Raw genomic sequence first — 144,179 nt, forward strand, 5'->3', positions numbered from 1 at the left:
CCAATCACCAGCCGTATTAGAGCGCGGCGTGCAAGCATGTCGCATGCTTATAGGCTCAATGACGCTGTTTTGTTTTGGTATCGAAAATTGGTATCGATTGACAAGGGAGGCTTCGATACCCCTTAGTATCGATGTTTCCATTTCGGTGCCAAGTAAGTATCGAAACTCGATACCCAGCCCTAGCTCCATGTACAAGTACCTCTCCGCTCAATGTACAAGTACCTCTCCGCTCAATGTACAAGTACCTCTCCGCTCCATGTACAAGTACCTCTCCGCTCCATGTACAAGTACCTCTCCGCTCCATGTACAAGTACCTCTCCGCTCCATGTACAAGTACATCTCTGCTCCATGTACAAGTACCTCTCCGCTCAATGTACAAGTACATCTCCGCTCCATGTACAAGTACCTCTCCGCTCCATGTACAAGTACATCTCCGCTCCATGTACAAGTACCTCTCCGCTCCATGTACAAGTACCTCTCCGCTCAATGTACAAGTACATCTCCGCTCCATGTACAAGTACCTCTCCGCTCCATGTACAAGTACATCTCCGCTCCATGTACAAGTACCTCTCCGCTCAATGTACAAGTACATCTCCGCTCCATGTACAAGTACATCTCCACTCCATGTACAAGTACCTCTCCGCTCAATGTACAAGTACATCTCCGCTCCATGTACCAGTACCTCTCCGCTCAATGTACAAGTACATCTCCACTCCATGTACAAGTACCTCTCCGCTCAATGTACAAGTACATCTCCGCTCCATGTACCAGTACCTCTCCGCTCAATGTACAAGTACATCTCCACTCCATGTACAAGTACCTCTCCGCTCAATGTACAAGTACATCTCCGCTCCATGTACCAGTACCTCTCCGCTCAATGTACAAGTACATCTCCGCTCCATGTACAAGTACCTCTCCGCTCAATGTACAAGTACCTCTCCGCTCAATGTACAAGTACATCTCCGCTCCATGTACCAGTACCTCTCCGCTCAATGTACAAGTACATCTGCGCTCCATGTAGGGCTGGGTATCGTTCAAAATTTTTCGATATCGATACCGTTTCGATACTTGGATTTCGATACCGGTTCCTGAACGATACTTTTTTCGATACCAATTTTTAGAAAAATCCATTTTAACAAAAATAAAACTGCATTACACATTGAAATTATTTTACAAATCTTTAGTTTCCCCCCATCTTAAGTTTTACAGCAGAAAAAAATAAAACCTACTGTATTTAACATAACTTTAAGTTCTCTAAACGTATTGCCGTCCCTACAAAAAATATTGGAGTACTACAAAGGAAAGAAATGTAGCTAAAACAAATAAATCAGTGGAATAGTTTTCAGTGCAAAACAGAGAGTTGCAAATCAGGGTTTAATGCTCACTGATGCAACAGAACTCTATTCTTGTACAAACTGATGAGATGGCTCCACTTCATGCATGGAAGACTAGTTGAGCATTGACTAGCCTATCAATATAGCCTTATATGCCACAAAGTGAATCGCATTTATATTCAACAAACTATCATGACATCAGCGTTTGTTAACGAGTTGCTAAAAATACATGGGCGATAACTGCCCGCTTGCACATAACGCTAATTAATTAAACATTAACGCTAGCGTTGCAGATCAGTGTGCTCACTGCTGCAACAGAACATCATTCTTGTCAAATCTGACGAGACAGCTCAACTTCACTGACTAGCCAATCAATATAAATGAATCGCATTTACATTCAACAAACTATCATGACATCAGCGTTTGTTAACGAGTTGCTAAAAATACACAATGCCCGCTTGCGCATAACGTTACGGCGGCAATTAATTAAACGATCTAATGCTACAACTCACAGCCAGATGCATGGATTTGTCAGACTGAGGGATCTGATAACCGCTAACTTGCGGTAAGCTGAGCTGACCCACCTCTCAATTATTTCTCTTGTCTGTGGAAACCAGTCCGTGTTGTTTCTGTTTCTTTTCCTGCTTTTCATCATCTTCGCCATATGGTAATCCAGGATAGGAGTAGCTTGAGTGGCTAACTTCTTGTATACTATCCGCACCGCACGCCTGGCTCACAGTCACAACAAACACACCGGCTAAAGTGGGCGTAACGTTTCCTGCATGCCTCTACATGACAGCCAATCACCAGCCGTATTAGAGCGCGGCGTGCAAGCATGTCGCATGCTTATAGGCTCAATGACGCTGTTTTGTTTTGGTATCGAAAATTGGTATCGATTGACAAGGGAGGCTTCGATACCCCTTAGTATCGATGTTTCCATTTCGGTGCCAAGTAAGTATCGAAACTCGATACCCAGCCCTAGCTCCATGTACAAGTACCTCTCCGCTCAATGTACAAGTACCTCTCCGCTCAATGTACAAGTACCTCTCCGCTCCATGTACAAGTACCTCTCCGCTCCATGTACAAGTACCTCTCCGCTCCATGTACAAGTACCTCTCCGCTCCATGTACAAGTACATCTCTGCTCCATGTACAAGTACCTCTCCGCTCAATGTACAAGTACATCTCCGCTCCATGTACAAGTACCTCTCCGCTCCATGTACAAGTACATCTCCGCTCCATGTACAAGTACCTCTCCGCTCCATGTACAAGTACCTCTCCGCTCAATGTACAAGTACATCTCCGCTCCATGTACAAGTACCTCTCCGCTCCATGTACAAGTACATCTCCGCTCCATGTACAAGTACCTCTCCGCTCAATGTACAAGTACATCTCCGCTCCATGTACAAGTACATCTCCACTCCATGTACAAGTACCTCTCCGCTCAATGTACAAGTACATCTCCGCTCCATGTACCAGGACCTCTCCGCTCAATGTACAAGTACATCTCCACTCCATGTACAAGTACCTCTCCGCTCAATGTACAAGTACATCTCCGCTCCATGTACCAGTACCTCTCCGCTCAATGTACAAGTACATCTCCACTCCATGTACAAGTACCTCTCCGCTCAATGTACAAGTACATCTCCGCTCCATGTACCAGTACCTCTCCGCTCAATGTACAAGTACATCTCCGCTCCATGTACAAGTACCTCTCCGCTCAATGTACAAGTACCTCTCCGCTCAATGTACAAGTACATCTCCGCTCCATGTACCAGTACCTCTCCGCTCAATGTACAAGTACATCTGCGCTCCATGTAGGGCTGGGTATCGTTCAAAATTTTTCGATATCGATACCGTTTCGATACTTGGATTTCGATACCGGTTCCTGAACGATACTTTTTTCGATACCAATTTTTAGAAAAATCCATTTTAACAAAAATAAAACTGCATTACACATTGAAATTATTTTACAAATCTTTAGTTTCCCCCCATCTTAAGTTTTACAGCAGAACAAAATAAAACCTACTGTATTTAACATAACTTTAAGTTCTCTAAACGTATTGCCGTCCCTACAAAAAATATTGGAGTACTACAAAGGAAAGAAATGTAGCTAAAACAAATAAATCAGTGGAATAGTTTTCAGTGCAAAACAGAGAGTTGCAAATCAGGGTTTAATGCTCACTGATGCAACAGAACTCTATTCTTGTACAAACTGATGAGATGGCTCCACTTCATGCATGGAAGACTAGTTGAGCATTGACTAGCCTATCAATATAGCCTTATATGCCACAAAGTGAATCGCATTTATATTCAACAAACTATCATGACATCAGCGTTTGTTAACGAGTTGCTAAAAATACATGGGCGATAACTGCCCGCTTGCACATAACGCTAATTAATTAAACATTAACGCTAGCGTTGCAGATCAGTGTGCTCACTGCTGCAACAGAACGTCATTCTTGTCAAATCTGACGAGACAGCTCAACTTCACTGACTAGCCAATCAATATAAATGAATCGCATTTACATTCAACAAACTATCATGACATCAGCGTTTGTTAACGAGTTGCTAAAAATACACAATGCCCGCTTGCGCATAACGTTACGGCGGCAATTAATTAAACGATCTAATGCTACAACTCACAGCCAGATGCATGGATTTGTCAGACTGAGGGATCTGATAACCGCTAACTTGCGGTAAGCTGAGCTGACCCACCTCTCAATTATTTCTCTTGTCTGTGGAAACCAGTCCGTGTTGTTTCTGTTTCTTTTCCTGCTTTTCATCATCTTCGCCATATGGTAATCCAGGATAGGAGTAGCTTGAGTGGCTAACTTCTTGTATACTATCCGCACCGCACGCCTGGCTCACAGTCACAACAAACACACCGGCTAAAGTGGGCGTAACGTTTCCTGCATGCCTCTACATGACAGCCAATCACCAGCCGTATTAGAGCGCGGCGTGCAAGCATGTCGCATGCTTATAGGCTCAATGACGCTGTTTTGTTTTGGTATCGAAAATTGGTATCGATTGACAAGGGAGGCTTCGATACCCCTTAGTATCGATGTTTCCATTTCGGTGCCAAGTAAGTATCGAAACTCGATACCCAGCCCTAGCTCCATGTACAAGTACCTCTCCGCTCAATGTACAAGTACCTCTCCGCTCCATGTACAAGTACCTCTCCGCTCCATGTACAAGTACCTCTCCGCTCCATGTACAAGTACATCTCTGCTCCATGTACAAGTACCTCTCCGCTCAATGTACAAGTACATCTCCGCTCCATGTACAAGTACCTCTCCGCTCCATGTACAAGTACATCTCCGCTCCATGTACAAGTACCTCTCCGCTCCATGTACAAGTACCTCACCGCTCAATGTACAAGTACATCTCCGCTCCATGTACAAGTACATCTCTGCTCCATGTACAAGTACCTCTCCGCTCAATGTACAAGTACATCTCCGCTCCATGTACAAGTACCTCTCCGCTCCATGTACAAGTACCTCTCCGCTCCATGTACAAGTACCTCTCCGCTCCATGTACAAGTACCTCTCCGCTCCATGTACAAGTACCTCTCCGCTCAATGTCAAGTGTCGACAGTACCTCTCCGCTCCATGTACAAATACCTCTCCGCTCTCATGTACAAGTACCTCTCCGCTCCATGTACAAGTACCTCTCCGCTCAATGTCAAGTGTCGACAGTACCTCTCCGCTCCATGTACAAATACCTCTCCGCTCCATGTACAAGTACCTCTCCGCTCTCATGTACAAGTACCTCTCCGCTCCATGTACAAGTAGCTCTCCGCTCAATGTACAAGTGTCGACAGTACCTTTCCGCTCCATGTACAAATACCTCTCCGCTCTCATGTACAAGTACCTCTCCGCTCCATGTACAAGTACCTCTCCGCTCAATGTACAAATACCTCTCCGCTCCATGTATAAGTACCTCTCCGCTCTATGTACAAGTACCTCTCCGCTCCATGTACAAGTACCTCTCCGCTCAATGTACAAATACCTCTCCGCTCCATGTACAAGTAGCTCTCCGCTGAATGTACAAGTGTCGACAGTACCTCTCCGCTCAATGTACAAGTACCTCTCCGCTCAATGTACAAATACCTCTCCGCTCCATGTACAAGTACCTCTCCGCTCAATGTCAAGTATCGACAGTACCTCTCCGCTCCATGTACAAGTACCTCTCCGCTGAATGTACAAGTGTCGACAGTACCTCTCCGCTCAATGTACAAGTACCTCTCCGCTCCATGTACAAGTACCTCTCCGCTCTCATGTACAAGTACCTCTCCGCTCCATGTACAAGTACCTCTCCGCTCAATGTACAAGTACCTCTGCGCTCCATGTACAAGTACCTCTCCGCTCAATGTACAAGTACCTCTCCGCTCAATGTACAAGTACCTCTCCGCTCAATGTACAAGTACATCTCCGCTCCATGTACCAGTACCTCTCCGCTCAATGTACAAGTACATCTGCGCTCCATGTAGGGCTGGGTATCGTTCAAAATTTTTCGATATCGATACCGTTTCGATACTTGGATTTCGATACCGGTTCCTGAACGATACTTTTTTCGATACCAATTTTTAGAAAAATCCATTTTAACAAAAATAAAACTGCATTACACATTGAAATTATTTTACAAATCTTTAGTTTCCCCCCATCTTAAGTTTTACAGCAGAAAAAAATAAAACCTACTGTATTTAACATAACTTTAAGTTCTCTAAACGTATTGCCGTCCCTACAAAAAATATTGGAGTACTACAAAGGAAAGAAATGTAGCTAAAACAAATAAATCAGTGGAATAGTTTTCAGTGCAAAACAGAGAGTTGCAAATCAGGGTTTAATGCTCACTGATGCAACAGAACTCTATTCTTGTACAAACTGATGAGATGGCTCCACTTCATGCATGGAAGACTAGTTGAGCATTGACTAGCCTATCAATATAGCCTTATATGCCACAAAGTGAATCGCATTTATATTCAACAAACTATCATGACATCAGCGTTTGTTAACGAGTTGCTAAAAATACATGGGCGATAACTGCCCGCTTGCACATAACGCTAATTAATTAAACATTAACGCTAGCGTTGCAGATCAGTGTGCTCACTGCTGCAACAGAACGTCATTCTTGTCAAATCTGACGAGACAGCTCAACTTCACTGACTAGCCAATCAATATAAATGAATCGCATTTACATTCAACAAACTATCATGACATCAGCGTTTGTTAACGAGTTGCTAAAAATACACAATGCCCGCTTGCGCATAACGTTACGGCGGCAATTAATTAAACGATCTAATGCTACAACTCACAGCCAGATGCATGGATTTGTCAGACTGAGGGATCTGATAACCGCTAACTTGCGGTAAGCTGAGCTGACCCACCTCTCAATTATTTCTCTTGTCTGTGGAAACCAGTCCGTGTTGTTTCTGTTTCTTTTCCTGCTTTTCATCATCTTCGCCATATGGTAATCCAGGATAGGAGTAGCTTGAGTGGCTAACTTCTTGTATACTATCCGCACCGCACGCCTGGCTCACAGTCACAACAAACACACCGGCTAAAGTGGGCGTAACGTTTCCTGCATGCCTCTACATGACAGCCAATCACCAGCCGTATTAGAGCGCGGCGTGCAAGCATGTCGCATGCTTATAGGCTCAATGACGCTGTTTTGTTTTGGTATCGAAAATTGGTATCGATTGACAAGGGAGGCTTCGATACCCCTTAGTATCGATGTTTCCATTTCGGTGCCAAGTAAGTATCGAAACTCGATACCCAGCCCTAGCTCCATGTACAAGTACCTCTCCGCTCAATGTACAAGTACCTCTCCGCTCAATGTACAAGTACCTCTCCGCTCCATGTACAAGTACCTCTCCGCTCCATGTACAAGTACCTCTCCGCTCCATGTACAAGTACCTCTCCGCTCCATGTACAAGTACATCTCTGCTCCATGTACAAGTACCTCTCCGCTCAATGTACAAGTACATCTCCGCTCCATGTACAAGTACCTCTCCGCTCCATGTACAAGTACATCTCCGCTCCATGTACAAGTACCTCTCCGCTCCATGTACAAGTACCTCTCCGCTCAATGTACAAGTACATCTCCGCTCCATGTACAAGTACATCTCTGCTCCATGTACAAGTACCTCTCCGCTCAATGTACAAGTACATCTCCGCTCCATGTACAAGTACCTCTCCGCTCCATGTACAAGTACCTCTCCGCTCCATGTACAAGTACCTCTCCGCTCCATGTACAAGTACCTCTCCGCTCCATGTACAAGTACCTCTCCGCTCAATGTCAAGTGTCGACAGTACCTCTCCGCTCCATGTACAAATACCTCTCCGCTCTCATGTACAAGTACCTCTCCGCTCCATGTACAAGTACCTCTCCGCTCAATGTCAAGTGTCGACAGTACCTCTCCGCTCCATGTACAAATACCTCTCCGCTCCATGTACAAGTACCTCTCCGCTCTCATGTACAAGTACCTCTCCGCTCCATGTACAAGTAGCTCTCCGCTCAATGTACAAGTGTCGACAGTACCTTTCCGCTCCATGTACAAATACCTCTCCGCTCTCATGTACAAGTACCTCTCCGCTCCATGTACAAGTACCTCTCCGCTCAATGTACAAATACCTCTCCGCTCCATGTATAAGTACCTCTCCGCTCTATGTACAAGTACCTCTCCGCTCCATGTACAAGTACCTCTCCGCTCAATGTACAAATACCTCTCCGCTCCATGTACAAGTAGCTCTCCGCTGAATGTACAAGTGTTGACAGTACCTCTCCGCTCAATGTACAAGTATCTCTCCGCTCAATGTACAAATACCTCTCCGCTCCATGTACAAGTACCTCTCCGCTCAATGTCAAGTATTGACAGTACCTCTCCGCTCCATGTACAAGTACCTCTCCGCTGAATGTACAAGTGTCGACAGTACCTCTCCGCTCAATGTACAAGTACCTCTCTGCTCCATGTACAAGTACCTCTCCGCTCTCATGTACAAGTACCTCTCCGCTCCATGTACAAGTACCTCTCCGCTCAATGTACAAGTACCTCTGCGCTCCATGTACAAGTACCTCTCCGCTCAATGTACAAGTACCTCTCCGCTCAATGTACAAGTGTCGACAGTACCTCTCCGCTCCATGTACAAGTACCTCTCCGCTCAATGTACAAGTGTCGACAGTACCTCTACGCTCAATGTACAAGTGTCGACAGTACCTCTCCGCTCTCATGTACAAGTACCTCTCCGATCCATGTACAAGTACATCTCCGCTCCATGTACAAGTACATCTCCGCTCAATGTACAAGTACCTCTCCGCTCCATGTACAAGTACCTCTCCGCTCCATGTACAAGTACCTCTCCGCTCCATGTACAAGTACCTCTCCGCTCAATGTACAAGTACCTCTCCGCTCCATGTACAAGTACCTCTCCGCTCAATGTACAAGTACCTCTCCGCTCCATGTACAAGTACCTCTCCGCTCCATGTACAAGTACCTCTCCGCTCCATGTACAAGTACCTCTCCGCTCAATGTCAAGTATCGACAGTACCTCTCCGCTCCATGTACAAGTACCTCTCCGCTGAATGTACAAGTGTCGACAGTACCTCTCCGCTCAATGTACAAGTACATCTCCGCTCCATGTACAAGTACCTCTCCGCTCTCATGTACAAGTACCTCTCCGCTCCATGTACAAGTACCTCTCCGCTCAATGTACAAGTACCTCTGCGCTCCATGTACAAGTACCTCTCCGCTCAATGTACAAGTACCTCTCCGCTCAATGTACAAGTGTCGACAGTACCTCTCCGCTCCATGTACAAGTACCTCTCCGCTCAATGTACAAGTGTCGACAGTACCTCTACGCTCAATGTACAAGTGTCGACAGTACCTCTCCGCTCTCATGTACAAGTACCTCTCCGATCCATGTACAAGTACATCTCCGCTCCATGTACAAGTACATCTCCGCTCAATGTACAAGTACCTCTCCGCTCCATGTACAAGTACCTCTCCGCTCCATGTACAAGTACATCTCTGCTCCATGTACAAGTACCTCTCCGCTCAATGTACAAGTACATCTCCGCTCCATGTACAAGTACCTCTCCGCTCCATGTACAAGTACATCTCCGCTCCATGTACAAGTACCTCTCCGCTCCATGTACAAGTACCTCTCCGCTCAATGTACAAGTACATCTCCGCTCCATGTACAAGTACCTCTCCGCTCCATGTACAAGTACCTCTCCGCTCCATGTACAAGTACCTCTCCGCTCAATGTCAAGTATCGACAGTACCTCTCCGCTCCATGTACAAGTACCTCTCCGCTGAATGTACAAGTGTCGACAGTACCTCTCCGCTCAATGTACAAGTACCTCTCCGCTCCATGTACAAGTACCTCTCCGCTCTCATGTACAAGTACCTCTCCGCTCCATGTACAAGTACCTCTCCGCTCAATGTACAAGTACCTCTGCGCTCCATGTACAAGTACCTCTCCGCTCAATGTACAAGTACCTCTCCGCTCAATGTACAAGTGTCGACAGTACCTCTCCGCTCCATGTACAAGTACCTCTCCGCTCAATGTACAAGTGTCGACAGTACCTCTACGCTCAATGTACAAGTGTCGACAGTCCCTCTCCGCTCTCATGTACAAGTACCTCTCCGATCCATGTACAAGTACATCTCCGCTCCATGTACAAGTACATCTCCGCTCAATGTACAAGTACCTCTCCGCTCCATGTACAAGTACCTCTCCGCTCCATGTACAAGTACATCTCTGCTCCATGTACAAGTACCTCTCCGCTCAATGTACAAGTACATCTCCGCTCCATGTACAAGTACCTCTCCGCTCCATGTACAAGTACATCTCCGCTCCATGTACAAGTACCTCTCCGCTCCATGTACAAGTACCTCTCCGCTCAATGTACAAGTACATCTCCGCTCCATGTACAAGTACCTCTCCGCTCCATGTACAAGTACATCTCCGCTCCATGTACAAGTACCTCTCCGCTCAATGTACAAGTACATCTCCGCTCCATGTACAAGTACATCTCCACTCCATGTACAAGTACCTCTCCGCTCAATGTACAAGTACATCTCCGCTCCATGTACCAGTACCTCTCCGCTCAATGTACAAGTACATCTCCACTCCATGTACAAGTACCTCTCCGCTCAATGTACAAGTACATCTCCGCTCCATGTACCAGTACCTCTCCGCTCAATGTACAAGTACATCTCCACTCCATGTACAAGTACCTCTCCGCTCAATGTACAAGTACATCTCCGCTCCATGTACCAGTACCTCTCCGCTCAATGTACAAGTACATCTCCGCTCCATGTACAAGTACCTCTCCGCTCAATGTACAAGTACCTCTCCGCTCAATGTACAAGTACATCTCCGCTCCATGTACCAGTACCTCTCCGCTCAATGTACAAGTACATCTGCGCTCCATGTAGGGCTGGGTATCGTTCAAAATTTTTCGATATCGATACCGTTTCGATACTTGGATTTCGATACCGGTTCCTGAACGATACTTTTTTCGATACCAATTTTTAGAAAAATCCATTTTAACAAAAATAAAACTGCATTACACATTGAAATTATTTTACAAATCTTTAGTTTCCCCCCATCTTAAGTTTTACAGCAGAAAAAAATAAAACCTACTGTATTTAACATAACTTTAAGTTCTCTAAACGTATTGCCGTCCCTACAAAAAATATTGGAGTACTACAAAGGAAAGAAATGTAGCTAAAACAAATAAATCAGTGGAATAGTTTTCAGTGCAAAACAGAGAGTTGCAAATCAGGGTTTAATGCTCACTGATGCAACAGAACTCTATTCTTGTACAAACTGATGAGATGGCTCCACTTCATGCATGGAAGACTAGTTGAGCATTGACTAGCCTATCAATATAGCCTTATATGCCACAAAGTGAATCGCATTTATATTCAACAAACTATCATGACATCAGCGTTTGTTAACGAGTTGCTAAAAATACATGGGCGATAACTGCCCGCTTGCACATAACGCTAATTAATTAAACATTAACGCTAGCGTTGCAGATCAGTGTGCTCACTGCTGCAACAGAACGTCATTCTTGTCAAATCTGACGAGACAGCTCAACTTCACTGACTAGCCAATCAATATAAATGAATCGCATTTACATTCAACAAACTATCATGACATCAGCGTTTGTTAACGAGTTGCTAAAAATACACAATGCCCGCTTGCGCATAACGTTACGGCGGCAATTAATTAAACGATCTAATGCTACAACTCACAGCCAGATGCATGGATTTGTCAGACTGAGGGATCTGATAACCGCTAACTTGCGGTAAGCTGAGCTGACCCACCTCTCAATTATTTCTCTTGTCTGTGGAAACCAGTCCGTGTTGTTTCTGTTTCTTTTCCTGCTTTTCATCATCTTCGCCATATGGTAATCCAGGATAGGAGTAGCTTGAGTGGCTAACTTCTTGTATACTATCCGCACCGCACGCCTGGCTCACAGTCACAACAAACACACCGGCTAAAGTGGGCGTAACGTTTCCTGCATGCCTCTACATGACAGCCAATCACCAGCCGTATTAGAGCGCGGCGTGCAAGCATGTCGCATGCTTATAGGCTCAATGACGCTGTTTTGTTTTGGTATCGAAAATTGGTATCGATTGACAAGGGAGGCTTCGATACCCCTTAGTATCGATGTTTCCATTTCGGTGCCAAGTAAGTATCGAAACTCGATACCCAGCCCTAGCTCCATGTACAAGTACCTCTCCGCTCAATGTACAAGTACCTCTCCGCTCAATGTACAAGTACCTCTCCGCTCCATGTACAAGTACCTCTCCGCTCCATGTACAAGTACCTCTCCGCTCCATGTACAAGTACATCTCTGCTCCATGTACAAGTACCTCTCCGCTCAATGTACAAGTACATCTCCGCTCCATGTACAAGTACCTCTCCGCTCCATGTACAAGTACATCTCCGCTCCATGTACAAGTACCTCTCCGCTCCATGTACAAGTACCTCTCCGCTCAATGTACAAGTACATCTCCGCTCCATGTACAAGTACATCTCTGCTCCATGTACAAGTACCTCTCCGCTCAATGTACAAGTACATCTCCGCTCCATGTACAAGTACCTCTCCGCTCCATGTACAAGTACCTCTCCGCTCCATGTACAAGTACCTCTCCGCTCCATGTACAAGTACCTCTCCGCTCCATGTACAAGTACCTCTCCGCTCAATGTCAAGTGTCGACAGTACCTCTCCGCTCCATGTACAAATACCTCTCCGCTCTCATGTACAAGTACCTCTCCGCTCCATGTACAAGTACCTCTCCGCTCAATGTCAAGTGTCGACAGTACCTCTCCGCTCCATGTACAAATACCTCTCCGCTCCATGTACAAGTACCTCTCCGCTCTCATGTACAAGTACCTCTCCGCTCCATGTACAAGTAGCTCTCCGCTCAATGTACAAGTGTCGACAGTACCTTTCCGCTCCATGTACAAATACCTCTCCGCTCTCATGTACAAGTACCTCTCCGCTCCATGTACAAGTACCTCTCCGCTCAATGTACAAATACCTCTCCGCTCCATGTATAAGTACCTCTCCGCTCTATGTACAAGTACCTCTCCGCTCCATGTACAAGTACCTCTCCGCTCAATGTACAAATACCTCTCCGCTCCATGTACAAGTAGCTCTCCGCTGAATGTACAAGTGTCGACAGTACCTCTCCGCTCAATGTACAAGTACCTCTCCGCTCTCATGTACAAGTACCTCTCCGCTCCATGTACAAGTACCTCTCCGCTCAATGTACAAATACCTCTCCGCTCCATGTATAAGTACCTCTCCGCTCTATGTACAAGTACCTCTCCGCTCCATGTACAAGTACCTCTCCGCTCAATGTACAAATACCTCTCCGCTCCATGTACAAGTAGCTCTCCGCTGAATGTACAAGTGTCGACAGTACCTCTCCGCTCAATGTACAAGTACCTCTCCGCTCAATGTACAAATACCTCTCCGCTCCATGTACAAGTACCTCTCCGCTCAATGTCAAGTATCGACAGTACCTCTCCGCTCCATGTACAAGTACCTCTCCGCTGAATGTACAAGTGTCGACAGTACCTCTCCGCTCAATGTACAAGTACCTCTCCGCTCCATGTACAAGTACCTCTCCGCTCTCATGTACAAGTACCTCTCCGCTCCATGTACAAGTACCTCTCCGCTCAATGTACAAGTACCTCTGCGCTCCATGTACAAGTACCTCTCCGCTCAATGTACAAGTACCTCTCCGCTCAATGTACAAGTACCTCTCCGCTCAATGTACAAGTACATCTCCGCTCCATGTACCAGTACCTCTCCGCTCAATGTACAAGTACATCTGCGCTCCATGTAGGGCTGGGTATCGTTCAAAATTTTTCGATATCGATACCGTTTCGATACTTGGATTTCGATACCGGTTCCTGAACGATACTTTTTTCGATACCAATTTTTAGAAAAATCCATTTTAACAAAAATAAAACTGCATTACACATTGAAATTATTTTACAAATCTTTAGTTTCCCCCCATCTTAAGTTTTACAGCAGAAAAAAATAAAACCTACTGTATTTAACATAACTTTAAGTTCTCTAAACGTATTGCCGTCCCTACAAAAAATATTGGAGTACTACAAAGGAAAGAAATGTAGCTAAAACAAATAAATCAGTGGAATAGTTTTCAGTGCAAAACAGAGAGTTGCAAATCAGGGTTTAATGCTCACTGATGCAACAGAACTCTATTCTTGTACAAACTGATGAGATGGCTCCACTTCATGCATGGAAGACTAGTTGAGCATTGACTAGCCTATCAATATAGCCTTATATGCCACAAAGTGAATCGCATTTATATTCAACAAACTATCATGACATCAGCGTTTGTTAACGAGTTGCTAAAAATACATGGGCGATAACTGCCCGCTTGCACATAACGCTAATTAATTAAACATTAACGCTAGCGTTGCAGATCAGTGTGCTCACTGCTGCAACAGAACGTCATTCTTGTCAAATCTGACGAGACAGCTCAACTTCACTGACTAGCCAATCAATATAAATGAATCGCATTTACATTCAACAAACTATCATGACATCAGCGTTTGTTAACGAGTTGCTAAAAATACACAATGCCCGCTTGCGCATAACGTTACGGCGGCAATTAATTAAACGATCTAATGCTACAACTCACAGCCAGATGCATGGATTTGTCAGACTGAGGGATCTGATAACCGCTAACTTGCGGTAAGCTGAGCTGACCCACCTCTCAATTATTTCTCTTGTCTGTGGAAACCAGTCCGTGTTGTTTCTGTTTCTTTTCCTGCTTTTCATCATCTTCGCCATATGGTAATCCAGGATAGGAGTAGCTTGAGTGGCTAACTTCTTGTATACTATCCGCACCGCACGCCTGGCTCACAGTCACAACAAACACACCGGCTAAAGTGGGCGTAACGTTTCCTGCATGCCTCTACATGACAGCCAATCACCAGCCGTATTAGAGCGCGGCGTGCAAGCATGTCGCATGCTTATAGGCTCAATGACGCTGTTTTGTTTTGGTATCGAAAATTGGTATCGATTGACAAGGGAGGCTTCGATACCCCTTAGTATCGATGTTTCCATTTCGGTGCCAAGTAAGTATCGAAACTCGATACCCAGCCCTAGCTCCATGTACAAGTACCTCTCCGCTCAATGTACAAGTACCTCTCCGCTCAATGTACAAGTACCTCTCCGCTCCATGTACAAGTACCTCTCCGCTCCATGTACAAGTACCTCTCCGCTCCATGTACAAGTACATCTCTGCTCCATGTACAAGTACCTCTCCGCTCAATGTACAAGTACATCTCCGCTCCATGTACAAGTACCTCTCCGCTCCATGTACAAGTACATCTCCGCTCCATGTACAAGTACCTCTCCGCTCCATGTACAAGTACCTCTCCGCTCAATGTACAAGTACATCTCCGCTCCATGTACAAGTACATCTCTGCTCCATGTACAAGTACCTCTCCGCTCAATGTACAAGTACATCTCCGCTCCATGTACAAGTACCTCTCCGCTCCATGTACAAGTACCTCTCCGCTCCATGTACAAGTACCTCTCCGCTCCATGTACAAGTACCTCTCCGCTCCATGTACAAGTACCTCTCCGCTCAATGTCAAGTGTCGACAGTACCTCTCCGCTCCATGTACAAATACCTCTCCGCTCTCATGTACAAGTACCTCTCCGCTCCATGTACAAGTACCTCTCCGCTCAATGTCAAGTGTCGACAGTACCTCTCCGCTCCATGTACAAATACCTCTCCGCTCCATGTACAAGTACCTCTCCGCTCTCATGTACAAGTACCTCTCCGCTCCATGTACAAGTAGCTCTCCGCTCAATGTACAAGTGTCGACAGTACCTTTCCGCTCCATGTACAAATACCTCTCCGCTCTCATGTACAAGTACCTCTCCGCTCCATGTACAAGTACCTCTCCGCTCAATGTACAAATACCTCTCCGCTCCATGTATAAGTACCTCTCCGCTCTATGTACAAGTACCTCTCCGCTCCATGTACAAGTACCTCTCCGCTCAATGTACAAATACCTCTCCGCTCCATGTACAAGTAGCTCTCCGCTGAATGTACAAGTGTCGACAGTACCTCTCCGCTCAATGTACAAGTACCTCTCCGCTCTCATGTACAAGTACCTCTCCGCTCCATGTACAAGTACCTCTCCGCTCAATGTACAAATACCTCTCCGCTCCATGTATAAGTACCTCTCCGCTCTATGTACAAGTACCTCTCCGCTCCATGTACAAGTACCTCTCCGCTCAATGTACAAATACCTCTCCGCTCCATGTACAAGTAGCTCTCCGCTGAATGTACAAGTGTCGACAGTACCTCTCCGCTCAATGTACAAGTACCTCTCCGCTCAATGTACAAATACCTCTCCGCTCCATGTACAAGTACCTCTCCGCTCAATGTCAAGTATCGACAGTACCTCTCCGCTCCATGTACAAGTACCTCTCCGCTGAATGTACAAGTGTCGACAGTACCTCTCCGCTCAATGTACAAGTACCTCTCCGCTCCATGTACAAGTACCTCTCCGCTCTCATGTACAAGTACCTCTCCGCTCCATGTACAAGTACCTCTCCGCTCAATGTACAAGTACCTCTGCGCTCCATGTACAAGTACCTCTCCGCTCAATGTACAAGTACCTCTCCGCTCAATGTACAAGTACCTCTCCGCTCAATGTACAAGTACATCTCCGCTCCATGTACCAGTACCTCTCCGCTCAATGTACAAGTACATCTGCGCTCCATGTAGGGCTGGGTATCGTTCAAAATTTTTCGATATCGATACCGTTTCGATACTTGGATTTCGATACCGGTTCCTGAACGATACTTTTTTCGATACCAATTTTTAGAAAAATCCATTTTAACAAAAATAAAACTGCATTACACATTGAAATTATTTTACAAATCTTTAGTTTCCCCCCATCTTAAGTTTTACAGCAGAAAAAAATAAAACCTACTGTATTTAACATAACTTTAAGTTCTCTAAACGTATTGCCGTCCCTACAAAAAATATTGGAGTACTACAAAGGAAAGAAATGTAGCTAAAACAAATAAATCAGTGGAATAGTTTTCAGTGCAAAACAGAGAGTTGCAAATCAGGGTTTAATGCTCACTGATGCAACAGAACTCTATTCTTGTACAAACTGATGAGATGGCTCCACTTCATGCATGGAAGACTAGTTGAGCATTGACTAGCCTATCAATATAGCCTTATATGCCACAAAGTGAATCGCATTTATATTCAACAAACTATCATGACATCAGCGTTTGTTAACGAGTTGCTAAAAATACATGGGCGATAACTGCCCGCTTGCACATAACGCTAATTAATTAAACATTAACGCTAGCGTTCCAGATCAGTGTGCTCACTGCTGCAACAGAACGTCATTCTTGTCAAATCTGACGAGACAGCTCAACTTCACTGACTAGCCAATCAATATAAATGAATCGCATTTACATTCAACAAACTATCATGACATCAGCGTTTGTTAACGAGTTGCTAAAAATACACAATGCCCGCTTGCGCATAACGTTACGGCGGCAATTAATTAAACGATCTAATGCTACAACTCACAGCCAGATGCATGGATTTGTCAGACTGAGGGATCTGATAACCGCTAACTTGCGGTAAGCTGAGCTGACCCACCTCTCAATTATTTCTCTTGTCTGTGGAAACCAGTCCGTGTTGTTTCTGTTTCTTTTCCTGCTTTTCATCATCTTCGCCATATGGTAATCCAGGATAGGAGTAGCTTGAGTGGCTAACTTCTTGTATACTATCCGCACCGCACGCCTGGCTCACAGTCACAACAAACACACCGGCTAAAGTGGGCGTAACGTTTCCTGCATGCCTCTACATGACAGCCAATCACCAGCCGTATTAGAGCGCGGCGTGCAAGCATGTCGCATGCTTATAGGCTCAATGACGCTGTTTTGTTTTGGTATCGAAAATTGGTATCGATTGACAAGGGAGGCTTCGATACCCCTTAGTATCGATGTTTCCATTTCGGTGCCAAGTAAGTATCGAAACTCGATACCCAGCCCTAGCTCCATGTACAAGTACCTCTCCGCTCAATGTACAAGTACCTCTCCGCTCAATGTACAAGTACCTCTCCGCTCCATGTACAAGTACCTCTCCGCTCCATGTACAAGTACCTCTCCGCTCCATGTACAAGTACCTCTCCGCTCCATGTACAAGTACATCTCTGCTCCATGTACAAGTACCTCTCCGCTCAATGTACAAGTACATCTCCGCTCCATGTACAAGTACCTCTCCGCTCCATGTACAAGTACATCTCCGCTCCATGTACAAGTACCTCTCCGCTCCATGTACAAGTACCTCTCCGCTCAATGTACAAGTACATCTCCGCTCCATGTACAAGTACATCTCTGCTCCATGTACAAGTACCTCTCCGCTCAATGTACAAGTACATCTCCGCTCCATGTACAAGTACCTCTCCGCTCCATGTACAAGTACCTCTCCGCTCCATGTACAAGTACCTCTCCGCTCCATGTACAAGTACCTCTCCGCTCCATGTACAAGTACCTCTCCGCTCAATGTCAAGTGTCGACAGTACCTCTCCGCTCCATGTACAAATACCTCTCCGCTCTCATGTACAAGTACCTCTCCGCTCCATGTACAAGTACCTCTCCGCTCAATGTCAAGTGTCGACAGTACCTCTCCGCTCCATGTACAAATACCTCTCCGCTCCATGTACAAGTACCTCTCCGCTCTCATGTACAAGTACCTCTCCGCTCCATGTACAAGTAGCTCTCCGCTCAATGTACAAGTGTCGACAGTACCTTTCCGCTCCATGTACAAATACCTCTCCGCTCTCATGTACAAGTACCTCTCCGCTCCATGTACAAGTACCTCTCCGCTCAATGTACAAATACCTCTCCGCTCCATGTATAAGTACCTCTCCGCTCTATGTACAAGTACCTCTCCGCTCCATGTACAAGTACCTCTCCGCTCAATGTACAAATACCTCTCCGCTCCATGTACAAGTAGCTCTCCGCTGAATGTACAAGTGTCGACAGTACCTCTCCGCTCAATGTACAAGTATCTCTCCGCTCAATGTACAAATACCTCTCCGCTCCATGTACAAGTACCTCTCCGCTCAATGTCAAGTATCGACAGTACCTCTCCGCTCCATGTACAAGTACCTCTCCGCTGAATGTACAAGTGTCGACAGTACCTCTCCGCTCAATGTACAAGTACCTCTCCGCTCCATGTACAAGTACCTCTCCGCTCTCATGTACAAGTACCTCTCCGCTCCATGTACAAGTACCTCTCCGCTCAATGTACAAGTACCTCTGCGCTCCATGTACAAGTACCTCTCCGCTCAATGTACAAGTACCTCTCCGCTCAATGTACAAGTGTCGACAGTACCTCTCCGCTCCATGTACAAGTACCTCTCCGCTCAATGTACAAGTGTCGACAGTACCTCTACGCTCAATGTACAAGTGTCGACAGTACCTCTCCGCTCTCATGTACAAGTACCTCTCCGATCCATGTACAAGTACATCTCCGCTCCATGTACAAGTACATCTCCGCTCAATGTACAAGTACCTCTCCGCTCCATGTACAAGTACCTCTCCGCTCCATGTACAAGTACCTCTCCGCTCCATGTACAAGTACCTCTCCGCTCCATGTACAAGTACCTCTCCGCTCAATGTACAAGTACCTCTCCGCTCCATGTACAAGTACCTCTCCGCTCAATGTACAAGTACCTCTCCGCTCCATGTACAAGTACCTCTCCGCTCCATGTACAAGTACCTCTCCGCTCCATGTACAAGTACCTCTCCGCTCAATGTCAAGTATCGACAGTACCTCTCCGCTCCATGTACAAGTACCTCTCCGCTGAATGTACAAGTGTCGACAGTACCTCTCCGCTCAATGTACAAGTACCTCTCCGCTCCATGTACAAGTACCTCTCCGCTCTCATGTACAAGTACCTCTCCGCTCCATGTACAAGTACCTCTCCGCTCAATGTACAAGTACCTCTGCGCTCCATGTACAAGTACCTCTCCGCTCAATGTACAAGTACCTCTCCGCTCAATGTACAAGTGTCGACAGTACCTCTCCGCTCCATGTACAAGTACCTCTCCGCTCAATGTACAAGTGTCGACAGTACCTCTACGCTCAATGTACAAGTGTCGACAGTACCTCTCCGCTCTCATGTACAAGTACCTCTCCGATCCATGTACAAGTACATCTCCGCTCCATGTACAAGTACATCTCCGCTCAATGTACAAGTACCTCTCCGCTCCATGTACAAGTACCTCTCCGCTCCATGTACAAGTACATCTCTGCTCCATGTACAAGTACCTCTCCGCTCAATGTACAAGTACATCTCCGCTCCATGTACAAGTACCTCTCCGCTCCATGTACAAGTACATCTCCGCTCCATGTACAAGTACCTCTCCGCTCCATGTACAAGTACCTCTCCGCTCAATGTACAAGTACATCTCCGCTCCATGTACAAGTACCTCTCCGCTCCATGTACAAGTACCTCTCCGCTCCATGTACAAGTACCTCTCCGCTCAATGTCAAGTATCGACAGTACCTCTCCGCTCCATGTACAAGTACCTCTCCGCTGAATGTACAAGTGTCGACAGTACCTCTCCGCTCAATGTACAAGTACCTCTCCGCTCCATGTACAAGTACCTCTCCGCTCTCATGTACAAGTACCTCTCCGCTCCATGTACAAGTACCTCTCCGCTCAATGTACAAGTACCTCTGCGCTCCATGTACAAGTACCTCTCCGCTCAATGTACAAGTACCTCTCCGCTCAATGTACAAGTGTCGACAGTACCTCTCCGCTCCATGTACAAGTACCTCTCCGCTCAATGTACAAGTGTCGACAGTACCTCTACGCTCAATGTACAAGTGTCGACAGTACCTCTCCGCTCTCATGTACAAGTACCTCTCCGATCCATGTACAAGTACATCTCCGCTCCATGTACAAGTACATCTCCGCTCAATGTACAAGTACCTCTCCGCTCCATGTACAAGTACCTCTCCGCTCCATGTACAAGTACATCTCTGCTCCATGTACAAGTACCTCTCCGCTCAATGTACAAGTACATCTCCGCTCCATGTACAAGTACCTCTCCGCTCCATGTACAAGTACATCTCCGCTCCATGTACAAGTACCTCTCCGCTCCATGTACAAGTACCTCTCCGCTCAATGTACAAGTACATCTCCGCTCCATGTACAAGTACCTCTCCGCTCCATGTACAAGTACATCTCCGCTCCATGTACAAGTACCTCTCCGCTCAATGTACAAGTACATCTCCGCTCCATGTACAAGTACATCTCCACTCCATGTACAAGTACCTCTCCGCTCAATGTACAAGTACATCTCCGCTCCATGTACCAGTACCTCTCCGCTCAATGTACAAGTACATCTCCACTCCATGTACAAGTACCTCTCCGCTCAATGTACAAGTACATCTCCGCTCCATGTACCAGTACCTCTCCGCTCAATGTACAAGTACATCTCCACTCCATGTACAAGTACCTCTCCGCTCAATGTACAAGTACATCTCCGCTCCATGTACCAGTACCTCTCCGCTCAATGTACAAGTACATCTCCGCTCCATGTACAAGTACCTCTCCGCTCAATGTACAAGTACCTCTCCGCTCAATGTACAAGTACATCTCCGCTCCATGTACCAGTACCTCTCCGCTCAATGTACAAGTACATCTGCGCTCCATGTAGGGCTGGGTATCGTTCAAAATTTTTCGATATCGATACCGTTTCGATACTTGGATTTCGATACCCGTTCCTGAACGATACTTTTTTCGATACCAATTTTTAGAAAAATCCATTTTAACAAAAATAAAACTGCATTACACATTGAAATTATTTTACAAATCTTTAGTTTCCCCCCATCTTAAGTTTTACAGCAGAAAAAAATAAAACCTACTGTATTTAACATAACTTTAAGTTCTCTAAACGTATTGCCGTCCCTACAAAAAATATTGGAGTACTACAAAGGAAAGAAATGTAGCTAAAACAAATAAATCAGTGGAATAGTTTTCAGTGCAAAACAGAGAGTTGCAAATCAGGGTTTAATGCTCACTGATGCAACAGAACTCTATTCTTGTACAAACTGATGAGATGGCTCCACTTCATGCATGGAAGACTAGTTGAGCATTGACTAGCCTATCAATATAGCCTTATATGCCACAAAGTGAATCGCATTTATATTCAACAAACTATCATGACATCAGCGTTTGTTAACGAGTTGCTAAAAATACATGGGCGATAACTGCCCGCTTGCACATAACGCTAATTAATTAAACATTAACGCTAGCGTTGCAGATCAGTGTGCTCACTGCTGCAACAGAACGTCATTCTTGTCAAATCTGACGAGACAGCTCAACTTCACTGACTAGCCAATCAATATAAATGAATCGCATTTACATTCAACAAACTATCATGACATCAGCGTTTGTTAACGAGTTGCTAAAAATACACAATGCCCGCTTGCGCATAACGTTACGGCGGCAATTAATTAAACGATCTAATGCTACAACTCACAGCCAGATGCATGGATTTGTCAGACTGAGGGATCTGATAACCGCTAACTTGCGGTAAGCTGAGCTGACCCACCTCTCAATTATTTCTCTTGTCTGTGGAAACCAGTCCGTGTTGTTTCTGTTTCTTTTCCTGCTTTTCATCATCTTCGCCATATGGTAATCCAGGATAGGAGTAGCTTGAGTGGCTAACTTCTTGTATACTATCCGCACCGCACGCCTGGCTCACAGTCACAACAAACACACCGGCTAAAGTGGGCGTAACGTTTCCTGCATGCCTCTACATGACAGCCAATCACCAGCCGTATTAGAGCGCGGCGTGCAAGCATGTCGCATGCTTATAGGCTCAATGACGCTGTTTTGTTTTGGTATCGAAAATTGGTATCGATTGACAAGGGAGGCTTCGATACCCCTTAGTATCGATGTTTCCATTTCGGTGCCAAGTAAGTATCGAAACTCGATACCCAGCCCTAGCTCCATGTACAAGTACCTCTCCGCTCAATGTACAAGTACCTCTCCGCTCAATGTACAAGTACCTCTCCGCTCCATGTACAAGTACCTCTCCGCTCCATGTACAAGTACCTCTCCGCTCCATGTACAAGTACATCTCTGCTCCATGTACAAGTACCTCTCCGCTCAATGTACAAGTACATCTCCGCTCCATGTACAAGTACCTCTCCGCTCCATGTACAAGTACATCTCCGCTCCATGTACAAGTACCTCTCCGCTCCATGTACAAGTACCTCTCCGCTCAATGTACAAGTACATCTCCGCTCCATGTACAAGTACATCTCTGCTCCATGTACAAGTACCTCTCCGCTCAATGTACAAGTACATCTCCGCTCCATGTACAAGTACCTCTCCGCTCCATGTACAAGTACCTCTCCGCTCCATGTACAAGTACCTCTCCGCTCCATGTACAAGTACCTCTCCGCTCCATGTACAAGTACCTCTCCGCTCAATGTCAAGTGTCGACAGTACCTCTCCGCTCCATGTACAAATACCTCTCCGCTCTCATGTACAAGTACCTCTCCGCTCCATGTACAAGTACCTCTCCGCTCAATGTCAAGTGTCGACAGTACCTCTCCGCTCCATGTACAAATACCTCTCCGCTCCATGTACAAGTACCTCTCCGCTCTCATGTACAAGTACCTCTCCGCTCCATGTACAAGTAGCTCTCCGCTCAATGTACAAGTGTCGACAGTACCTTTCCGCTCCATGTACAAATACCTCTCCGCTCTCATGTACAAGTACCTCTCCGCTCCATGTACAAGTACCTCTCCGCTCAATGTACAAATACCTCTCCGCTCCATGTATAAGTACCTCTCCGCTCTATGTACAAGTACCTCTCCGCTCCATGTACAAGTACCTCTCCGCTCAATGTACAAATACCTCTCCGCTCCATGTACAAGTAGCTCTCCGCTGAATGTACAAGTGTCGACAGTACCTCTCCGCTCAATGTACAAGTACCTCTCCGCTCAATGTACAAATACCTCTCCGCTCCATGTACAAGTACCTCTCCGCTCAATGTCAAGTATCGACAGTACCTCTCCGCTCCATGTACAAGTACCTCTCCGCTGAATGTACAAGTGTCGACAGTACCTCTCCGCTCAATGTACAAGTACCTCTCCGCTCCATGTACAAGTACCTCTCCGCTCTCATGTACAAGTACCTCTCCGCTCCATGTACAAGTACCTCTCCGCTCAATGTACAAGTACCTCTGCGCTCCATGTACAAGTACCTCTCCACTCAATGTACAAGTACCTCTCCGCTCAATGTACAAGTGTCGACAGTACCTCTCCGCTCCATGTACAAGTACCTCTCCGCTCAATGTACAAGTGTCGACAGTACCTCTACGCTCAATGTACAAGTGTCGACAGTACCTCTCCGCTCTCATGTACAAGTACCTCTCCGATCCATGTACAAGTACATCTCCGCTCCATGTACAAGTACATCTCCGCTCAATGTACAAGTACCTCTCCGCTCCATGTACAAGTACCTCTCCGCTCCATGTACAAGTACCTCTCCGCTCCATGTACAAGTACCTCTCCGCTCCATGTACAAGTACCTCTCCGCTCAATGTACAAGTACCTCTCCGCTCCATGTACAAGTACCTCTCCGCTCAATGTACAAGTACCTCTCCGCTCCATGTACAAGTACCTCTCCGCTCCATGTACAAGTACCTCTCCGCTCCATGTACAAGTACCTCTCCGCTCAATGTCAAGTATCGACAGTACCTCTCCGCTCCATGTACAAGTACCTCTCCGCTGAATGTACAAGTGTCGACAGTACCTCTCCGCTCAATGTACAAGTACCTCTCCGCTCCATGTACAAGTACCTCTCCGCTCTCATGTACAAGTACCTCTCCGCTCCATGTACAAGTACCTCTCCGCTCAATGTACAAGTACCTCTGCGCTCCATGTACAAGTACCTCTCCGCTCAATGTACAAGTACCTCTCCGCTCAATGTACAAGTGTCGACAGTACCTCTCCGCTCCATGTACAAGTACCTCTCCGCTCAATGTACAAGTGTCGACAGTACCTCTACGCTCAATGTACAAGTGTCGACAGTACCTCTCCGCTCTCATGTACAAGTACCTCTCCGATCCATGTACAAGTACATCTCCGCTCCATGTACAAGTACATCTCCGCTCAATGTACAAGTACCTCTCCGCTCCATGTACAAGTACCTCTCCGCTCCATGTACAAGTACATCTCTGCTCCATGTACAAGTACCTCTCCGCTCAATGTACAAGTACATCTCCGCTCCATGTACAAGTACCTCTCCGCTCCATGTACAAGTACATCTCCGCTCCATGTACAAGTACCTCTCCGCTCCATGTACAAGTACCTCTCCGCTCAATGTACAAGTACATCTCCGCTCCATGTACAAGTACCTCTCCGCTCCATGTACAAGTACCTCTCCGCTCCATGTACAAGTACCTCTCCGCTCAATGTCAAGTATCGACAGTACCTCTCCGCTCCATGTACAAGTACCTCTCCGCTCAATGTACAAATACCTCTCCGCTCCATGTACAAGTAGCTCTCCGCTGAATGTACAAGTGTCGACAGTACCTCTCCGCTCAATGTACAAGTACCTCTCCGCTCAATGTACAAATACCTCTCCGCTCCATGTACAAGTACCTCTCCGCCCAATGTCAAGTATCGACAGTACCTCTCCGCTCCATGTACAAGTACCTCTCCGCTGAATGTACAAGTGTCGACAGTACCTCTCCGCTCAATGTACAAGTACCTCTCCGCTCCATGTACAAGTACCTCTCCGCTCTCATGTACAAGTACCTCTCCGCTCCATGTACAAGTACCTCTCCGCTCAATGTACAAGTACCTCTGCGCTCCATGTACAAGTACCTCTCCGCTCAATGTACAAGTACCTCTCCGCTCAATGTACAAGTGTCGACAGTACCTCTCCGCTCCATGTACAAGTACCTCTCCGCTCAATGTACAAGTGTCGACAGTACCTCTACGCTCAATGTACAAGTACCTCTCCGCTGAATGTACAAGTGTCGACAGTACCTCTCCGCTCTCATGTACAAGTACCTCTCCGATCCATGTACAAGTACATCTCCGCTCCATGTACAAGTACATCTCCGCTCAATGTACAAGTACCTCTCCGCTCCATGTACAAGTACCTCTCCGCTCCATGTACAAGTACCTCTCCGCTCCATGTACAAGTACCTCTCCGCTCCATGTACAAGTACCTCTCCGCTCAATGTACAAGTACCTCTCCGCTCCATGTACAAGTACCTCTCCGCTCAATGTACAAGTACCTCTCCGCTCCATGTACAAGTACCTCTCCGCTCCATGTACAAGTACCTCTCCGCTCCATGTACAAGTACCTCTCCGCTCAATGTCAAGTATCGACAGTACCTCTCCGCTCCATGTACAAGTACCTCTCCGCTGAATGTACAAGTGTCGACAGTACCTCTCCGCTCAATGTACAAGTACCTCTCCGCTCCATGTACAAGTACCTCTCCGCTCTCATGTACAAGTACCTCTCCGCTCCATGTACAAGTACCTCTCCGCTCAATGTACAAGTACCTCTGCGCTCCATGTACAAGTACCTCTCCGCTCAATGTACAAGTACCTCTCCGCTCAATGTACAAGTGTCGACAGTACCTCTCCGCTCCATGTACAAGTACCTCTCCGCTCAATGTACAAGTGTCGACAGTACCTCTACGCTCAATGTACAAGTGTCGACAGTACCTCTCCGCTCTCATGTACAAGTACCTCTCCGATCCATGTACAAGTACATCTCGGCTCCATGTACAAGTACATCTCCGCTCAATGTACAAGTACCTCTCCGCTCCATGTACAAGTACCTCTCCGCTCCATGTACAAGTACCTCTCCGCTCCATGTACAAGTACCTCTCCGCTCCATGTACAAGTACCTCTCCGCTCAATGTACAAGTACCTCTCCGCTCCATGTACAAGTACCTCTCCGCTCCATGTACAAGTACCTCTCCGCTCCATGTACAAGTACCTCTCCGCTCAATGTACAAGTACCTCTCCGCTCCATGTACAAGTACCTCTCCGCTCCATGTACAAGTACCTCTCCGCTCCATGTACAAGTACCTCTCCGCTCAATGTACAAGTACCTCTCCGCTCCCTGTACAAGTACATCTCCGCTCCATGTACAAGTACCTCTCCGCTCCATGTACAAGTACCTCTCCGCTCAATGTACAAGTGTCGACAGTACCTCTCCGCTCCATGTACAAGTACCTCTCCGCTCCATGTACAAGTACCTCTCCGCTCAATGTACAAGTGTCGACAGTACCTCTCCGCTCCATCTACAAGTACCTCTCCGCTCAATGTACAAGTACCTCTCCGCTGAATGTACAAGTACCTCTCCGCTCCATGTACAAGTACCTCTCCGCTCCATGTACAAATACCTCTCCGCTCCATGTACAAGTACCTCTCCGCTCCATGTACAAGCACCTCTCCGCTACATGTACAAGTACCTCTCCGCTCCATGTACAAGTACCTCTCCGCTCCATGTACAAGTACCTCTCCGCTCAATGTACAAGTACCTCTCCGCTCCATGTACAAATACCTCTCCGCTCCATGTACAAATACCTCTCCGCTCCATGTACAAGTACCTCTCCGCTCCATGTACCAGTACCTCTCCGCTCAATGTACAAGTACATCTCCGCTCAATGTACAAGTACATCTCCGCTCAATGTACAAGTACGTCTCCGCTCAATGTACAAGTACCTCTCCGCTCAATGTACAAGTACCTCTCCGCTCCATGTACAAGTACCTCTCCGCTCAATGTACAAGTACATCTCCGCTCCATGTACCAGTACCTCTCCGCTCAATGTACAAGTACCTCTCCGCTCAATGTACAAGTACATCTCCGCTCCATGTACAAGTACGTCTCCGCTCAATGTATAAGTACCTCTCCGCTCCATGTACAAGTACCTCTCCGCTCCATGTACAAGTACATCTCCGCTCCATGTACAAGTACATCTCCGCTCCATGTACAAGTACCTCTCCGCTCCATGTACAAGTACCTCTCCGCTCCATGTACAAGTACATCTCCGCTCCATGTACAAGTACCTCTCCGCTCAATGTACAAGTACATCTCCGCTCCATGTACAAGTACATCTCCACTCCATGTACAAGTACCTCTCCGCTCAATGTACAAGTACATCTCCGCTCCATGTACCAGTACCTCTCCGCTCAATGTACAAGTACATCTCCACTCCATGTACAAGTACCTCTCCGCTCAATGTACAAGTACATCTCCGCTCCATGTACCAGTACCTCTCCGCTCAATGTACAAGTACATCTCCACTCCATGTACAAGTACCTCTCCGCTCAATGTACAAGTACATCTCCGCTCCATGTACCAGTACCTCTCCGCTCAATGTACAAGTACATCTCCGCTCCATGTACAAGTACCTCTCCGCTCAATGTACAAGTACCTCTCCGCTCAATGTACAAGTACATCTCCGCTCCATGTACCAGTACCTCTCCGCTCAATGTACAAGTACATCTGCGCTCCATGTAGGGCTGGGTATCGTTCAAAATTTTTCGATATCGATACCGTTTCGATACTTGTATTTCGATACCGGTTCCTGAACGATACTTTTTTCGATACCAATTTTTAGAAAAATCCATTTTAACAAAAATAAAACTGCATTACACATTGAAATTATTTTACAAATCTTTAGTTTCCCCCCATCTTAAGTTTTACAGCAGAAAAAAATAAAACCTACTGTATTTAACATAACTTTAAGTTCTCTAAACGTATTGCCGTCCCTACAAAAAATATTGGAGTACTACAAAGGAAAGAAATGTAGCTAAAACAAATAAATCAGTGGAATAGTTTTCAGTGCAAAACAGAGAGTTGCAAATCAGGGTTTAATGCTCACTGATGCAACAGAACTCTATTCTTGTACAAACTGATGAGATGGCTCCACTTCATGCATGGAAGACTAGTTGAGCATTGACTAGCCTATCAATATAGCCTTATATGCCACAAAGTGAATCGCATTTATATTCAACAAACTATCATGACATCAGCGTTTGTTAACGAGTTGCTAAAAATACATGGGCGATAACTGCCCGCTTGCACATAACGCTAATTAATTAAACATTAACGCTAGCGTTGCAGATCAGTGTGCTCACTGCTGCAACAGAACGTCATTCTTGTCAAATCTGACGAGACAGCTCAACTTCACTGACTAGCCAATCAATATAAATGAATCGCATTTACATTCAACAAACTATCATGACATCAGCGTTTGTTAACGAGTTGCTAAAAATACACAATGCCCGCTTGCGCATAACGTTACGGCGGCAATTAATTAAACGATCTAATGCTACAACTCACAGCCAGATGCATGGATTTGTCAGACTGAGGGATCTGATAACCGCTAACTTGCGGTAAGCTGAGCTGACCCACCTCTCAATTATTTCTCTTGTCTGTGGAAACCAGTCCGTGTTGTTTCTGTTTCTTTTCCTGCTTTTCATCATCTTCGCCATATGTTAATCCAGGATAGGAGTAGCTTGAGTGGCTAACTTCTTGTATACTATCCGCACCGCACGCCTGGCTCACAGTCACAACAAACACACCGGCTAAAGTGGGCGTAACGTTTCCTGCATGCCTCTACATGACAGCCAATCACCAGCCGTATTAGAGCGCGGCGTGCAAGCATGTCGCATGCTTATAGGCTCAATGACGCTGTTTTGTTTTGGTATCGAAAATTGGTATCGATTGACAAGGGAGGCTTCGATACCCCTTAGTATCGATGTTTCCATTTCGGTGCCAAGTAAGTATCGACACTCGATACCCAGCCCTAGCTCCATGTACAAGTACCTCTCCGCTCAATGTACAAGTACCTCTCCGCTCAATGTACAAGTACCTCTCCGCTCCATGTACAAGTACCTCTCCGCTCCATGTACAAGTACCTCTCCGCTCCATGTACAAGTACCTCTCCGCTCCATGTACAAGTACATCTCTGCTCCATGTACAAGTACCTCTCCGCTCAATGTACAAGTACATCTCCGCTCCATGTACAAGTACCTCTCCGCTCCATGTACAAGTACATCTCCGCTCCATGTACAAGTACCTCTCCGCTCCATGTACAAGTACCTCTCCGCTCAATGTACAAGTACATCTCCGCTCCATGTACAAGTACCTCTCCGCTCCATGTACAAGTACATCTCCGCTCCATGTACAAGTACCTCTCCGCTCAATGTACAAGTACATCTCCGCTCCATGTACAAGTACATCTCCACTCCATGTACAAGTACCTCTCCGCTCAATGTACAAGTACATCTCCGCTCCATGTACCAGTACCTCTCCGCTCAATGTACAAGTACATCTCCACTCCATGTACAAGTACCTCTCCGCTCAATGTACAAGTACATCTCCGCTCCATGTACCAGTACCTCTCCGCTCAATGTACAAGTACATCTCCACTCCATGTACAAGTACCTCTCCGCTCAATGTACAAGTACATCTCCGCTCCATGTACCAGTACCTCTCCGCTCAATGTACAAGTACATCTCCGCTCCATGTACAAGTACCTCTCCGCTCAATGTACAAGTACCTCTCCGCTCAATGTACAAGTACATCTCCGCTCCATGTACCAGTACCTCTCCGCTCAATGTACAAGTACATCTGCGCTCCATGTAGGGCTGGGTATCGTTCAAAATTTTTCGATATCGATACCGTTTCGATACTTGGATTTCGATACCGGTTCCTGAACGATACTTTTTTCGATACCAATTTTTAGAAAAATCCATTTTAACAAAAATAAAACTGCATTACACATTGAAATTATTTTACAAATCTTTAGTTTCCCCCCATCTTAAGTTTTACAGCAGAAAAAAATAAAACCTACTGTATTTAACATAACTTTAAGTTCTCTAAACGTATTGCCGTCCCTACAAAAAATATTGGAGTACTACAAAGGAAAGAAATGTAGCTAAAACAAATAAATCAGTGGAATAGTTTTCAGTGCAAAACAGAGAGTTGCAAATCAGGGTTTAATGCTCACTGATGCAACAGAACTCTATTCTTGTACAAACTGATGAGATGGCTCCACTTCATGCATGGAAGACTAGTTGAGCATTGACTAGCCTATCAATATAGCCTTATATGCCACAAAGTGAATCGCATTTATATTCAACAATCTATCATGACATCAGCGTTTGTTAACGAGTTGCTAAAAATACATGGGCGATAACTGCCCGCTTGCACATAACGCTAATTAATTAAACATTAACGCTAGCGTTGCAGATCAGTGTGCTCACTGCTGCAACAGAACGTCATTCTTGTCAAATCTGACGAGACAGCTCAACTTCACTGACTAGCCAATCAATATAAATGAATCGCATTTACATTCAACAAACTATCATGACATCAGCGTTTGTTAACGAGTTGCTAAAAATACACAATGCCCGCTTGCGCATAACGTTACGGCGGCAATTAATTAAACGATCTAATGCTACAACTCACAGCCAGATGCATGGATTTGTCAGACTGAGGGATCTGATAACCGCTAACTTGCGGTAAGCTGAGCTGACCCACCTCTCAATTATTTATCTTGTCTGTGGAAACCAGTCCGTGTTGTTTCTGTTTCTTTTCCTGCTTTTCATCATCTTCGCCATATGGTAATCCAGGATAGGAGTAGCTTGAGTGGCTAACTTCTTGTATACTATCCGCACCGCACGCCTGGCTCACAGTCACAACAAACACACCGGCTAAAGTGGGCGTAACGTTTCCTGCATGCCTCTACATGACAGCCAATCACCAGCCGTATTAGAGCGCGGCGTGCAAGCATGTCGCATGCTTATAGGCTCAATGACGCTGTTTTGTTTTGGTATCGAAAATTGGTATCGATTGACAAGGGAGGCTTCGATACCCCTTAGTATCGATGTTTCCATTTCGGTGCCAAGTAAGTATCGAAACTCGATACCCAGCCCTAGCTCCATGTACAAGTACCTCTCCGCTCAATGTACAAGTACCTCTCCGCTCAATGTACAAGTACCTCTCCGCTCCATGTACAAGTACCTCTCCGCTCCATGTACAAGTACCTCTCCGCTCCATGTACAAGTACCTCTCCGCTCCATGTACAAGTACATCTCTGCTCCATGTACAAGTACCTCTCCGCTCAATGTACAAGTACATCTCCGCTCCATGTACAAGTACCTCTCCGCTCCATGTACAAGTACATCTCCGCTCCATGTACAAGTACCTCTCCGCTCCATGTACAAGTACCTCACCGCTCAATGTACAAGTACATCTCCGCTCCATGTACAAGTACATCTCTGCTCCATGTACAAGTACCTCTCCGCTCAATGTACAAGTACATCTCAGGTCCATGTACAAGTACCTCTCCGCTCCATGTACAAGTACCTCTCCGCTCCATGTACAAGTACCTCTCCGCTCCATGTACAAGTACCTCTCCGCTCCATGTACAAGTACCTCTCCGCTCAATGTCAAGTGTCGACAGTACCTCTCCGCTCCATGTACAAATACCTCTCCGCTCTCATGTACAAGTACCTCTCCGCTCCATGTACAAGTACCTCTCCGCTCAATGTCAAGTGTCGACAGTACCTCTCCGCTCCATGTACAAATACCTCTCCGCTCCATGTACAAGTACCTCTCCGCTCTCATGTACAAGTACCTCTCCGCTCCATGTACAAGTAGCTCTCCGCTCAATGTACAAGTGTCGACAGTACCTTTCCGCTCCATGTACAAATACCTCTCCGCTCTCATGTACAAGTACCTCTCCGCTCCATGTACAAGTACCTCTCCGCTCAATGTACAAATACCTCTCCGCTCCATGTATAAGTACCTCTCCGCTCTATGTACAAGTACCTCTCCGCTCCATGTACAAGTACCTCTCCGCTCAATGTACAAATACCTCTCCGCTCCATGTACAAGTAGCTCTCCGCTGAATGTACAAGTGTCGACAGTACCTCTCCGCTCAATGTACAAGTACCTCTCCGCTCAATGTACAAATACCTCTCCGCTCCATGTACAAGTACCTCTCCGCTCAATGTCAAGTATCGACAGTACCTCTCCGCTCCATGTACAAGTACCTCTCCGCTGAATGTACAAGTGTCGACAGTACCTCTCCGCTCAATGTACAAGTACCTCTCCGCTCCATGTACAAGCACCTCTCCGCTCCATGTACAAGTACCTCTCCGCTCCATGTACAAGTACCTCTCCGCTCCATGTACAAGTACCTCTCCGCTCAATGTACAAGTACCTCTCCGCTCCATGTACAAGTACCTCTCCGCTCCATGTACAAGTACCTCTCCGCTCCATGTACAAGTACCTCTCCGCTCAATGTACAAGTACCTCTCCGCTCCATGTACAAGTACCTCTCCGCTCCATGTACAAGTACCTCTCCGCTCCATGTACAAGTACCTCTCCGCTCAATGTACAAGTACCTCTCCGCTCCCTGTACAAGTACATCTCCGCTCCATGTACAAGTACCTCTCCGCTCCATGTACAAGTACCTCTCCGCTCAATGTACAAGTGTCGACAGTACCTCTCCGCTCCATGTACAAGTACCTCTCCGCTCAATGTACAAGTGTCGACAGTACCTCTCCGCTCCATCTACAAGTACCTCTCCGCTCAATGTACAAGTACCTCTCCGCTGAATGTACAAGTACCTCTCCGCTCCATGTACAAGTACCTCTCCGCTCCATGTACAAATACCTCTCCGCTCCATGTACAAGTACCTCTCCGCTCCATGTACAAGCACCTCTCCGCTACATGTACAAGTACCTCTCCGCTCCATGTACAAGTACCTCTCCGCTCCATGTACAAGTACCTCTCCGCTCAATGTACAAGTACCTCTCCGCTCCATGTACAAATACCTCTCCGCTCCATGTACAAATACCTCTCCGCTCCATGTACAAGTACCTCTCCGCTCCATGTACCAGTACCTCTCCGCTCAATGTACAAGTACATCTCCGCTCAATGTACAAGTACATCTCCGCTCAATGTACAAGTACGTCTCCGCTCAATGTACAAGTACCTCTCCGCTCAATGTACAAGTACCTCTCCGCTCCATGTACAAGTACCTCTCCGCTCAATGTACAAGTACATCTCCGCTCCATGTACCAGTACCTCTCCGCTCAATGTACAAGTACCTCTCCGCTCAATGTACAAGTACATCTCCGCTCCATGTACAAGTACGTCTCCGCTCAATGTATAAGTACCTCTCCGCTCCATGTACAAGTACCTCTCCGCTCCATGTACAAGTACATCTCCGCTCCATGTACAAGTACATCTCCGCTCCATGTACAAGTACCTCTCCGCTCCATGTACAAGTACCTCTCCGCTCCATGTACCAGTACCTCTCCGCTCAATGTACAAGTACATCTCCGCTCAATGTACAAGTACATCTCCGCTCAATGTACAAGTACGTCTCCGCTCAATGTACAAGTACCTCTCCGCTCAATGTACAAGTACCTCTCCGCTCCATGTACAAGTACCTCTCCGCTCAATGTACAAGTACATCTCCGCTCCATGTACCAGTACCTCTCCGCTCAATGTACAAGTACCTCTCCGCTCAATGTACAAGTACATCTCCGCTCCATGTACAAGTACGTCTCCGCTCAATGTATAAGTACCTCTCCGCTCCATGTACAAGTACCTCTCCGCTCCATGTACAAGTACATCTCCGCTCCATGTACAAGTACATCTCCGCTCCATGTACAAGTACCTCTCCGCTCCATGTACAAGTACCTCTCCGCTCCATGTACAAGTACATCTCCGCTCCATGTACAAGTACCTCTCCGCTCAATGTACAAGTACATCTCCGCTCCATGTACAAGTACATCTCCACTCCATGTACAAGTACCTCTCCGCTCAATGTACAAGTACATCTCCGCTCCATGTACCAGTACCTCTCCGCTCAATGTACAAGTACATCTCCACTCCATGTACAAGTACCTCTCCGCTCAATGTACAAGTACATCTCCGCTCCATGTACCAGTACCTCTCCGCTCAATGTACAAGTACATCTCCGCTCCATGTACAAGTACCTCTCCGCTCAATGTACAAGTACCTCTCCGCTCAATGTACAAGTACATCTCCGCTCCATGTACCAGTACCTCTCCGCTCAATGTACAAGTACATCTGCGCTCCATGTAGGGCTGGGTATCGTTCAAAATTTTTCGATATCGATACCGTTTCGATACTTGGATTTCGATACCGGTTCCTGAACGATACTTTTTTCGATACCAATTTTTAGAAAAATCCATTTTAACAAAAATAAAACTGCATTACACATTGAAATTATTTTACAAATCTTTAGTTTCCCCCCATCTTAAGTTTTACAGCAGAAAAAAATAAAACCTACTGTATTTAACATAACTTTAAGTTCTCTAAACGTATTGCCGTCCCTACAAAAAATATTGGAGTACTACAAAGGAAAGAAATGTAGCTAAAACAAATAAATCAGTGGAATAGTTTTCAGTGCAAAACAGAGAGTTGCAAATCAGGGTTTAATGCTCACTGATGCAACAGAACTCTATTCTTGTACAAACTGATGAGATGGCTCCACTTCATGCATGGAAGACTAGTTGAGCATTGACTAGCCTATCAATATAGCCTTATATGCCACAAAGTGAATCGCATTTATATTCAACAAACTATCATGACATCAGCGTTTGTTAACGAGTTGCTAAAAATACATGGGCGATAACTGCCCGCTTGCACATAACGCTAATTAATTAAACATTAACGCTAGCGTTGCAGATCAGTGTGCTCACTGCTGCAACAGAACGTCATTCTTGTCAAATCTGACGAGACAGCTCAACTTCACTGACTAGCCAATCAATATAAATGAATCGCATTTACATTCAACAAACTATCATGACATCAGCGTTTGTTAACGAGTTGCTAAAAATACACAATGCCCGCTTGCGCATAACGTTACGGCGGCAATTAATTAAACGATCTAATGCTACAACTCACAGCCAGATGCATGGATTTGTCAGACTGAGGGATCTGATAACCGCTAACTTGCGGTAAGCTGAGCTGACCCACCTCTCAATTATTTCTCTTGTCTGTGGAAACCAGTCCGTGTTGTTTCTGTTTCTTTTCCTGCTTTTCATCATCTTCGCCATATGGTAATCCAGGATAGGAGTAGCTTGAGTGGCTAACTTCTTGTATACTATCCGCACCGCACGCCTGGCTCACAGTCACAACAAACACACCGGCTAAAGTGGGCGTAACGTTTCCTGCATGCCTCTACATGACAGCCAATCACCAGCCGTATTAGAGCGCGGCGTGCAAGCATGTCGCATGCTTATAGGCTCAATGACGCTGTTTTGTTTTGGTATCGAAAATTGGTATCGATTGACAAGGGAGGCTTCGATACCCCTTAGTATCGATGTTTCCATTTCGGTGCCAAGTAAGTATCGAAACTCGATACCCAGCCCTAGCTCCATGTACAAGTACCTCTCCGCTCAATGTACAAGTACCTCTCCGCTCAATGTACAAGTACCTCTCCGCTCCATGTACAAGTACCTCTCCGCTCCATGTACAAGTACCTCTCCGCTCCATGTACAAGTACCTCTCCGCTCCATGTACAAGTACATCTCTGCTCCATGTACAAGTACCTCTCCGCTCAATGTACAAGTACATCTCCGCTCCATGTACAAGTACCTCTCCGCTCCATGTACAAGTACATCTCCGCTCCATGTACAAGTACCTCTCCGCTCCATGTACAAGTACCTCACCGCTCAATGTACAAGTACATCTCCGCTCCATGTACAAGTACATCTCTGCTCCATGTACAAGTACCTCTCCGCTCAATGTACAAGTACATCTCCGCTCCATGTACAAGTACCTCTCCGCTCCATGTACAAGTACCTCTCCGCTCCATGTACAAGTACCTCTCCGCTCCATGTACAAGTACCTCTCCGCTCCATGTACAAGTACCTCTCCGCTCAATGTCAAGTGTCGACAGTACCTCTCCGCTCCATGTACAAATACCTCTCCGCTCTCATGTACAAGTACCTCTCCGCTCCATGTACAAGTACCTCTCCGCTCAATGTCAAGTGTCGACAGTACCTCTCCGCTCCATGTACAAATACCTCTCCGCTCCATGTACAAGTACCTCTCCGCTCTCATGTACAAGTACCTCTCCGCTCCATGTACAAGTAGCTCTCCGCTCAATGTACAAGTGTCGACAGTACCTTTCCACTCCATGTACAAATACCTCTCCGCTCTCATGTACAAGTACCTCTCCGCTCCATGTACAAGTACCTCTCCGCTCAATGTACAAATACCTCTCCGCTCCATGTATAAGTACCTCTCCGCTCTATGTACAAGTACCTCTCCGCTCCATGTACAAGTACCTCTCCGCTCAATGTACAAATACCTCTCCGCTCCATGTACAAGTAGCTCTCCGCTGAATGTACAAGTGTCGACAGTACCTCTCCGCTCAATGTACAAGTACCTCTCCGCTCAATGTACAAATACCTCTCCGCTCCATGTACAAGTACCTCTCCGCTCAATGTCAAGTATCGACAGTACCTCTCCGCTCCATGTACAAGTACCTCTCCGCTGAATGTACAAGTGTCGACAGTACCTCTCCGCTCAATGTACAAGTACCTCTCCGCTCCATGTACAAGTACCTCTCCGCTCCATGTACAAGTACCTCTCCGCTCCATGTACAAGTACCTCTCCGCTCCATGTACAAGTACCTCTCCGCTCCATGTACAAGTACCTCTCCGCTCCATGTACAAGTACCTCTCCGCTCCATGTACAAGTACCTCTCCGCTCAATGTACAAGTACCTCTCCGCTCCATGTACAAGTACCTCTCCGCTCCATGTACAAGTACCTCTCCGCTCCATGTACAAGTACCTCTCCGCTCAATGTACAAGTACCTCTCCGCTCCCTGTACAAGTACATCTCCGCTCCATGTACAAGTACCTCTCCGCTCCATGTACAAGTACCTCTCCGCTCAATGTACAAGTGTCGACAGTACCTCTCCGCTCCATGTACAAGTACCTCTCCGCTCCATGTACAAGTACCTCTCCGCTCAATGTACAAGTGTCGACAGTACCTCTCCGCTCCATCTACAAGTACCTCTCCGCTCAATGTACAAGTACCTCTCCGCTGAATGTACAAGTACCTCTCCGCTCCATGTACAAGTACCTCTCCGCTCCATGTACAAATACCTCTCCGCTCCATGTACAAGTACCTCTCCGCTCCATGTACAAGCACCTCTCCGCTACATGTACAAGTACCTCTCCGCTCCATGTACAAGTACCTCTCCGCTCCATGTACAAGTACCTCTCCGCTCAATGTACAAGTACCTCTCCGCTCCATGTACAAATACCTCTCCGCTCCATGTACAAATACCTCTCCGTTCCATGTACAAGTACCTCTCCGCTCCATGTACCAGTACCTCTCCGCTCAATGTACAAGTACATCTCCGCTCAATGTACAAGTACATCTCCGCTCAATGTACAAGTACGTCTCCGCTCAATGTACAAGTACCTCTCCGCTCAATGTACAAGTACCTCTCCGCTCCATGTACAAGTACCTCTCCGCTCAATGTACAAGTACATCTCCGCTCCATGTACCAGTACCTCTCCGCTCAATGTACAAGTACCTCTCCGCTCAATGTACAAGTACATCTCCGCTCCATGTACAAGTACGTCTCCGCTCAATGTATAAGTACCTCTCCGCTCCATGTACAAGTACCTCTCCGCTCCATGTACAAGTACATCTCCGCTCCATGTACAAGTACATCTCCGCTCCATGTACAAGTACCTCTCCGCTCCATGTACAAGTACCTCTCCGCTCCATGTACAAGTACATCTCCGCTCCATGTACAAGTACCTCTCCGCTCAATGTACAAGTACATCTCCGCTCCATGTACAAGTACATCTCCACTCCATGTACAAGTACCTCTCCGCTCAATGTACAAGTACCTCTCCGCTCCATGTACAAGTACCTCTCCGCTCAATGTCAAGTGTCGACAGTACCTCTCCGCTCCATGTACAAATACCTCTCCGCTCTCATGTACAAGTACCTCTCCGCTCCATGTACAAGTACCTCTCCGCTCAATGTCAAGTGTCGACAGTACCTCTCCGCTCCATGTACAAATACCTCTCCGCTCCATGTACAAGTACCTCTCCGCTCTCATGTACAAGTACCTCTCCGCTCCATGTACAAGTAGCTCTCCGCTCAATGTACAAGTGTCGACAGTACCTTTCCGCTCCATGTACAAATACCTCTCCGCTCTCATGTACAAGTACCTCTCCGCTCCATGTACAAGTACCTCTCCGCTCAATGTACAAATACCTCTCCGCTCCATGTATAAGTACCTCTCCGCTCTATGTACAAGTACCTCTCCGCTCCATGTACAAGTACCTCTCCGCTCAATGTACAAATACCTCTCCGCTCCATGTACAAGTAGCTCTCCGCTGAATGTACAAGTGTCGACAGTACCTCTCCGCTCAATGTACAAGTACCTCTCCGCTCAATGTACAAATACCTCTCCGCTCCATGTACAAGTACCTCTCCGCTCAATGTCAAGTATCGACAGTACCTCTCCGCTCCATGTACAAGTACCTCTCCGCTGAATGTACAAGTGTCGACAGTACCTCTCCGCTCAATGTACAAGTACCTCTCCGCTCCATGTACAAGTACCTCTCCGCTCCATGTACAAGTACCTCTCCGCTCCATGTACAAGTACCTCTCCGCTCCATGTACAAGTACCTCTCCGCTCCATGTACAAGTACCTCTCCGCTCCATGTACAAGTACCTCTCCGCTCCATGTACAAGTACCTCTCCGCTCAATGTACAAGTACCTCTCCGCTCCATGTACAAGTACCTCTCCGCTCCATGTACAAGTACCTCTCCGCTCCATGTACAAGTACCTCTCCGCTCAATGTACAAGTACCTCTCCGCTCCCTGTACAAGTACATCTCCGCTCCATGTACAAGTACCTCTCCGCTCCATGTACAAGTACCTCTCCGCTCAATGTACAAGTGTCGACAGTACCTCTCCGCTCCATGTACAAGTACCTCTCCGCTCCATGTACAAGTACCTCTCCGCTCAATGTACAAGTGTCGACAGTACCTCTCCGCTCCATCTACAAGTACCTCTCCGCTCAATGTACAAGTACCTCTCCGCTGAATGTACAAGTACCTCTCCGCTCCATGTACAAGTACCTCTCCGCTCCATGTACAAATACCTCTCCGCTCCATGTACAAGTACCTCTCCGCTCCATGTACAAGCACCTCTCCGCTACATGTACAAGTACCTCTCCGCTCCATGTACAAGTACCTCTCCGCTCCATGTACAAGTACCTCTCCGCTCAATGTACAAGTACCTCTCCGCTCCATGTACAAATACCTCTCCGCTCCATGTACAAATACCTCTCCGCTCCATGTACAAGTACCTCTCCGCTCCATGTACCAGTACCTCTCCGCTCAATGTACAAGTACATCTCCGCTCAATGTACAAGTACATCTCCGCTCAATGTACAAGTACGTCTCCGCTCAATGTACAAGTACCTCTCCGCTCCATGTACAAGTACCTCTCCGCTCAATGTACAAGTACATCTCCGCTCCATGTACCAGTACCTCTCCGCTCAATGTACAAGTACCTCTCCGCTCAATGTACAAGTACATCTCCGCTCCATGTACAAGTACGTCTCCGCTCAATGTATAAGTACCTCTCCGCTCCATGTACAAGTACCTCTCCGCTCCATGTACAAGTACATCTCCGCTCCATGTACAAGTACATCTCCGCTCCATGTACAAGTACCTCTCCGCTCCATGTACAAGTACCTCTCCGCTCCATGTACAAGTACATCTCCGCTCCATGTACAAGTACCTCTCCGCTCAATGTACAAGTACATCTCCGCTCCATGTACAAGTACATCTCCACTCCATGTACAAGTACCTCTCCGCTCAATGTACAAGTACATCTCCGCTCCATGTACCAGTACCTCTCCGCTCAATGTACAAGTACATCTCCACTCCATGTACAAGTACCTCTCCGCTCAATGTACAAGTACATCTCCGCTCCATGTACCAGTACCTCTCCGCTCAATGTACAAGTACATCTCCACTCCATGTACAAGTACCTCTCCGCTCAATGTACAAGTACATCTCCGCTCCATGTACAAGTACCTCTCCGCTCCATGTACAAGTACATCTCCGCTCCATGTACAAGTACCTCTCCGCTCCATGTACAAGTACCTCACCGCTCAATGTACAAGTACATCTCCGCTCCATGTACAAGTACATCTCTGCTCCATGTACAAGTACCTCTCCGCTCAATGTACAAGTACATCTCCGCTCCATGTACAAGTACCTCTCCGCTCCATGTACAAGTACCTCTCCGCTCCATGTACAAGTACCTCTCCGCTCCATGTACAAGTACCTCTCCGCTCCATGTACAAGTACCTCTCCGCTCAATGTCAAGTGTCGACAGTACCTCTCCGCTCCATGTACAAATACCTCTCCGCTCTCATGTACAAGTACCTCTCCGCTCCATGTACAAGTACCTCTCCGCTCAATGTCAAGTGTCGACAGTACCTCTCCGCTCCATGTACAAATACCTCTCCGCTCCATGTACAAGTACCTCTCCGCTCTCATGTACAAGTACCTCTCCGCTCCATGTACAAGTAGCTCTCCGCTCAATGTACAAGTGTCGACAGTACCTTTCCACTCCATGTACAAATACCTCTCCGCTCTCATGTACAAGTACCTCTCCGCTCCATGTACAAGTACCTCTCCGCTCAATGTACAAATACCTCTCCGCTCCATGTATAAGTACCTCTCCGCTCTATGTACAAGTACCTCTCCGCTCCATGTACAAGTACCTCTCCGCTCAATGTACAAATACCTCTCCGCTCCATGTACAAGTAGCTCTCCGCTGAATGTACAAGTGTCGACAGTACCTCTCCGCTCAATGTACAAGTACCTCTCCGCTCAATGTACAAATACCTCTCCGCTCCATGTACAAGTACCTCTCCGCTCAATGTCAAGTATCGACAGTACCTCTCCGCTCCATGTACAAGTACCTCTCCGCTGAATGTACAAGTGTCGACAGTACCTCTCCGCTCAATGTACAAGTACCTCTCCGCTCCATGTACAAGTACCTCTCCGCTCCATGTACAAGTACCTCTCCGCTCCATGTACAAGTACCTCTCCGCTCCATGTACAAGTACCTCTCCGCTCCATGTACAAGTACCTCTCCGCTCCATGTACAAGTACCTCTCCGCTCCATGTACAAGTACCTCTCCGCTCAATGTACAAGTACCTCTCCGCTCCATGTACAAGTACCTCTCCGCTCCATGTACAAGTACCTCTCCGCTCCATGTACAAGTACCTCTCCGCTCAATGTACAAGTACCTCTCCGCTCCCTGTACAAGTACATCTCCGCTCCATGTACAAGTACCTCTCCGCTCCATGTACAAGTACCTCTCCGCTCAATGTACAAGTGTCGACAGTACCTCTCCGCTCCATGTACAAGTACCTCTCCGCTCCATGTACAAGTACCTCTCCGCTCAATGTACAAGTGTCGACAGTACCTCTCCGCTCCATCTACAAGTACCTCTCCGCTCAATGTACAAGTACCTCTCCGCTGAATGTACAAGTACCTCTCCGCTCCATGTACAAGTACCTCTCCGCTCCATGTACAAATACCTCTCCGCTCCATGTACAAGTACCTCTCCGCTCCATGTACAAGCACCTCTCCGCTACATGTACAAGTACCTCTCCGCTCCATGTACAAGTACCTCTCCGCTCCATGTACAAGTACCTCTCCGCTCAATGTACAAGTACCTCTCCGCTCCATGTACAAATACCTCTCCGCTCCATGTACAAATACCTCTCCGTTCCATGTACAAGTACCTCTCCGCTCCATGTACCAGTACCTCTCCGCTCAATGTACAAGTACATCTCCGCTCAATGTACAAGTACATCTCCGCTCAATGTACAAGTACGTCTCCGCTCAATGTACAAGTACCTCTCCGCTCAATGTACAAGTACCTCTCCGCTCCATGTACAAGTACCTCTCCGCTCAATGTACAAGTACATCTCCGCTCCATGTACCAGTACCTCTCCGCTCAATGTACAAGTACCTCTCCGCTCAATGTACAAGTACATCTCCGCTCCATGTACAAGTACGTCTCCGCTCAATGTATAAGTACCTCTCCGCTCCATGTACAAGTACCTCTCCGCTCCATGTACAAGTACATCTCCGCTCCATGTACAAGTACATCTCCGCTCCATGTACAAGTACCTCTCCGCTCCATGTACAAGTACCTCTCCGCTCCATGTACAAGTACATCTCCGCTCCATGTACAAGTACCTCTCCGCTCAATGTACAAGTACATCTCCGCTCCATGTACAAGTACATCTCCACTCCATGTACAAGTACCTCTCCGCTCAATGTACAAGTACCTCTCCGCTCCATGTACAAGTACCTCTCCGCTCAATGTCAAGTGTCGACAGTACCTCTCCGCTCCATGTACAAATACCTCTCCGCTCTCATGTACAAGTACCTCTCCGCTCCATGTACAAGTACCTCTCCGCTCAATGTCAAGTGTCGACAGTACCTCTCCGCTCCATGTACAAATACCTCTCCGCTCCATGTACAAGTACCTCTCCGCTCTCATGTACAAGTACCTCTCCGCTCCATGTACAAGTAGCTCTCCGCTCAATGTACAAGTGTCGACAGTACCTTTCCGCTCCATGTACAAATACCTCTCCGCTCTCATGTACAAGTACCTCTCCGCTCCATGTACAAGTACCTCTCCGCTCAATGTACAAATACCTCTCCGCTCCATGTATAAGTACCTCTCCGCTCTATGTACAAGTACCTCTCCGCTCCATGTACAAGTACCTCTCCGCTCAATGTACAAATACCTCTCCGCTCCATGTACAAGTAGCTCTCCGCTGAATGTACAAGTGTCGACAGTACCTCTCCGCTCAATGTACAAGTACCTCTCCGCTCAATGTACAAATACCTCTCCGCTCCATGTACAAGTACCTCTCCGCTCAATGTCAAGTATCGACAGTACCTCTCCGCTCCATGTACAAGTACCTCTCCGCTGAATGTACAAGTGTCGACAGTACCTCTCCGCTCAATGTACAAGTACCTCTCCGCTCCATGTACAAGTACCTCTCCGCTCCATGTACAAGTACCTCTCCGCTCCATGTACAAGTACCTCTCCGCTCCATGTACAAGTACCTCTCCGCTCCATGTACAAGTACCTCTCCGCTCCATGTACAAGTACCTCTCCGCTCCATGTACAAGTACCTCTCCGCTCAATGTACAAGTACCTCTCCGCTCCATGTACAAGTACCTCTCCGCTCCATGTACAAGTACCTCTCCGCTCCATGTACAAGTACCTCTCCGCTCAATGTACAAGTACCTCTCCGCTCCCTGTACAAGTACATCTCCGCTCCATGTACAAGTACCTCTCCGCTCCATGTACAAGTACCTCTCCGCTCAATGTACAAGTGTCGACAGTACCTCTCCGCTCCATGTACAAGTACCTCTCCGCTCCATGTACAAGTACCTCTCCGCTCAATGTACAAGTGTCGACAGTACCTCTCCGCTCCATCTACAAGTACCTCTCCGCTCAATGTACAAGTACCTCTCCGCTGAATGTACAAGTACCTCTCCGCTCCATGTACAAGTACCTCTCCGCTCCATGTACAAATACCTCTCCGCTCCATGTACAAGTACCTCTCCGCTCCATGTACAAGCACCTCTCCGCTACATGTACAAGTACCTCTCCGCTCCATGTACAAGTACCTCTCCGCTCCATGTACAAGTACCTCTCCGCTCAATGTACAAGTACCTCTCCGCTCCATGTACAAATACCTCTCCGCTCCATGTACAAATACCTCTCCGCTCCATGTACAAGTACCTCTCCGCTCCATGTACCAGTACCTCTCCGCTCAATGTACAAGTACATCTCCGCTCAATGTACAAGTACATCTCCGCTCAATGTACAAGTACGTCTCCGCTCAATGTACAAGTACCTCTCCGCTCAATGTACAAGTACCTCTCCGCTCCATGTACAAGTACCTCTCCGCTCAATGTACAAGTACATCTCCGCTCCATGTACCAGTACCTCTCCGCTCAATGTACAAGTACCTCTCCGCTCAATGTACAAGTACATCTCCGCTCCATGTACAAGTACGTCTCCGCTCAATGTATAAGTACCTCTCCGCTCCATGTACAAGTACCTCTCCGCTCCATGTACAAGTACATCTCCGCTCCATGTACAAGTACATCTCCGCTCCATGTACAAGTACCTCTCCGCTCCATGTACAAGTACCTCTCCGCTCCATGTACAAGTACATCTCCGCTCCATGTACAAGTACCTCTCCGCTCAATGTACAAGTACATCTCCGCTCCATGTACAAGTACATCTCCACTCCATGTACAAGTACCTCTCCGCTCAATGTACAAGTACATCTCCGCTCCATGTACCAGTACCTCTCCGCTCAATGTACAAGTACATCTCCACTCCATGTACAAGTACCTCTCCGCTCAATGTACAAGTACATCTCCGCTCCATGTACCAGTACCTCTCCGCTCAATGTACAAGTACATCTCCACTCCATGTACAAGTACCTCTCCGCTCAATGTACAAGTACATCTCCGCTCCATGTACCAGTACCTCTCCGCTCAATGTACAAGTACATCTCCGCTCCATGTACAAGTACCTCTCCGCTCAATGTACAAGTACCTCTCCGCTCAATGTACAAGTACATCTCCGCTCCATGTACCAGTACCTCTCCGCTCAATGTACAAGTACATCTGCGCTCCATGTAGGGCTGGGTATCGTTCAAAATTTTTCGATATCGATACCGTTTCGATACTTGGATTTCGATACCGGTTCCTGAACGATACTTTTTTCGATACCAATTTTTAGAAAAATCCATTTTAACAAAAATAAAACTGCATTACACATTGAAATTATTTTACAAATCTTTAGTTTCCCCCCATCTTAAGTTTTACAGCAGAAAAAAATAAAACCTACTGTATTTAACATAACTTTAAGTTCTCTAAACGTATTGCCGTCCCTACAAAAAATATTGGAGTACTACAAAGGAAAGAAATGTAGCTAAAACAAATAAATCAGTGGAATAGTTTTCAGTGCAAAACAGAGAGTTGCAAATCAGGGTTTAATGCTCACTGATGCAACAGAACTCTATTCTTGTACAAACTGATGAGATGGCTCCACTTCATGCATGGAAGACTAGTTGAGCATTGACTAGCCTATCAATATAGCCTTATATGCCACAAAGTGAATCGCATTTATATTCAACAAACTATCATGACATCAGCGTTTGTTAACGAGTTGCTAAAAATACATGGGCGATAACTGCCCGCTTGCACATAACGCTAATTAATTAAACATTAACGCTAGCGTTGCAGATCAGTGTGCTCACTGCTGCAACAGAACGTCATTCTTGTCAAATCTGACGAGACAGCTCAACTTCACTGACTAGCCAATCAATATAAATGAATCGCATTTACATTCAACAAACTATCATGACATCAGCGTTTGTTAACGAGTTGCTAAAAATACACAATGCCCGCTTGCGCATAACGTTACGGCGGCAATTAATTAAACGATCTAATGCTACAACTCACAGCCAGATGCATGGATTTGTCAGACTGAGGGATCTGATAACCGCTAACTTGCGGTAAGCTGAGCTGACCCACCTCTCAATTATTTCTCTTGTCTGTGGAAACCAGTCCGTGTTGTTTCTGTTTCTTTTCCTGCTTTTCATCATCTTCGCCATATGGTAATCCAGGATAGGAGTAGCTTGAGTGGCTAACTTCTTGTATACTATCCGCACCGCACGCCTGGCTCACAGTCACAACAAACACACCGGCTAAAGTGGGCGTAACGTTTCCTGCATGCCTCTACATGACAGCCAATCACCAGCCGTATTAGAGCGCGGCGTGCAAGCATGTCGCATGCTTATAGGCTCAATGACGCTGTTTTGTTTTGGTATCGAAAATTGGTATCGATTGACAAGGGAGGCTTCGATACCCCTTAGTATCGATGTTTCCATTTCGGTGCCAAGTAAGTATCGAAACTCGATACCCAGCCCTAGCTCCATGTACAAGTACCTCTCCGCTCAATGTACAAGTACCTCTCCGCTCAATGTACAAGTACCTCTCCGCTCCATGTACAAGTACCTCTCCGCTCCATGTACAAGTACCTCTCCGCTCCATGTACAAGTACCTCTCCGCTCCATGTACAAGTACATCTCTGCTCCATGTACAAGTACCTCTCCGCTCAATGTACAAGTACATCTCCGCTCCATGTACAAGTACCTCTCCGCTCCATGTACAAGTACATCTCCGCTCCATGTACAAGTACCTCTCCGCTCCATGTACAAGTACCTCACCGCTCAATGTACAAGTACATCTCCGCTCCATGTACAAGTACATCTCTGCTCCATGTACAAGTACCTCTCCGCTCAATGTACAAGTACATCTCCGCTCCATGTACAAGTACCTCTCCGCTCCATGTACAAGTACCTCTCCGCTCCATGTACAAGTACCTCTCCGCTCCATGTACAAGTCCCTCTCCGCTCCATGTACAAGTACCTCTCCGCTCAATGTCAAGTGTCGACAGTACCTCTCCGCTCCATGTACAAATACCTCTCCGCTCTCATGTACAAGTACCTCTCCGCTCCATGTACAAGTACCTCTCCGCTCAATGTCAAGTGTCGACAGTACCTCTCCGCTCCATGTACAAATACCTCTCCGCTCCATGTACAAGTACCTCTCCGCTCTCATGTACAAGTACCTCTCCGCTCCATGTACAAGTAGCTCTCCGCTCAATGTACAAGTGTCGACAGTACCTTTCCGCTCCATGTACAAATACCTCTCCGCTCTCATGTACAAGTACCTCTCCGCTCCATGTACAAGTACCTCTCCGCTCAATGTACAAATACCTCTCCGCTCCATGTATAAGTACCTCTCCGCTCTATGTACAAGTACCTCTCCGCTCCATGTACAAGTACCTCTCCGCTCAATGTACAAATACCTCTCCGCTCCATGTACAAGTAGCTCTCCGCTGAATGTACAAGTGTCGACAGTACCTCTCCGCTCAATGTACAAGTACCTCTCCGCTCAATGTACAAATACCTCTCCGCTCCATGTACAAGTACCTCTCCGCTCAATGTCAAGTATCGACAGTACCTCTCCGCTCCATGTACAAGTACCTCTCCGCTGAATGTACAAGTGTCGACAGTACCTCTCCGCTCAATGTACAAGTACCTCTCCGCTCCATGTACAAGTACCTCTCCGCTCTCATGTACAAGTACCTCTCCGCTCCATGTACAAGTACCTCTCCGCTCAATGTACAAGTACCTCTGCGCTCCATGTACAAGTACCTCTCCGCTCAATGTACAAGTACCTCTCCGCTCAATGTACAAGTGTCGACAGTACCTCTCCGCTCCATGTACAAGTACCTCTCCGCTCAATGTACAAGTGTCGACAGTACCTCTACGCTCAATGTACAAGTGTCGACAGTACCTCTCCGCTCTCATGTACAAGTACCTCTCCGATCCATGTACAAGTACATCTCCGCTCCATGTACAAGTACATCTCCGCTCAATGTACAAGTACCTCTCCGCTCCATGTACAAGTACCTCTCCGCTCCATGTACAAGTACCTCTCCGCTCCATGTACAAGTACCTCTCCGCTCCATGTACAAGTACCTCTCCGCTCAATGTACAAGTACCTCTCCGCTCCATGTACAAGTACCTCTCCGCTCAATGTACAAGTACCTCTCCGCTCCATGTACAAGTACCTCTCCGCTCCATGTACAAGTACCTCTCCGCTCCATGTACAAGTACCTCTCCGCTCAATGTCAAGTATCGACAGTACCTCTCCGCTCCATGTACAAGTACCTCTCCGCTGAATGTACAAGTGTCGACAGTACCTCTCCGCTCAATGTACAAGTACCTCTCCGCTCCATGTACAAGTACCTCTCCGCTCTCATGTACAAGTACCTCTCCGCTCCATGTACAAGTACCTCTCCGCTCAATGTACAAGTACCTCTGCGCTCCATGTACAAGTACCTCTCCGCTCAATGTACAAGTACCTCTCCGCTCAATGTACAAGTGTCGACAGTACCTCTCCGCTCCATGTACAAGTACCTCTCCGCTCCATGTACAAGTACCTCTCCGCTCCATGTACAAGTACCTCTCCGCTCCATGTACAAGTACCTCTCCGCTCCATGTACAAGTACCTCTCCGCTCAATGTCAAGTGTCGACAGTACCTCTCCGCTCCATGTACAAATACCTCTCCGCTCTCATGTACAAGTACCTCTCCGCTCCATGTACAAGTACCTCTCCGCTCAATGTCAAGTGTCGACAGTACCTCTCCGCTCCATGTACAAATACCTCTCCGCTCCATGTACAAGTACCTCTCCGCTCTCATGTACAAGTACCTCTCCGCTCCATGTACAAGTAGCTCTCCGCTCAATGTACAAGTGTCGACAGTACCTTTCCGCTCCATGTACAAATACCTCTCCGCTCTCATGTACAAGTACCTCTCCGCTCCATGTACAAGTACCTCTCCGCTCAATGTACAAATACCTCTCCGCTCCATGTATAAGTACCTCTCCGCTCTATGTACAAGTACCTCTCCGCTCCATGTACAAGTACCTCTCCGCTCAATGTACAAATACCTCTCCGCTCCATGTACAAGTAGCTCTCCGCTGAATGTACAAGTGTCGACAGTACCTCTCCGCTCAATGTACAAGTACCTCTCCGCTCAATGTACAAATACCTCTCCGCTCCATGTACAAGTACCTCCCCGCTCAATGTCAAGTATCGACAGTACCTCTCCGCTCCATGTACAAGTACCTCTCCGCTGAATGTACAAGTGTCGACAGTACCTCTCCGCTCAATGTACAAGTACCTCTCCGCTCCATGTACAAGTACCTCTCCGCTCTCATGTACAAGTACCTCTCCGCTCCATGTACAAGTACCTCTCCGCTCAATGTACAAGTACCTCTGCGCTCCATGTACAAGTACCTCTCCGCTCAATGTACAAGTACCTCTCCGCTCAATGTACAAGTGTCGACAGTACCTCTCCGCTCCATGTACAAGTACCTCTCCGCTCAATGTACAAGTGTCGACAGTACCTCTACGCTCAATGTACAAGTGTCGACAGTACCTCTCCGCTCTCATGTACAAGTACCTCTCCGATCCATGTACAAGTACATCTCCGCTCCATGTACAAGTACATCTCCGCTCAATGTACAAGTACCTCTCCGCTCCATGTACAAGTACCTCTCCGCTCCATGTACAAGTACCTCTCCGCTCCATGTACAAGTACCTCTCCGCTCCATGTACAAGTACCTCTCCGCTCAATGTACAAGTACCTCTCCGCTCCATGTACAAGTACCTCTCCGCTCAATGTACAAGTACCTCTCCGCTCCATGTACAAGTACCTCTCCGCTCCATGTACAAGTACCTCTCCGCTCCATGTACAAGTACCTCTCCGCTCAATGTCAAGTATCGACAGTACCTCTCCGCTCCATGTACAAGTACCTCTCCGCTGAATGTACAAGTGTCGACAGTACCTCTCCGCTCAATGTACAAGTACCTCTCCGCTCCATGTACAAGTACCTCTCCGCTCTCATGTACAAGTACCTCTCCGCTCCATGTACAAGTACCTCTCCGCTCAATGTACAAGTACCTCTGCGCTCCATGTACAAGTACCTCTCCGCTCAATGTACAAGTACCTCTCCGCTCAATGTACAAGTGTCGACAGTACCTCTCCGCTCCATGTACAAGTACCTCTCCGCTCAATGTACAAGTGTCGACAGTACCTCTACGCTCAATGTACAAGTGTCGACAGTACCTCTCCGCTCTCATGTACAAGTACCTCTCCGATCCATGTACAAGTACATCTCCGCTCCATGTACAAGTACATCTCCGCTCAATGTACAAGTACCTCTCCGCTCCATGTACAAGTACCTCTCCGCTCCATGTACAAGTACCTCTCCGCTCCATGTACAAGTACCTCTCCGCTCCATGTACAAGTACCTCTCCGCTCAATGTACAAGTACCTCTCCGCTCCATGTACAAGTACCTCTCCGCTCAATGTACAAGTACCTCTCCGCTCCATGTACAAGTACCTCTCCGCTCCATGTACAAGTACCTCTCCGCTCCATGTACAAGTACCTCTCCGCTCAATGTCAAGTATCGACAGTACCTCTCCGCTCCATGTACAAGTACCTCTCCGCTGAATGTACAAGTGTCGACAGTACCTCTCCGCTCAATGTACAAGTACCTCTCCGCTCCATGTACAAGTACCTCTCCGCTCTCATGTACAAGTACCTCTCCGCTCCATGTACAAGTACCTCTCCGCTCAATGTACAAGTACCTCTGCGCTCCATGTACAAGTACCTCTCCGCTCAATGTACAAGTACCTCTCCGCTCAATGTACAAGTGTCGACAGTACCTCTCCGCTCCATGTACAAGTACCTCTCCGCTCAATGTACAAGTGTCGACAGTACCTCTACGCTCAATGTACAAGTGTCGACAGTACCTCTCCGCTCTCATGTACAAGTACCTCTCCGATCCATGTACAAGTACATCTCCGCTCCATGTACAAGTACATCTCCGCTCAATGTACAAGTACCTCTCCGCTCCATGTACAAGTACCTCTCCGCTCCATGTACAAGTACCTCTCCGCTCCATGTACAAGTACCTCTCCGCTCCATGTACAAGTACCTCTCCGCTCAATGTACAAGTACCTCTCCGCTCCATGTACAAGTACCTCTCCGCTCCATGTACAAGTACCTCTCCGCTCCATGTACAAGTACCTCTCCGCTCAATGTACAAGTACCTCTCCGCTCCATGTACAAGTACCTCTCCGCTCCATGTACAAGTACCTCTCCGCTCCATGTACAAGTACCTCTCCGCTCAATGTACAAGTACCTCTCCGCTCCATGTACAAGTACCTCTCCGCTCAATGTACAAGTACCTCTCCGCTCCCTGTACAAGTACATCTCCGCTCCATGTACAAGTACCTCTCCGCTCCATGTACAAGTACCTCTCCGCTCAATGTACAAGTGTCGACAGTACCTCTCCGCTCCATGTACAAGTACCTCTCCGCTCCATGTACAAGTACCTCTCCGCTCAATGTACAAGTGTCGACAGTACCTCTCCGCTCCATCTACAAGTACCTCTCCGCTCAATGTACAAGTACCTCTCCGCTGAATGTACAAGTACCTCTCCGCTCCATGTACAAGTACCTCTCCGCTCCATGTACAAATACCTCTCCGCTCCATGTACAAGTACCTCTCCGCTCCATGTACAAGCACCTCTCCGCTACATGTACAAGTACCTCTCCGCTCCATGTACAAGTACCTCTCCGCTCCATGTACAAGTACCTCTCCGCTCAATGTACAAGTACCTCTCCGCTCCATGTACAAATACCTCTCCGCTCCATGTACAAATACCTCTCCGCTCCATGTACAAGTACCTCTCCGCTCCATGTACCAGTACCTCTCCGCTCAATGTACAAGTACATCTCCGCTCAATGTACAAGTACATCTCCGCTCAATGTACAAGTACCTCTCCGCTCAATGTACAAGTACATCTCCGCTCAATGTACAAGTACATCTCCGCTCAATGTACAAGTACGTCTCCGCTCAATGTACAAGTACCTCTCCGCTCAATGTACAAGTACCTCTCCGCTCCATGTACAAGTACCTCTCCGCTCAATGTACAAGTACATCTCCGCTCCATGTACCAGTACCTCTCCGCTCAATGTACAAGTACCTCTCCGCTCAATGTACAAGTACATCTCCGCTCCATGTACAAGTACGTCTCCGCTCAATGTATAAGTACCTCTCCGCTCCATGTACAAGTACCTCTCCGCTCCATGTACAAGTACATCTCCGCTCCATGTACAAGTACATCTCCGCTCCATGTACAAGTACCTCTCCGCTCCATGTACAAGTACCTCTCCGCTCCATGTACAAGTACATCTCCGCTCCATGTACAAGTACCTCTCCGCTCAATGTACAAGTACATCTCCGCTCCATGTACAAGTACATCTCCACTCCATGTACAAGTACCTCTCCGCTCAATGTACAAGTACATCTCCGCTCCATGTACCAGTACCTCTCCGCTCAATGTACAAGTACATCTCCACTCCATGTACAAGTACCTCTCCGCTCAATGTACAAGTACATCTCCGCTCCATGTACCAGTACCTCTCCGCTCAATGTACAAGTACATCTCCGCTCCATGTACAAGTACCTCTCCGCTCAATGTACAAGTACATCTCCGCTCCATGTACCAGTACCTCTCCGCTCAATGTACAAGTACATCTCCGCTCCATGTACAAGTACCTCTCCGCTCAATGTACAAGTACCTCTCCGCTCAATGTACAAGTACATCTCCGCTCCATGTACCAGTACCTCTCCGCTCAATGTACAAGTACATCTGCGCTCCATGTAGGGCTGGGTATCGTTCAAAATTTTTCGATATCGATACCGTTTCGATACTTGGATTTCGATACCGGTTCCTGAACGATACTTTTTTCGATACCAATTTTTAGAAAAATCCATTTTAACAAAAATAAAACTGCATTACACATTGAAATTATTTTACAAATCTTTAGTTTCCCCCCATCTTAAGTTTTACAGCAGAAAAAAATAAAACCTACTGTATTTAACATAACTTTAAGTTCTCTAAACGTATTGCCGTCCCTACAAAAAATATTGGAGTACTACAAAGGAAAGAAATGTAGCTAAAACAAATAAATCAGTGGAATAGTTTTCAGTGCAAAACAGAGAGTTGCAAATCAGGGTTTAATGCTCACTGATGCAACAGAACTCTATTCTTGTACAAACTGATGAGATGGCTCCACTTCATGCATGGAAGACTAGTTGAGCATTGACTAGCCTATCAATATAGCCTTATATGCCACAAAGTGAATCGCATTTATATTCAACAAACTATCATGACATCAGCGTTTGTTAACGAGTTGCTAAAAATACATGGGCGATAACTGCCCGCTTGCACATAACGCTAATTAATTAAACATTAACGCTAGCGTTGCAGATCAGTGTGCTCACTGCTGCAACAGAACGTCATTCTTGTCAAATCTGACGAGACAGCTCAACTTCACTGACTAGCCAATCAATATAAATGAATCGCATTTACATTCAACAAACTATCATGACATCAGCGTTTGTTAACGAGTTGCTAAAAATACACAATGCCCGCTTGCGCATAACGTTACGGCGGCAATTAATTAAACGATCTAATGCTACAACTCACAGCCAGATGCATGGATTTGTCAGACTGAGGGATCTGATAACCGCTAACTTGCGGTAAGCTGAGCTGACCCACCTCTCAATTATTTCTCTTGTCTGTGGAAACCAGTCCGTGTTGTTTCTGTTTCTTTTCCTGCTTTTCATCATCTTCGCCATATGGTAATCCAGGATAGGAGTAGCTTGAGTGGCTAACTTCTTGTATACTATCCGCACCGCACGCCTGGCTCACAGTCACAACAAACACACCGGCTAAAGTGGGCGTAACGTTTCCTGCATGCCTCTACATGACAGCCAATCACCAGCCGTATTAGAGCGCGGCGTGCAAGCATGTCGCATGCTTATAGGCTCAATGACGCTGTTTTGTTTTGGTATCGAAAATTGGTATCGATTGACAAGGGAGGCTTCGATACCCCTTAGTATCGATGTTTCCATTTCGGTGCCAAGTAAGTATCGAAACTCGATACCCAGCCCTAGCTCCATGTACAAGTACCTCTCCGCTCAATGTACAAGTACCTCTCCGCTCAATGTACAAGTACCTCTCCGCTCCATGTACAAGTACCTCTCCGCTCCATGTACAAGTACCTCTCCGCTCCATGTACAAGTACCTCTCCGCTCCATGTACAAGTACATCTCTGCTCCATGTACAAGTACCTCTCCGCTCAATGTACAAGTACATCTCCGCTCCATGTACAAGTACCTCTCCGCTCCATGTACAAGTACATCTCCGCTCCATGTACAAGTACCTCTCCGCTCCATGTACAAGTACCTCTCCGCTCAATGTACAAGTACATCTCCGCTCCATGTACAAGTACCTCTCCGCTCCATGTACAAGTACATCTCCGCTCCATGTACAAGTACCTCTCCGCTCAATGTACAAGTACATCTCCGCTCCATGTACAAGTACATCTCCACTCCATGTACAAGTACCTCTCCGCTCAATGTACAAGTACATCTCCGCTCCATGTACCAGTACCTCTCCGCTCAATGTACAAGTACATCTCCACTCCATGTACAAGTACCTCTCCGCTCCATGTACAAGTACCTCTCCGGTCCATGTACAAGTACCTCTCCGCTCCATGTACAAGTACCTCTCCGCTCCATGTACAAGTACCTCTCCGCTCAATGTCAAGTGTCGACAGTACCTCTCCGCTCCATGTACAAATACCTCTCCGCTCTCATGTACAAGTACCTCTCCGCTCCATGTACAAGTACCTCTCCGCTCAATGTCAAGTGTCGACAGTACCTCTCCGCTCCATGTACAAATACCTCTCCGCTCCATGTACAAGTACCTCTCCGCTCTCATGTACAAGTACCTCTCCGCTCCATGTACAAGTAGCTCTCCGCTCAATGTACAAGTGTCGACAGTACCTTTCCGCTCCATGTACAAATACCTCTCCGCTCTCATGTACAAGTACCTCTCCGCTCCATGTACAAGTACCTCTCCGCTCAATGTACAAATACCTCTCCGCTCCATGTATAAGTACCTCTCCGCTCTATGTACAAGTACCTCTCCGCTCCATGTACAAGTACCTCTCCGCTCAATGTACAAATACCTCTCCGCTCCATGTACAAGTAGCTCTCCGCTGAATGTACAAGTGTCGACAGTACCTCTCCGCTCAATGTACAAGTACCTCTCCGCTCAATGTACAAATACCTCTCCGCTCCATGTACAAGTACCTCTCCGCTCAATGTCAAGTATCGACAGTACCTCTCCGCTCCATGTACAAGTACCTCTCCGCTGAATGTACAAGTGTCGACAGTACCTCTCCGCTCAATGTACAAGTACCTCTCCGCTCCATGTACAAGTACCTCTCCGCTCTCATGTACAAGTACCTCTCCGCTCCATGTACAAGTACCTCTCCGCTCAATGTACAAGTACCTCTGCGCTCCATGTACAAGTACCTCTCCGCTCAATGTACAAGTACCTCTCCGCTCAATGTACAAGTGTCGACAGTACCTCTCCGCTCCATGTACAAGTACCTCTCCGCTCAATGTACAAGTGTCGACAGTACCTCTACGCTCAATGTACAAGTGTCGACAGTACCTCTCCGCTCTCATGTACAAGTACCTCTCCGATCCATGTACAAGTACATCTCCGCTCCATGTACAAGTACATCTCCGCTCAATGTACAAGTACCTCTCCGCTCCATGTACAAGTACCTATCCGCTCCATGTACAAGTACCTCTCCGCTCCATGTACAAGTACCTCTCCGCTCCATGTACAAGTACCTCTCCGCTCAATGTACAAGTACCTCTCCGCTCCATGTACAAGTACCTCTCCGCTCAATGTACAAGTACCTCTCCGCTCCATGTACAAGTACCTCTCCGCTCCATGTACAAGTACCTCTCCGCTCCATGTACAAGTACCTCTCCGCTCAATGTCAAGTATCGACAGTACCTCTCCGCTCCATGTACAAGTACCTCTCCGCTGAATGTACAAGTGTCGACAGTACCTCTCCGCTCAATGTACAAGTACCTCTCCGCTCCATGTACAAGTACCTCTCCGCTCTCATGTACAAGTACCTCTCCGCTCCATGTACAAGTACCTCTCCGCTCAATGTACAAGTACCTCTGCGCTCCATGTACAAGTACCTCTCCGCTCAATGTACAAGTACCTCTCCGCTCAATGTACAAGTGTCGACAGTACCTCTCCGCTCCATGTACAAGTACCTCTCCGCTCAATGTACAAGTGTCGACAGTACCTCTACGCTCAATGTACAAGTGTCGACAGTACCTCTCCGCTCTCATGTACAAGTACCTCTCCGATCCATGTACAAGTACATCTCTGCTCCATGTACAAGTACATCTCCGCTCAATGTACAAGTACCTCTCCGCTCCATGTACAAGTACCTCTCCGCTCCATGTACAAGTACCTCTCCGCTCCATGTACAAGTACCTCTCCGCTCCATGTACAAGTACCTCTCCGCTCAATGTACAAGTACCTCTCCGCTCCATGTACAAGTACCTCTCCGCTCCATGTACAAGTACCTCTCCGCTCCATGTACAAGTACCTCTCCGCTCAATGTACAAGTACCTCTCCGCTCCATGTACAAGTACCTCTCCGCTCCATGTACAAGTACCTCTCCGCTCCATGTACAAGTACCTCTCCGCTCAATGTACAAGTACCTCTCCGCTCCCTGTACAAGTACATCTCCGCTCCATGTACAAGTACCTCTCCGCTCCATGTACAAGTACCTCTCCGCTCAATGTACAAGTGTCGACAGTACCTCTCCGCTCCATGTACAAGTACCTCTCCGCTCCATGTACAAGTACCTCTCCGCTCAATGTACAAGTGTCGACAGTACCTCTCCGCTCCATCTACAAGTACCTCTCCGCTCAATGTACAAGTACCTCTCCGCTGAATGTACAAGTACCTCTCCGCTCCATGTACAAGTACCTCTCCGCTCCATGTACAAATACCTCTCCGCTCCATGTACAAGTACCTCTCCGCTCCATGTACAAGCACCTCTCCGCTACATGTACAAGTACCTCTCCGCTCCATGTACAAGTACCTCTCCGCTCCATGTACAAGTACCTCTCCGCTCAATGTACAAGTACGTCTCCGCTCAATGTACAAGTACCTCTCCGCTCAATGTACAAGTACCTCTCCGCTCCATGTACAAGTACCTCTCCGCTCAATGTACAAGTACATCTCCGCTCCATGTACCAGTACCTCTCCGCTCAATGTACAAGTACCTCTCCGCTCAATGTACAAGTACATCTCCGCTCCATGTACAAGTACGTCTCCGCTCAATGTATAAGTACCTCTCCGCTCCATGTACAAGTACCTCTCCGCTCCATGTACAAGTACATCTCCGCTCCATGTACAAGTACATCTCCGCTCCATGTACAAGTACCTCTCCGCTCCATGTACAAGTACCTCTCCGCTCCATTTACAAGTACATCTCCGCTCCATGTACAAGTACCTCTCCGCTCAATGTACAAGTACATCTCCGCTCCATGTACAAGTACATCTCCACTCCATGTACAAGTACCTCTCCGCTCAATGTACAAGTACATCTCCGCTCCATGTACCAGTACCTCTCCGCTCAATGTACAAGTACATCTCCACTCCATGTACAAGTACCTCTCCGCTCAATGTACAAGTACATCTCCGCTCCATGTACCAGTACCTCTCCGCTCAATGTACAAGTACATCTCCACTCCATGTACAAGTACCTCTCCGCTCAATGTACAAGTACATCTCCGCTCCATGTACAAGTACCTCTCCGCTCAATGTACAAGTACCTCTCCGCTCAATGTACAAGTACATCTCCGCTCCATGTACCAGTACCTCTCCGCTCAATGTACAAGTACATCTGCGCTCCATGTAGGGCTGGGTATCGTTCAAAATTTTTCGATATCGATACCGTTTCGATACTTGGATTTCGATACCGGTTCCTGAACGATACTTTTTTCGATACCAATTTTTAGAAAAATCCATTTTAACAAAAATAAAACTGCATTACACATTGAAATTATTTTACAAATCTTTAGTTTCCCCCCATCTTAAGTTTTACAGCAGAAAAAAATAAAACCTACTGTATTTAACATAACTTTAAGTTCTCTAAACGTATTGCCGTCCCTACAAAAAATATTGGAGTACTACAAAGGAAAGAAATGTAGCTAAAACAAATAAATCAGTGGAATAGTTTTCAGTGCAAAACAGAGAGTTGCAAATCAGGGTTTAATGCTCACTGATGCAACAGAACTCTATTCTTGTACAAACTGATGAGATGGCTCCACTTCATGCATGGAAGACTAGTTGAGCATTGACTAGCCTATCAATATAGCCTTATATGCCACAAAGTGAATCGCATTTATATTCAACAAACTATCATGACATCAGCGTTTGTTAACGAGTTGCTAAAAATACATGGGCGATAACTGCCCGCTTGCACATAACGCTAATTAATTAAACATTAACGCTAGCGTTGCAGATCAGTGTGCTCACTGCTGCAACAGAACGTCATTCTTGTCAAATCTGACGAGACAGCTCAACTTCACTGACTAGCCAATCAATATAAATTAATCGCATTTACATTCAACAAACTATCATGACATCAGCGTTTGTTAACGAGTTGCTAAAAATACACAATGCCCGCTTGCGCATAACGTTACGGCGGCAATTAATTAAACGATCTAATGCTACAACTCACAGTCAGATGCATGGATTTGTCAGACTGAGGGATCTGATAACCGCTAACTTGCGGTAAGCTGAGCTGACCCACCTCTCAATTATTTATCTTGTCTGTGGAAACCAGTCCGTGTTGTTTCTGTTTCTTTTCCTGCTTTTCATCATCTTCGCCATATGGTAATCCAGCATAGGAGTAGCTTGAGTGGCTAACTTCTTGTATACTATCCGCACCGCACGCCTGGCTCACAGTCACAACAAACACACCGGCTAAAGTGGGCGTAACGTTTCCTGCATGCCTCTACATGACAGCCAATCACCAGCCGTATTAGAGCGCGGCGTGCAAGCATGTCGCATGCTTATAGGCTCAATGACGCTGTTTTGTTTTGGTATCGAAAATTGGTATCGATTGACAAGGGAGGCTTCGATACCCCTTAGTATCGATGTTTCCATTTCGGTGCCAAGTAAGTATCGAAACTCGATACCCAGCCCTAGCTCCATGTACAAGTACCTCTCCGCTCAATGTACAAGTACCTCTCCGCTCAATGTACAAGTACCTCTCCGCTCCATGTACAAGTACCTCTCCGCTCCATGTACAAGTACCTCTCCGCTCCATGTACAAGTACCTCTCCGCTCCATGTACAAGTACATCTCTGCTCCATGTACAAGTACCTCTCCGCTCAATGTACAAGTACATCTCCGCTCCATGTACAAGTACCTCTCCGCTCCATGTACAAGTACATCTCCGCTCCATGTACAAGTACCTCTCCGCTCCATGTACAAGTACCTCTCCGCTCAATGTACAAGTACATCTCCGCTCCATGTACAAGTACATCTCTGCTCCATGTACAAGTACCTCTCCGCTCAATGTACAAGTACATCTCCGCTCCATGTACAAGTACCTCTCCGCTCCATGTACAAGTACCTCTCCGGTCCATGTACAAGTACCTCTCCGCTCCATGTACAAGTACCTCTCCGCTCCATGTACAAGTACCTCTCCGCTCAATGTCAAGTGTCGACAGTACCTCTCCGCTCCATGTACAAATACCTCTCCGCTCTCATGTACAAGTACCTCTCCGCTCCATGTACAAGTACCTCTCCGCTCAATGTCAAGTGTCGACAGTACCTCTCCGCTCCATGTACAAATACCTCTCCGCTCCATGTACAAGTACCTCTCCGCTCTCATGTACAAGTACCTCTCCGCTCCATGTACAAGTAGCTCTCCGCTCAATGTACAAGTGTCGACAGTACCTTTCTGCTCCATGTACAAATACCTCTCCGCTCTCATGTACAAGTACCTCTCCGCTCCATGTACAAGTACCTCTCCGCTCAATGTACAAATACCTCTCCGCTCCATGTATAAGTACCTCTCCGCTCTATGTACAAGTACCTCTCCGCTCCATGTACAAGTATCTCTCCGCTCAATGTACAAATACCTCTCCGCTCCATGTACAAGTAGCTCTCCGCTGAATGTACAAGTGTCGACAGTACCTCTCCGCTCAATGTACAAGTACCTCTCCGCTCAATGTACAAATACCTCTCCGCTCCATGTACAAGTACCTCTCCGCTCAATGTCAAGTATCGACAGTACCTCTCCGCTCCATGTACAAGTACCTCTCCGCTGAATGTACAAGTGTCGACAGTACCTCTCCGCTCAATGTACAAGTACCTCTCCGCTCCATGTACAAGTACCTCTCCGCTCTCATGTACAAGTACCTCTCCGCTCCATGTACAAGTACCTCTCCGCTCAATGTACAAGTATCTCTGCGCTCCATGTACAAGTACCTCTCCGCTCAATGTACAAGTACCTCTCCGCTCAATGTACAAGTGTCGACAGTACCTCTCCGCTCCATGTACAAGTACCTCTCCGCTCAATGTACAAGTGTCGACAGTACCTCTACGCTCAATGTACAAGTGTCGACAGTACCTCTCCGCTCTCATGTACAAGTACCTCTCCGATCCATGTACAAGTACATCTCCGCTCCATGTACAAGTACATCTCCGCTCAATGTACAAGTACCTCTCCGCTCCATGTACAAGTACCTCTCCGCTCCATGTACAAGTACCTCTCCGCTCCATGTACAAGTACCTCTCCGCTCCATGTACAAGTACCTCTCCGCTCAATGTACAAGTACCTCTCCGCTCCATGTACAAGTACCTCTCCGCTCAATGTACAAGTACCTCTCCGCTCCATGTACAAGTACCTCTCCGCTCCATGTACAAGTACCTCTCCGCTCCATGTACAAGTACCTCTCCGCTCAATGTCAAGTATCGACAGTACCTCTCCGCTCCATGTACAAGTACCTCTCCGCTGAATGTACAAGTGTCGACAGTACCTCTCCGCTCAATGTACAAGTACCTCTCCGCTCCATGTACAAGTACCTCTCCGCTCTCATGTACAAGTACCTCTCCGCTCCATGTACAAGTACCTCTCCGCTCAATGTACAAGTACCTCTGCGCTCCATGTACAAGTACCTCTCCGCTCAATGTACAAGTACCTCTCCGCTCCATGTACAAGTACCTCTCCGCTCCATGTACAAGTACCTCTCCGCTCCATGTACAAGTACCTCTCCGCTCCATGTACAAGTACCTCTCCGCTCAATGTACAAGTACCTCTCCGCTCCATGTACAAGTACCTCTCCGCTCCATGTACAAGTACCTCTCCGCTCCATGTACAAGTACCTCTCCGCTCAATGTACAAGTACCTCTCCGCTCCATGTACAAGTACCTCTCCGCTCCATGTACAAGTACCTCTCCGCTCCATGTACAAGTACCTCTCCGCTCAATGTACAAGTACCTCTCCGCTCCCTGTACAAGTACATATCCGCTCCATGTACAAGTACCTCTCCGCTCCATGTACAAGTACCTCTCCGCTCAATGTACAAGTGTCGACAGTACCTCTCCGCTCCATGTACAAGTACCTCTCCGCTCCATGTACAAGTACCTCTCCGCTCAATGTACAAGTGTCGACAGTACCTCTCCGCTCCATCTACAAGTACCTCTCCGCTCAATGTACAAGTACCTCTCCGCTGAATGTACAAGTACCTCTCCGCTCCATGTACAAGTACCTCTCCGCTCCATGTACAAATACCTCTCCGCTCCATGTACAAGTACCTCTCCGCTCCATGTACAAGCACCTCTCCGCTACATGTACAAGTACCTCTCCGCTCCATGTACAAGTACCTCTCCGCTCCATGTACAAGTACCTCTCCGCTCAATGTACAAGTACCTCTCCGCTCCATGTACAAATACCTCTCCGCTCCATGTACAAATACCTCTCCGCTCCATGTACAAGTACCTCTCCGCTCCATGTACCAGTACCTCTCCGCTCAATGTACAAGTACATCTCCGCTCAATGTACAAGTACATCTCCGCTCAATGTACAAGTACGTCTCCGCTCAATGTACAAGTACCTCTCCGCTCAATGTACAAGTACCTCTCCGCTCCATGTACAAGTACCTCTCCGCTCAATGTACAAGTACATCTCCGCTCCATGTACCAGTACCTCTCCGCTCAATGTACAAGTACCTCTCCGCTCAATGTACAAGTACATCTCCGCTCCATGTACAAGTACGTCTCCGCTCAATGTATAAGTACCTCTCCGCTCCATGTACAAGTACCTCTCCGCTCCATGTACAAGTACATCTCCGCTCCATGTACAAGTACATCTCCGCTCCATGTACAAGTACCTCTCCGCTCCATGTACAAGTACCTCTCCGCTCCATGTACAAGTACATCTCCGCTCCATGTACAAGTACCTCTCCGCTCCATGTACAAGTACATCTCCACTCCATGTACAAGTACCTCTCCGCTCAATGTACAAGTACATCTCCGCTCCATGTACCAGTACCTCTCCGCTCAATGTACAAGTACATCTCCACTCCATGTACAAGTACCTCTCCGCTCAATGTACAAGTACATCTCCGCTCCATGTACCAGTACCTCTCCGCTCAATGTACAAGTACATCTCCACTCCATGTACAAGTACCTCTCCGCTCAATGTACAAGTACATCTCCGCTCCATGTACCAGTACCTCTCCGCTCAATGTACAAGTACATCTCCGCTCCATGTACAAGTACCTCTCCGCTCAATGTACAAGTACCTCTCCGCTCAATGTACAAGTACATCTCCGCTCCATGTACCAGTACCTCTCCGCTCAATGTACAAGTACATCTGCGCTCCATGTAGGGCTGGGTATCGTTCAAAATTTTTCGATATCGATACCGTTTCGATACTTGGATTTCGATACCGGTTCCTGAACGATACTTTTTTCGATACCAATTTTTAGAAAAATCCATTTTAACAAAAATAAAACTGCATTACACATTGAAATTATTTTACAAATCTTTAGTTTCCCCCCATCTTAAGTTTTACAGCAGAAAAAAATAAAACCTACTGTATTTAACATAACTTTAAGTTCTCTAAACGTATTGCCGTCCCTACAAAAAATATTGGAGTACTACAAAGGAAAGAAATGTAGCTAAAACAAATAAATCAGTGGAATAGTTTTCAGTGCAAAACAGAGAGTTGCAAATCAGGGTTTAATGCTCACTGATGCAACAGAACTCTATTCTTGTACAAACTGATGAGATGGCTCCACTTCATGCATGGAAGACTAGTTGAGCATTGACTAGCCTATCAATATAGCCTTATATGCCACAAAGTGAATCGCATTTATATTCAACAAACTATCATGACATCAGCGTTTGTTAACGAGTTGCTAAAAATACATGGGCGATAACTGCCCGCTTGCACATAACGCTAATTAATTAAACATTAACGCTAGCGTTGCAGATCAGTGTGCTCACTGCTGCAACAGAACGTCATTCTTGTCAAATCTGACGAGACAGCTCAACTTCACTGACTAGCCAATCAATATAAATGAATCACATTTACATTCAACAAACTATCATGACATCAGCGTTTGTTAACGAGTTGCTAAAAATACACAATGCCCGCTTGCGCATAACGTTACGGCGGCAATTAATTAAACGATCTAATGCTACAACTCACAGCCAGATGCATGGATTTGTCAGACTGAGGGATCTGATAACCGCTAACTTGCGGTAAGCTGAGCTGACCCACCTCTCAATTATTTCTCTTGTCTGTGGAAACCAGTCCGTGTTGTTTCTGTTTCTTTTCCTGCTTTTCATCATCTTCGCCATATGGTAATCCAGGATAGGAGTAGCTTGAGTGGCTAACTTCTTGTATACTATCCGCACCGCACGCCTGGCTCACAGTCACAACAAACACACCGGCTAAAGTGGGCGTAACGTTTCCTGCATGCCTCTACATGACAGCCAATCACCAGCCGTATTAGAGCGCGGCGTGCAAGCATGTCGCATGCTTATAGGCTCAATGACGCTGTTTTGTTTTGGTATCGAAAATTGGTATCGATTGACAAGGGAGGCTTCGATACCCCTTAGTATCGATGTTTCCATTTCGGTGCCAAGTAAGTATCGAAACTCGATACCCAGCCCTAGCTCCATGTACAAGTACCTCTCCGCTCAATGTACAAGTACCTCTCCGCTCAATGTACAAGTACCTCTCCGCTCCATGTACAAGTACCTCTCCGCTCCATGTACAAGTACCTCTCCGCTCCATGTACAAGTACATCTCTGCTCCATGTACAAGTACCTCTCCGCTCAATGTACAAGTACATCTCTGCTCCATGTACAAGTACCTCTCCGCTCCATGTACAAGTACATCTCCGCTCCATGTACAAGTACCTCTCCGCTCCATGTACAAGTACCTCTCCGCTCAATGTACAAGTACATCTCCGCTCCATGTACAAGTACATCTCTGCTCCATGTACAAGTACCTCTCCGCTCAATGTACAAGTACATCTCCGCTCCATGTACAAGTACCTCTCCGCTCCATGTACAAGTACCTCTCCGCTCCATGTACAAGTACCTCTCCGCTCCATGTACAAGTACCTCTCCGCTCCATGTACAAGTACCTCTCCGCTCAATGTCAAGTGTCGACAGTACCTCTCCGCTCCATGTACAAATACCTCTCCGCTCTCATGTACAAGTACCTCTCCGCTCCATGTACAAGTACCTCTCCGCTCAATGTCAAGTGTCGACAGTACCTCTCCGCTCCATGTACAAATACCTCTCCGCTCCATGTACAAGTACCTCTCCGCTCTCATGTACAAGTACCTCTCCGCTCCATGTACAAGTAGCTCTCCGCTCAATGTACAAGTGTCGACAGTACCTTTCCGCTCCATGTACAAATACCTCTCCGCTCTCATGTACAAGTACCTCTCCGCTCCATGTACAAGTACCTCTCCGCTCAATGTACAAATACCTCTCCGCTCCATGTATAAGTACCTCTCCGCTCTATGTACAAGTACCTCTCCGCTCCATGTACAAGTACCTCTCCGCTCAATGTACAAATACCTCTCCGCTCCATGTACAAGTAGCTCTCCGCTGAATGTACAAGTGTCGACAGTACCTCTCCGCTCAATGTACAAGTACCTCTCCGCTCAATGTACAAATACCTCTCCGCTCCATGTACAAGTACCTCTCCGCTCAATGTCAAGTATCGACAGTACCTCTCCGCTCCATGTACAAGTACCTCTCCGCTGAATGTACAAGTGTCGACAGTACCTCTCCGCTCAATGTACAAGTACCTCTCCGCTCCATGTACAAGTACCTCTCCGCTCTCATGTACAAGTACCTCTCCGCTCCATGTACAAGTACCTCTCCGCTCAATGTACAAGTACCTCTGCGCTCCATGTACAAGTACCTCTCCGCTCAATGTACAAGTACCTCTCCGCTCAATGTACAAGTGTCGACAGTACCTCTCCGCTCCATGTACAAGTACCTCTCCGCTCAATGTACAAGTGTCGACAGTACCTCTACGCTCAATGTACAAGTGTCGACAGTACCTCTCCGCTCTCATGTACAAGTACCTCTCCGATCCATGTACAAGTACCTCTCCGCTCAATGTACAAGTACCTCTGCGCTCCATGTACAAGTACCTCTCCGCTCAATGTACAAGTACCTCTCCGCTCAATGTACAAGTGTCGACAGTACCTCTCCGCTCCATGTACAAGTACCTCTCCGCTCAATGTACAAGTGTCGACAGTACCTCTACGCTCAATGTACAAGTGTCGACAGTACCTCTCCGCTCTCATGTACAAGTACCTCTCCGATCCATGTACAAGTACATCTCCGCTCCATGTACAAGTACATCTCCGCTCAATGTACAAGTACCTCTCCGCTCCATGTACAAGTACCTCTCCGCTCCATGTACAAGTACCTCTCCGCTCCATGTACAAGTACCTCTCCGCTCCATGTACAAGTACCTCTCCGCTCAATGTACAAGTACCTCTCCGCTCCATGTACAAGTACCTCTCCGCTCAATGTACAAGTACCTCTCCGCTCCATGTACAAGTACCTCTCCGCTCCATGTACAAGTACCTCTCCGCTCCATGTACAAGTACCTCTCCGCTCCATGTACAAGTACATCTCTGCTCCATGTACAAGTACCTCTCCGCTCAATGTACAAGTACATCTCCGCTCCATGTACAAGTACCTCTCCGCTCCATGTACAAGTACATCTCCGCTCCATGTACAAGTACCTCTCCGCTCCATGTACAAGTACCTCTCCGCTCAATGTACAAGTACATCTCCGCTCCATGTACAAGTACATCTCTGCTCCATGTACAAGTACCTCTCCGCTCAATGTACAAGTACATCTCCGCTCCATGTACAAGTACCTCTCCGCTCCATGTACAAGTACCTCTCCGGTCCATGTACAAGTACCTCTCCGCTCCATGTACAAGTACCTCTCCGCTCCATGTACAAGTACCTCTCCGCTCAATGTCAAGTGTCGACAGTACCTCTCCGCTCCATGTACAAATACCTCTCCGCTCTCATGTACAAGTACCTCTCCGCTCCATGTACAAGTACCTCTCCGCTCAATGTCAAGTGTCGACAGTACCTCTCCGCTCCATGTACAAATACCTCTCCGCTCCATGTACAAGTACCTCTCCGCTCTCATGTACAAGTACCTCTCCGCTCCATGTACAAGTAGCTCTCCGCTCAATGTACAAGTGTCGACAGTACCTTTCCGCTCCATGTACAAATACCTCTCCGCTCTCATGTACAAGTACCTCTCCGCTCCATGTACAAGTACCTCTCCGCTCAATGTACAAATACCTCTCCGCTCCATGTATAAGTACCTCTCCGCTCTATGTACAAGTACCTCTCCGCTCCATGTACAAGTACCTCTCCGCTCAATGTACAAATACCTCTCCGCTCCATGTACAAGTAGCTCTCCGCTGAATGTACAAGTGTCGACAGTACCTCTCCGCTCAATGTACAAGTACCTCTCCGCTCAATGTACAAATACCTCTCCGCTCCATGTACAAGTACCTCTCCGCTCAATGTCAAGTATCGACAGTACCTCTCCGCTCCATGTACAAGTACCTCTCCGCTGAATGTACAAGTGTCGACAGTACCTCTCCGCTCAATGTACAAGTACCTCTCCGCTCCATGTACAAGTACCTCTCCGCTCTCATGTACAAGTACCTCTCCGCTCCATGTACAAGTACCTCTCCGCTCAATGTACAAGTACCTCTGCGCTCCATGTACAAGTACCTCTCCGCTCAATGTACAAGTACCTCTCCGCTCAATGTACAAGTGTCGACAGTACCTCTCCGCTCCATGTACAAGTACCTCTCCGCTCAATGTACAAGTGTCGACAGTACCTCTACGCTCAATGTACAAGTGTCGACAGTACCTCTCCGCTCTCATGTACAAGTACCTCTCCGATCCATGTACAAGTACATCTCCGCTCCATGTACAAGTACATCTCCGCTCAATGTACAAGTACCTCTCCGCTCCATGTACAAGTACCTCTCCGCTCCATGTACAAGTACCTCTCCGCTCCATGTACAAGTACCTCTCCGCTCCATGTACAAGTACCTCTCCGCTCAATGTACAAGTACCTCTCCGCTCCATGTACAAGTACCTCTCCGCTCAATGTACAAGTACCTCTCCGCTCCATGTACAAGTACCTCTCCGCTCCATGTACAAGTACCTCTCCGCTCCATGTACAAGTACATCTCTGCTCCATGTACAAGTACCTCTCCGCTCAATGTACAAGTACATCTCCGCTCCATGTACAAGTACCTCTCCGCTCCATGTACAAGTACATCTCCGCTCCATGTACAAGTACCTCTCCGCTCCATGTACAAGTACCTCTCCGCTCAATGTACAAGTACATCTCCGCTCCATGTACAAGTACATCTCTGCTCCATGTACAAGTACCTCTCCGCTCAATGTACAAGTACATCTCCGCTCCATGTACAAGTACCTCTCCGCTCCATGTACAAGTACCTCTCCGCTCCATGTACAAGTACCTCTCCGCTCAATGTACAAGTACCTCTGCGCTCCATGTACAAGTACCTCTCCGCTCAATGTACAAGTACCTCTCCGCTCAATGTACAAGTGTCGACAGTACCTCTCCGCTCCATGTACAAGTACCTCTCCGCTCAATGTACAAGTGTCGACAGTACCTCTACGCTCAATGTACAAGTACCTCTCCGCTGAATGTACAAGTGTCGACAGTACCTCTCCGCTCTCATGTACAAGTACCTCTCCGATCCATGTACAAGTACATCTCCGCTCCATGTACAAGTACATCTCCGCTCAATGTACAAGTACCTCTCCGCTCCATGTACAAGTACCTCTCCGCTCCATGTACAAGTACCTCTCCGCTCCATGTACAAGTACCTCTCCGCTCCATGTACAAGCACCTCTCCGCTCAATGTACAAGTACCTCTCCGCTCCATGTACAAGTACCTCTCCGCTCAATGTACAAGTACCTCTCCGCTCCATGTACAAGTACCTCTCCGCTCCATGTACAAGTACCTCTCCGCTCCATGTACAAGTACCTCTCCGCTCAATGTCAAGTATCGACAGTACCTCTCCGCTCCATGTACAAGTACCTCTCCGCTGAATGTACAAGTGTCGACAGTACCTCTCCGCTCAATGTACAAGTACCTCTCCGCTCCATGTACAAGTACCTCTCCGCTCTCATGTACAAGTACCTCTCCGCTCCATGTACAAGTACCTCTCCGCTCAATGTACAAGTACCTCTGCGCTCCATGTACAAGTACCTCTCCGCTCAATGTACAAGTACCTCTCCGCTCAATGTACAAGTGTCGACAGTACCTCTCCGCTCCATGTACAAGTACCTCTCCGCTCAATGTACAAGTGTCGACAGTACCTCTACGCTCAATGTACAAGTGTCGACAGTACCTCTCCGCTCTCATGTACAAGTACCTCTCCGATCCATGTACAAGTACATCTCCGCTCCATGTACAAGTACATCTCCGCTCAATGTACAAGTACCTCTCCGCTCCATGTACAAGTACCTCTCCGCTCCATGTACAAGTACCTCTCCGCTCCATGTACAAGTACCTCTCCGCTCCATGTACAAGTACCTCTCCGCTCAATGTACAAGTACCTCTCCGCTCCATGTACAAGTACCTCTCCGCTCAATGTACAAGTACCTCTCCGCTCCATGTACAAGTACCTCTCCGCTCCATGTACAAGTACCTCTCCGCTCCATGTACAAGTACCTCTCCGCTCCATGTACAAGTACATCTCTGCTCCATGTACAAGTACCTCTCCGCTCAATGTACAAGTACATCTCCGCTCCATGTACAAGTACCTCTCCGCTCCATGTACAAGTACATCTCCGCTCCATGTACAAGTACCTCTCCGCTCCATGTACAAGTACCTCTCCGCTCAATGTACAAGTACATCTCCGCTCCATGTACAAGTACATCTCTGCTCCATGTACAAGTACCTCTCCGCTCAATGTACAAGTACATCTCCGCTCCATGTACAAGTACCTCTCCGCTCCATGTACAAGTACCTCTCCGGTCCATGTACAAGTACCTCTCCGCTCCATGTACAAGTACCTCTCCGCTCCATGTACAAGTACCTCTCCGCTCAATGTCAAGTGTCGACAGTACCTCTCCGCTCCATGTACAAATACCTCTCCGCTCTCATGTACAAGTACCTCTCCGCTCCATGTACAAGTACCTCTCCGCTCAATGTCAAGTGTCGACAGTACCTCTCCGCTCCATGTACAAATACCTCTCCGCTCCATGTACAAGTACCTCTCCGCTCTCATGTACAAGTACCTCTCCGCTCCATGTACAAGTAGCTCTCCGCTCAATGTACAAGTGTCGACAGTACCTTTCCGCTCCATGTACAAATACCTCTCCGCTCTCATGTACAAGTACCTCTCCGCTCCATGTACAAGTACCTCTCCGCTCAATGTACAAATACCTCTCCGCTCCATGTACAAGTACCTCTCCGCTCCATGTACAAGTACCTCTCCGCTCCATGTACAAGTACCTCTCCGCTCAATGTACAAGTACCTCTCCGCTCCATGTACAAGTACCTCTCCGCTCAATGTACAAGTACCTCTCCGCTCCATGTACAAGTACCTCTCCGCTCCATGTACAAGTACCTCTCCGCTCCATGTACAAGTACCTCTCCGCTCCATGTACAAGTACATCTCTGCTCCATGTACAAGTACCTCTCCGCTCAATGTACAAGTACATCTCCGCTCCATGTACAAGTACCTCTCCGCTCCATGTACAAGTACATCTCCGCTCCATGTACAAGTACCTCTCCGCTCCATGTACAAGTACCTCTCCGCTCAATGTACAAGTACATCTCCGCTCCATGTACAAGTACATCTCTGCTCCATGTACAAGTACCTCTCCGCTCAATGTACAAGTACATCTCCGCTCCATGTACAAGTACCTCTCCGCTCCATGTACAAGTACCTCTCCGGTCCATGTACAAGTACCTCTCCGCTCCATGTACAAGTACCTCTCCGCTCCATGTACAAGTACCTCTCCGCTCAATGTCAAGTGTCGACAGTACCTCTCCGCTCCATGTACAAATACCTCTCCGCTCTCATGTACAAGTACCTCTCCGCTCCATGTACAAGTACCTCTCCGCTCAATGTCAAGTGTCGACAGTACCTCTCCGCTCCATGTACAAATACCTCTCCGCTCCATGTACAAGTACCTCTCCGCTCTCATGTACAAGTACCTCTCCGCTCCATGTACAAGTAGCTCTCCGCTCAATGTACAAGTGTCGACAGTACCTTTCCGCTCCATGTACAAATACCTCTCCGCTCTCATGTACAAGTACCTCTCCGCTCCATGTACAAGTACCTCTCCGCTCAATGTACAAATACCTCTCCGCTCCATGTATAAGTACCTCTCCGCTCTATGTACAAGTACCTCTCCGCTCCATGTACAAGTACCTCTCCGCTCAATGTACAAATACCTCTCCGCTCCATGTACAAGTAGCTCTCCGCTGAATGTACAAGTGTCGACAGTACCTCTCCGCTCAATGTACAAGTACCTCTCCGCTCAATGTACAAATACCTCTCCGCTCCATGTACAAGTACCTCTCCGCTCAATGTCAAGTATCGACAGTACCTCTCCGCTCCATGTACAAGTACCTCTCCGCTGAATGTACAAGTGTCGACAGTACCTCTCCGCTGAATGTACAAGTGTCGACAGTACCTCTCCGCTCAATGTACAAGTACCTCTCCGCTCCATGTACAAGTACCTCTCCGCTCTCATGTACAAGTACCTCTCCGCTCCATGTACAAGTACCTCTCCGCTCAATGTACAAGTACCTCTGCGCTCCATGTACAAGTACCTCTCCGCTCAATGTACAAGTACCTCTCCGCTCAATGTACAAGTGTCGACAGTACCTCTCCGCTCCATGTACAAGTACCTCTCCGCTCAATGTACAAGTGTCGACAGTACCTCTACGCTCAATGTACAAGTGTCGACAGTACCTCTCCGCTCTCATGTACAAGTACCTCTCCGATCCATGTACAAGTACATCTCCGCTCCATGTACAAGTACATCTCCGCTCAATGTACAAGTACCTCTCCGCTCCATGTACAAGTACCTCTCCGCTCCATGTACAAGTACCTCTCCGCTCCATGTACAAGTACCTCTCCGCTCCATGTACAAGTACCTCTCCGCTCAATGTACAAGTACCTCTCCGCTCCATGTACAAGTACCTCTCCGCTCAATGTACAAGTACCTCTCCGCTCCATGTACAAGTACCTCTCCGCTCCATGTACAAGTACCTCTCCGCTCCATGTACAAGTACATCTCTGCTCCATGTACAAGTACCTCTCCGCTCAATGTACAAGTACATCTCCGCTCCATGTACAAGTACCTCTCCGCTCCATGTACAAGTACATCTCCGCTCCATGTACAAGTACCTCTCCGCTCCATGTACAAGTACCTCTCCGCTCAATGTACAAGTACATCTCCGCTCCATGTACAAGTACATCTCTGCTCCATGTACAAGTACCTCTCCGCTCAATGTACAAGTACATCTCCGCTCCATGTACAAGTACCTCTCCGCTCCATGTACAAGTACCTCTCCGCTCCATGTACAAGTACCTCTCCGCTCAATGTACAAGTACCTCTGCGCTCCATGTACAAGTACCTCTCCGCTCAATGTACAAGTACCTCTCCGCTCAATGTACAAGTGTCGACAGTACCTCTCCGCTCCATGTACAAGTACCTCTCCGCTCAATGTACAAGTGTCGACAGTACCTCTACGCTCAATGTACAAGTACCTCTCCGCTGAATGTACAAGTGTCGACAGTACCTCTCCGCTCTCATGTACAAGTACCTCTCCGATCCATGTACAAGTACATCTCCGCTCCATGTACAAGTACATCTCCGCTCAATGTACAAGTACCTCTCCGCTCCATGTACAAGTACCTCTCCGCTCCATGTACAAGTACCTCTCCGCTCCATGTACAAGTACCTCTCCGCTCCATGTACAAGCACCTCTCCGCTCAATGTACAAGTACCTCTCCGCTCCATGTACAAGTACCTCTCCGCTCAATGTACAAGTACCTCTCCGCTCCATGTACAAGTACCTCTCCGCTCCATGTACAAGTACCTCTCCGCTCCATGTACAAGTACCTCTCCGCTCAATGTCAAGTATCGACAGTACCTCTCCGCTCCATGTACAAGTACCTCTCCGCTGAATGTACAAGTGTCGACAGTACCTCTCCGCTCAATGTACAAGTACCTCTCCGCTCCATGTACAAGTACCTCTCCGCTCTCATGTACAAGTACCTCTCCGCTCCATGTACAAGTACCTCTCCGCTCAATGTACAAGTACCTCTGCGCTCCATGTACAAGTACCTCTCCGCTCAATGTACAAGTACCTCTCCGCTCAATGTACAAGTGTCGACAGTACCTCTCCGCTCCATGTACAAGTACCTCTCCGCTCAATGTACAAGTGTCGACAGTACCTCTACGCTCAATGTACAAGTGTCGACAGTACCTCTCCGCTCTCATGTACAAGTACCTCTCCGATCCATGTACAAGTACATCTCCGCTCCATGTACAAGTACATCTCCGCTCAATGTACAAGTACCTCTCCGCTCCATGTACAAGTACCTCTCCGCTCCATGTACAAGTACCTCTCCGCTCCATGTACAAGTACCTCTCCGCTCCATGTACAAGTACCTCTCCGCTCAATGTACAAGTACCTCTCCGCTCCATGTACAAGTACCTCTCCGCTCAATGTACAAGTACCTCTCCGCTCCATGTACAAGTACCTCTCCGCTCCATGTACAAGTACCTCTCCGCTCCATGTACAAGTACCTCTCCGCTCCATGTACAAGTACATCTCTGCTCCATGTACAAGTACCTCTCCGCTCAATGTACAAGTACATCTCCGCTCCATGTACAAGTACCTCTCCGCTCCATGTACAAGTACATCTCCGCTCCATGTACAAGTACCTCTCCGCTCCATGTACAAGTACCTCTCCGCTCAATGTACAAGTACATCTCCGCTCCATGTACAAGTACATCTCTGCTCCATGTACAAGTACCTCTCCGCTCAATGTACAAGTACATCTCCGCTCCATGTACAAGTACCTCTCCGCTCCATGTACAAGTACCTCTCCGGTCCATGTACAAGTACCTCTCCGCTCCATGTACAAGTACCTCTCCGCTCCATGTACAAGTACCTCTCCGCTCAATGTCAAGTGTCGACAGTACCTCTCCGCTCCATGTACAAATACCTCTCCGCTCTCATGTACAAGTACCTCTCCGCTCCATGTACAAGTACCTCTCCGCTCAATGTCAAGTGTCGACAGTACCTCTCCGCTCCATGTACAAATACCTCTCCGCTCCATGTACAAGTACCTCTCCGCTCTCATGTACAAGTACCTCTCCGCTCCATGTACAAGTAGCTCTCCGCTCAATGTACAAGTGTCGACAGTACCTTTCCGCTCCATGTACAAATACCTCTCCGCTCTCATGTACAAGTACCTCTCCGCTCCATGTACAAGTACCTCTCCGCTCAATGTACAAATACCTCTCCGCTCCATGTATAAGTACCTCTCCGCTCTATGTACAAGTACCTCTCCGCTCCATGTACAAGTACCTCTCCGCTCAATGTACAAATACCTCTCCGCTCCATGTACAAGTAGCTCTCCGCTGAATGTACAAGTGTCGACAGTACCTCTCCGCTCAATGTACAAGTACCTCTCCGCTCAATGTACAAATACCTCTCCGCTCCATGTACAAGTACCTCTCCGCTCAATGTCAAGTATCGACAGTACCTCTCCGCTCCATGTACAAGTACCTCTCCGCTGAATGTACAAGTGTCGACAGTACCTCTCCGCTCAATGTACAAGTACCTCTCCGCTCCATGTACAAGTACCTCTCCGCTCTCATGTACAAGTACCTCTCCGCTCCATGTACAAGTACCTCTCCGCTCAATGTACAAGTACCTCTGCGCTCCATGTACAAGTACCTCTCCGCTCAATGTACAAGTACCTCTCCGCTCAATGTACAAGTGTCGACAGTACCTCTCCGCTCCATGTACAAGTACCTCTCCGCTCAATGTACAAGTGTCGACAGTACCTCTACGCTCAATGTACAAGTGTCGACAGTACCTCTCCGCTCTCATGTACAAGTACCTCTCCGATCCATGTACAAGTACATCTCCGCTCCATGTACAAGTACATCTCCGCTCAATGTACAAGTACCTCTCCGCTCCATGTACAAGTACCTCTCCGCTCCATGTACAAGTACCTCTCCGCTCCATGTACAAGTACCTCTCCGCTCCATGTACAAGTACCTCTCCGCTCAATGTACAAGTACCTCTCCGCTCCATGTACAAGTACCTCTCCGCTCAATGTACAAGTACCTCTCCGCTCCATGTACAAGTACCTCTCCGCTCCATGTACAAGTACCTCTCCGCTCCATGTACAAGTACATCTCTGCTCCATGTACAAGTACCTCTCCGCTCAATGTACAAGTACATCTCCGCTCCATGTACAAGTACCTCTCCGCTCCATGTACAAGTACATCTCCGCTCCATGTACAAGTACCTCTCCGCTCCATGTACAAGTACCTCTCCGCTCAATGTACAAGTACATCTCCGCTCCATGTACAAGTACATCTCTGCTCCATGTACAAGTACCTCTCCGCTCAATGTACAAGTACATCTCCGCTCCATGTACAAGTACCTCTCCGCTCCATGTACAAGTACCTCTCCGGTCCATGTACAAGTACCTCTCCGCTCCATGTACAAGTACCTCTCCGCTCCATGTACAAGTACCTCTCCGCTCAATGTCAAGTGTCGACAGTACCTCTCCGCTCCATGTACAAATACCTCTCCGCTCTCATGTACAAGTACCTCTCCGCTCCATGTACAAGTAGCTCTCCGCTCAATGTACAAGTGTCGACAGTACCTTTCCGCTCCATGTACAAATACCTCTCCGCTCTCATGTACAAGTACCTCTCCGCTCCATGTACAAGTACCTCTCCGCTCAATGTACAAATACCTCTCCGCTCCATGTATAAGTACCTCTCCGCTCTATGTACAAGTACCTCTCCGCTCCATGTACAAGTACCTCTCCGCTCAATGTACAAATACCTCTCCGCTCCATGTACAAGTAGCTCTCCGCTGAATGTACAAGTGTCGACAGTACCTCTCCGCTCAATGTACAAGTACCTCTCCGCTCAATGTACAAATACCTCTCCGCTCCATGTACAAGTACCTCTCCGCTCAATGTCAAGTATCGACAGTACCTCTCCGCTCCATGTACAAGTACCTCTCCGCTGAATGTACAAGTGTCGACAGTACCTCTCCGCTCAATGTACAAGTACCTCTCCGCTCCATGTACAAGTACCTCTCCGCTCTCATGTACAAGTACCTCTCCGCTCCATGTACAAGTACCTCTCCGCTCAATGTACAAGTACCTCTGCGCTCCATGTACAAGTACCTCTCCGCTCAATGTACAAGTACCTCTCCGCTCAATGTACAAGTGTCGACAGTACCTCTCCGCTCCATGTACAAGTACCTCTCCGCTCAATGTACAAGTGTCGACAGTACCTCTACGCTCAATGTACAAGTGTCGACAGTACCTCTCCGCTCTCATGTACAAGTACCTCTCCGATCCATGTACAAGTACCTCTCCGCTCAATGTACAAGTACCTCTGCGCTCCATGTACAAGTACCTCTCCGCTCAATGTACAAGTACCTCTCCGCTCAATGTACAAGTGTCGACAGTACCTCTCCGCTCCATGTACAAGTACCTCTCCGCTCAATGTACAAGTGTCGACAGTACCTCTACGCTCAATGTACAAGTGTCGACAGTACCTCTCCGCTCTCATGTACAAGTACCTCTCCGATCCATGTACAAGTACATCTCCGCTCCATGTACAAGTACATCTCCGCTCAATGTACAAGTACCTCTCCGCTCCATGTACAAGTACCTCTCCGCTCCATGTACAAGTACCTCTCCGCTCCATGTACAAGTACCTCTCCGCTCCATGTACAAGTACCTCTCCGCTCAATGTACAAGTACCTCTCCGCTCCATGTACAAGTACCTCTCCGCTCAATGTACAAGTACCTCTCCGCTCCATGTACAAGTACCTCTCCGCTCCATGTACAAGTACCTCTCCGCTCCATGTACAAGTACCTCTCCGCTCCATGTACAAGTACATCTCTGCTCCATGTACAAGTACCTCTCCGCTCAATGTACAAGTACATCTCCGCTCCATGTACAAGTACCTCTCCGCTCCATGTACAAGTACATCTCCGCTCCATGTACAAGTACCTCTCCGCTCCATGTACAAGTACCTCTCCGCTCAATGTACAAGTACATCTCCGCTCCATGTACAAGTACATCTCTGCTCCATGTACAAGTACCTCTCCGCTCAATGTACAAGTACATCTCCGCTCCATGTACAAGTACCTCTCCGCTCCATGTACAAGTACCTCTCCGGTCCATGTACAAGTACCTCTCCGCTCCATGTACAAGTACCTCTCCGCTCCATGTACAAGTACCTCTCCGCTCAATGTCAAGTGTCGACAGTACCTCTCCGCTCCATGTACAAATACCTCTCCGCTCTCATGTACAAGTACCTCTCCGCTCCATGTACAAGTACCTCTCCGCTCAATGTCAAGTGTCGACAGTACCTCTCCGCTCCATGTACAAATACCTCTCCGCTCCATGTACAAGTACCTCTCCGCTCTCATGTACAAGTACCTCTCCGCTCCATGTACAAGTAGCTCTCCGCTCAATGTACAAGTGTCGACAGTACCTTTCCGCTCCATGTACAAATACCTCTCCGCTCTCATGTACAAGTACCTCTCCGCTCCATGTACAAGTACCTCTCCGCTCAATGTACAAATACCTCTCCGCTCCATGTATAAGTACCTCTCCGCTCTATGTACAAGTACCTCTCCGCTCCATGTACAAGTACCTCTCCGCTCAATGTACAAATACCTCTCCGCTCCATGTACAAGTAGCTCTCCGCTGAATGTACAAGTGTCGACAGTACCTCTCCGCTCAATGTACAAGTACCTCTCCGCTCAATGTACAAATACCTCTCCGCTCCATGTACAAGTACCTCTCCGCTCAATGTCAAGTATCGACAGTACCTCTCCGCTCCATGTACAAGTACCTCTCCGCTGAATGTACAAGTGTCGACAGTACCTCTCCGCTCAATGTACAAGTACCTCTCCGCTCCATGTACAAGTACCTCTCCGCTCTCATGTACAAGTACCTCTCCGCTCCATGTACAAGTACCTCTCCGCTCAATGTACAAGTACCTCTGCGCTCCATGTACAAGTACCTCTCCGCTCAATGTACAAGTACCTCTCCGCTCAATGTACAAGTGTCGACAGTACCTCTCCGCTCCATGTACAAGTACCTCTCCGCTCAATGTACAAGTGTCGACAGTACCTCTACGCTCAATGTACAAGTGTCGACAGTACCTCTCCGCTCTCATGTACAAGTACCTCTCCGATCCATGTACAAGTACATCTCCGCTCCATGTACAAGTACATCTCCGCTCAATGTACAAGTACCTCTCCGCTCCATGTACAAGTACCTCTCCGCTCCATGTACAAGTACCTCTCCGCTCCATGTACAAGTACCTCTCCGCTCCATGTACAAGTACCTCTCCGCTCAATGTACAAGTACCTCTCCGCTCCATGTACAAGTACCTCTCCGCTCAATGTACAAGTACCTCTCCGCTCCATGTACAAGTACCTCTCCGCTCCATGTACAAGTACCTCTCCGCTCCATGTACAAGTACATCTCTGCTCCATGTACAAGTACCTCTCCGCTCAATGTACAAGTACATCTCCGCTCCATGTACAAGTACATCTCCGCTCCATGTACAAGTACATCTCCGCTCCATGTACAAGTACCTCTCCGCTCCATGTACAAGTACCTCTCCGCTCAATGTACAAGTACATCTCCGCTCCATGTACAAGTACATCTCTGCTCCATGTACAAGTACCTCTCCGCTCAATGTACAAGTACATCTCCGCTCCATGTACAAGTACCTCTCCGCTCCATGTACAAGTACCTCTCCGCTCCATGTACAAGTACCTCTCCGCTCAATGTACAAGTACCTCTGCGCTCCATGTACAAGTACCTCTCCGCTCAATGTACAAGTACCTCTCCGCTCAATGTACAAGTGTCGACAGTACCTCTCCGCTCCATGTACAAGTACCTCTCCGCTCAATGTACAAGTGTCGACAGTACCTCTACGCTCAATGTACAAGTACCTCTCCGCTGAATGTACAAGTGTCGACAGTACCTCTCCGCTCTCATGTACAAGTACCTCTCCGATCCATGTACAAGTACATCTCCGCTCCATGTACAAGTACATCTCCGCTCAATGTACAAGTACCTCTCCGCTCCATGTACAAGTACCTCTCCGCTCCATGTACAAGTACCTCTCCGCTCCATGTACAAGTACCTCTCCGCTCCATGTACAAGCACCTCTCCGCTCAATGTACAAGTACCTCTCCGCTCCATGTACAAGTACCTCTCCGCTCAATGTACAAGTACCTCTCCGCTCCATGTACAAGTACCTCTCCGCTCCATGTACAAGTACCTCTCCGCTCCATGTACAAGTACCTCTCCGCTCAATGTCAAGTATCGACAGTACCTCTCCGCTCCATGTACAAGTACCTCTCCGCTGAATGTACAAGTGTCGACAGTACCTCTCCGCTCAATGTACAAGTACCTCTCCGCTCCATGTACAAGTACCTCTCCGCTCTCATGTACAAGTACCTCTCCGCTCCATGTACAAGTACCTCTCCGCTCAATGTACAAGTACCTCTGCGCTCCATGTACAAGTACCTCTCCGCTCAATGTACAAGCACCTCTCCGCTCAATGTACAAGTGTCGACAGTACCTCTCCGCTCCATGTACAAGTACCTCTCCGCTCAATGTACAAGTGTCGACAGTACCTCTACGCTCAATGTACAAGTGTCGACAGTACCTCTCCGCTCTCATGTACAAGTACCTCTCCGATCCATGTACAAGTACATCTCCGCTCCATGTACAAGTACATCTCCGCTCAATGTACAAGTACCTCTCCGCTCCATGTACAAGTACCTCTCCGCTCCATGTACAAGTACCTCTCCGCTCCATGTACAAGTACCTCTCCGCTCCATGTACAAGTACCTCTCCGCTCAATGTACAAGTACCTCTCCGCTCCATGTACAAGTACCTCTCCGCTCAATGTACAAGTACCTCTCCGCTCCATGTACAAGTACCTCTCCGCTCCATGTACAAGTACCTCTCCGCTCCATGTACAAGTACCTCTCCGCTCCATGTACAAGTACATCTCTGCTCCATGTACAAGTACCTCTCCGCTCAATGTACAAGTACATCTCCGCTCCATGTACAAGTACCTCTCCGCTCCATGTACAAGTACATCTCCGCTCCATGTACAAGTACCTCTCCGCTCCATGTACAAGTACCTCTCCGCTCAATGTACAAGTACATCTCCGCTCCATGTACAAGTACATCTCTGCTCCATGTACAAGTACCTCTCCGCTCAATGTACAAGTACATCTCCGCTCCATGTACAAGTACCTCTCCGCTCCATGTACAAGTACCTCTCCGGTCCATGTACAAGTACCTCTCCGCTCCATGTACAAGTACCTCTCCGCTCCATGTACAAGTACCTCTCCGCTCAATGTCAAGTGTCGACAGTACCTCTCCGCTCCATGTACAAATACCTCTCCGCTCTCATGTACAAGTACCTCTCCGCTCCATGTACAAGTACCTCTCCGCTCAATGTCAAGTGTCGACAGTACCTCTCCGCTCCATGTACAAATACCTCTCCGCTCCATGTACAAGTACCTCTCCGCTCTCATGTACAAGTACCTCTCCGCTCCATGTACAAGTAGCTCTCCGCTCAATGTACAAGTGTCGACAGTACCTTTCCGCTCCATGTACAAATACCTCTCCGCTCTCATGTACAAGTACCTCTCCGCTCCATGTACAAGTACCTCTCCGCTCAATGTACAAATACCTCTCCGCTCCATGTATAAGTACCTCTCCGCTCTATGTACAAGTACCTCTCCGCTCCATGTACAAGTACCTCTCCGCTCAATGTACAAATACCTCTCCGCTCCATGTACAAGTAGCTCTCCGCTGAATGTACAAGTGTCGACAGTACCTCTCCGCTCAATGTACAAGTACCTCTCCGCTCAATGTACAAATACCTCTCCGCTCCATGTACAAGTACCTCTCCGCTCAATGTCAAGTATCGACAGTACCTCTCCGCTCCATGTACAAGTACCTCTCCGCTGAATGTACAAGTGTCGACAGTACCTCTCCGCTCAATGTACAAGTACCTCTCCGCTCCATGTACAAGTACCTCTCCGCTCTCATGTACAAGTACCTCTCCGCTCCATGTACAAGTACCTCTCCGCTCAATGTACAAGTACCTCTGCGCTCCATGTACAAGTACCTCTCCGCTCAATGTACAAGTACCTCTCCGCTCAATGTACAAGTGTCGACAGTACCTCTCCGCTCCATGTACAAGTACCTCTCCGCTCAATGTACAAGTGTCGACAGTACCTCTACGCTCAATGTACAAGTGTCGACAGTACCTCTCCGCTCTCATGTACAAGTACCTCTCCGATCCATGTACAAGTACATCTCCGCTCCATGTACAAGTACATCTCCGCTCAATGTACAAGTACCTCTCCGCTCCATGTACAAGTACCTCTCCGCTCCATGTACAAGTACCTCTCCGCTCCATGTACAAGTACCTCTCCGCTCCATGTACAAGTACCTCTCCGCTCAATGTACAAGTACCTCTCCGCTCCATGTACAAGTACCTCTCCGCTCAATGTACAAGTACCTCTCCGCTCCATGTACAAGTACCTCTCCGCTCCATGTACAAGTACCTCTCCGCTCCATGTACAAGTACATCTCTGCTCCATGTACAAGTACCTCTCCGCTCAATGTACAAGTACATCTCCGCTCCATGTACAAGTACCTCTCCGCTCCATGTACAAGTACATCTCCGCTCCATGTACAAGTACCTCTCCGCTCCATGTACAAGTACCTCTCCGCTCAATGTACAAGTACATCTCCGCTCCATGTACAAGTACATCTCTGCTCCATGTACAAGTACCTCTCCGCTCAATGTACAAGTACATCTCCGCTCCATGTACAAGTACCTCTCCGCTCCATGTACAAGTACCTCTCCGGTCCATGTACAAGTACCTCTCCGCTCCATGTACAAGTACCTCTCCGCTCCATGTACAAGTACCTCTCCGCTCAATGTCAAGTGTCGACAGTACCTCTCCGCTCCATGTACAAATACCTCTCCGCTCTCATGTACAAGTACCTCTCCGCTCCATGTACAAGTACCTCTCCGCTCAATGTCAAGTGTCGACAGTACCTCTCCGCTCCATGTACAAATACCTCTCCGCTCCATGTACAAGTACCTCTCCGCTCTCATGTACAAGTACCTCTCCGCTCCATGTACAAGTAGCTCTCCGCTCAATGTACAAGTGTCGACAGTACCTTTCCGCTCCATGTACAAATACCTCTCCGCTCTCATGTACAAGTACCTCTCCGCTCCATGTACAAGTACCTCTCCGCTCAATGTACAAATACCTCTCCGCTCCATGTATAAGTACCTCTCCGCTCTATGTACAAGTACCTCTCCGCTCCATGTACAAGTACCTCTCCGCTCAATGTACAAATACCTCTCCGCTCCATGTACAAGTAGCTCTCCGCTGAATGTACAAGTGTCGACAGTACCTCTCCGCTCAATGTACAAGTACCTCTCCGCTCAATGTACAAATACCTCTCCGCTCCATGTACAAGTACCTCTCCGCTCAATGTCAAGTATCGACAGTACCTCTCCGCTCCATGTACAAGTACCTCTCCGCTGAATGTACAAGTGTCGACAGTACCTCTCCGCTCAATGTACAAGTACCTCTCCGCTCCATGTACAAGTACCTCTCCGCTCTCATGTACAAGTACCTCTCCGCTCCATGTACAAGTACCTCTCCGCTCAATGTACAAGTACCTCTGCGCTCCATGTACAAGTACCTCTCCGCTCAATGTACAAGTACCTCTCCGCTCAATGTACAAGTGTTGACAGTACCTCTCCGCTCCATGTACAAGTACCTCTCCGCTCAATGTACAAGTGTCGACAGTACCTCTACGCTCAATGTACAAGTACCTCTCCGCTGAATGTACAAGTGTCGACAGTACCTCTCCGCTCTCATGTACAAGTACCTCTCCGATCCATGTACAAGTACATCTCCGCTCCATGTACAAGTACATCTCCGCTCAATGTACAAGTACCTCTCCGCTCCATGTACAAGTACCTCTCCGCTCCATGTACAAGTACCTCTCCGCTCCATGTACAAGTACCTCTCCGCTCCATGTACAAGTACCTCTCCGCTCAATGTACAAGTACCTCTCCGATCCATGTACAAGTACCTCTCCGCTCAATGTACAAGTACCTCTCCGCTCCATGTACAAGTACCTCTCCGCTCCATGTACAAGTACCTCTCCGCTCCATGTACAAGTACCTCTCCGCTCAATGTCAAGTATCGACAGTACCTCTCCGCTCCATGTACAAGTACCTCTCCGCTGAATGTACAAGTGTCGACAGTACCTCTCCACTCAATGTACAAGTACCTCTCCGCTCCATGTACAAGTACCTCTCCGCTCTCATGTACAAGTACCTCTCCGCTCCATGTACAAGTACCTCTCCGCTCAATGTACAAGTACCTCTGCGCTCCATGTACAAGTACCTCTCCGCTCAATGTACAAGTACCTCTCCGCTCAATGTACAAGTGTCGACAGTACCTCTCCGCTCCATGTACAAGTACCTCTCCGCTCAATGTACAAGTGTCGACAGTACCTCTACGCTCAATGTACAAGTGTCGACAGTACCTCTCCGCTCTCATGTACAAGTACCTCTCCGATCCATGTACAAGTACATCTCCGCTCCATGTACAAGTACATCTCCGCTCAATGTACAAGTACCTCTCCGCTCCATGTACAAGTACCTCTCCGCTCAATGTACAAGTACCTCTCCGCTCCATGTACAAGTACCTCTCCGCTCCATGTACAAGTACCTCTCCGCTCCATGTACAAGTACCTCTCCGCTCAATGTACAAGTACCTCTCCGCTCCCTGTACAAGTACATCTCCGCTCCATGTACAAGTACCTCTCCGCTCCATGTACAAGTACCTCTCCGCTCAATGTACAAGTGTCGACAGTACCTCTCCGCTCCATGTACAAGTACCTCTCCGCTCCATGTACAAGTACCTCTCCGCTCAATGTACAAGTGTCGACAGTACCTCTCCGCTCCATCTACAAGTACCTCTCCGCTCAATGTAAAGGTACCTCTCCGCTGAATGTACAAGTACCTCTCCGCTCCATGTACAAGTACCTCTCCGCTCCATGTACAAATACCTCTCCGCTCCATGTACAAGTACCTCTCCGCTCCATGTACAAGCACCTCTCCGCTACATGTACAAGTACCTCTCCGCTCCATGTACAAGTACCTCTCCGCTCCATGTACAAGTACCTCTCCGCTCAATGTACAAGTACCTCTCCGCTCCATGTACAAATACCTCTCCGCTCCATGTACAAATACCTCTCCGCTCCATGTACAAGTACCTCTCCGCTCCATGTACCAGTACCTCTCCGCTCAATGTACAAGTACATCTCCGCTCAATGTACAAGTACATCTCCGCTCAATGTACAAGTACGTCTCCGCTCAATGTACAAGTACCTCTCCGCTCAATGTACAAGTACCTCTCCGCTCCATGTACAAGTACCTCTCCGCTCCATGTACAAGTACCTCTCCGCTCCATGTACAAGTACATCTCTGCTCCATGTACAAGTACCTCTCCGCTCAATGTACAAGTACATCTCCGCTCCATGTACAAGTACCTCTCCGCTCCATGTACAAGTACATCTCCGCTCCATGTACAAGTACCTCTCCGCTCCATGTACAAGTACCTCACCGCTCAATGTACAAGTACATCTCCGCTCCATGTACAAGTACATCTCTGCTCCATGTACAAGTACCTCTCCGCTCAATGTACAAGTACATCTCCGCTCCATGTACAAGTACCTCTCCGCTCCATGTACAAGTACCTCTCCGCTCCATGTACAAGTACCTCTCCGCTCCATGTACAAGTACCTCTCCGCTCCATGTACAAGTACCTCTCCGCTCAATGTCAAGTGTCGACAGTACCTCTCCGCTCCATGTACAAATACCTCTCCGCTCAATGTACAAGTACCTCTCCGCTCCATGTACAAGTACCTCTCCGCTCCATGTACAAGTACCTCTCCGCTCCATGTACAAGTACCTCTCCGCTCCATGTACAAGTACATCTCTGCTCCATGTACAAGTACCTCTCCGCTCAATGTACAAGTACATCTCCGCTCCATGTACAAGTACCTCTCCGCTCCATGTACAAGTACATCTCCGCTCCATGTACAAGTACCTCTCCGCTCCATGTACAAGTACCTCTCCGCTCAATGTACAAGTACATCTCCGCTCCATGTACAAGTACATCTCTGCTCCATGTACAAGTACCTCTCCGCTCAATGTACAAGTACATCTCCGCTCCATGTACAAGTACATCTCCGCTCCATGTACAAGTACCTCTCCGCTCCATGTACAAGTACCTCTCCGCTCCATGTACAAGTACCTCTCCGCTCCATGTACAAGTACCTCTCCGCTCAATGTCAAGTGTCGACAGTACCTCTCCGCTCCATGTACAAATACCTCTCCGCTCTCATGTACAAGTACCTCTCCGCTCCATGTACAAGTACCTCTCCGCTCAATGTCAAGTGTCGACAGTACCTCTCCGCTCCATGTACAAATACCTCTCCGCTCCATGTACAAGTACCTCTCCGCTCTCATGTACAAGTACCTCTCCGCTCCATGTACAAGTAGCTCTCCGCTCAATGTACAAGTGTCGACAGTACCTTTCCGCTCCATGTACAAATACCTCTCCGCTCTCATGTACAAGTACCTCTCCGCTCCATGTACAAGTACCTCTCCGCTCAATGTACAAATACCTCTCCGCTCCATGTATAAGTACCTCTCCGCTCTATGTACAAGTACCTCTCCGCTCCATGTACAAGTACCTCTCCGCTCAATGTACAAATACCTCTCCGCTCCATGTACAAGTAGCTCTCCGCTGAATGTACAAGTGTCGACAGTACCTCTCCGCTCAATGTACAAGTATCTCTCCGCTCAATGTACAAATACCTCTCCGCTCCATGTACAAGTACCTCTCCGCTCAATGTCAAGTATCGACAGTACCTCCCCGCTCCATGTACAAGTACCTCTCCGCTGAATGTACAAGTGTCGACAGTACCTCTCCGCTCAATGTACAAGTACCTCTCCGCTCCATGTACAAGTACCTCTCCGCTCTCATGTACAAGTACCTCTCCGCTCCATGTACAAGTACCTCTCCGCTCAATGTACAAGTACCTCTGCGCTCCATGTACAAGTACCTCTCCGCTCAATGTACAAGTACCTCTCCGCTCAATGTACAAGTGTCGACAGTACCTCTCCGCTCCATGTACAAGTACCTCTCCGCTCAATGTACAAGTGTCGACAGTACCTCTACGCTCAATGTACAAGTGTCGACAGTACCTCTCCGCTCTCATGTACAAGTACCTCTCCGATCCATGTACAAGTACATCTCCGCTCCATGTACAAGTACATCTCCGCTCAATGTACAAGTACCTCTCCGCTCCTTGTACAAGTACCTCTCCGCTCCATGTACAAGTACCTCTCCGCTCCATGTACAAGTACCTCTCCGCTCCATGTACAAGTACCTCTCCGCTCAATGTACAAGTACCTCTCCGCTCCATGTACAAGTACCTCTCCGCTCAATGTACAAGTACCTCTCCGCTCCATGTACAAGTACCTCTCCGCTCCATGTACAAGTACCTCTCCGCTCCATGTACAAGTACCTCTCCGCTCAATGTCAAGTATCGACAGTACCTCTCCGCTCCATGTACAAGTACCTCTCCGCTGAATGTACAAGTGTCGACAGTACCTCTCCGCTCAATGTACAAGTACCTCTCCGCTCCATGTACAAGTACCTCTCCGCTCTCATGTACAAGTACCTCTCCGCTCCATGTAAAAGTACCTCTCCGCTCAATGTACAAGTACCTCTGCGCTCCATGTACAAGTACCTCTCCGCTCAATGTACAAGTACCTCTCCGCTCAATGTACAAGTGTCGACAGTACCTCTCCGCTCCATGTACAAGTACCTCTCCGCTCAATGTACAAGTGTCGACAGTACCTCTACGCTCAATGTACAAGTGTCGACAGTACCTCTCCGCTCTCATGTACAAGTACCTCTCCGATCCATGTACAAGTACATCTCCGCTCCATGTACAAGTACATCTCCGCTCAATGTACAAGTACCTCTCCGCTCCATGTACAAGTACCTCTCCGCTCCATGTACAAGTACATCTCTGCTCCATGTACAAGTACCTCTCCGCTCAATGTACAAGTACATCTCCGCTCCATGTACAAGTACCTCTCCGCTCCATGTACAAGTACATCTCCGCTCCATGTACAAGTACCTCTCCGCTCAATGTACAAGTACATCTCCGCTCCATGTACAAGTACATCTCCGCTCCATGTACAAGTACCTCTCCGCTCCATGTAGAAGTACCTCTCCGCTCCATGTACAAGTACCTCTCCGCTCAATGTACAAGTACATCTCCGCTCCATGTACAAGTACATCTCTGCTCCATGTACAAGTACCTCTCCGCTCAATGTACAAGTACATCTCCGCTCCATGTACAAGTACATCTCCGCTCCATGTACAAGTACCTCTCCGCTCCATGTACAAGTACCTCTCCGCTCCATGTACACGTACCTCTCCGCTCCATGTACAAGTACCTCTCCGCTCAATGTCAAGTGTCGACAGTACCTCTCCGCTCCATGTACAAATACCTCTCCGCTCTCATGTACAAGTACCTCTCCGCTCCATGTACAAGTACCTCTCCGCTCAATGTCAAGTGTCGACAGTACCTCTCCGCTCCATGTACAAATACCTCTCCGCTCCATGTACAAGTACCTCTCCGCTCTCATGTACAAGTACCTCTCCGCTCCATGTACAAGTAGCTCTCCGCTCAATGTACAAGTGTCGACAGTACCTTTCCGCTCCATGTACAAATACCTCTCCGCTCTCATGTACAAGTACCTCTCCGCTCCATGTACAAGTACCTCTCCGCTCAATGTACAAATACCTCTCCGCTCCATGTATAAGTACCTCTCCGCTCTATGTACAAGTACCTCTCCGCTCCATGTACAAGTACCTCTCCGCTCAATGTACAAATACCTCTCCGCTCCATGTACAAGTAGCTCTCCGCTGAATGTACAAGTGTCGACAGTACCTCTCCGCTCAATGTACAAGTATCTCTCCGCTCAATGTACAAATACCTCTCCGCTCCATGTACAAGTACCTCTCCGCTCAATGTCAAGTATCGACAGTACCTCTCCGCTCCATGTACAAGTACCTCTCCGCTGAATGTACAAGTGTCGACAGTACCTCTCCGCTCAATGTACAAGTACCTCTCCGCTCCATGTACAAGTACCTCTCCGCTCTCATGTACAAGTACCTCTCCGCTCCATGTACAAGTACCTCTCCGCTCAATGTACAAGTACCTCTGCGCTCCATGTACAAGTACCTCTCCGCTCAATGTACAAGTACCTCTCCGCTCAATGTACAAGTGTCGACAGTACCTCTCCGCTCCATGTACAAGTACCTCTCCGCTCAATGTACAAGTGTCGACAGTACCTCTACGCTCAATGTACAAGTGTCGACAGTACCTCTCCGCTCTCATGTACAAGTACCTCTCCGATCCATGTACAAGTACATCTCCGCTCCATGTACAAGTACATCTCCGCTCAATGTACAAGTACCTCTCCGCTCCTTGTACAAGTACCTCTCCGCTCCATGTACAAGTACCTCTCCGCTCCATGTACAAGTACCTCTCCGCTCCATGTACAAGTACCTCTCCGCTCAATGTACAAGTACCTCTCCGCTCCATGTACAAGTACCTCTCCGCTCAATGTACAAGTACCTCTCCGCTCCATGTACAAGTACCTCTCCGCTCCATGTACAAGTACCTCTCCGCTCCATGTACAAGTACCTCTCCGCTCAATGTCAAGTATCGACAGTACCTCTCCGCTCCATGTACAAGTACCTCTCCGCTGAATGTACAAGTGTCGACAGTACCTCTCCGCTCAATGTACAAGTACCTCTCCGCTCCATGTACAAGTACCTCTCCGCTCTCATGTACAAGTACCTCTCCGCTCCATGTACAAGTACCTCTCCGCTCAATGTACAAGTACCTCTGCGCTCCATGTACAAGTACCTCTCCGCTCAATGTACAAGTACCTCTCCGCTCAATGTACAAGTGTCGACAGTACCTCTCCGCTCCATGTACAAGTACCTCTCCGCTCAATGTACAAGTGTCGACAGTACCTCTACGCTCAATGTACAAGTGTCGACAGTACCTCTCCGCTCTCATGTACAAGTACCTCTCCGATCCATGTACAAGTACATCTCCGCTCCATGTACAAGTACATCTCCGCTCAATGTACAAGTACCTCTCCGCTCCATGTACAAGTACCTCTCCGCTCCATGTACAAGTACATCTCTGCTCCATGTACAAGTACCTCTCCGCTCAATGTACAAGTACATCTCCGCTCCATGTACAAGTACCTCTCCGCTCCATGTACAAGTACATCTCCGCTCCATGTACAAGTACCTCTCCGCTCCATGTACAAGTACCTCTCCGCTCAATGTACAAGTACATCTCCGCTCCATGTACAAGTACCTCTCCGCTCCATGTACAAGTACCTCTCCGCTCCATGTACAAGTACCTCTCCGCTCAATGTCAAGTATCGACAGTACCTCTCCGCTCCATGTACAAGTACCTCTCCGCTGAATGTACAAGTGTCGACAGTACCTCTCCGCTCAATGTACAAGTACCTCTCCGCTCCATGTACAAGTACCTCTCCGCTCTCATGTACAAGTACCTCTCCGCTCCATGTACAAGTACCTCTCCGCTCAATGTACAAGTACCTCTGCGCTCCATGTACAAGTACCTCTCCGCTCAATGTACAAGTACCTCTCCGCTCAATGTACAAGTGTCGACAGTACCTCTCCGCTCCATGTACAAGTACCTCTCCGCTCAATGTACAAGTGTCGACAGTACCTCTACGCTCAATGTACAAGTGTCGACAGTACCTCTCCGCTCTCATGTACAAGTACCTCTCCGATCCATGTACAAGTACATCTCCGCTCCATGTACAAGTACATCTCCGCTCAATGTACAAGTACCTCTCCGCTCAATGTACAAGTACCTCTCCGCTCCATGTACAAGTACCTCTCCGCTCAATGTACAAGTACCTCTCCGCTCCATGTACAAGTACCTCTCCGCTCTCATGTACAAGTACCTCTCCGCTCCATGTACAAGTACCTCTCCGCTCAATGTACAAGTACCTCTGCGCTCCATGTACAAGTACCTCTCCGCTCAATGTACAAGTACCTCTCCGCTCAATGTACAAGTGTCGACAGTACCTCTCCGCTCCATGTACAAGTACCTCTCCGCTCAATGTACAAGTGTCGACAGTACCTCTACGCTCAATGTACAAGTGTCGACAGTACCTCTCCGCTCTCATGTACAAGTACCTCTCCGATCCATGTACAAGTACATCTCCGCTCCATGTACAAGTACATCTCCGCTCAATGTACAAGTACCTCTCCGCTCCATGTACAAGTACCTCTCCGCTCCATGTACAAGTACATCTCTGCTCCATGTACAAGTACCTCTCCGCTCAATGTACAAGTACATCTCCGCTCCATGTACAAGTACCTCTCCGCTCCATGTACAAGTACATCTCCGCTCCATGTACAAGTACCTCTCCGCTCCATGTACAAGTACCTCTCCGCTCAATGTACAAGTACATCTCCGCTCCATGTACAAGTACCTCTCCGCTCCATGTACAAGTACATCTCCGCTCCATGTACAAGTACCTCTCCGCTCAATGTACAAGTACATCTCCGCTCCATGTACAAGTACATCTCCACTCCATGTACAAGTACCTCTCCGCTCAATGTACAAGTACATCTCTGCTCCATGTACCAGTACCTCTCCGCTCAATGTACAAGTACATCTCCACTCCATGTACAAGTACCTCTCCGCTCAATGTACAAGTACATCTCCGCTCCATGTACCAGTACCTCTCCGCTCAATGTACAAGTACATCTCCACTCCATGTACAAGTACCTCTCCGCTCAATGTACAAGTACATCTCCGCTCCATGTACCAGTACCTCTCCGCTCAATGTACAAGTACATCTCCGCTCCATGTACAAGTACCTCTCCGCTCAATGTACAAGTACCTCTCCGCTCAATGTACAAGTACATCTCCGCTCCATGTACCAGTACCTCTCCGCTCAATGTACAAGTACATCTGCGCTCCATGTAGGGCTGGGTATCGTTCAAAATTTTTCGATATCGATACCGTTTCGATACTTGGATTTCGATACCGGTTCCTGAACGATACTTTTTTCGATACCAATTTTTAGAAAAATCCATTTTAACAAAAATAAAACTGCATTACACATTGAAATTATTTTACAAATCTTTAGTTTCCCCCCATCTTAAGTTTTACAGCAGAAAAAAATAAAACCTACTGTATTTAACATAACTTTAAGTTCTCTAAACGTATTGCCGTCCCTACAAAAAATATTGGAGTACTACAAAGGAAAGAAATGTAGCTAAAACAAATAAATCAGTGGAATAGTTTTCAGTGCAAAACAGAGAGTTGCAAATCAGGGTTTAATGCTCACTGATGCAACAGAACTCTATTCTTGTACAAACTGATGAGATGGCTCCACTTCATGCATGGAAGACTAGTTGAGCATTGACTAGCCTATCAATATAGCCTTATATGCCACAAAGTGAATCGCATTTATATTCAACAAACTATCATGACATCAGCGTTTGTTAACGAGTTGCTAAAAATACATGGGCGATAACTGCCCGCTTGCACATAACGCTAATTAATTAAACATTAACGCTAGCGTTGCAGATCAGTGTGCTCACTGCTGCAACAGAACGTCATTCTTGTCAAATCTGACGAGACAGCTCAACTTCACTGACTAGCCAATCAATATAAATGAATCGCATTTACATTCAACAAACTATCATGACATCAGCGTTTGTTAACGAGTTGCTAAAAATACACAATGCCCGCTTGCGCATAACGTTACGGCGGCAATTAATTAAACGATCTAATGCTACAACTCACAGCCAGATGCATGGATTTGTCAGACTGAGGGATCTGATAACCGCTAACTTGCGGTAAGCTGAGCTGACCCACCTCTCAATTATTTCTCTTGTCTGTGGAAACCAGTCCGTGTTGTTTCTGTTTCTTTTCCTGCTTTTCATCATCTTCGCCATATGGTAATCCAGGATAGGAGTAGCTTGAGTGGCTAACTTCTTGTATACTATCCGCACCGCACGCCTGGCTCACAGTCACAACAAACACACCGGCTAAAGTGGGCGTAACGTTTCCTGCATGCCTCTACATGACAGCCAATCACCAGCCGTATTAGAGCGCGGCGTGCAAGCATGTCGCATGCTTATAGGCTCAATGACGCTGTTTTGTTTTGGTATCGAAAATTGGTATCGATTGACAAGGGAGGCTTCGATACCCCTTAGTATCGATGTTTCCATTTCGGTGCCAAGTAAGTATCGAAACTCGATACCCAGCCCTAGCTCCATGTACAAGTACCTCTCCGCTCAATGTACAAGTACCTCTCCGCTCAATGTACAAGTACCTCTCCGCTCCATGTACAAGTACCTCTCCGCTCCATGTACAAGTACCTCTCCGCTCCATGTACAAGTACATCTCTGCTCCATGTACAAGTACCTCTCCGCTCAATGTACAAGTACATCTCCGCTCCATGTACAAGTACCTCTCCGCTCCATGTACAAGTACATCTCCGCTCCATGTACAAGTACCTCTCCGCTCCATGTACAAGTACCTCTCCGCTCAATGTACAAGTACATCTCCGCTCCATGTACAAGTACATCTCTGCTCCATGTACAAGTACCTCTCCGCTCAATGTACAAGTACATCTCCGCTCCATGTACAAGTACCTCTCCGCTCCATGTACAAGTACCTCTCCGCTCCATGTACAAGTACCTCTCCGCTCCATGTACACGTACCTCTCCGCTCCATGTACAAGTACCTCTCCGCTCAATGTCAAGTGTCGACAGTACCTCTCCGCTCCATGTACAAATACCTCTCCGCTCTCATGTACAAGTACCTCTCCGCTCCATGTACAAGTACCTCTCCGCTCAATGTCAAGTGTCGACAGTACCTCTCCGCTCCATGTACAAATACCTCTCCGCTCCATGTACAAGTACCTCTCCGCTCTCATGTACAAGTACCTCTCCGCTCCATGTACAAGTAGCTCTCCGCTCAATGTACAAGTGTCGACAGTACCTTTCCGCTCCATGTACAAATACCTCTCCGCTCTCATGTACAAGTACCTCTCCGCTCCATGTACAAGTACCTCTCCGCTCAATGTACAAATACCTCTCCGCTCCATGTATAAGTACCTCTCCGCTCTATGTACAAGTACCTCTCCGCTCCATGTACAAGTACCTCTCCGCTCAATGTACAAATACCTCTCCGCTCCATGTACAAGTAGCTCTCCGCTGAATGTACAAGTGTCGACAGTACCTCTCCGCTCAATGTACAAGTATCTCTCCGCTCAATGTACAAATACCTCTCCGCTCCATGTACAAGTACCTCTCCGCTCAATGTCAAGTATCGACAGTACCTCTCCGCTCCATGTACAAGTACCTCTCCGCTGAATGTACAAGTGTCGACAGTACCTCTCCGCTCAATGTACAAGTACCTCTCCGCTCCATGTACAAGTACCTCTCCGCTCTCATGTACAAGTACCTCTCCGCTCCATGTACAAGTACCTCTCCGCTCAATGTACAAGTACCTCTGCGCTCCATGTACAAGTACCTCTCCGCTCAATGTACAAGTACCTCTCCGCTCAATGTACAAGTGTCGACAGTACCTCTCCGCTCCATGTACAAGTACCTCTCCGCTCAATGTACAAGTGTCGACAGTACCTCTACGCTCAATGTACAAGTGTCGACAGTACCTCTCCGCTCTCATGTACAAGTACCTCTCCGATCCATGTACAAGTACATCTCCGCTCCATGTACAAGTACATCTCCGCTCAATGTACAAGTACCTCTCCGCTCCTTGTACAAGTACCTCTCCGCTCCATGTACAAGTACCTCTCCGCTCCATGTACAAGTACCTCTCCGCTCCATGTACAAGTACCTCTCCGCTCAATGTACAAGTACCTCTCCGCTCCATGTACAAGTACCTCTCCGCTCAATGTACAAGTACCTCTCCGCTCCATGTACAAGTACCTCTCCGCTCCATGTACAAGTACCTCTCCGCTCCATGTACAAGTACCTCTCCGCTCAATGTCAAGTATCGACAGTACCTCTCCGCTCCATGTACAAGTACCTCTCCGCTGAATGTACAAGTGTCGACAGTACCTCTCCGCTCAATGTACAAGTACCTCTCCGCTCCATGTACAAGTACCTCTCCGCTCTCATGTACAAGTACCTCTCCGCTCCATGTACAAGTACCTCTCCGCTCAATGTACAAGTACCTCTGCGCTCCATGTACAAGTACCTCTCCGCTCAATGTACAAGTACCTCTCCGCTCAATGTACAAGTGTCGACAGTACCTCTCCGCTCCATGTACAAGTACCTCTCCGCTCAATGTACAAGTGTCGACAGTACCTCTACGCTCAATGTACAAGTGTCGACAGTACCTCTCCGCTCTCATGTACAAGTACCTCTCCGATCCATGTACAAGTACATCTCCGCTCCATGTACAAGTACATCTCCGCTCAATGTACAAGTACCTCTCCGCTCCATGTACAAGTACCTCTCCGCTCCATGTACAAGTACATCTCTGCTCCATGTACAAGTACCTCTCCGCTCAATGTACAAGTACATCTCCGCTCCATGTACAAGTACCTCTCCGCTCCATGTACAAGTACATCTCCGCTCCATGTACAAGTACCTCTCCGCTCCATGTACAAGTACCTCTCCGCTCAATGTACAAGTACATCTCCGCTCCATGTACAAGTACCTCTCCGCTCCATGTACAAGTACCTCTCCGCTCCATGTACAAGTACCTCTCCGCTCAATGTCAAGTATCGACAGTACCTCTCCGCTCCATGTACAAGTACCTCTCCGCTGAATGTACAAGTGTCGACAGTACCTCTCCGCTCAATGTACAAGTACCTCTCCGCTCCATGTACAAGTACCTCTCCGCTCTCATGTACAAGTACCTCTCCGCTCCATGTACAAGTACCTCTCCGCTCAATGTACAAGTACCTCTGCGCTCCATGTACAAGTACCTCTCCGCTCAATGTACAAGTACCTCTCCGCTCAATGTACAAGTGTCGACAGTACCTCTCCGCTCCATGTACAAGTACCTCTCCGCTCAATGTACAAGTGTCGACAGTACCTCTACGCTCAATGTACAAGTGTCGACAGTACCTCTCCGCTCTCATGTACAAGTACCTCTCCGATCCATGTACAAGTACATCTCCGCTCCATGTACAAGTACATCTCCGCTCAATGTACAAGTACCTCTCCGCTCAATGTACAAGTACCTCTCCGCTCCATGTACAAGTACCTCTCCGCTCAATGTACAAGTACCTCTCCGCTCCATGTACAAGTACCTCTCCGCTCTCATGTACAAGTACCTCTCCGCTCCATGTACAAGTACCTCTCCGCTCAATGTACAAGTACCTCTGCGCTCCATGTACAAGTACCTCTCCGCTCAATGTACAAGTACCTCTCCGCTCAATGTACAAGTGTCGACAGTACCTCTCCGCTCCATGTACAAGTACCTCTCCGCTCAATGTACAAGTGTCGACAGTACCTCTACGCTCAATGTACAAGTGTCGACAGTACCTCTCCGCTCTCATGTACAAGTACCTCTCCGATCCATGTACAAGTACATCTCCGCTCCATGTACAAGTACATCTCCGCTCAATGTACAAGTACCTCTCCGCTCCATGTACAAGTACCTCTCCGCTCCATGTACAAGTACATCTCTGCTCCATGTACAAGTACCTCTCCGCTCAATGTACAAGTACATCTCCGCTCCATGTACAAGTACCTCTCCGCTCCATGTACAAGTACATCTCCGCTCCATGTACAAGTACCTCTCCGCTCCATGTACAAGTACCTCTCCGCTCAATGTACAAGTACATCTCCGCTCCATGTACAAGTACCTCTCCGCTCCATGTACAAGTACATCTCCGCTCCATGTACAAGTACCTCTCCGCTCAATGTACAAGTACATCTCCGCTCCATGTACAAGTACATCTCCACTCCATGTACAAGTACCTCTCCGCTCAATGTACAAGTACATCTCTGCTCCATGTACCAGTACCTCTCCGCTCAATGTACAAGTACATCTCCACTCCATGTACAAGTACCTCTCCGCTCAATGTACAAGTACATCTCCGCTCCATGTACCAGTACCTCTCCGCTCAATGTACAAGTACATCTCCACTCCATGTACAAGTACCTCTCCGCTCAATGTACAAGTACATCTCCGCTCCATGTACCAGTACCTCTCCGCTCAATGTACAAGTACATCTCCGCTCCATGTACAAGTACCTCTCCGCTCAATGTACAAGTACCTCTCCGCTCAATGTACAAGTACATCTCCGCTCCATGTACCAGTACCTCTCCGCTCAATGTACAAGTACATCTGCGCTCCATGTAGGGCTGGGTATCGTTCAAAATTTTTCGATATCGATACCGTTTCGATACTTGGATTTCGATACCGGTTCCTGAACGATACTTTTTTCGATACCAATTTTTAGAAAAATCCATTTTAACAAAAATAAAACTGCATTACACATTGAAATTATTTTACAAATCTTTAGTTTCCCCCCATCTTAAGTTTTACAGCAGAAAAAAATAAAACCTACTGTATTTAACATAACTTTAAGTTCTCTAAACGTATTGCCGTCCCTACAAAAAATATTGGAGTACTACAAAGGAAAGAAATGTAGCTAAAACAAATAAATCAGTGGAATAGTTTTCAGTGCAAAACAGAGAGTTGCAAATCAGGGTTTAATGCTCACTGATGCAACAGAACTCTATTCTTGTACAAACTGATGAGATGGCTCCACTTCATGCATGGAAGACTAGTTGAGCATTGACTAGCCTATCAATATAGCCTTATATGCCACAAAGTGAATCGCATTTATATTCAACAAACTATCATGACATCAGCGTTTGTTAACGAGTTGCTAAAAATACATGGGCGATAACTGCCCGCTTGCACATAACGCTAATTAATTAAACATTAACGCTAGCGTTGCAGATCAGTGTGCTCACTGCTGCAACAGAACGTCATTCTTGTCAAATCTGACGAGACAGCTCAACTTCACTGACTAGCCAATCAATATAAATGAATCGCATTTACATTCAACAAACTATCATGACATCAGCGTTTGTTAACGAGTTGCTAAAAATACACAATGCCCGCTTGCGCATAACGTTACGGCGGCAATTAATTAAACGATCTAATGCTACAACTCACAGCCAGATGCATGGATTTGTCAGACTGAGGGATCTGATAACCGCTAACTTGCGGTAAGCTGAGCTGACCCACCTCTCAATTATTTCTCTTGTCTGTGGAAACCAGTCCGTGTTGTTTCTGTTTCTTTTCCTGCTTTTCATCATCTTCGCCATATGGTAATCCAGGATAGGAGTAGCTTGAGTGGCTAACTTCTTGTATACTATCCGCACCGCACGCCTGGCTCACAGTCACAACAAACACACCGGCTAAAGTGGGCGTAACGTTTCCTGCATGCCTCTACATGACAGCCAATCACCAGCCGTATTAGAGCGCGGCGTGCAAGCATGTCGCATGCTTATAGGCTCAATGACGCTGTTTTGTTTTGGTATCGAAAATTGGTATCGATTGACAAGGGAGGCTTCGATACCCCTTAGTATCGATGTTTCCATTTCGGTGCCAAGTAAGTATCGAAACTCGATACCCAGCCCTAGCTCCATGTACAAGTACCTCTCCGCTCAATGTACAAGTACCTCTCCGCTCAATGTACAAGTACCTCTCCGCTCCATGTACAAGTACCTCTCCGCTCCATGTACAAGTACCTCTCCGCTCCATGTACAAGTACATCTCTGCTCCATGTACAAGTACCTCTCCGCTCAATGTACAAGTACATCTCCGCTCCATGTACAAGTACCTCTCCGCTCCATGTACAAGTACATCTCCGCTCCATGTACAAGTACCTCTCCGCTCCATGTACAAGTACCTCTCCGCTCAATGTACAAGTACATCTCCGCTCCATGTACAAGTACATCTCTGCTCCATGTACAAGTACCTCTCCGCTCAATGTACAAGTACATCTCCGCTCCATGTACAAGTACCTCTCCGCTCCATGTACAAGTACCTCTCCGCTCCATGTACAAGTACCTCTCCGCTCCATGTACAAGTACCTCTCCGCTCCATGTACAAGTACCTCTCCGCTCAATGTCAAGTGTCGACAGTACCTCTCCGCTCCATGTACAAATACCTCTCCGCTCTCATGTACAAGTACCTCTCCGCTCCATGTACAAGTACCTCTCCGCTCAATGTCAAGTGTCGACAGTACCTCTCCGCTCCATGTACAAATACCTCTCCGCTCCATGTACAAGTACCTCTCCGCTCTCATGTACAAGTACCTCTCCGCTCCATGTACAAGTAGCTCTCCGCTCAATGTACAAGTGTCGACAGTACCTTTCCGCTCCATGTACAAATACCTCTCCGCTCTCATGTACAAGTACCTCTCCGCTCCATGTACAAGTACCTCTCCGCTCAATGTACAAATACCTCTCCGCTCCATGTATAAGTACCTCTCCGCTCTATGTACAAGTACCTCTCCGCTCCATGTACAAGTACCTCTCCGCTCAATGTACAAATACCTCTCCGCTCCATGTACAAGTAGCTCTCCGCTGAATGTACAAGTGTCGACAGTACCTCTCCGCTCAATGTACAAGTACCTCTCCGCTCAATGTACAAATACCTCTCCGCTCCATGTACAAGTACCTCTCCGCTCAATGTCAAGTATCGACAGTACCTCTCCGCTCCATGTACAAGTACCTCTCCGCTGAATGTACAAGTGTCGACAGTACCTCTCCGCTCAATGTACAAGTACCTCTCCGCTCCATGTACAAGTACCTCTCCGCTCTCATGTACAAGTACCTCTCCGCTCCATGTACAAGTACCTCTCCGCTCAATGTACAAGTACCTCTGCGCTCCATGTACAAGTACCTCTCCGCTCAATGTACAAGTACCTCTCCGCTCAATGTACAAGTGTCGACAGTACCTCTCCGCTCCATGTACAAGTACCTCTCCGCTCAATGTACAAGTGTCGACAGTACCTCTACGCTCAATGTACAAGTGTCGACAGTACCTCTCCGCTCTCATGTACAAGTACCTCTCCGATCCATGTACAAGTACCTCTCCGCTCAATGTACAAGTACCTCTGCGCTCCATGTACAAGTACCTCTCCGCTCAATGTACAAGTACCTCTCCGCTCAATGTACAAGTGTCGACAGTACCTCTCCGCTCCATGTACAAGTACCTCTCCGCTCAATGTACAAGTGTCGACAGTACCTCTACGCTCAATGTACAAGTGTCGACAGTACCTCTCCGCTCTCATGTACAAGTACCTCTCCGATCCATGTACAAGTACATCTCCGCTCCATGTACAAGTACATCTCCGCTCAATGTACAAGTACCTCTCCGCTCCATGTACAAGTACCTCTCCGCTCCATGTACAAGTACCTCTCCGCTCCATGTACAAGTACCTCTCCGCTCCATGTACAAGTACCTCTCCGCTCAATGTACAAGTACCTCTCCGCTCCATGTACAAGTACCTCTCCGCTCAATGTACAAGTACCTCTCCGCTCCATGTACAAGTACCTCTCCGCTCCATGTACAAGTACCTCTCCGCTCCATGTACAAGTACCTCTCCGCTCCATGTACAAGTACATCTCTGCTCCATGTACAAGTACCTCTCCGCTCAATGTACAAGTACATCTCCGCTCCATGTACAAGTACCTCTCCGCTCCATGTACAAGTACATCTCCGCTCCATGTACAAGTACCTCTCCGCTCCATGTACAAGTACCTCTCCGCTCAATGTACAAGTACATCTCCGCTCCATGTACAAGTACATCTCTGCTCCATGTACAAGTACCTCTCCGCTCAATGTACAAGTACATCTCCGCTCCATGTACAAGTACCTCTCCGCTCCATGTACAAGTACCTCTCCGGTCCATGTACAAGTACCTCTCCGCTCCATGTACAAGTACCTCTCCGCTCCATGTACAAGTACCTCTCCGCTCAATGTCAAGTGTCGACAGTACCTCTCCGCTCCATGTACAAATACCTCTCCGCTCTCATGTACAAGTACCTCTCCGCTCCATGTACAAGTACCTCTCCGCTCAATGTCAAGTGTCGACAGTACCTCTCCGCTCCATGTACAAATACCTCTCCGCTCCATGTACAAGTACCTCTCCGCTCTCATGTACAAGTACCTCTCCGCTCCATGTACAAGTAGCTCTCCGCTCAATGTACAAGTGTCGACAGTACCTTTCCGCTCCATGTACAAATACCTCTCCGCTCTCATGTACAAGTACCTCTCCGCTCCATGTACAAGTACCTCTCCGCTCAATGTACAAATACCTCTCCGCTCCATGTATAAGTACCTCTCCGCTCTATGTACAAGTACCTCTCCGCTCCATGTACAAGTACCTCTCCGCTCAATGTACAAATACCTCTCCGCTCCATGTACAAGTAGCTCTCCGCTGAATGTACAAGTGTCGACAGTACCTCTCCGCTCAATGTACAAGTACCTCTCCGCTCAATGTACAAATACCTCTCCGCTCCATGTACAAGTACCTCTCCGCTCAATGTCAAGTATCGACAGTACCTCTCCGCTCCATGTACAAGTACCTCTCCGCTGAATGTACAAGTGTCGACAGTACCTCTCCGCTCAATGTACAAGTACCTCTCCGCTCCATGTACAAGTACCTCTCCGCTCTCATGTACAAGTACCTCTCCGCTCCATGTACAAGTACCTCTCCGCTCAATGTACAAGTACCTCTGCGCTCCATGTACAAGTACCTCTCCGCTCAATGTACAAGTACCTCTCCGCTCAATGTACAAGTGTCGACAGTACCTCTCCGCTCCATGTACAAGTACCTCTCCGCTCAATGTACAAGTGTCGACAGTACCTCTACGCTCAATGTACAAGTGTCGACAGTACCTCTCCGCTCTCATGTACAAGTACCTCTCCGATCCATGTACAAGTACATCTCCGCTCCATGTACAAGTACATCTCCGCTCAATGTACAAGTACCTCTCCGCTCCATGTACAAGTACCTCTCCGCTCCATGTACAAGTACCTCTCCGCTCCATGTACAAGTACCTCTCCGCTCCATGTACAAGTACCTCTCCGCTCAATGTACAAGTACCTCTCCGCTCCATGTACAAGTACCTCTCCGCTCAATGTACAAGTACCTCTCCGCTCCATGTACAAGTACCTCTCCGCTCCATGTACAAGTACCTCTCCGCTCCATGTACAAGTACATCTCTGCTCCATGTACAAGTACCTCTCCGCTCAATGTACAAGTACATCTCCGCTCCATGTACAAGTACCTCTCCGCTCCATGTACAAGTACATCTCCGCTCCATGTACAAGTACCTCTCCGCTCCATGTACAAGTACCTCTCCGCTCAATGTACAAGTACATCTCCGCTCCATGTACAAGTACATCTCTGCTCCATGTACAAGTACCTCTCCGCTCAATGTACAAGTACATCTCCGCTCCATGTACAAGTACCTCTCCGCTCCATGTACAAGTACCTCTCCGGTCCATGTACAAGTACCTCTCCGCTCCATGTACAAGTACCTCTCCGCTCCATGTACAAGTACCTCTCCGCTCAATGTCAAGTGTCGACAGTACCTCTCCGCTCCATGTACAAATACCTCTCCGCTCTCATGTACAAGTACCTCTCCGCTCCATGTACAAGTACCTCTCCGCTCAATGTCAAGTGTCGACAGTACCTCTCCGCTCCATGTACAAATACCTCTCCGCTCCATGTACAAGTACCTCTCCGCTCTCATGTACAAGTACCTCTCCGCTCCATGTACAAGTAGCTCTCCGCTCAATGTACACGTGTCGACAGTACCTTTCCGCTCCATGTACAAATACCTCTCCGCTCTCATGTACAAGTACCTTTCCGCTCCATGTACAAATACCTCTCCGCTCAATGTACAAATACCTCTCCGCTCCATGTATAAGTACCTCTCCGCTCTATGTACAAGTACCTCTCCGCTCCATGTACAAGTACCTCTCCGCTCAATGTACAAATACCTCTCCGCTCCATGTACAAGTAGCTCTCCGCTGAATGTACAAGTGTCGACAGTACCTCTCCGCTCAATGTACAAGTACCTCTCCGCTCAATGTACAAATACCTCTCCGCTCCATGTACAAGTACCTCTCCGCTCAATGTCAAGTATCGACAGTACCTCTCCGCTCCATGTACAAGTACCTCTCCGCTGAATGTACAAGTGTCGACAGTACCTCTCCGCTCAATGTACAAGTACCTCTCCGCTCCATGTACAAGTACCTCTCCGCTCTCATGTACAAGTACCTCTCCGCTCCATGTACAAGTACCTCTCCGCTCAATGTACAAGTACCTCTGCGCTCCATGTACAAGTACCTCTCCGCTCAATGTACAAGTACCTCTCCGCTCAATGTACAAGTGTCGACAGTACCTCTCCGCTCCATGTACAAGTACCTCTCCGCTCAATGTACAAGTGTCGACAGTACCTCTACGCTCAATGTACAAGTACCTCTCCGCTGAATGTACAAGTGTCGACAGTACCTATCCGCTCTCATGTACAAGTACCTCTCCGATCCATGTACAAGTACATCTCCGCTCCATGTACAAGTACATCTCCGCTCAATGTACAAGTACCTCTCCGCTCCATGTACAAGTACCTCTCCGCTCCATGTACAAGTACCTCTCCGCTCCATGTACAAGTACCTCTCCGCTCCATGTACAAGTACCTCTCCGCTCAATGTACAAGTACCTCTCCGCTCCATGTACAAGTACCTCTCCGCTCAATGTACAAGTACCTCTCCGCTCCATGTACAAGTACCTCTCCGCTCCATGTACAAGTACCTCTCCGCTCCATGTACAAGTACCTCTCCGCTCAATGTCAAGTATCGACAGTACCTCTCCGCTCCATGTACAAGTACCTCTCCGCTGAATGTACAAGTGTCGACAGTACCTCTCCGCTCAATGTACAAGTACCTCTCCGCTCCATGTACAAGTACCTCTCCGCTCTCATGTACAAGTACCTCTCCGCTCCATGTACAAGTACCTCTCCGCTCAATGTACAAGTACCTCTGCGCTCCATGTACAAGTACCTCTCCGCTCAATGTACAAGTACCTCTCCGCTCAATGTACAAGTGTCGACAGTACCTCTCCGCTCCATGTACAAGTACCTCTCCGCTCAATGTACAAGTGTCGACAGTACCTCTACGCTCAATGTACAAGTGTCGACAGTACCTCTCCGCTCTCATGTACAAGTACCTCTCCGATCCATGTACAAGTACATCTCCGCTCCATGTACAAGTACATCTCCGCTCAATGTACAAGTACCTCTCCGCTCCATGTACAAGTACCTCTCCGCTCCATGTACAAGTACCTCTCCGCTCCATGTACAAGTACCTCTCCGCTCCATGTACAAGTACCTCTCCGCTCAATGTACAAGTACCTCTCCGCTCCATGTACAAGTACCTCTCCGCTCCATGTACAAGTACCTCTCCGCTCCATGTACAAGTACCTCTCCGCTCAATGTACAAGTACCTCTCCGCTCCATGTACAAGTACCTCTCCGCTCCATGTACAAGTACCTCTCCGCTCCATGTACAAGTACCTCTCCGCTCAATGTACAAGTACCTCTCCGCTCCCTGTACAAGTACATCTCCGCTCCATGTACAAGTACCTCTCCGCTCCATGTACAAGTACCTCTCCGCTCAATGTACAAGTGTCGACAGTACCTCTCCGCTCCATGTACAAGTACCTCTCCGCTCCATGTACAAGTACCTCTCCGCTCAATGTACAAGTGTCGACAGTACCTCTCCGCTCCATCTACAAGTACCTCTCCGCTCAATGTACAAGTACCTCTCCGCTGAATGTACAAGTACCTCTCCGCTCCATGTACAAGTACCTCTCCGCTCCATGTACAAATACCTCTCCGCTCTCATGTACAAGTACCTCTCCGCTCCATGTACAAGTAGCTCTCCGCTCAATGTACAAGTGTCGACAGTACCTTTCCGCTCCATGTACAAATACCTCTCCGCTCTCATGTACAAGTACCTCTCCGCTCCATGTACAAGTACCTCTCCGCTCAATGTACAAATACCTCTCCGCTCCATGTATAAGTACCTCTCCGCTCTATGTACAAGTACCTCTCCGCTCCATGTACAAGTACCTCTCCGCTCAATGTACAAATACCTCTCCGCTCCATGTACAAGTAGCTCTCCGCTGAATGTACAAGTGTCGACAGTACCTCTCCGCTCAATGTACAAGTACCTCTCCGCTCAATGTACAAATACCTCTCCGCTCCATGTACAAGTACCTCTCCGCTCAATGTCAAGTATCGACAGTACCTCTCCGCTCCATGTACAAGTACCTCTCCGCTGAATGTACAAGTGTCGACAGTACCTCTCCGCTCAATGTACAAGTACCTCTCCGCTCCATGTACAAGTACCTCTCCGCTCTCATGTACAAGTACCTCTCCGCTCCATGTACAAGTACCTCTCCGCTCAATGTACAAGTACCTCTGCGCTCCATGTACAAGTACCTCTCCGCTCAATGTACAAGTACCTCTCCGCTCAATGTACAAGTGTCGACAGTACCTCTCCGCTCCATGTACAAGTACCTCTCCGCTCAATGTACAAGTGTCGACAGTACCTCTACGCTCAATGTACAAGTACCTCTCCGCTGAATGTACAAGTGTCGACAGTACCTCTCCGCTCTCATGTACAAGTACCTCTCCGATCCATGTACAAGTACATCTCCGCTCCATGTACAAGTACATCTCCGCTCAATGTACAAGTACCTCTCCGCTCCATGTACAAGTACCTCTCCGCTCCATGTACAAGTACCTCTCCGCTCCATGTACAAGTACCTCTGCGCTCCATGTACAAGTACCTCTCCGCTCAATGTACAAGTACCTCTCCGCTCAATGTACAAGTGTCGACAGTACCTCTCCGCTCCATGTACAAGTACCTCTCCGCTCAATGTACAAGTGTCGACAGTACCTCTACGCTCAATGTACAAGTACCTCTCCGCTGAATGTACAAGTGTCGACAGTACCTCTCCGCTCTCATGTACAAGTACCTCTCCGATCCATGTACAAGTACATCTCCGCTCCATGTACAAGTACATCTCCGCTCAATGTACAAGTACCTCTCCGCTCCATGTACAAGTACCTCTCCGCTCCATGTACAAGTACCTCTCCGCTCCATGTACAAGTACCTCTCCGCTCAATGTACAAGTACCTCTCCGCTCCATGTACAAGTACCTCTCCGCTCAATGTACAAGTACCTCTCCGCTCCATGTACAAGTACCTCTCCGCTCCATGTACAAGTACCTCTCCGCTCCATGTACAAGTACCTCTCCGCTCAATGTCAAGTATCGACAGTACCTCTCCGCTCCATGTACAAGTACCTCTCCGCTGAATGTACAAGTGTCGACAGTACCTCTCCGCTCAATGTACAAGTACCTCTCCGCTCCATGTACAAGTACCTCTCCGCTCTCATGTACAAGTACCTCTCCGCTCCATGTACAAGTACCTCTCCGCTCAATGTACAAGTACCTCTGCGCTCCATGTACAAGTACCTCTCCGCTCAATGTACAAGTACCTCTCCGCTCAATGTACAAGTGTCGACAGTACCTCTCCGCTCCATGTACAAGTACCTCTCCGCTCAATGTACAAGTGTCGACAGTACCTCTACGCTCAATGTACAAGTGTCGACAGTACCTCTCCGCTCTCATGTACAAGTACCTCTCCGATCCATGTACAAGTACATCTCCGCTCCATGTACAAGTACATCTCCGCTCAATGTACAAGTACCTCTCCGCTCCATGTACAAGTACCTCTCCGCTCCATGTACAAGTACCTCTCCGCTCCATGTACAAGTACCTCTCCGCTCCATGTACAAGTACCTCTCCGCTCAATGTACAAGTACCTCTCCGCTCCATGTACAAGTACCTCTCCGCTCCATGTACAAGTACCTCTCCGCTCCATGTACAAGTACCTCTCCGCTCAATGTACAAGTACCTCTCCGCTCCATGTACAAGTACCTCTCCGCTCCATGTACAAGTACCTCTCCGCTCCATGTACAAGTACCTCTCCGCTCAATGTACAAGTACCTCTCCGCTCCCTGTACAAGTACATCTCCGCTCCATGTACAAGTACCTCTCCGCTCCATGTACAAGTACCTCTCCGCTCAATGTACAAGTGTCGACAGTACCTCTCCGCTCCATGTACAAGTACCTCTCCGCTCCATGTACAAGTACCTCTCCGCTCAATGTACAAGTGTCGACAGTACCTCTCCGCTCCATCTACAAGTACCTCTCCGCTCAATGTACAAGTACCTCTCCGCTGAATGTACAAGTACCTCTCCGCTCCATGTACAAGTACCTCTCCGCTCCATGTACAAATACCTCTCCGCTCTCATGTACAAGTACCTCTCCGCTCCATGTACAAGTAGCTCTCCGCTCAATGTACAAGTGTCGACAGTACCTTTCCGCTCCATGTACAAATACCTCTCCGCTCTCATGTACAAGTACCTCTCCGCTCCATGTACAAGTACCTCTCCGCTCAATGTACAAATACCTCTCCGCTCCATGTATAAGTACCTCTCCGCTCTATGTACAAGTACCTCTCCGCTCCATGTACAAGTACCTCTCCGCTCAATGTACAAATACCTCTCCGCTCCATGTACAAGTAGCTCTCCGCTGAATGTACAAGTGTCGACAGTACCTCTCCGCTCAATGTACAAGTACCTCTCCGCTCAATGTACAAATACCTCTCCGCTCCATGTACAAGTACCTCTCCGCTCAATGTCAAGTATCGACAGTACCTCTCCGCTCCATGTACAAGTACCTCTCCGCTGAATGTACAAGTGTCGACAGTACCTCTCCGCTCAATGTACAAGTACCTCTCCGCTCCATGTACAAGTACCTCTCCGCTCTCATGTACAAGTACCTCTCCGCTCCATGTACAAGTACCTCTCCGCTCAATGTACAAGTACCTCTGCGCTCCATGTACAAGTACCTCTCCGCTCAATGTACAAGTACCTCTCCGCTCAATGTACAAGTGTCGACAGTACCTCTCCGCTCCATGTACAAGTACCTCTCCGCTCAATGTACAAGTGTCGACAGTACCTCTACGCTCAATGTACAAGTACCTCTCCGCTGAATGTACAAGTGTCGACAGTACCTCTCCGCTCTCATGTACAAGTACCTCTCCGATCCATGTACAAGTACATCTCCGCTCCATGTACAAGTACATCTCCGCTCAATGTACAAGTACCTCTCCGCTCCATGTACAAGTACCTCTCCGCTCCATGTACAAGTACCTCTCCGCTCCATGTACAAGTACCTCTCCGCTCCATGTACAAGTACCTCTCCGCTCAATGTACAAGTACCTCTCCGCTCCATGTACAAGTACCTCTCCGCTCAATGTACAAGTACCTCTCCGCTCCATGTACAAGTACCTCTCCGCTCCATGTACAAGTACCTCTCCGCTCCATGTACAAGTACCTCTCCGCTCAATGTCAAGTATCGACAGTACCTCTCCGCTCCATGTACAAGTACCTCTCCGCTGAATGTACAAGTGTCGACAGTACCTCTCCGCTCAATGTACAAGTACCTCTCCGCTCCATGTACAAGTACCTCTCCGCTCTCATGTACAAGTACCTCTCCGCTCCATGTACAAGTACCTCTCCGCTCAATGTACAAGTACCTCTGCGCTCCATGTACAAGTACCTCTCCGCTCAATGTACAAGTACCTCTCCGCTCAATGTACAAGTGTCGACAGTACCTCTCCGCTCCATGTACAAGTACCTCTCCGCTCAATGTACAAGTGTCGACAGTACCTCTACGCTCAATGTACAAGTGTCGACAGTACCTCTCCGCTCTCATGTACAAGTACCTCTCCGATCCATGTACAAGTACATCTCCGCTCCATGTACAAGTACATCTCCGCTCAATGTACAAGTACCTCTCCGCTCCATGTACAAGTACCTCTCCGCTCCATGTACAAGTACCTCTCCGCTCCATGTACAAGTACCTCTCCGCTCCATGTACAAGTACCTCTCCGCTCAATGTACAAGTACCTCTCCGCTCCATGTACAAGTACCTCTCCGCTCCATGTACAAGTACCTCTCCGCTCCATGTACAAGTACCTCTCCGCTCAATGTCAAGTATCGACAGTACCTCTCCGCTCCATGTACAAGTACCTCTCCGCTGAATGTACAAGTGTCGACAGTACCTCTCCGCTCAATGTACAAGTACCTCTCCGCTCCATGTACAAGTACCTCTCCGCTCAATGTACAAGTACCTCTGCGCTCCATGTACAAGTACCTCTCCGCTCAATGTACAAGTACCTCTCCGCTCAATGTACAAGTGTCGACAGTACCTCTCCGCTCCATGTACAAGTACCTCTCCGCTCAATGTACAAGTGTCGACAGTACCTCTACGCTCAATGTACAAGTGTCGACAGTACCTCTCCGCTCTCATGTACAAGTACCTCTCCGATCCATGTACAAGTACATCTCCGCTCCATGTACAAGTACATCTCCGCTCAATGTACAAGTACCTCTCCGCTCCATGTACAAGTACCTCTCCGCTCCATGTACAAGTACCTCTCCGCTCCATGTACAAGTACCTCTCCGCTCCATGTACAAGTACCTCTCCGCTCAATGTACAAGTACCTCTCCGCTCCATGTACAAGTACCTCTCCGCTCCATGTACAAGTACCTCTCCGCTCCATGTACAAGTACCTCTCCGCTCAATGTACAAGTACCTCTCCGCTCCATGTACAAGTACCTCTCCGCTCCATGTACAAGTACCTCTCCGCTCCATGTACAAGTACCTCTCCGCTCAATGTACAAGTACCTCTCCGCTCCCTGTACAAGTACATCTCCGCTCCATGTACAAGTACCTCTCCGCTCCATGTACAAGTACCTCTCCGCTCAATGTACAAGTGTCGACAGTACCTCTCCGCTCCATGTACAAGTACCTCTCCGCTCCATGTACAAGTACCTCTCCGCTCAATGTACAAGTGTCGACAGTACCTCTCCGCTCCATCTACAAGTACCTCTCCGCTCAATGTACAAGTACCTCTCCGCTGAATGTACAAGTACCTCTCCGCTCCATGTACAAGTACCTCTCCGCTCCATGTACAAATACCTCTCCGCTCTCATGTACAAGTACCTCTCCGCTCCATGTACAAGTAGCTCTCCGCTCAATGTACAAGTGTCGACAGTACCTTTCCGCTCCATGTACAAATACCTCTCCGCTCTCATGTACAAGTACCTCTCCGCTCCATGTACAAGTACCTCTCCGCTCAATGTACAAATACCTCTCCGCTCCATGTATAAGTACCTCTCCGCTCTATGTACAAGTACCTCTCCGCTCCATGTACAAGTACCTCTCCGCTCAATGTACAAATACCTCTCCGCTCCATGTACAAGTAGCTCTCCGCTGAATGTACAAGTGTCGACAGTACCTCTCCGCTCAATGTACAAGTACCTCTCCGCTCAATGTACAAATACCTCTCCGCTCCATGTACAAGTACCTCTCCGCTCAATGTCAAGTATCGACAGTACCTCTCCGCTCCATGTACAAGTACCTCTCCGCTGAATGTACAAGTGTCGACAGTACCTCTCCGCTCAATGTACAAGTACCTCTCCGCTCCATGTACAAGTACCTCTCCGCTCTCATGTACAAGTACCTCTCCGCTCCATGTACAAGTACCTCTCCGCTCAATGTACAAGTACCTCTGCGCTCCATGTACAAGTACCTCTCCGCTCAATGTACAAGTACCTCTCCGCTCAATGTACAAGTGTCGACAGTACCTCTCCGCTCCATGTACAAGTACCTCTCCGCTCAATGTACAAGTGTCGACAGTACCTCTACGCTCAATGTACAAGTACCTCTCCGCTGAATGTACAAGTGTCGACAGTACCTCTCCGCTCTCATGTACAAGTACCTCTCCGATCCATGTACAAGTACATCTCCGCTCCATGTACAAGTACATCTCCGCTCAATGTACAAGTACCTCTCCGCTCCATGTACAAGTACCTCTCCGCTCCATGTACAAGTACCTCTCCGCTCCATGTACAAGTACCTCTCCGCTCCATGTACAAGTACCTCTCCGCTCAATGTACAAGTACCTCTCCGCTCCATGTACAAGTACCTCTCCGCTCAATGTACAAGTACCTCTCCGCTCCATGTACAAGTACCTCTCCGCTCCATGTACAAGTACCTCTCCGCTCCATGTACAAGTACCTCTCCGCTCAATGTCAAGTATCGACAGTACCTCTCCGCTCCATGTACAAGTACCTCTCCGCTGAATGTACAAGTGTCGACAGTACCTCTCCGCTCAATGTACAAGTACCTCTCCGCTCCATGTACAAGTACCTCTCCGCTCTCATGTACAAGTACCTCTCCGCTCCATGTACAAGTACCTCTCCGCTCAATGTACAAGTACCTCTGCGCTCCATGTACAAGTACCTCTCCGCTCAATGTACAAGTACCTCTCCGCTCAATGTACAAGTGTCGACAGTACCTCTCCGCTCCATGTACAAGTACCTCTCCGCTCAATGTACAAGTGTCGACAGTACCTCTACGCTCAATGTACAAGTGTCGACAGTACCTCTCCGCTCTCATGTACAAGTACCTCTCCGATCCATGTACAAGTACATCTCCGCTCCATGTACAAGTACATCTCCGCTCAATGTACAAGTACCTCTCCGCTCCATGTACAAGTACCTCTCCGCTCCATGTACAAGTACCTCTCCGCTCCATGTACAAGTACCTCTCCGCTCCATGTACAAGTACCTCTCCGCTCAATGTACAAGTACCTCTCCGCTCCATGTACAAGTACCTCTCCGCTCCATGTACAAGTACCTCTCCGCTCCATGTACAAGTACCTCTCCGCTCAATGTCAAGTATCGACAGTACCTCTCCGCTCCATGTACAAGTACCTCTCCGCTGAATGTACAAGTGTCGACAGTACCTCTCCGCTCAATGTACAAGTACCTCTCCGCTCCATGTACAAGTACCTCTCCGCTCTCATGTACAAGTACCTCTCCGCTCCATGTACAAGTACCTCTCCGCTCAATGTACAAGTACCTCTGCGCTCCATGTACAAGTACCTCTCCGCTCAATGTACAAGTACCTCTCCGCTCAATGTACAAGTGTCGACAGTACCTCTCCGCTCCATGTACAAGTACCTCTCCGCTCAATGTACAAGTGTCGACAGTACCTCTACGCTCAATGTACAAGTGTCGACAGTACCTCTCCGCTCTCATGTACAAGTACCTCTCCGATCCATGTACAAGTACATCTCCGCTCCATGTACAAGTACATCTCCGCTCAATGTACAAGTACCTCTCCGCTCCATGTACAAGTACCTCTCCGCTCCATGTACAAGTACCTCTCCGCTCCATGTACAAGTACCTCTCCGCTCCATGTACAAGTACCTCTCCGCTCAATGTACAAGTACCTCTCCGCTCCATGTACAAGTACCTCTCCGCTCCATGTACAAGTACCTCTCCGCTCCATGTACAAGTACCTCTCCGCTCAATGTACAAGTACCTCTCCGCTCCATGTACAAGTACCTCTCCGCTCCATGTACAAGTACCTCTCCGCTCCATGTACAAGTACCTCTCCGCTCAATGTACAAGTACCTCTCCGCTCCCTGTACAAGTACATCTCCGCTCCATGTACAAGTACCTCTCCGCTCCATGTACAAGTACCTCTCCGCTCAATGTACAAGTGTCGACAGTACCTCTCCGCTCCATGTACAAGTACCTCTCCGCTCCATGTACAAGTACCTCTCCGCTCAATGTACAAGTGTCGACAGTACCTCTCCGCTCCATCTACAAGTACCTCTCCGCTCAATGTACAAGTACCTCTCCGCTGAATGTACAAGTACCTCTCCGCTCCATGTACAAGTACCTCTCCGCTCCATGTACAAATACCTCTCCGCTCTCATGTACAAGTACCTCTCCGCTCCATGTACAAGTAGCTCTCCGCTCAATGTACAAGTGTCGACAGTACCTTTCCGCTCCATGTACAAATACCTCTCCGCTCTCATGTACAAGTACCTCTCCGCTCCATGTACAAGTACCTCTCCGCTCAATGTACAAATACCTCTCCGCTCCATGTATAAGTACCTCTCCGCTCTATGTACAAGTACCTCTCCGCTCCATGTACAAGTACCTCTCCGCTCAATGTACAAATACCTCTCCGCTCCATGTACAAGTAGCTCTCCGCTGAATGTACAAGTGTCGACAGTACCTCTCCGCTCAATGTACAAGTATCTCTCCGCTCAATGTACAAATACCTCTCCGCTCCATGTACAAGTACCTCTCCGCTCAATGTCAAGTATCGACAGTACCTCCCCGCTCCATGTACAAGTACCTCTCCGCTGAATGTACAAGTGTCGACAGTACCTCTCCGCTCAATGTACAAGTACCTCTCCGCTCCATGTACAAGTACCTCTCCGCTCTCATGTACAAGTACCTCTCCGCTCCATGTACAAGTACCTCTCCGCTCAATGTACAAGTACCTCTGCGCTCCATGTACAAGTACCTCTCCGCTCAATGTACAAGTACCTCTCCGCTCAATGTACAAGTGTCGACAGTACCTCTCCGCTCCATGTACAAGTACCTCTCCGCTCAATGTACAAGTGTCGACAGTACCTCTACGCTCAATGTACAAGTGTCGACAGTACCTCTCCGCTCTCATGTACAAGTACCTCTCCGATCCATGTACAAGTACATCTCCGCTCCATGTACAAGTACATCTCCGCTCAATGTACAAGTACCTCTCCGCTCCTTGTACAAGTACCTCTCCGCTCCATGTACAAGTACCTCTCCGCTCCATGTACAAGTACCTCTCCGCTCCATGTACAAGTACCTCTCCGCTCAATGTACAAGTACCTCTCCGCTCCATGTACAAGTACCTCTCCGCTCAATGTACAAGTACCTCTCCGCTCCATGTACAAGTACCTCTCCGCTCCATGTACAAGTACCTCTCCGCTCCATGTACAAGTACCTCTCCGCTCAATGTCAAGTATCGACAGTACCTCTCCGCTCCATGTACAAGTACCTCTCCGCTGAATGTACAAGTGTCGACAGTACCTCTCCGCTCAATGTACAAGTACCTCTCCGCTCCATGTACAAGTACCTCTCCGCTCTCATGTACAAGTACCTCTCCGCTCCATGTAAAAGTACCTCTCCGCTCAATGTACAAGTACCTCTGCGCTCCATGTACAAGTACCTCTCCGCTCAATGTACAAGTACCTCTCCGCTCAATGTACAAGTGTCGACAGTACCTCTCCGCTCCATGTACAAGTACCTCTCCGCTCAATGTACAAGTGTCGACAGTACCTCTACGCTCAATGTACAAGTGTCGACAGTACCTCTCCGCTCTCATGTACAAGTACCTCTCCGATCCATGTACAAGTACATCTCCGCTCCATGTACAAGTACATCTCCGCTCAATGTACAAGTACCTCTCCGCTCCATGTACAAGTACCTCTCCGCTCCATGTACAAGTACATCTCTGCTCCATGTACAAGTACCTCTCCGCTCAATGTACAAGTACATCTCCGCTCCATGTACAAGTACCTCTCCGCTCCATGTACAAGTACATCTCCGCTCCATGTACAAGTACCTCTCCGCTCAATGTACAAGTACATCTCCGCTCCATGTACAAGTACATCTCCGCTCCATGTACAAGTACCTCTCCGCTCCATGTAGAAGTACCTCTCCGCTCCATGTACAAGTACCTCTCCGCTCAATGTACAAGTACATCTCCGCTCCATGTACAAGTACATCTCTGCTCCATGTACAAGTACCTCTCCGCTCAATGTACAAGTACATCTCCGCTCCATGTACAAGTACATCTCCGCTCCATGTACAAGTACCTCTCCGCTCCATGTACAAGTACCTCTCCGCTCCATGTACACGTACCTCTCCGCTCCATGTACAAGTACCTCTCCGCTCAATGTCAAGTGTCGACAGTACCTCTCCGCTCCATGTACAAATACCTCTCCGCTCTCATGTACAAGTACCTCTCCGCTCCATGTACAAGTACCTCTCCGCTCAATGTCAAGTGTCGACAGTACCTCTCCGCTCCATGTACAAATACCTCTCCGCTCCATGTACAAGTACCTCTCCGCTCTCATGTACAAGTACCTCTCCGCTCCATGTACAAGTAGCTCTCCGCTCAATGTACAAGTGTCGACAGTACCTTTCCGCTCCATGTACAAATACCTCTCCGCTCTCATGTACAAGTACCTCTCCGCTCCATGTACAAGTACCTCTCCGCTCAATGTACAAATACCTCTCCGCTCCATGTATAAGTACCTCTCCGCTCTATGTACAAGTACCTCTCCGCTCCATGTACAAGTACCTCTCCGCTCAATGTACAAATACCTCTCCGCTCCATGTACAAGTAGCTCTCCGCTGAATGTACAAGTGTCGACAGTACCTCTCCGCTCAATGTACAAGTATCTCTCCGCTCAATGTACAAATACCTCTCCGCTCCATGTACAAGTACCTCTCCGCTCAATGTCAAGTATCGACAGTACCTCTCCGCTCCATGTACAAGTACCTCTCCGCTGAATGTACAAGTGTCGACAGTACCTCTCCGCTCAATGTACAAGTACCTCTCCGCTCCATGTACAAGTACCTCTCCGCTCTCATGTACAAGTACCTCTCCGCTCCATGTACAAGTACCTCTCCGCTCAATGTACAAGTACCTCTGCGCTCCATGTACAAGTACCTCTCCGCTCAATGTACAAGTACCTCTCCGCTCAATGTACAAGTGTCGACAGTACCTCTCCGCTCCATGTACAAGTACCTCTCCGCTCAATGTACAAGTGTCGACAGTACCTCTACGCTCAATGTACAAGTGTCGACAGTACCTCTCCGCTCTCATGTACAAGTACCTCTCCGATCCATGTACAAGTACATCTCCGCTCCATGTACAAGTACATCTCCGCTCAATGTACAAGTACCTCTCCGCTCCTTGTACAAGTACCTCTCCGCTCCATGTACAAGTACCTCTCCGCTCCATGTACAAGTACCTCTCCGCTCCATGTACAAGTACCTCTCCGCTCAATGTACAAGTACCTCTCCGCTCCATGTACAAGTACCTCTCCGCTCAATGTACAAGTACCTCTCCGCTCCATGTACAAGTACCTCTCCGCTCCATGTACAAGTACCTCTCCGCTCCATGTACAAGTACCTCTCCGCTCAATGTCAAGTATCGACAGTACCTCTCCGCTCCATGTACAAGTACCTCTCCGCTGAATGTACAAGTGTCGACAGTACCTCTCCGCTCAATGTACAAGTACCTCTCCGCTCCATGTACAAGTACCTCTCCGCTCTCATGTACAAGTACCTCTCCGCTCCATGTACAAGTACCTCTCCGCTCAATGTACAAGTACCTCTGCGCTCCATGTACAAGTACCTCTCCGCTCAATGTACAAGTACCTCTCCGCTCAATGTACAAGTGTCGACAGTACCTCTCCGCTCCATGTACAAGTACCTCTCCGCTCAATGTACAAGTGTCGACAGTACCTCTACGCTCAATGTACAAGTGTCGACAGTACCTCTCCGCTCTCATGTACAAGTACCTCTCCGATCCATGTACAAGTACATCTCCGCTCCATGTACAAGTACATCTCCGCTCAATGTACAAGTACCTCTCCGCTCCATGTACAAGTACCTCTCCGCTCCATGTACAAGTACATCTCTGCTCCATGTACAAGTACCTCTCCGCTCAATGTACAAGTACATCTCCGCTCCATGTACAAGTACCTCTCCGCTCCATGTACAAGTACATCTCCGCTCCATGTACAAGTACCTCTCCGCTCCATGTACAAGTACCTCTCCGCTCAATGTACAAGTACATCTCCGCTCCATGTACAAGTACCTCTCCGCTCCATGTACAAGTACCTCTCCGCTCCATGTACAAGTACCTCTCCGCTCAATGTCAAGTATCGACAGTACCTCTCCGCTCCATGTACAAGTACCTCTCCGCTGAATGTACAAGTGTCGACAGTACCTCTCCGCTCAATGTACAAGTACCTCTCCGCTCCATGTACAAGTACCTCTCCGCTCTCATGTACAAGTACCTCTCCGCTCCATGTACAAGTACCTCTCCGCTCAATGTACAAGTACCTCTGCGCTCCATGTACAAGTACCTCTCCGCTCAATGTACAAGTACCTCTCCGCTCAATGTACAAGTGTCGACAGTACCTCTCCGCTCCATGTACAAGTACCTCTCCGCTCAATGTACAAGTGTCGACAGTACCTCTACGCTCAATGTACAAGTGTCGACAGTACCTCTCCGCTCTCATGTACAAGTACCTCTCCGATCCATGTACAAGTACATCTCCGCTCCATGTACAAGTACATCTCCGCTCAATGTACAAGTACCTCTCCGCTCAATGTACAAGTACCTCTCCGCTCCATGTACAAGTACCTCTCCGCTCAATGTACAAGTACCTCTCCGCTCCATGTACAAGTACCTCTCCGCTCTCATGTACAAGTACCTCTCCGCTCCATGTACAAGTACCTCTCCGCTCAATGTACAAGTACCTCTGCGCTCCATGTACAAGTACCTCTCCGCTCAATGTACAAGTACCTCTCCGCTCAATGTACAAGTGTCGACAGTACCTCTCCGCTCCATGTACAAGTACCTCTCCGCTCAATGTACAAGTGTCGACAGTACCTCTACGCTCAATGTACAAGTGTCGACAGTACCTCTCCGCTCTCATGTACAAGTACCTCTCCGATCCATGTACAAGTACATCTCCGCTCCATGTACAAGTACATCTCCGCTCAATGTACAAGTACCTCTCCGCTCCATGTACAAGTACCTCTCCGCTCCATGTACAAGTACATCTCTGCTCCATGTACAAGTACCTCTCCGCTCAATGTACAAGTACATCTCCGCTCCATGTACAAGTACCTCTCCGCTCCATGTACAAGTACATCTCCGCTCCATGTACAAGTACCTCTCCGCTCCATGTACAAGTACCTCTCCGCTCAATGTACAAGTACATCTCCGCTCCATGTACAAGTACCTCTCCGCTCCATGTACAAGTACATCTCCGCTCCATGTACAAGTACCTCTCCGCTCAATGTACAAGTACATCTCCGCTCCATGTACAAGTACATCTCCACTCCATGTACAAGTACCTCTCCGCTCAATGTACAAGTACATCTCTGCTCCATGTACCAGTACCTCTCCGCTCAATGTACAAGTACATCTCCACTCCATGTACAAGTACCTCTCCGCTCAATGTACAAGTACATCTCCGCTCCATGTACCAGTACCTCTCCGCTCAATGTACAAGTACATCTCCACTCCATGTACAAGTACCTCTCCGCTCAATGTACAAGTACATCTCCGCTCCATGTACCAGTACCTCTCCGCTCAATGTACAAGTACATCTCCGCTCCATGTACAAGTACCTCTCCGCTCAATGTACAAGTACCTCTCCGCTCAATGTACAAGTACATCTCCGCTCCATGTACCAGTACCTCTCCGCTCAATGTACAAGTACATCTGCGCTCCATGTAGGGCTGGGTATCGTTCAAAATTTTTCGATATCGATACCGTTTCGATACTTGGATTTCGATACCGGTTCCTGAACGATACTTTTTTCGATACCAATTTTTAGAAAAATCCATTTTAACAAAAATAAAACTGCATTACACATTGAAATTATTTTACAAATCTTTAGTTTCCCCCCATCTTAAGTTTTACAGCAGAAAAAAATAAAACCTACTGTATTTAACATAACTTTAAGTTCTCTAAACGTATTGCCGTCCCTACAAAAAATATTGGAGTACTACAAAGGAAAGAAATGTAGCTAAAACAAATAAATCAGTGGAATAGTTTTCAGTGCAAAACAGAGAGTTGCAAATCAGGGTTTAATGCTCACTGATGCAACAGAACTCTATTCTTGTACAAACTGATGAGATGGCTCCACTTCATGCATGGAAGACTAGTTGAGCATTGACTAGCCTATCAATATAGCCTTATATGCCACAAAGTGAATCGCATTTATATTCAACAAACTATCATGACATCAGCGTTTGTTAACGAGTTGCTAAAAATACATGGGCGATAACTGCCCGCTTGCACATAACGCTAATTAATTAAACATTAACGCTAGCGTTGCAGATCAGTGTGCTCACTGCTGCAACAGAACGTCATTCTTGTCAAATCTGACGAGACAGCTCAACTTCACTGACTAGCCAATCAATATAAATGAATCGCATTTACATTCAACAAACTATCATGACATCAGCGTTTGTTAACGAGTTGCTAAAAATACACAATGCCCGCTTGCGCATAACGTTACGGCGGCAATTAATTAAACGATCTAATGCTACAACTCACAGCCAGATGCATGGATTTGTCAGACTGAGGGATCTGATAACCGCTAACTTGCGGTAAGCTGAGCTGACCCACCTCTCAATTATTTCTCTTGTCTGTGGAAACCAGTCCGTGTTGTTTCTGTTTCTTTTCCTGCTTTTCATCATCTTCGCCATATGGTAATCCAGGATAGGAGTAGCTTGAGTGGCTAACTTCTTGTATACTATCCGCACCGCACGCCTGGCTCACAGTCACAACAAACACACCGGCTAAAGTGGGCGTAACGTTTCCTGCATGCCTCTACATGACAGCCAATCACCAGCCGTATTAGAGCGCGGCGTGCAAGCATGTCGCATGCTTATAGGCTCAATGACGCTGTTTTGTTTTGGTATCGAAAATTGGTATCGATTGACAAGGGAGGCTTCGATACCCCTTAGTATCGATGTTTCCATTTCGGTGCCAAGTAAGTATCGAAACTCGATACCCAGCCCTAGCTCCATGTACAAGTACCTCTCCGCTCAATGTACAAGTACCTCTCCGCTCAATGTACAAGTACCTCTCCGCTCCATGTACAAGTACCTCTCCGCTCCATGTACAAGTACCTCTCCGCTCCATGTACAAGTACATCTCTGCTCCATGTACAAGTACCTCTCCGCTCAATGTACAAGTACATCTCCGCTCCATGTACAAGTACCTCTCCGCTCCATGTACAAGTACATCTCCGCTCCATGTACAAGTACCTCTCCGCTCCATGTACAAGTACCTCTCCGCTCAATGTACAAGTACATCTCCGCTCCATGTACAAGTACATCTCTGCTCCATGTACAAGTACCTCTCCGCTCAATGTACAAGTACATCTCCGCTCCATGTACAAGTACCTCTCCGCTCCATGTACAAGTACCTCTCCGCTCCATGTACAAGTACCTCTCCGCTCCATGTACACGTACCTCTCCGCTCCATGTACAAGTACCTCTCCGCTCAATGTCAAGTGTCGACAGTACCTCTCCGCTCCATGTACAAATACCTCTCCGCTCTCATGTACAAGTACCTCTCCGCTCCATGTACAAGTACCTCTCCGCTCAATGTCAAGTGTCGACAGTACCTCTCCGCTCCATGTACAAATACCTCTCCGCTCCATGTACAAGTACCTCTCCGCTCTCATGTACAAGTACCTCTCCGCTCCATGTACAAGTAGCTCTCCGCTCAATGTACAAGTGTCGACAGTACCTTTCCGCTCCATGTACAAATACCTCTCCGCTCTCATGTACAAGTACCTCTCCGCTCCATGTACAAGTACCTCTCCGCTCAATGTACAAATACCTCTCCGCTCCATGTATAAGTACCTCTCCGCTCTATGTACAAGTACCTCTCCGCTCCATGTACAAGTACCTCTCCGCTCAATGTACAAATACCTCTCCGCTCCATGTACAAGTAGCTCTCCGCTGAATGTACAAGTGTCGACAGTACCTCTCCGCTCAATGTACAAGTATCTCTCCGCTCAATGTACAAATACCTCTCCGCTCCATGTACAAGTACCTCTCCGCTCAATGTCAAGTATCGACAGTACCTCTCCGCTCCATGTACAAGTACCTCTCCGCTGAATGTACAAGTGTCGACAGTACCTCTCCGCTCAATGTACAAGTACCTCTCCGCTCCATGTACAAGTACCTCTCCGCTCTCATGTACAAGTACCTCTCCGCTCCATGTACAAGTACCTCTCCGCTCAATGTACAAGTACCTCTGCGCTCCATGTACAAGTACCTCTCCGCTCAATGTACAAGTACCTCTCCGCTCAATGTACAAGTGTCGACAGTACCTCTCCGCTCCATGTACAAGTACCTCTCCGCTCAATGTACAAGTGTCGACAGTACCTCTACGCTCAATGTACAAGTGTCGACAGTACCTCTCCGCTCTCATGTACAAGTACCTCTCCGATCCATGTACAAGTACATCTCCGCTCCATGTACAAGTACATCTCCGCTCAATGTACAAGTACCTCTCCGCTCCTTGTACAAGTACCTCTCCGCTCCATGTACAAGTACCTCTCCGCTCCATGTACAAGTACCTCTCCGCTCCATGTACAAGTACCTCTCCGCTCAATGTACAAGTACCTCTCCGCTCCATGTACAAGTACCTCTCCGCTCAATGTACAAGTACCTCTCCGCTCCATGTACAAGTACCTCTCCGCTCCATGTACAAGTACCTCTCCGCTCCATGTACAAGTACCTCTCCGCTCAATGTCAAGTATCGACAGTACCTCTCCGCTCCATGTACAAGTACCTCTCCGCTGAATGTACAAGTGTCGACAGTACCTCTCCGCTCAATGTACAAGTACCTCTCCGCTCCATGTACAAGTACCTCTCCGCTCTCATGTACAAGTACCTCTCCGCTCCATGTACAAGTACCTCTCCGCTCAATGTACAAGTACCTCTGCGCTCCATGTACAAGTACCTCTCCGCTCAATGTACAAGTACCTCTCCGCTCAATGTACAAGTGTCGACAGTACCTCTCCGCTCCATGTACAAGTACCTCTCCGCTCAATGTACAAGTGTCGACAGTACCTCTACGCTCAATGTACAAGTGTCGACAGTACCTCTCCGCTCTCATGTACAAGTACCTCTCCGATCCATGTACAAGTACATCTCCGCTCCATGTACAAGTACATCTCCGCTCAATGTACAAGTACCTCTCCGCTCCATGTACAAGTACCTCTCCGCTCCATGTACAAGTACATCTCTGCTCCATGTACAAGTACCTCTCCGCTCAATGTACAAGTACATCTCCGCTCCATGTACAAGTACCTCTCCGCTCCATGTACAAGTACATCTCCGCTCCATGTACAAGTACCTCTCCGCTCCATGTACAAGTACCTCTCCGCTCAATGTACAAGTACATCTCCGCTCCATGTACAAGTACCTCTCCGCTCCATGTACAAGTACCTCTCCGCTCCATGTACAAGTACCTCTCCGCTCAATGTCAAGTATCGACAGTACCTCTCCGCTCCATGTACAAGTACCTCTCCGCTGAATGTACAAGTGTCGACAGTACCTCTCCGCTCAATGTACAAGTACCTCTCCGCTCCATGTACAAGTACCTCTCCGCTCTCATGTACAAGTACCTCTCCGCTCCATGTACAAGTACCTCTCCGCTCAATGTACAAGTACCTCTGCGCTCCATGTACAAGTACCTCTCCGCTCAATGTACAAGTACCTCTCCGCTCAATGTACAAGTGTCGACAGTACCTCTCCGCTCCATGTACAAGTACCTCTCCGCTCAATGTACAAGTGTCGACAGTACCTCTACGCTCAATGTACAAGTGTCGACAGTACCTCTCCGCTCTCATGTACAAGTACCTCTCCGATCCATGTACAAGTACATCTCCGCTCCATGTACAAGTACATCTCCGCTCAATGTACAAGTACCTCTCCGCTCAATGTACAAGTACCTCTCCGCTCCATGTACAAGTACCTCTCCGCTCAATGTACAAGTACCTCTCCGCTCCATGTACAAGTACCTCTCCGCTCTCATGTACAAGTACCTCTCCGCTCCATGTACAAGTACCTCTCCGCTCAATGTACAAGTACCTCTGCGCTCCATGTACAAGTACCTCTCCGCTCAATGTACAAGTACCTCTCCGCTCAATGTACAAGTGTCGACAGTACCTCTCCGCTCCATGTACAAGTACCTCTCCGCTCAATGTACAAGTGTCGACAGTACCTCTACGCTCAATGTACAAGTGTCGACAGTACCTCTCCGCTCTCATGTACAAGTACCTCTCCGATCCATGTACAAGTACATCTCCGCTCCATGTACAAGTACATCTCCGCTCAATGTACAAGTACCTCTCCGCTCCATGTACAAGTACCTCTCCGCTCCATGTACAAGTACATCTCTGCTCCATGTACAAGTACCTCTCCGCTCAATGTACAAGTACATCTCCGCTCCATGTACAAGTACCTCTCCGCTCCATGTACAAGTACATCTCCGCTCCATGTACAAGTACCTCTCCGCTCCATGTACAAGTACCTCTCCGCTCAATGTACAAGTACATCTCCGCTCCATGTACAAGTACCTCTCCGCTCCATGTACAAGTACATCTCCGCTCCATGTACAAGTACCTCTCCGCTCAATGTACAAGTACATCTCCGCTCCATGTACAAGTACATCTCCACTCCATGTACAAGTACCTCTCCGCTCAATGTACAAGTACATCTCTGCTCCATGTACCAGTACCTCTCCGCTCAATGTACAAGTACATCTCCACTCCATGTACAAGTACCTCTCCGCTCAATGTACAAGTACATCTCCGCTCCATGTACCAGTACCTCTCCGCTCAATGTACAAGTACATCTCCACTCCATGTACAAGTACCTCTCCGCTCAATGTACAAGTACATCTCCGCTCCATGTACCAGTACCTCTCCGCTCAATGTACAAGTACATCTCCGCTCCATGTACAAGTACCTCTCCGCTCAATGTACAAGTACCTCTCCGCTCAATGTACAAGTACATCTCCGCTCCATGTACCAGTACCTCTCCGCTCAATGTACAAGTACATCTGCGCTCCATGTAGGGCTGGGTATCGTTCAAAATTTTTCGATATCGATACCGTTTCGATACTTGGATTTCGATACCGGTTCCTGAACGATACTTTTTTCGATACCAATTTTTAGAAAAATCCATTTTAACAAAAATAAAACTGCATTACACATTGAAATTATTTTACAAATCTTTAGTTTCCCCCCATCTTAAGTTTTACAGCAGAAAAAAATAAAACCTACTGTATTTAACATAACTTTAAGTTCTCTAAACGTATTGCCGTCCCTACAAAAAATATTGGAGTACTACAAAGGAAAGAAATGTAGCTAAAACAAATAAATCAGTGGAATAGTTTTCAGTGCAAAACAGAGAGTTGCAAATCAGGGTTTAATGCTCACTGATGCAACAGAACTCTATTCTTGTACAAACTGATGAGATGGCTCCACTTCATGCATGGAAGACTAGTTGAGCATTGACTAGCCTATCAATATAGCCTTATATGCCACAAAGTGAATCGCATTTATATTCAACAAACTATCATGACATCAGCGTTTGTTAACGAGTTGCTAAAAATACATGGGCGATAACTGCCCGCTTGCACATAACGCTAATTAATTAAACATTAACGCTAGCGTTGCAGATCAGTGTGCTCACTGCTGCAACAGAACGTCATTCTTGTCAAATCTGACGAGACAGCTCAACTTCACTGACTAGCCAATCAATATAAATGAATCGCATTTACATTCAACAAACTATCATGACATCAGCGTTTGTTAACGAGTTGCTAAAAATACACAATGCCCGCTTGCGCATAACGTTACGGCGGCAATTAATTAAACGATCTAATGCTACAACTCACAGCCAGATGCATGGATTTGTCAGACTGAGGGATCTGATAACCGCTAACTTGCGGTAAGCTGAGCTGACCCACCTCTCAATTATTTCTCTTGTCTGTGGAAACCAGTCCGTGTTGTTTCTGTTTCTTTTCCTGCTTTTCATCATCTTCGCCATATGGTAATCCAGGATAGGAGTAGCTTGAGTGGCTAACTTCTTGTATACTATCCGCACCGCACGCCTGGCTCACAGTCACAACAAACACACCGGCTAAAGTGGGCGTAACGTTTCCTGCATGCCTCTACATGACAGCCAATCACCAGCCGTATTAGAGCGCGGCGTGCAAGCATGTCGCATGCTTATAGGCTCAATGACGCTGTTTTGTTTTGGTATCGAAAATTGGTATCGATTGACAAGGGAGGCTTCGATACCCCTTAGTATCGATGTTTCCATTTCGGTGCCAAGTAAGTATCGAAACTCGATACCCAGCCCTAGCTCCATGTACAAGTACCTCTCCGCTCAATGTACAAGTACCTCTCCGCTCAATGTACAAGTACCTCTCCGCTCCATGTACAAGTACCTCTCCGCTCCATGTACAAGTACCTCTCCGCTCCATGTACAAGTACATCTCTGCTCCATGTACAAGTACCTCTCCGCTCAATGTACAAGTACATCTCCGCTCCATGTACAAGTACCTCTCCGCTCCATGTACAAGTACATCTCCGCTCCATGTACAAGTACCTCTCCGCTCCATGTACAAGTACCTCTCCGCTCAATGTACAAGTACATCTCCGCTCCATGTACAAGTACATCTCTGCTCCATGTACAAGTACCTCTCCGCTCAATGTACAAGTACATCTCCGCTCCATGTACAAGTACCTCTCCGCTCCATGTACAAGTACCTCTCCGCTCCATGTACAAGTACCTCTCCGCTCCATGTACAAGTACCTCTCCGCTCCATGTACAAGTACCTCTCCGCTCAATGTCAAGTGTCGACAGTACCTCTCCGCTCCATGTACAAATACCTCTCCGCTCTCATGTACAAGTACCTCTCCGCTCCATGTACAAGTACCTCTCCGCTCAATGTCAAGTGTCGACAGTACCTCTCCGCTCCATGTACAAATACCTCTCCGCTCCATGTACAAGTACCTCTCCGCTCTCATGTACAAGTACCTCTCCGCTCCATGTACAAGTAGCTCTCCGCTCAATGTACAAGTGTCGACAGTACCTTTCCGCTCCATGTACAAATACCTCTCCGCTCTCATGTACAAGTACCTCTCCGCTCCATGTACAAGTACCTCTCCGCTCAATGTACAAATACCTCTCCGCTCCATGTATAAGTACCTCTCCGCTCTATGTACAAGTACCTCTCCGCTCCATGTACAAGTACCTCTCCGCTCAATGTACAAATACCTCTCCGCTCCATGTACAAGTAGCTCTCCGCTGAATGTACAAGTGTCAACAGTACCTCTCCGCTCAATGTACAAGTACCTCTCCGCTCAATGTACAAATACCTCTCCGCTCCATGTACAAGTACCTCTCCGCTCAATGTCAAGTATCGACAGTACCTCTCCGCTCCATGTACAAGTACCTCTCCGCTGAATGTACAAGTGTCGACAGTACCTCTCCGCTCAATGTACAAGTACCTCTCCGCTCCATGTACAAGTACCTCTCCGCTCTCATGTACAAGTACCTCTCCGCTCCATGTACAAGTACCTCTCCGCTCAATGTACAAGTACCTCTGCGCTCCATGTACAAGTACCTCTCCGCTCAATGTACAAGTACCTCTCCGCTCAATGTACAAGTGTCGACAGTACCTCTCCGCTCCATGTACAAGTACCTCTCCGCTCAATGTACAAGTGTCGACAGTACCTCTACGCTCAATGTACAAGTGTCGACAGTACCTCTCCGCTCTCATGTACAAGTACCTCTCCGATCCATGTACAAGTACCTCTCCGCTCAATGTACAAGTACCTCTGCGCTCCATGTACAAGTACCTCTCCGCTCAATGTACAAGTACCTCTCCGCTCAATGTACAAGTGTCGACAGTACCTCTCCGCTCCATGTACAAGTACCTCTCCGCTCAATGTACAAGTGTCGACAGTACCTCTACGCTCAATGTACAAGTGTCGACAGTACCTCTCCGCTCTCATGTACAAGTACCTCTCCGATCCATGTACAAGTACATCTCCGCTCCATGTACAAGTACATCTCCGCTCAATGTACAAGTACCTCTCCGCTCCATGTACAAGTACCTCTCCGCTCCATGTACAAGTACCTCTCCGCTCCATGTACAAGTACCTCTCCGCTCCATGTACAAGTACCTCTCCGCTCAATGTACAAGTACCTCTCCGCTCCATGTACAAGTACCTCTCCGCTCAATGTACAAGTACCTCTCCGCTCCATGTACAAGTACCTCTCCGCTCCATGTACAAGTACCTCTCCGCTCCATGTACAAGTACCTCTCCGCTCCATGTACAAGTACATCTCTGCTCCATGTACAAGTACCTCTCCGCTCAATGTACAAGTACATCTCCGCTCCATGTACAAGTACCTCTCCGCTCCATGTACAAGTACATCTCCGCTCCATGTACAAGTACCTCTCCGCTCCATGTACAAGTACCTCTCCGCTCAATGTACAAGTACATCTCCGCTCCATGTACAAGTACATCTCTGCTCCATGTACAAGTACCTCTCCGCTCAATGTACAAGTACATCTCCGCTCCATGTACAAGTACCTCTCCGCTCCATGTACAAGTACCTCTCCGGTCCATGTACAAGTACCTCTCCGCTCCATGTACAAGTACCTCTCCGCTCCATGTACAAGTACCTCTCCGCTCAATGTCAAGTGTCGACAGTACCTCTCCGCTCCATGTACAAATACCTCTCCGCTCTCATGTACAAGTACCTCTCCGCTCCATGTACAAGTACCTCTCCGCTCAATGTCAAGTGTCGACAGTACCTCTCCGCTCCATGTACAAATACCTCTCCGCTCCATGTACAAGTACCTCTCCGCTCTCATGTACAAGTACCTCTCCGCTCCATGTACAAGTAGCTCTCCGCTCAATGTACAAGTGTCGACAGTACCTTTCCGCTCCATGTACAAATACCTCTCCGCTCTCATGTACAAGTACCTCTCCGCTCCATGTACAAGTACCTCTCCGCTCAATGTACAAATACCTCTCCGCTCCATGTATAAGTACCTCTCCGCTCTATGTACAAGTACCTCTCCGCTCCATGTACAAGTACCTCTCCGCTCAATGTACAAATACCTCTCCGCTCCATGTACAAGTAGCTCTCCGCTGAATGTACAAGTGTCGACAGTACCTCTCCGCTCAATGTACAAGTACCTCTCCGCTCAATGTACAAATACCTCTCCGCTCCATGTACAAGTACCTCTCCGCTCAATGTCAAGTATCGACAGTACCTCTCCGCTCCATGTACAAGTACCTCTCCGCTGAATGTACAAGTGTCGACAGTACCTCTCCGCTCAATGTACAAGTACCTCTCCGCTCCATGTACAAGTACCTCTCCGCTCTCATGTACAAGTACCTCTCCGCTCCATGTACAAGTACCTCTCCGCTCAATGTACAAGTACCTCTGCGCTCCATGTACAAGTACCTCTCCGCTCAATGTACAAGTACCTCTCCGCTCAATGTACAAGTGTCGACAGTACCTCTCCGCTCCATGTACAAGTACCTCTCCGCTCAATGTACAAGTGTCGACAGTACCTCTACGCTCAATGTACAAGTGTCGACAGTACCTCTCCGCTCTCATGTACAAGTACCTCTCCGATCCATGTACAAGTACATCTCCGCTCCATGTACAAGTACATCTCCGCTCAATGTACAAGTACCTCTCCGCTCCATGTACAAGTACCTCTCCGCTCCATGTACAAGTACCTCTCCGCTCCATGTACAAGTACCTCTCCGCTCCATGTACAAGTACCTCTCCGCTCAATGTACAAGTACCTCTCCGCTCCATGTACAAGTACCTCTCCGCTCAATGTACAAGTACCTCTCCGCTCCATGTACAAGTACCTCTCCGCTCCATGTACAAGTACCTCTCCGCTCCATGTACAAGTACATCTCTGCTCCATGTACAAGTACCTCTCCGCTCAATGTACAAGTACATCTCCGCTCCATGTACAAGTACCTCTCCGCTCCATGTACAAGTACATCTCCGCTCCATGTACAAGTACCTCTCCGCTCCATGTACAAGTACCTCTCCGCTCAATGTACAAGTACATCTCCGCTCCATGTACAAGTACATCTCTGCTCCATGTACAAGTACCTCTCCGCTCAATGTACAAGTACATCTCCGCTCCATGTACAAGTACCTCTCCGCTCCATGTACAAGTACCTCTCCGGTCCATGTACAAGTACCTCTCCGCTCCATGTACAAGTACCTCTCCGCTCCATGTACAAGTACCTCTCCGCTCAATGTCAAGTGTCGACAGTACCTCTCCGCTCCATGTACAAATACCTCTCCGCTCTCATGTACAAGTACCTCTCCGCTCCATGTACAAGTACCTCTCCGCTCAATGTCAAGTGTCGACAGTACCTCTCCGCTCCATGTACAAATACCTCTCCGCTCCATGTACAAGTACCTCTCCGCTCTCATGTACAAGTACCTCTCCGCTCCATGTACAAGTAGCTCTCCGCTCAATGTACACGTGTCGACAGTACCTTTCCGCTCCATGTACAAATACCTCTCCGCTCTCATGTACAAGTACCTTTCCGCTCCATGTACAAATACCTCTCCGCTCAATGTACAAATACCTCTCCGCTCCATGTATAAGTACCTCTCCGCTCTATGTACAAGTACCTCTCCGCTCCATGTACAAGTACCTCTCCGCTCAATGTACAAATACCTCTCCGCTCCATGTACAAGTAGCTCTCCGCTGAATGTACAAGTGTCGACAGTACCTCTCCGCTCAATGTACAAGTACCTCTCCGCTCAATGTACAAATACCTCTCCGCTCCATGTACAAGTACCTCTCCGCTCAATGTCAAGTATCGACAGTACCTCTCCGCTCCATGTACAAGTACCTCTCCGCTGAATGTACAAGTGTCGACAGTACCTCTCCGCTCAATGTACAAGTACCTCTCCGCTCCATGTACAAGTACCTCTCCGCTCTCATGTACAAGTACCTCTCCGCTCCATGTACAAGTACCTCTCCGCTCAATGTACAAGTACCTCTGCGCTCCATGTACAAGTACCTCTCCGCTCAATGTACAAGTACCTCTCCGCTCAATGTACAAGTGTCGACAGTACCTCTCCGCTCCATGTACAAGTACCTCTCCGCTCAATGTACAAGTGTCGACAGTACCTCTACGCTCAATGTACAAGTACCTCTCCGCTGAATGTACAAGTGTCGACAGTACCTATCCGCTCTCATGTACAAGTACCTCTCCGATCCATGTACAAGTACATCTCCGCTCCATGTACAAGTACATCTCCGCTCAATGTACAAGTACCTCTCCGCTCCATGTACAAGTACCTCTCCGCTCCATGTACAAGTACCTCTCCGCTCCATGTACAAGTACCTCTCCGCTCCATGTACAAGTACCTCTCCGCTCAATGTACAAGTACCTCTCCGCTCCATGTACAAGTACCTCTCCGCTCAATGTACAAGTACCTCTCCGCTCCATGTACAAGTACCTCTCCGCTCCATGTACAAGTACCTCTCCGCTCCATGTACAAGTACCTCTCCGCTCAATGTCAAGTATCGACAGTACCTCTCCGCTCCATGTACAAGTACCTCTCCGCTGAATGTACAAGTGTCGACAGTACCTCTCCGCTCAATGTACAAGTACCTCTCCGCTCCATGTACAAGTACCTCTCCGCTCTCATGTACAAGTACCTCTCCGCTCCATGTACAAGTACCTCTCCGCTCAATGTACAAGTACCTCTGCGCTCCATGTACAAGTACCTCTCCGCTCAATGTACAAGTACCTCTCCGCTCAATGTACAAGTGTCGACAGTACCTCTCCGCTCCATGTACAAGTACCTCTCCGCTCAATGTACAAGTGTCGACAGTACCTCTACGCTCAATGTACAAGTGTCGACAGTACCTCTCCGCTCTCATGTACAAGTACCTCTCCGATCCATGTACAAGTACATCTCCGCTCCATGTACAAGTACATCTCCGCTCAATGTACAAGTACCTCTCCGCTCCATGTACAAGTACCTCTCCGCTCCATGTACAAGTACCTCTCCGCTCCATGTACAAGTACCTCTCCGCTCCATGTACAAGTACCTCTCCGCTCAATGTACAAGTACCTCTCCGCTCCATGTACAAGTACCTCTCCGCTCCATGTACAAGTACCTCTCCGCTCCATGTACAAGTACCTCTCCGCTCAATGTACAAGTACCTCTCCGCTCCATGTACAAGTACCTCTCCGCTCCATGTACAAGTACCTCTCCGCTCCATGTACAAGTACCTCTCCGCTCAATGTACAAGTACCTCTCCGCTCCCTGTACAAGTACATCTCCGCTCCATGTACAAGTACCTCTCCGCTCCATGTACAAGTACCTCTCCGCTCAATGTACAAGTGTCGACAGTACCTCTCCGCTCCATGTACAAGTACCTCTCCGCTCCATGTACAAGTACCTCTCCGCTCAATGTACAAGTGTCGACAGTACCTCTCCGCTCCATCTACAAGTACCTCTCCGCTCAATGTACAAGTACCTCTCCGCTGAATGTACAAGTACCTCTCCGCTCCATGTACAAGTACCTCTCCGCTCCATGTACAAATACCTCTCCGCTCTCATGTACAAGTACCTCTCCGCTCCATGTACAAGTAGCTCTCCGCTCAATGTACAAGTGTCGACAGTACCTTTCCGCTCCATGTACAAATACCTCTCCGCTCTCATGTACAAGTACCTCTCCGCTCCATGTACAAGTACCTCTCCGCTCAATGTACAAATACCTCTCCGCTCCATGTATAAGTACCTCTCCGCTCTATGTACAAGTACCTCTCCGCTCCATGTACAAGTACCTCTCCGCTCAATGTACAAATACCTCTCCGCTCCATGTACAAGTAGCTCTCCGCTGAATGTACAAGTGTCGACAGTACCTCTCCGCTCAATGTACAAGTACCTCTCCGCTCAATGTACAAATACCTCTCCGCTCCATGTACAAGTACCTCTCCGCTCAATGTCAAGTATCGACAGTACCTCTCCGCTCCATGTACAAGTACCTCTCCGCTGAATGTACAAGTGTCGACAGTACCTCTCCGCTCAATGTACAAGTACCTCTCCGCTCCATGTACAAGTACCTCTCCGCTCTCATGTACAAGTACCTCTCCGCTCCATGTACAAGTACCTCTCCGCTCAATGTACAAGTACCTCTGCGCTCCATGTACAAGTACCTCTCCGCTCAATGTACAAGTACCTCTCCGCTCAATGTACAAGTGTCGACAGTACCTCTCCGCTCCATGTACAAGTACCTCTCCGCTCAATGTACAAGTGTCGACAGTACCTCTACGCTCAATGTACAAGTACCTCTCCGCTGAATGTACAAGTGTCGACAGTACCTCTCCGCTCTCATGTACAAGTACCTCTCCGATCCATGTACAAGTACATCTCCGCTCCATGTACAAGTACATCTCCGCTCAATGTACAAGTACCTCTCCGCTCCATGTACAAGTACCTCTCCGCTCCATGTACAAGTACCTCTCCGCTCCATGTACAAGTACCTCTGCGCTCCATGTACAAGTACCTCTCCGCTCAATGTACAAGTACCTCTCCGCTCAATGTACAAGTGTCGACAGTACCTCTCCGCTCCATGTACAAGTACCTCTCCGCTCAATGTACAAGTGTCGACAGTACCTCTACGCTCAATGTACAAGTACCTCTCCGCTGAATGTACAAGTGTCGACAGTACCTCTCCGCTCTCATGTACAAGTACCTCTCCGATCCATGTACAAGTACATCTCCGCTCCATGTACAAGTACATCTCCGCTCAATGTACAAGTACCTCTCCGCTCCATGTACAAGTACCTCTCCGCTCCATGTACAAGTACCTCTCCGCTCCATGTACAAGTACCTCTCCGCTCAATGTACAAGTACCTCTCCGCTCCATGTACAAGTACCTCTCCGCTCAATGTACAAGTACCTCTCCGCTCCATGTACAAGTACCTCTCCGCTCCATGTACAAGTACCTCTCCGCTCCATGTACAAGTACCTCTCCGCTCAATGTCAAGTATCGACAGTACCTCTCCGCTCCATGTACAAGTACCTCTCCGCTGAATGTACAAGTGTCGACAGTACCTCTCCGCTCAATGTACAAGTACCTCTCCGCTCCATGTACAAGTACCTCTCCGCTCTCATGTACAAGTACCTCTCCGCTCCATGTACAAGTACCTCTCCGCTCAATGTACAAGTACCTCTGCGCTCCATGTACAAGTACCTCTCCGCTCAATGTACAAGTACCTCTCCGCTCAATGTACAAGTGTCGACAGTACCTCTCCGCTCCATGTACAAGTACCTCTCCGCTCAATGTACAAGTGTCGACAGTACCTCTACGCTCAATGTACAAGTGTCGACAGTACCTCTCCGCTCTCATGTACAAGTACCTCTCCGATCCATGTACAAGTACATCTCCGCTCCATGTACAAGTACATCTCCGCTCAATGTACAAGTACCTCTCCGCTCCATGTACAAGTACCTCTCCGCTCCATGTACAAGTACCTCTCCGCTCCATGTACAAGTACCTCTCCGCTCCATGTACAAGTACCTCTCCGCTCAATGTACAAGTACCTCTCCGCTCCATGTACAAGTACCTCTCCGCTCCATGTACAAGTACCTCTCCGCTCCATGTACAAGTACCTCTCCGCTCAATGTACAAGTACCTCTCCGCTCCATGTACAAGTACCTCTCCGCTCCATGTACAAGTACCTCTCCGCTCCATGTACAAGTACCTCTCCGCTCAATGTACAAGTACCTCTCCGCTCCCTGTACAAGTACATCTCCGCTCCATGTACAAGTACCTCTCCGCTCCATGTACAAGTACCTCTCCGCTCAATGTACAAGTGTCGACAGTACCTCTCCGCTCCATGTACAAGTACCTCTCCGCTCCATGTACAAGTACCTCTCCGCTCAATGTACAAGTGTCGACAGTACCTCTCCGCTCCATCTACAAGTACCTCTCCGCTCAATGTACAAGTACCTCTCCGCTGAATGTACAAGTACCTCTCCGCTCCATGTACAAGTACCTCTCCGCTCCATGTACAAATACCTCTCCGCTCTCATGTACAAGTACCTCTCCGCTCCATGTACAAGTAGCTCTCCGCTCAATGTACAAGTGTCGACAGTACCTTTCCGCTCCATGTACAAATACCTCTCCGCTCTCATGTACAAGTACCTCTCCGCTCCATGTACAAGTACCTCTCCGCTCAATGTACAAATACCTCTCCGCTCCATGTATAAGTACCTCTCCGCTCTATGTACAAGTACCTCTCCGCTCCATGTACAAGTACCTCTCCGCTCAATGTACAAATACCTCTCCGCTCCATGTACAAGTAGCTCTCCGCTGAATGTACAAGTGTCGACAGTACCTCTCCGCTCAATGTACAAGTACCTCTCCGCTCAATGTACAAATACCTCTCCGCTCCATGTACAAGTACCTCTCCGCTCAATGTCAAGTATCGACAGTACCTCTCCGCTCCATGTACAAGTACCTCTCCGCTGAATGTACAAGTGTCGACAGTACCTCTCCGCTCAATGTACAAGTACCTCTCCGCTCCATGTACAAGTACCTCTCCGCTCTCATGTACAAGTACCTCTCCGCTCCATGTACAAGTACCTCTCCGCTCAATGTACAAGTACCTCTGCGCTCCATGTACAAGTACCTCTCCGCTCAATGTACAAGTACCTCTCCGCTCAATGTACAAGTGTCGACAGTACCTCTCCGCTCCATGTACAAGTACCTCTCCGCTCAATGTACAAGTGTCGACAGTACCTCTACGCTCAATGTACAAGTACCTCTCCGCTGAATGTACAAGTGTCGACAGTACCTCTCCGCTCTCATGTACAAGTACCTCTCCGATCCATGTACAAGTACATCTCCGCTCCATGTACAAGTACATCTCCGCTCAATGTACAAGTACCTCTCCGCTCCATGTACAAGTACCTCTCCGCTCCATGTACAAGTACCTCTCCGCTCCATGTACAAGTACCTCTCCGCTCCATGTACAAGTACCTCTCCGCTCAATGTACAAGTACCTCTCCGCTCCATGTACAAGTACCTCTCCGCTCAATGTACAAGTACCTCTCCGCTCCATGTACAAGTACCTCTCCGCTCCATGTACAAGTACCTCTCCGCTCCATGTACAAGTACCTCTCCGCTCAATGTCAAGTATCGACAGTACCTCTCCGCTCCATGTACAAGTACCTCTCCGCTGAATGTACAAGTGTCGACAGTACCTCTCCGCTCAATGTACAAGTACCTCTCCGCTCCATGTACAAGTACCTCTCCGCTCTCATGTACAAGTACCTCTCCGCTCCATGTACAAGTACCTCTCCGCTCAATGTACAAGTACCTCTGCGCTCCATGTACAAGTACCTCTCCGCTCAATGTACAAGTACCTCTCCGCTCAATGTACAAGTGTCGACAGTACCTCTCCGCTCCATGTACAAGTACCTCTCCGCTCAATGTACAAGTGTCGACAGTACCTCTACGCTCAATGTACAAGTGTCGACAGTACCTCTCCGCTCTCATGTACAAGTACCTCTCCGATCCATGTACAAGTACATCTCCGCTCCATGTACAAGTACATCTCCGCTCAATGTACAAGTACCTCTCCGCTCCATGTACAAGTACCTCTCCGCTCCATGTACAAGTACCTCTCCGCTCCATGTACAAGTACCTCTCCGCTCCATGTACAAGTACCTCTCCGCTCAATGTACAAGTACCTCTCCGCTCCATGTACAAGTACCTCTCCGCTCCATGTACAAGTACCTCTCCGCTCCATGTACAAGTACCTCTCCGCTCAATGTCAAGTATCGACAGTACCTCTCCGCTCCATGTACAAGTACCTCTCCGCTGAATGTACAAGTGTCGACAGTACCTCTCCGCTCAATGTACAAGTACCTCTCCGCTCCATGTACAAGTACCTCTCCGCTCAATGTACAAGTACCTCTGCGCTCCATGTACAAGTACCTCTCCGCTCAATGTACAAGTACCTCTCCGCTCAATGTACAAGTGTCGACAGTACCTCTCCGCTCCATGTACAAGTACCTCTCCGCTCAATGTACAAGTGTCGACAGTACCTCTACGCTCAATGTACAAGTGTCGACAGTACCTCTCCGCTCTCATGTACAAGTACCTCTCCGATCCATGTACAAGTACATCTCCGCTCCATGTACAAGTACATCTCCGCTCAATGTACAAGTACCTCTCCGCTCCATGTACAAGTACCTCTCCGCTCCATGTACAAGTACCTCTCCGCTCCATGTACAAGTACCTCTCCGCTCCATGTACAAGTACCTCTCCGCTCAATGTACAAGTACCTCTCCGCTCCATGTACAAGTACCTCTCCGCTCCATGTACAAGTACCTCTCCGCTCCATGTACAAGTACCTCTCCGCTCAATGTACAAGTACCTCTCCGCTCCATGTACAAGTACCTCTCCGCTCCATGTACAAGTACCTCTCCGCTCCATGTACAAGTACCTCTCCGCTCAATGTACAAGTACCTCTCCGCTCCCTGTACAAGTACATCTCCGCTCCATGTACAAGTACCTCTCCGCTCCATGTACAAGTACCTCTCCGCTCAATGTACAAGTGTCGACAGTACCTCTCCGCTCCATGTACAAGTACCTCTCCGCTCCATGTACAAGTACCTCTCCGCTCAATGTACAAGTGTCGACAGTACCTCTCCGCTCCATCTACAAGTACCTCTCCGCTCAATGTACAAGTACCTCTCCGCTGAATGTACAAGTACCTCTCCGCTCCATGTACAAGTACCTCTCCGCTCCATGTACAAATACCTCTCCGCTCTCATGTACAAGTACCTCTCCGCTCCATGTACAAGTAGCTCTCCGCTCAATGTACAAGTGTCGACAGTACCTTTCCGCTCCATGTACAAATACCTCTCCGCTCTCATGTACAAGTACCTCTCCGCTCCATGTACAAGTACCTCTCCGCTCAATGTACAAATACCTCTCCGCTCCATGTATAAGTACCTCTCCGCTCTATGTACAAGTACCTCTCCGCTCCATGTACAAGTACCTCTCCGCTCAATGTACAAATACCTCTCCGCTCCATGTACAAGTAGCTCTCCGCTGAATGTACAAGTGTCGACAGTACCTCTCCGCTCAATGTACAAGTACCTCTCCGCTCAATGTACAAATACCTCTCCGCTCCATGTACAAGTACCTCTCCGCTCAATGTCAAGTATCGACAGTACCTCTCCGCTCCATGTACAAGTACCTCTCCGCTGAATGTACAAGTGTCGACAGTACCTCTCCGCTCAATGTACAAGTACCTCTCCGCTCCATGTACAAGTACCTCTCCGCTCTCATGTACAAGTACCTCTCCGCTCCATGTACAAGTACCTCTCCGCTCAATGTACAAGTACCTCTGCGCTCCATGTACAAGTACCTCTCCGCTCAATGTACAAGTACCTCTCCGCTCAATGTACAAGTGTCGACAGTACCTCTCCGCTCCATGTACAAGTACCTCTCCGCTCAATGTACAAGTGTCGACAGTACCTCTACGCTCAATGTACAAGTACCTCTCCGCTGAATGTACAAGTGTCGACAGTACCTCTCCGCTCTCATGTACAAGTACCTCTCCGATCCATGTACAAGTACATCTCCGCTCCATGTACAAGTACATCTCCGCTCAATGTACAAGTACCTCTCCGCTCCATGTACAAGTACCTCTCCGCTCCATGTACAAGTACCTCTCCGCTCCATGTACAAGTACCTCTCCGCTCCATGTACAAGTACCTCTCCGCTCAATGTACAAGTACCTCTCCGCTCCATGTACAAGTACCTCTCCGCTCAATGTACAAGTACCTCTCCGCTCCATGTACAAGTACCTCTCCGCTCCATGTACAAGTACCTCTCCGCTCCATGTACAAGTACCTCTCCGCTCAATGTCAAGTATCGACAGTACCTCTCCGCTCCATGTACAAGTACCTCTCCGCTGAATGTACAAGTGTCGACAGTACCTCTCCGCTCAATGTACAAGTACCTCTCCGCTCCATGTACAAGTACCTCTCCGCTCTCATGTACAAGTACCTCTCCGCTCCATGTACAAGTACCTCTCCGCTCAATGTACAAGTACCTCTGCGCTCCATGTACAAGTACCTCTCCGCTCAATGTACAAGTACCTCTCCGCTCAATGTACAAGTGTCGACAGTACCTCTCCGCTCCATGTACAAGTACCTCTCCGCTCAATGTACAAGTGTCGACAGTACCTCTACGCTCAATGTACAAGTGTCGACAGTACCTCTCCGCTCTCATGTACAAGTACCTCTCCGATCCATGTACAAGTACATCTCCGCTCCATGTACAAGTACATCTCCGCTCAATGTACAAGTACCTCTCCGCTCCATGTACAAGTACCTCTCCGCTCCATGTACAAGTACCTCTCCGCTCCATGTACAAGTACCTCTCCGCTCCATGTACAAGTACCTCTCCGCTCAATGTACAAGTACCTCTCCGCTCCATGTACAAGTACCTCTCCGCTCCATGTACAAGTACCTCTCCGCTCCATGTACAAGTACCTCTCCGCTCAATGTCAAGTATCGACAGTACCTCTCCGCTCCATGTACAAGTACCTCTCCGCTGAATGTACAAGTGTCGACAGTACCTCTCCGCTCAATGTACAAGTACCTCTCCGCTCCATGTACAAGTACCTCTCCGCTCTCATGTACAAGTACCTCTCCGCTCCATGTACAAGTACCTCTCCGCTCAATGTACAAGTACCTCTGCGCTCCATGTACAAGTACCTCTCCGCTCAATGTACAAGTACCTCTCCGCTCAATGTACAAGTGTCGACAGTACCTCTCCGCTCCATGTACAAGTACCTCTCCGCTCAATGTACAAGTGTCGACAGTACCTCTACGCTCAATGTACAAGTGTCGACAGTACCTCTCCGCTCTCATGTACAAGTACCTCTCCGATCCATGTACAAGTACATCTCCGCTCCATGTACAAGTACATCTCCGCTCAATGTACAAGTACCTCTCCGCTCCATGTACAAGTACCTCTCCGCTCCATGTACAAGTACCTCTCCGCTCCATGTACAAGTACCTCTCCGCTCCATGTACAAGTACCTCTCCGCTCAATGTACAAGTACCTCTCCGCTCCATGTACAAGTACCTCTCCGCTCCATGTACAAGTACCTCTCCGCTCCATGTACAAGTACCTCTCCGCTCAATGTACAAGTACCTCTCCGCTCCATGTACAAGTACCTCTCCGCTCCATGTACAAGTACCTCTCCGCTCCATGTACAAGTACCTCTCCGCTCAATGTACAAGTACCTCTCCGCTCCCTGTACAAGTACATCTCCGCTCCATGTACAAGTACCTCTCCGCTCCATGTACAAGTACCTCTCCGCTCAATGTACAAGTGTCGACAGTACCTCTCCGCTCCATGTACAAGTACCTCTCCGCTCCATGTACAAGTACCTCTCCGCTCAATGTACAAGTGTCGACAGTACCTCTCCGCTCCATCTACAAGTACCTCTCCGCTCAATGTACAAGTACCTCTCCGCTGAATGTACAAGTACCTCTCCGCTCCATGTACAAGTACCTCTCCGCTCCATGTACAAATACCTCTCCGCTCTCATGTACAAGTACCTCTCCGCTCCATGTACAAGTAGCTCTCCGCTCAATGTACAAGTGTCGACAGTACCTTTCCGCTCCATGTACAAATACCTCTCCGCTCTCATGTACAAGTACCTCTCCGCTCCATGTACAAGTACCTCTCCGCTCAATGTACAAATACCTCTCCGCTCCATGTACAAGTAGCTCTCCGCTGAATGTACAAGTGTCGACAGTACCTCTCCGCTCAATGTACAAGTACCTCTCCGCTCAATGTACAAATACCTCTCCGCTCCATGTACAAGTACCTCTCCGCTCAATGTCAAGTATCGACAGTACCTCTCCGCTCCATGTACAAGTACCTCTCCGCTGAATGTACAAGTGTCGACAGTACCTCTCCGCTCAATGTACAAGTACCTCTCCGCTCCATGTACAAGTACCTCTCCGCTCTCATGTACAAGTACCTCTCCGCTCCATGTACAAGTACCTCTCCGCTCAATGTACAAGTACCTCTGCGCTCCATGTACAAGTACCTCTCCGCTCAATGTACAAGTACCTCTCCGCTCAATGTACAAGTGTCGACAGTACCTCTCCGCTCCATGTACAAGTACCTCTCCGCTCAATGTACAAGTGTCGACAGTACCTCTACGCTCAATGTACAAGTACCTCTCCGCTGAATGTACAAGTGTCGACAGTACCTCTCCGCTCTCATGTACAAGTACCTCTCCGATCCATGTACAAGTACATCTCCGCTCCATGTACAAGTACATCTCCGCTCAATGTACAAGTACCTCTCCGCTCCATGTACAAGTACCTCTCCGCTCCATGTACAAGTACCTCTCCGCTCCATGTACAAGTACCTCTCCGCTCCATGTACAAGTACCTCTCCGCTCAATGTACAAGTACCTCTCCGCTCCATGTACAAGTACCTCTCCGCTCAATGTACAAGTACCTCTCCGCTCCATGTACAAGTACCTCTCCGCTCCATGTACAAGTACCTCTCCGCTCCATGTACAAGTACCTCTCCGCTCAATGTCAAGTATCGACAGTACCTCTCCGCTCCATGTACAAGTACCTCTCCGCTGAATGTACAAGTGTCGACAGTACCTCTCCGCTCAATGTACAAGTACCTCTCCGCTCCATGTACAAGTACCTCTCCGCTCTCATGTACAAGTACCTCTCCGCTCCATGTACAAGTACCTCTCCGCTCAATGTACAAGTACCTCTGCGCTCCATGTACAAGTACCTCTCCGCTCAATGTACAAGTACCTCTCCGCTCAATGTACAAGTGTCGACAGTACCTCTCCGCTCCATGTACAAGTACCTCTCCGCTCAATGTACAAGTGTCGACAGTACCTCTACGCTCAATGTACAAGTGTCGACAGTACCTCTCCGCTCTCATGTACAAGTACCTCTCCGATCCATGTACAAGTACATCTCCGCTCCATGTACAAGTACATCTCCGCTCAATGTACAAGTACCTCTCCGCTCCATGTACAAGTACCTCTCCGCTCCATGTACAAGTACCTCTCCGCTCCATGTACAAGTACCTCTCCGCTCCATGTACAAGTACCTCTCCGCTCAATGTACAAGTACCTCTCCGCTCCATGTACAAGTACCTCTCCGCTCCATGTACAAGTACCTCTCCGCTCCATGTACAAGTACCTCTCCGCTCAATGTCAAGTATCGACAGTACCTCTCCGCTCCATGTACAAGTACCTCTCCGCTGAATGTACAAGTGTCGACAGTACCTCTCCGCTCAATGTACAAGTACCTCTCCGCTCCATGTACAAGTACCTCTCCGCTCTCATGTACAAGTACCTCTCCGCTCCATGTACAAGTACCTCTCCGCTCAATGTACAAGTACCTCTGCGCTCCATGTACAAGTACCTCTCCGCTCAATGTACAAGTACCTCTCCGCTCAATGTACAAGTGTCGACAGTACCTCTCCGCTCCATGTACAAGTACCTCTCCGCTCAATGTACAAGTGTCGACAGTACCTCTACGCTCAATGTACAAGTGTCGACAGTACCTCTCCGCTCTCATGTACAAGTACCTCTCCGATCCATGTACAAGTACATCTCCGCTCCATGTACAAGTACATCTCCGCTCAATGTACAAGTACCTCTCCGCTCCATGTACAAGTACCTCTCCGCTCCATGTACAAGTACCTCTCCGCTCCATGTACAAGTACCTCTCCGCTCCATGTACAAGTACCTCTCCGCTCAATGTACAAGTACCTCTCCGCTCCATGTACAAGTACCTCTCCGCTCCATGTACAAGTACCTCTCCGCTCCATGTACAAGTACCTCTCCGCTCAATGTACAAGTACCTCTCCGCTCCATGTACAAGTACCTCTCCGCTCCATGTACAAGTACCTCTCCGCTCCATGTACAAGTACCTCTCCGCTCAATGTACAAGTACCTCTCCGCTCCCTGTACAAGTACATCTCCGCTCCATGTACAAGTACCTCTCCGCTCCATGTACAAGTACCTCTCCGCTCAATGTACAAGTGTCGACAGTACCTCTCCGCTCCATGTACAAGTACCTCTCCGCTCCATGTACAAGTACCTCTCCGCTCAATGTACAAGTGTCGACAGTACCTCTCCGCTCCATCTACAAGTACCTCTCCGCTCAATGTACAAGTACCTCTCCGCTGAATGTACAAGTACCTCTCCGCTCCATGTACAAGTACCTCTCCGCTCCATGTACAAATACCTCTCCGCTCTCATGTACAAGTACCTCTCCGCTCCATGTACAAGTAGCTCTCCGCTCAATGTACAAGTGTCGACAGTACCTTTCCGCTCCATGTACAAATACCTCTCCGCTCTCATGTACAAGTACCTCTCCGCTCCATGTACAAGTACCTCTGCGCTCCATGTACAAGTACCTCTCCGCTCAATGTACAAGTACCTCTCCGCTCAATGTACAAGTGTCGACAGTACCTCTCCGCTCCATGTACAAGTACCTCTCCGCTCAATGTACAAGTGTCGACAGTACCTCTACGCTCAATGTACAAGTGTCGACAGTACCTCTCCGCTCTCATGTACAAGTACCTCTCCGATCCATGTACAAGTACATCTCCGCTCCATGTACAAGTACATCTCCGCTCAATGTACAAGTACCTCTCCGCTCCATGTACAAGTACCTCTCCGCTCCATGTACAAGTACCTCTCCGCTCCATGTACAAGTACCTCTCCGCTCCATGTACAAGTACCTCTCCGCTCAATGTACAAGTACCTCTCCGCTCCATGTACAAGTACCTCTCCGCTCCATGTACAAGTACCTCTCCGCTCCATGTACAAGTACCTCTCCGCTCAATGTCAAGTATCGACAGTACCTCTCCGCTCCATGTACAAGTACCTCTCCGCTGAATGTACAAGTGTCGACAGTACCTCTCCGCTCAATGTACAAGTACCTCTCCGCTCCATGTACAAGTACCTCTCCGCTCTCATGTACAAGTACCTCTCCGCTCCATGTACAAGTACCTCTCCGCTCAATGTACAAGTACCTCTGCGCTCCATGTACAAGTACCTCTCCGCTCAATGTACAAGTACCTCTCCGCTCAATGTACAAGTGTCGACAGTACCTCTCCGCTCCATGTACAAGTACCTCTCCGCTCAATGTACAAGTGTCGACAGTACCTCTACGCTCAATGTACAAGTGTCGACAGTACCTCTCCGCTCTCATGTACAAGTACCTCTCCGATCCATGTACAAGTACATCTCCGCTCCATGTACAAGTACATCTCCGCTCAATGTACAAGTACCTCTCCGCTCCATGTACAAGTACCTCTCCGCTCCATGTACAAGTACCTCTCCGCTCCATGTACAAGTACCTCTCCGCTCCATGTACAAGTACCTCTCCGCTCAATGTACAAGTACCTCTCCGCTCCATGTACAAGTACCTCTCCGCTCCATGTACAAGTACCTCTCCGCTCTATGTACAAGTACCTCTCCGCTCAATGTACAAGTACCTCTCCGCTCCATGTACAAGTACCTCTCCGCTCCATGTACAAGTACCTCTCCGCTCCATGTACAAGTACCTCTCCGCTCAATGTACAAGTACCTCTCCGCTCCCTGTACAAGTACATCTCCGCTCCATGTACAAGTACCTCTCCGCTCCATGTACAAGTACCTCTCCGCTCAATGTACAAGTGTCGACAGTACCTCTCCGCTCCATGTACAAGTACCTCTCCGCTCCATGTACAAGTACCTCTCCGCTCAATGTACAAGTGTCGACAGTACCTCTCCGCTCCATCTACAAGTACCTCTCCGCTCAATGTACAAGTACCTCTCCGCTGAATGTACAAGTACCTCTCCGCTCCATGTACAAGTACCTCTCCGCTCCATGTACAAATACCTCTCCGCTCTCATGTACAAGTACCTCTCCGCTCCATGTACAAGTAGCTCTCCGCTCAATGTACAAGTGTCGACAGTACCTTTCCGCTCCATGTACAAATACCTCTCCGCTCTCATGTACAAGTACCTCTCCGCTCCATGTACAAGTACCTCTCCGCTCAATGTACAAATACCTCTCCGCTCCATGTACAAGTAGCTCTCCGCTGAATGTACAAGTGTCGACAGTACCTCTCCGCTCAATGTACAAGTACCTCTCCGCTCAATGTACAAATACCTCTCCGCTCCATGTACAAGTACCTCTCCGCTCAATGTCAAGTATCGACAGTACCTCTCCGCTCCATGTACAAGTACCTCTCCGCTGAATGTACAAGTGTCGACAGTACCTCTCCGCTCAATGTACAAGTACCTCTCCGCTCCATGTACAAGTACCTCTCCGCTCTCATGTACAAGTACCTCTCCGCTCCATGTACAAGTA

The sequence above is a fragment of the Poromitra crassiceps genome (genome assembly GCF_964638095.1).
Source record: "Poromitra crassiceps genome assembly, contig: HAP1_SCAFFOLD_73, whole genome shotgun sequence".
NCBI lineage: Eukaryota > Metazoa > Chordata > Actinopteri > Beryciformes > Melamphaidae > Poromitra > Poromitra crassiceps.